General features: G+C 44.1%; 2 protein-coding genes across 2 annotated transcripts; one reads left to right on the top strand and one right to left on the bottom strand.

The window, feature by feature from the left end:
- The first annotated feature begins 17282 nt into the window (after positions 1–17282).
- On the top strand, positions 17283–39471 carry LBR (lamin B receptor). The gene is made up of 14 exons (XM_090263164.1): positions 17283–17402; positions 23047–23225; positions 24702–24929; positions 27890–27973; positions 28235–28427; positions 29452–29648; positions 31493–31547; positions 31914–32105; positions 32765–32868; positions 34083–34208; positions 35073–35241; positions 36752–36832; positions 36933–37055; positions 37653–39471. The coding sequence occupies exons 2-14, from the start codon at positions 23061–23063 to the stop codon at positions 37811–37813; spliced, it is 1878 nt and encodes a 625-aa protein (XP_090119290.1). The 5' UTR covers positions 17283–17402; positions 23047–23060; the 3' UTR covers positions 37814–39471.
- A 1118-nt stretch (positions 39472–40589) lies between these two features.
- Positions 40590–126222, bottom strand: LOC149992380 (dynein axonemal heavy chain 14-like). Its single transcript, XM_090263288.1, has 42 exons — positions 126204–126222; positions 117173–117289; positions 115169–115327; positions 114008–114143; positions 112721–112782; positions 111574–111755; positions 109948–110076; positions 108465–108602; positions 106579–106746; positions 105505–105675; positions 100409–100606; positions 97929–98090; positions 95632–95823; positions 94310–94491; positions 93002–93110; positions 91941–92066; positions 88949–89043; positions 87783–87942; positions 84385–84516; positions 83901–83996; positions 82919–83059; positions 80961–81176; positions 78292–78522; positions 77865–77986; positions 75633–75877; positions 73630–74051; positions 73348–73550; positions 70273–70490; positions 67998–68083; positions 64786–64942; positions 63512–63722; positions 62658–62760; positions 58909–59136; positions 50277–50474; positions 48835–49025; positions 46730–46890; positions 45531–45727; positions 44033–44145; positions 42955–43091; positions 41831–41994; positions 41253–41399; positions 40590–40875 (listed from the first exon to the last, which is right to left on the bottom strand). The coding sequence occupies exons 1-42, from the start codon at positions 126220–126222 to the stop codon at positions 40660–40662; spliced, it is 6840 nt and encodes a 2279-aa protein (XP_090119414.1). The 3' UTR covers positions 40590–40659.
- Positions 126223–138580: the final 12358 nt, after the last annotated feature.

Raw genomic sequence — 138580 nt, 5'->3', positions numbered from 1 at the left:
GGGGGTGGTGGTGTCTCCGGAGCCACCAGCGACCTCTGGCGGTCATACTCCACAGCGCACCACGTCCAACGCGGGTTTACAGTGCCCTCTGCTGGTCCACGGCCATTCTTCTCTCTGCGTCTTCTCCGTGCCTTCCCTACGTACATGTCTCGGTCCAAATGCCGCCTTCTTATACGGACGCCATAATGACCTCATGACCTCTTGATTAACTTCGGTAAAGAACCTGTCTCCCAATAAGGTCACATTCTGGGGTACCTGTGGTTTGGACATCAGCATATGAATTAGAGGGGGACACAATTCAACCCCTAAGTCTCTTCCGAGTTGTCATAGTTACCAGTGTCAAGGGCAGGGAGCTCATAATCTATTTCTGAGTCTGCCCTACGATGCCTGTCTCTGCAGCAGGGGCTTGGTGTCCTGCATAGAGCAGTTACTGAGTACAGCCCACCTGCCCCAGCCCACGCGGTTGACTGCACCTGTGATCACTTGAGGACTCTGGGGCAGGAAGCAGGCCAAAGGAGGAAAAAATGGGGGAAGAAAGCACTGAGGTCTCGTTCCGGCCCAGAGATCTCTGCGCACACCTCTCCAGGGCAGGGCTGTGCCCAGGCCGCGGCAGCTTCTGGAAGCTCCACCCAGCAAGCAGCCTACTGTCAGGGGGTCAGGGGTGCAGACAACCCCCGGCCAGATTTTGCAAATAAAAATATAGAATGTTCAGTTAAATTTTAGTTTTAGGTTGACAACAAACCTTTTTTTAGTATATTTCCCAAACATTGCCTGAGACAGACCTAGACTCTAAATGACTTGAAAGACCTCTCGGAGGGACCTTGGGGCAGTGACCCAAAGGGATCCAGGGAGGGCAGCGCCAATCTGGGAGGTCGCTGGAGGCACAGGTAGTGTCTGAGGAGCCACTTGAAGGCCAGCACCTTTGCCCCCCACCCCCCGCCCTGCCCCTGCTCTCCTGCCTGTGGAGGGTGGGTAGGGAGGACCCTTCACTGTGCCCCTCCAGCCCAGCCCCTTTTTTTTCTGAAGGAAATGAACTCAGTGGCCTCAGCTACAAAGGGGGCGGCTCCCCGAAGGTTCTGCAGGTGGTTCTGTTTCAGAAACAGGAGGCCTTGCTCCCAGCTCTACCCTCCCCTTTTATCTGTTTCTATAGAACTTCGGGGCCTGGAACCCAGGACTTGAACAGAAGGGCCTTGCATATAGCCATTGCTTATCTGGCGTCCTGGAGCAGCTATGAACACCCAGAGTCTCTGCTGCACTGACGGGGCCAGCAGCCCTCCTGCACTGGCCATGGCCAAGGTGAGTGAGAAACACCCCTGAAACCCGGGCTGTGCCCCAGCTCTCAGCAGCTGCAGTGGCCCCATGCCTGTCACTTACTCACTAGGGATCAGTTTCCTCTGGGGGGTTGTGGTGAGGTTGAAACATGTGTGAAATCATCATATAAACAGTAAGCCAAGCAGGTGCATAACAACCTATTTGCCTTCTTCCTGCGTGTCCTCCCTGGTGACTTGTCAAGCTGTTGGGAGGGAACTTGTCAAGGGTAGGAAGCACATTTGGGGTGTCCATCCAGTTCATGATGACCCCCATTTCTCTGGAGGCAGCACAGTAGAGTGGTAGAGAGAAAGAATCCTGGCTCTCCATGTATTGGCTGTGTGATCTTCAGAAAGTTACTTGACCTCTCTGTGCCAAAATGGGAGTAATAATAATAATACCTAACTCAAGGGGTTTTCATGAGGATTAAACACGCATGCAGCTCTGACAGCCCGTTCCTGGGGGAAATGGAGCGGAGACTTCAAAAGGGAAACTGCTGAATTCTTATTGGTGTCCCGAGGCCCGACCCCCATGCTGAGCTGTCCCTTCAGGTTTTTCCTGCTTCCTCATCCTTTCTCCAGTGAATTGTCTTTCTTGTAAAAGTGAGGGTCTCTGTTACTCCCAGCAGGGAACCACTCCATGACACTAGAGTGTAAAAGCAACAAACATCATTTCCTAAATGAAATGCATCTGACTGCAAGCCTGCACCTCCCTGGGGGGTCGTCATCCTCCAGTTTCCGGGGACCCTGCCCCACTCCATGGGCCCATCGGCAACCCACAGGGGCCTTGGGCCACAGTCCTGCACGGATCCTTCTGCTCCCTGAGCACTGCCCCCACCCCCAGGGGCTCTGAGATGTCCCCACAGGGTCCTTCTGGGTGGCTACAGGCACACACTGGGGAGCCCCTCAAACTGCTTTTAAGCCTGGGGAACTCTGTGGACTTGTCAAGGCATGTCCCATGCCACGTCCCCTGGCTGGTGCGGCTTTTCCCACTTCCGGAGCCCCGAGGCCTGGGATCCCTCCCTGCTGGACCTTGGGCAACACAAGCGGTGCCTCTGTGGCCTGGGCTGGAGCAGAATCAGTTCCTATCCCCACCCCACGGCCCCTTTTCCCTCTGGGAGCCCGGCTGGGAACACAAAGGCCTGACTGTCCTTCTGGGGTGGGGGAAGGGAACATTCCAATCATTTCGTTCCTCCTGTGCAGTTAATGTCACAGACGTCTGCACACTGGCAGCTGCGGTGTCACAGAGGGGCAAGGCGCCACGGTGCAGGGGAACTGATGCATGAGTCTTGGTGGGGCCAGACCACAACCCTTGTCTGCCCACACCCACCCCCAACACTGGGACCTGGGGCGGGGGAACCTGTCCTGCCTGCTTTGCTCACCCAGAGGAAGATGAGGCTTTGTGTTTCCTTCCCTGAGCCTGGGCTGACCCAGCACCGTTGCAGCGGGTTTTTCGATTTTTCCGATCCCACTTCCTGTCCCACCCAGGCCCACGTGTTCCCTGAACCACCCAGCTAACCTTCCTCCGCCTCCTGCCCTGCGGTCACCGAATACCCAGCCTGGCTCTGGAAGCCACAGTCTACTTCCCTGTTCACAGGGATGCTTGGCAGGTGTCAAGTGCCTGGTGTACGCAGGCCCGGCCCTCCTTCCCTGCTGCCCACAGCCCGGCTTCCTGCCGCTGCATCCCCGCTGTGCCTCCGCTGGCCAAGGCCCGTGCTGGCTCCCGGGGCGGGAGACACAGGCCCCCGCCCCCCAGCCCCTCTCTGGTCATTTCCTCCTTCAGGAGGCAGAGCGGGCTTGCAGGCAGGGGCCTTTATCCAGGCAAATGCCCAGACATACCTCTCACGGCCTGCCACTGGGAGGGAGAAAAAAAGGGAATTCGTTAAGAGTTTTCAAATGTGAGCAGATCTCCAGATGAGATTTTTATCTTGAAACATCTTTTAGCAAAGAAGTTCCTGTGGCCCAGCTTTAGCCTCTAGTATCAGTGAAACAGAAACAGACATTTTAATTCGGGGGGGGGCGGTATATGAGGTCCATGCACCTCCACCCCCTCCCTGCGCTTCCTCCGCAGGATGCTAATGGCGCGGTGAGCTCACTCCTGCTGAGCCTGGCTGCGGCCTCAGGCCTTCTCAGCCCAAGGCTTCAGGCAGCCGGCACTAATCGAAGGACTTTATTTGCCATCCCCCCAGTCCGGCTCGCCTTAGCTCAGGCCTGCTGAATCCCCCCTCCCCCCAGCGGCAGCCTCGCTCACCACCACCTGCAGCCCCCGGTCTGAGCCCCCACCCCGCCCCCATTCTTGCTCGGTGATAAAACCTTGTTTACAGCAGAGGGCGACAAACGCTCCCCGTAGAGTCAGACCCGGGTATTTTCGGGCCATAAGGTTGGCCCTGCCATCATTGCAGTGCGGAAGCGACCATGGATAATGTGTGAATGATAGGCGGGCCTGTGTTCTAATAAACCTTTATTTATAAAAACAAGCTCAGGCTGGATTTGGCCTGTGGCTACTGTTTGCCAGCCCCGTTCCACAAAATAAGCTGTGCACAGCTCAACATGCCAGAGGAAGCCTCCCCAGGGGTGATTTCTTTCTACCTCTTCACTTTCACCCCCTCCCCCTCCCCCCGCCAACCCGTAGCACTCACAGCCCGTCCCCCCACCCCCGCCATAGGCATCGTGCTCCGTCTGTTCCTGCGTTTGCTGATTCCTCATCGGAGACACCCGGGCTCCCCGCTACCCTTGTCCACCTGGAGACCCGCATGTGCCTGCAGGTTCCGTGTCACTTCTTGCTGGAGGCCGTTCCACGCTCACCCACCCCAGCGGCTCCGTCTCAGGCTTCTTCTTGCCTGGCCTCTGACACCACCAGCCTGTCCCTCCTCTTCCACGGAGTCCGTCTTGCCCCCTTTTCCCTAGGCTCCCCCCTCGCGGCTCCCCCCCCCCCCCCAGGCCCTCCTCCCTGCTCCCACCTGGCCCTCTCCCCGGCCCGCGCTCACTTACCCCTGGAAGCTCGCAGGTGTCACGCCGGCGGGGCCTCCGCAGAGCGGGCGGCTCTGGGCTCACGGGCCTCCTCCCCGGCCTGCGTCTCTCCCGCTTTCCCTTCCTGGGAGGTGGCGTCTTCGCTGGACATGTCTGGGGAGCGTTTCCCCTGCTGACAACAATCCATTAGGCACAGCGGTCTGTCCTGGGTCCCTACCCTTGGTTCCGCAGGAGCCCTCCGCCCGGGGGAGCAGGAGCCCAGCTGGCGTGTCCGTCCTCCCCTGGGAGTTTGGAAGCAGACAGTGTTGGTGCTTCTTAGGTGCGTGGGCCTAGGCTGCGTGTGGGGGAGCTTTGGGTGGGTGGGTGGGTGGGGGGCGAATTTCCACCGGCCCGGGGCTGGGGAAGCATCTGAACGGAGAGAGCGAGAGCGAGAGCGAGCTGTGCAGGCGGGATCGGGTGAGAAGGTCGCGGGGCAGCGGCGCGGGGTCCGCTCAGGTGTGGAGGGAAACCCCGAGAAAAGGGCGATGTGGCCCCGCGGTAGGCAGTCCAGGCTCTGGGGCCTCGGCTGTCCTCCCGCCGGCGCAGTCCCGGGCCCCTGAGCTTCCGCCCTCTGCCCCCCGCTTCTGAAGCTCCCTCACGCTCTGGGCGGCCGCCCCCACCCCCGTCTCGGCACCTGTGTTCTCTCCATTCCTGAAGCGCTGCCCCCCTTCCCCTGGTCCACCCAGGACTTGCCTGCGGGCCCAGGGTGGTGTCCGCAAAGCAAAGCAGGGCTGCCCCGCCTGGCGCCTGGGGACGGGGTCAGGCTCCTGCTGCGCTCTCTGGCTTTACCCTGCGGTCTCTCTAACCTGGCACGGCAGGCAGGGCGCGGGCATCGCGCGCGGTCTCAGCAGAGTAACGGGGTACTTGCCAGAACCCTCCGAGGCCACCTGCCCACGGAGAGCAGGGCACAGCCTTGGGAGGCGGCAGGGGCCACCCAGAGCCACAGAGGGCTCTCCTCGGGGAGGGTGATTTTAGGGGACTTCTTAATATACCTTGGATCCATTTGGTTTTTTGTGTTTGAATGCGGTGCCTGTGGCCTCTCTGCTCCCCACGCACCCCTGCTCTCTAGACCCCAGCAGGCATCCTGGGACCCAGATAGGAAGGAACTGCAGTGATAGAGATGCAGGGGGTGGGGCAGGGGTGCCTCATCCTTCAGGGCCACCCCAGCCCTCCCGCTGAGCTGAGACAGACTCAAACAGTCATGGACACTGAGACCACAGAGAGGAGAAATGACTTCCACAGTGGGGCCGGGGGCCTGGCGGGTCCTGGTCGGGAGACCCTCACTTTTTGTCACTTATACCCAGTCAATGTGGATTAGTAAAAGGTTTTGCTTTTTAACTAAACCCTTGGGTGGGGTCCGTGTTGGGATAACACTGAGAAGGGGGTTGATGAGAGGTTGGGGGCCCTTCTTTGCCACCTGAAAGCCTTGCTCTCTGGTTGGAGAATCATTCATTCATTTATTCATTCATTCAGCAAATATTTGTGTTGAGGAGGAGACACAAAGGTCCTGAAGGATGGGCAGTGTCACGTCTGGGGGTGGGTGGAGGGAGCTGTGAAGGAATGGAGCTGAAAGAAGTTAAGGATGGGGAGGGGGCTGACTGGTGCAGGCTGGATCCCTGTGTGCGGTTGCTGCTTTTACATGACAGTAGGTTTTCCTCCAGTGTGACAAGACAGAGTGAGTCCCATATGGATGTCCCCTCCTTGGGCCCCTCACTTCCATGAGAGCAGGACCACACGGTGCCCCATTAAGACCCTGTCTGTCTCTCCCACTAGGCAGAGGCCAGGCCCTAGCACGGTGCCTGTACACCGTAGGTGCTCAATAGGTGTTGTCTAGAAGGCAGGAACACATGTCCACTGTCCATCTGCAAGACCCCAGAACCCCTTTTCTGGCGTCCTGAAAGGGTAGGACCCCTCTGGGGGCTCACTGGGCCAGGCCTGCCAGCCCTCCACATGCCAATGATATTATTTTCTTTCTGGCAACAGCCTTTGGATCATTAAAAGTGTCTTTGAAATGCAACCTCTTAATTACAGGAGGAGCACTGCCTCTGGGAGGGTCCTCCCCCTCCCCACCATGATACCTCCCCGCCCCTGGTGATGCCCTCCCCAGACAAGCCCAGCCCAGCCAGCACCCGTGTGCTGGTCAGGGTGTGTGGGACCTCCTACAGTGGGTCTTTTAGATAGTAGACCAAATAGAAATTATTTTTAAATGAAAAGAATTGAATAAAGGCCTTTAAAAAATTCTTTTCACTTAATGTTACCTCTTTTCTGGATAAAAAGCACACAAGTTGTTAATAGCTTTAAAAAACTGCATTATGCACATACTGTTCTGTGGTCAGCTATTTAAACTTAGAATCTGGGGCAGGCAGTGCTCTGGGTCAGAAGAGGGGCCCCTAGGGAAGAGCAAGGGGCCCCCAGGGCAGAAACCCAGATTGTCCCTAGGATGTCCCTTCTGCCATAACCCCAAGGTTGTGAACTAGGGGTCTTTGCAGACCTATTACCCTCCCTCCGTGTAAAAAAATTCCCTCCTCCCCACGCAGAGTGTCATCACCTTGGAGCTTTAGGGCCCGTGTGTTTATGTGACGTTGCCAGTCCAGATCAGCAATGGCTTTCCCACATGTCTCAGGATCTGCCACACACACAACTTTTCTCTTTGTTCTCAGAAACCAGAAAGAGCCAGCCCGCCAAAGCCAGGAGGGGTTTCCAGGAAACATCTGGGCAGAGGTGAGCTACAGCCCTGGCTAGGGCCACCCCTGGAGGCCAGCCTGCCCCCCACTCCTGAGAACTCCACCTCCGGGATGCTCCTGGGTTACCTCCCCGCTCTGGGAGCCTAGTGATTATTTTCTCCAAAACCTAATTAAGATCAAAGTGCCTCTGCCATTCACCCCGGGGGGCGCCAGGGTCTGGGCAGGCTGTAACACAACCTTTGCCAGCCCTCTGGGGATGCCAGCCTGCTGTGGGCTCCCAGGGAACATTAGCATGATTTTCCACGTTGGGAGTGCGCTTGGAAATTCAGTTAATGATGTCTGATCTTTGAGGAGGCTGAGGGGCTCAAGTGGAATCATGTTGACAGGTTACATTGAGACATTCCCTGAAACAGGGATGGCAGAACTCCCAGTCTTGCTCTTCCAGTTTGACTTACCTGCTGAGTAGGTGTGGCAGGTGGCAGAGAGCTGCCAGTGAGGGTCACCTCATCGTGACTGTCAGGGATGTATCTTCTTGTGGCTCCATGAGGACGCTCCATTTCACTAAACTTCAGGATTTCTAGCCGTACATTTTTGTTGGCACTGATCCAGGCAGTAATTCTCAACCATCCATGAGGCTGCCCCACAGGTTTTCAAGACCAAGCAGACCTGCAGACTTAGAAAGGCAGGTTGGTTCTACTCACTGAAATTCCCTGAGACCCAGGAGGGGATAGACAGGGTGTAAGTGTCTGGCTGTCTCCTCTCACCAAGGGACCCCCATTGCTTCTCACTCAAGTCAAACCACAGAGAGGGGCTGTTAGTTTTTTTGAGAAGAATCAAACTCAATTTTTTAAATTAACGATTTTATTTATTTATTTTTAGAGAGGGGAAAGGAGGGAGGAAGGGAGGGAGAGAAACATGGGTGTGAGAGAGGAACATCGAGCAGTGGTCTCTTGTATGCACCCCGACTGGGGAGTGAACCTGCAACCCAGGCATGTGCCCTGACCTGGGATCGAACTGGCGACCTTTCGCTTTGTGAGACAACACCCAACCAACTCCGCCACACGGAGTTGACAAGAATTGCCTTCTTGCCAGCAGTCTCCGACTGTCCCATGCTGACAACATGATTATACTTGGGGGAACGTTTCCCGAGTTCTGTGGCTTTGCCAGCTGCAGGGACCCAGGTGCCCCTCCGAAGGGCCCACAGTCAAGGCCCCACTCCGTTCTGACTTTTACACATCAGCCTCCTCTAAGACAGGCTTCCTGGTTTTCATATTACAGCACAGACCACACCGCAGAGGTTATGACTTCTCTGTTTCTTCGCTCACGAACCACCGGGCACTGCAGTAAGCCCTGCCCACTTCCTGCTCACGTGCAGACCTTTTTCTCCAGGAAGCCAAGTCAAAGGAAAGCTGAACAATAGCGAGGCCACTCCCAGAGGCCCGCGCGCCCCCCAGGTTCCCTGCTCAGAACCTGCCTGCCTTCAGAACTGTAACCACTTGTCGAACAAATCGCAGCCCATCTCACCAATGCCAGGCCTTCGGAGTTGAACATGGATTACCTCTACATTTTTGCAGGAAGATGTGGATTGTTATCTCTTGCATTTTTTCTCCTTTGGCGGGGGAGCCCAGGTTCCCAGCGAGCTACAGAGAAGGCCCTTCAGGGAGAAGCGGGCACCTGGCGGTGGGAGGTCACACAGCCCTGCAGGGGGCTGGTGTCTGGGGACAGCAGGGGGTGTAGACAGTGTCCTAAAGGCAGCTGGGCCAACTGTCAATCAACCGGCAGTCAACCGACCGGGTGTCTTCAGCACACTGGTGCACAACCCTGGCTGCCAACGTGGGGGGCGTATAATGGGTCACATGACAGTACCTAGCCCTTCTCGTTCTGAGTCAACACCCCCGGCAAGCCCCCACCCCCACTGGGGATGTAGTTATGGGCCTGAAGGGAGGGAGCAGACACTTCCCGCCGCAGAGACACCTTTGAGTCCTGTCCCAGCCTTCCAGGAGCGAGGTGGGATTTCAGCTGCTCCTGGCTGTCCCCTCTCAGTCCTTCGTACATCACCGTGGGCTCTGAGTCCGATGTCCTCGGTGTCTCTTCCCAGCCCTGCCACTTACTCCGTGTCAACCTGGCAAGTCTGTAAATGCTTCAGTTTCTTCACCTGCCCGATGGGGAGAAATGTTCCCACTCAGAGGGGCGCTGGGAGGATTAACAAAGCTACTGCATGTGAAAAGCTGGCACCTAGAGGAGTTGTAATAAGCATTAGGTGGTGGCGGGTACCTTTGTGCTCCCGGACGTGCTGACCTGCGGGGCTGGCTCTGGGACTGTATGTGGAACGGTGGGCGGGCGCAAGCATTGGCCTCACTCTTCAGGACGCCCCATTTTCCTCTTTCCCCCAGCATATCCCTTCTCAGTAATCCTGCCAGGGCATACAGCCCTCACCCCGCCCCTGAACACGCTTTGGAGTGGCCTGCTGTGAACCCAGGTTCACAGGGGTGTCCTGAACTCAGCCAGCTCTCTGCCACCTCCCTCCCCAGGTGAGGGCACAGCAGGCCACAGGGGCATTGTCACCGGGCGGACCCTGAGAGTCATGAAACTGTCTGAGCCACTATGTCCATGTTTCTGTGTTCCCATAGCAACCATGTCCTCTGTCCCCTTCTTCCTTACCCTTTATTGTCCCCCCCCACGTGTTTATTTTGTTATCCATCCAACAAGTCTTGTTTTTAAAGCCTCACCTGAGGATACTTTTCTTCATTATTGACTTTAGAGAGTGAGGCAGGGAGAGAGAGAGACGTTAGTATGAGAAACATTGATGGTTGCCTCCTGTACGTGCCCCAACCAGGGACCAAAACCACAGCCTAGGTATGTGCCCTGATGGGGGATCAAACGCTCAACCTTTTGGTGCACAAGACGATGTTCCAGCCAACTGAGTCACCGGCCCGGGGCTCTCCAACAAGTCTTTATTGGCCTGTACTGTGACAAGGACACAAAGACCGCAGAGATGATGGCACAGTGCCTGCCTTCTGTGCAAGAGAGAGGCCCGCATGGCATCACGCTGACCTGCGTGTGGTGATAGCGGTTACGAGGGGCAGGTGCGGCACAGTCTCTGTTAACCCAGAGGTGCCCCTCTGCCGGGCACACGGGGCCTCGTCCACGCCCGACAGGCCTCTGCGGCCACTCTCCGCAGCGCTCCTGAGAGCGTCCAGGTGGCAGCCCCTTCCTCCTGCTCAAGCAGAGCCTCGCAAGGCAGTGGCACGTCCAGGCCCTGGCACGCTGGGGGGCTTCTCCCGCACACCAAGCCTTTTTTTGGTCTTCCCATTAAGGAACTTGAAAGAGAGAACAAAGTGGCCCAATGTTGTTTTATCGCCTCTGAAGTCCTTCAGGTGCGTGACAAAGGAAAGTTTCCAGGCCCTTTGCTTTTGGTTTCATCTGGTCACCACGATAAGGCTCTGGAAGGGCTCCTGGGCTGGGCACCACCTCCCCGTGCCAGGAGCAGCGCAGATGATCCAGATTCTGCCTTGAAGGGCAAGTCTGCCCACGCACATCCGCCAGCCTCTCCGCCCTCACCTCTGTGTGGGGAGTGTATGCGGCTCTCTTCTTGGAAGGAATATAAACAGAACTGTCCCCTGCCACAACTGGCTGAGGCAGAGCCAGCAGAGGGAGCTCGGGGTGTTATTAATTATTGATTAAGTGGATTCAGAGTGTCTAACATTTGACACGTGGAAAATGGGAACAGACTTTTAAAAGTGATCCAGCTCTTACTTGTCAATGAAACACTCCCGAGCTGATGGCCAGGCGAACCAAGGTCATTTCAACATGGGCATGGGGGCCATGTAACTCTCCAACTCCGACTGCTGAGCCTGGCACATGGCCTGTCCCACACCCTCCTCCCCTCTCTATCTGAGGCGAGTGTTTTCTTCCGTAGCCTCAGATCAGTCTGCAGGACACTGTCCTGTGGATTAGATCCTCAGGGCCCTTGTGTGAACGCAGTGAAGATTCCTCGCAAAATGTACTTCAAGGCAGAGAACGTGGCAGAGCCATTGGCTTACGTGTAGTGGGCAAAGAGCACGCTCAAGTAATTTGCAAGACTTTCTGCCACCGGTTAAAAAGAAATGACATTTTTAACGGGTGCCACTATTATGCTCTTCTGCAGGTTGCATGCTATAGGAAGGTTATAACCTTGTACTTTTGCTACTTAACACATGGGGTCATTTTGGATGGTCCAAGATAAACCTTCCTTTTGACATTACCTAGGGAAGATGTCATTTTACTGAGATTTTTGAAATCTAAGTATGTAAAAACCATAGTCAGATAAGCTTGAAGCAGACCTAAAAATGGCTTTTGTTTGACAACATGACATGCCCCGGAGAAAGGCTGGAACTCCCAATTCTGACTGCCATGCCATGCTTTGCTACAGCAGTGGTTACCTCTGGGGTCTGAGGTTTTGTAAAACCATAAACAAGCAAAGTAATATCTTCAGCAACTTAGTAAAATATGCAATTTTTTTCTGCCAAAATAATCATGTTCAATAATATTCGGAGCTGTTGAATAGCTACTCAAGATGACACTGTATGATTTAAAAATAAATCTATGTTGCAGTTACATTTCATCTGTTTAAAAAGATACAACAGTCATGCACTATGTTTTTAGTTGTTTAGGTATATGTTCTGAATAAAACAAATTCAATACATTCTGTGCTCCAAATAGGTTTTAGATTGTATAATCAGTTAGAATGCTCTTACTCAAGCAAAATGAAGACAGTTAAAATAATCGTGCACATTTGATTTTAAACATACGTCTCAAATATTTTATATCATCCTCCTCAACCATGTTTTAAACAGATTTAATTGCCCTGGGTCCTGAAGTAAATATGGTACCAAGACAATAGGGATCCTGCCCTTGTTATCTGAAAGCAAATCTGACAGCCCTTCAGAAGAGAGGCGCGTTGGCAGCCCACAGAGTCTGAAATTAGGGCAGCAGAGTTAAGAGTCATACAGGGCCCTGGGCGGGCGGGTCAGTGGGTTGGAGCTTCATCAGTACTCCAAAAGGTTGTGGGTTCGATCCCTGGTCAGGGCACATGCCTGGGTTATGGGTTTGATCCCCAGTAGAGGTGTGTATGGGAGGCAACTGATTGATGTTTCTCTCTCACATTGATGTTCCTCCCCTACTCTCTCTCTCTCCCTTTCTAAAAAAAAAAAAAGAATTAGGATGAGGATTTAAAATAAAGAGTCATAGAGGAAAGAATCCAAGGGCCAGCTCACATGCCAGGTGTGTGCAGGGAGCACAATCCCGAGTGTTCATTGCCCCGAGATGTAGATTGAAAACCCAGGAGCTGTATTCTGAGCAGCCTGGGATGATGTAAGTGGGTTAAGTGTGGGGACTGGAATTCAATGGCCAGGAAAACCAAAACATTGCCTAGGGGCCAGATGGGTTTAGGGGACGGAGGAGCAGACACTTCGGAGTCCTTGGAGCTGGGCTGGATTTTCTGCTCCAGCACTGACTTGGTGCAAGTGTGTTGACCTGTGTGAGTCTTAGTTTCCTCATCCCGAAAATGGGGATAATGATACGTATTTTGTTGAGTTGGTATGAGCCATAAATAAGGTAAAGAATGGAACGTGCTTTCCCACAGCAGGGTCTCATTAGACACTACCAGTCCCTTCCCATTTTTTCCCTTGCTGCTAACTGGGGGTGCTCCCCATTTTCCGTAAAGGGCAGGGTGAGCAGTTTTAGTGAAAGGGTCTAACAGTCACCAAAGCAACAGATAAGTAATTGCTAAAATCAGCACTGATGTGCTAAGCCGTAGCTTTGGCAGGAAGTGAGCAAGAACATGGTAATTACATACTATTACATAAAGTCAAGTCGGGCACTTGAACCACAAGCTGCCTGTAAGTGCAAACTGGGTGGGAGGCAGGCGGGGGAGGGGTACGAGGCTGCCCTCAGGGACTCACAGTTTAGCAACTGTGCCAACACAAACCACGCGTTTTGCGCGTTGTGTTTAAACTCCACATGACATAAGCAGGTTTTAAAAAGAAACATTTCATTACCTATTCTCGATGAAGAGAGAGATGAGGGTGCAGACAGAGATCAAGACCAAGGCAAAGGGAAGGCCGTTCAGTGCAGTGGATGGCGACGGCAGGGGGGCAGAGACGGGGGCAGAGGGCAGGGGAGCCCTGAGGGGCAGTTGAGCCCCCGCGCACCCCAGGTAGAAATCTGCTTCACCCACCCTAGTTAGAGGGAACAGTTAGTACCAGCGAAAGCTCTGTTGCTTCTTTCCTTAATCCAGCCTCATAAAAGCTCAGTCACTAGCCCGAGAAGCAGAGAATTTACCACGTCTGTCACTGTTTCGTAATGAACCGATCCTTTATTTATTTAACGGGTGAGACACCAAGAGAAATAAAATATGCTGCCCGCCTGCCATGAGAGCAGACACCCAGAGCATGTACGGCAGTGACAGGCGCATGTGGGAAGTGACATGCGGGCAGAGAGGCAGGGGGAGCCTTGGTGGCGATGGGCAAGGACAGGCCACTCTCGGGAAGGGGTGTAAGAAAGAGGCTTGTCTGTGGCCCCATCGGGAATTTTTGTAGACCTGGTGGGGGAAGTGGGTGGGGAAGGAAAGATAAATATAAAAAGGAACAGAGAGCGCTCAGCCTGGCAAAGGTCCAATAGGGCAAGTTTTTGAAGGCCACAGAGCTTAAATTTTTTTCCTGTGGGTATTTCAGGACTCCTGACACACCCAAACAAAATGTAGGCTATTCTTTTTAACAGTTAATAATCAGTAAATGTTAACAATATAAATTTAAATAATAATTACCCTCTGAACAAAGCATCTTTAAGTTTTAAGCTGAACCCAGCAGCCCTGGCTGGTGTGGTTCAGTTGGTTGGAGCGTCATCCATAACTGAAGGGTTGCAGGTTCGATTCCCAGTCGGGGCTCATACCTGGGTTGTGAGTTCGGTCCTGGGTCCAGGTGGGTGCTATCCCTGGTCCAGGCATGTACGGAAGGCAACCAAGCGATGCTTCTGTTTTGTATCAGTGTTTCTCTGTCTTCCTTTCTCTATAAAAGCAATGGGGAAAAATTCTCCTCGGGCGAGGATTAAAAAAAAGGTTAACCCAGCAAGCGGGTTTAGATTTTTCATTTAGAACACAATGGATGAGAAGAGTGAAGATATGACAGTCTTATATTTACACACGTGTTACAGGAGGATTCAAAGCCTTTAGAGACTGAGATGAAACATATTTAATATTTAAAAAACTTCTTGACATACCTGCTACTGAAAACCCCCTTTACTTAGAGTTGATTAAAAAGAGCGACTTAATGAATTGAAATAAAATGTGATACTACCATGAATAATCGCACTTAACCACCACAATTACCTTGCAGAGCAAGAACATTTATGATCCCCATTTTCCAGATGAGGAAATCAGGACAGAAATTGCTGGAGGAGGACCGAGAGCGAGCGCTAGGGACGGCAGGCATCTGCCTCCAGCCGCCTGCTGCGCGCCTGGCCCAGGCCTGTCCTGTGGGTTAAATAGATCAAGACACTTGCAGAGCTTGGAGCAGCGGTCTGCAGAGGTGAGAACTCCGTAAATAAAGGTTAGTTACTGCGATGTTATGATTGTCCCACCTGAACCTGCTGCTGCTTTTCTTTCTCTATCACCAACACGTTAAGATATGAGTGTCCCACCTGCTCTCTTTCGCTGAAGTTGAGGAGAGCGTGAACTTGGACCCATCTGTTCAAATAGTTTCACTTTCTGGCCTCTGATAGTTAAATATTAAGAAAAAAAGGTGAAGTAAGTTCTGCAAATGTTCCTAAGTGTCCGTGTTTCCAATCAAAATGAAAAAAACGTGTTACGGAGACAGATATCATTATTCCATCGTGCCAATCATGAACTCCACTTCTCCAACTTCTGAGATTAAACATCTGGGGGAGTGTATTTTGATCCCATGGCTCTGGGGGTACTCTCTGTAGCTCCTGGAGTACACAGATTTGTTCCTTATGAAGCAGAGCTAAATGGGTTCAACTGGACTTTCTGCCACGTGAAATTTACCTAGACCTGTTTCCTAAAAGATGTTTCAGTTGTGATGACCTCTGAGAGTGGGGCCAAATAATGGAACACATTATACTATGGTTCCTGTATTTTCTGCGTAAGGTTTCCTGGGCCTATGCATGTCCTTTGGCTGCTTTAGTGACAGTGCTGATGGCTGTTGCTTCCCCATTACTTTTCATTTTCCTTATAAAGGGGGAGGGACCATGCCTCTCATGGCCACATTAACAAAAGACATGCCTCTTTAAGAGACTCTTACTTGATATATTCTGACTATTCACAACTTGCTAATTGTGATTGACAGCATCTCTTTGAAAACTAAACCTGGACATTCTCCACTCCCGAGTCTACACAGTCTTTAGTAGTCCTTAAAAAAGAAAAAGGAGAGGAAAAATACCAGCAGTTCCTTTACTGAGACAGTTGCCTAGATAGTCTGATTTTTCACAACATGATTCCCTCCAGAAATAAACAATAATTATTGTTTAGCTTCTCTGCTGTCAAAATCAGCTGTTTTAAAAATGTCTTTAGTAGATCATTGACAAGGTAGAATGTGAACTAAGTTGATTCTAGTAATTGACAATCTTTTAACCTCATTTTGTTATGATGAGACTTTATAAACCTGATCTTTAAAATGAGGTTGTATTTATTTATTTCACAGAAAAATGCATCTTCTTTTGTTTCATAAATGGAAAAATGCAGGAAATGTGAACCTCAAGGGGAACCCAGTGAAACTTTGCACACTGGGTAGAATATATGAGAAAAGAATGTAGCACTGCTTGGCTTTTAGGGATAGTAACTATTTTAGGTCCCCATGGACCTGGTATAGTGTTTTCATTTCTATGTCATTTGCTGCAAAAAAAAAAAAAAAAGAGGGAGGGCTAATATTATCTTACCTTAAGGGTTAGGGCGACTGAGGCCCAGGGCTTTGCCAAAAATCAGGGGGGTTTTCTGACTTTGAAGTGCGGTGCACATTTCTGTAGCTCAGGTTTCCATCCAGGGCCAATTTGATGTCAGAACTTACTCCCCAGAGAGGCTCTGATGAACTCATTCACAGAGGATGTGAACGACCAAATGGCCAAGAAAACGCAATGTACTAGATTTTTTTTTTTTTTTTTTAAGAAAATCTGGTTGTTTTGTAGTTGTAACTGAGAAAATGAGAGCTCTTGTACCTAAAGCTGGACTATCAATGAGAAAGCCTACTAATTATTATAATTTAATGGACAGTGCTTCCAAAATAGAAACTCACTTAAGTTTACCTAGTAAGGTAGGTTAACGTAGTAGTTGGGTTAAGAAATACTTTGATTAAAACCACACTGCAAAATAGGGAACTTCGATTGGACTGCTTTAAACTCTCGACCTTAAAGGAAGGAAAGCAACTAACCCATAATGACAACTTGTAGAAGAGAAAAGGTTTAGGAGCCGTAACAGATAATGATTCAGCGTTTTGGAGGCCAATGTTGAAACCAGACTTGTGGGAAGCAGGTTAAATAGTTATCTCAGTGTGAAAGGAGGCACAGAATTTCCTGGACCACGCTGTATTATTGAGCATTTTCTACCACAGGACCTCAATATTAATCCCCCTTTTCACAGCAGTCGTTGGATCTCTGTGAGTTGCAGGGGACCCTAGGGCAGCTCTTACCAAAGCCCCTTCCGCCCACAGGCCCCCAGATCGGTTTCTATCCAGGCGCAGCAGCCATTACCAAGACAAAGAAGCCCCAGATCACCTTCGGAGCCACTGCGTGGCCCGGAGGCTTCTGGCGGATTTTAGCACCCTAAGGAGAGCGCTGATGGCTTTTTAGCAAGAAGCCCCTTCGCTCCCGGTCAGCTGATCTTTAGTTATCACTATAAGACTTCATTTTCTTTGTAACTTCTTATTATCTCTTTCGCCAAGCCACCTCGCACCCCAAACTCAGCTGCGCACCGCCAGGTAACTGTGGCGAGTGCCAGGAGGGGAAGAGCGGGGAGCGCAAGGGCCCCCGGGCGGCAGAGATAAGGCTCCTGCAGACGGACGCCGCAGGGAAGCACCTGGGCAGCTCCACGGGGCTCGTCTCCCGCATATCTGGTGCCTCGCCGCGCGGCGGGACGGGACGGCACGGCGGCGCCACGGCGCACGGCCAATCGACAGCGCCAGGGACAATTCAAAAGGCCGAGGAGCCAATGCAAGTCCCGCAGGCCCCGCTGAAGGGGCGGAGCGACGAGGGGGCGGGGCCGGGGAGCGCGCGCCCGGACTGCGGGATCGCGCGACGTGAGAGCCCGAGAGCGCGAGAACGCGGCGGGGTGGCGTCGCGCGCGTGGAACAGCCACCGGGTAGCAGCTCGGCAACTCTCCCAGAGTCGTTCGTGTCCCAGCCGGAGTGTAGCGCAGGTGAGCGCCCCCAGCCCCGCCCGCGCCCTGCGGTGCGGCCTCCCGGGGGGCGGGCGGCCGGGGGAGGCCGGCGGCGGGGCGCGGCTTGTAGGCTGGGGTCCCCGGGCGCCCGGCCTGCTGCCGCGGCCTCGCCCTCCGCTCCGGGTCGGTCGGGGCCGCTGCTGGCTGGGCTTGAACTGCGCGCGGCCCAGCCCGGCCAGCTGCGGAAATGGAACTGCCGGTTTTAAATTGGGGACGTTTCCCTCCATTTTGGACGCGCCGCGTCGCTGTAAAGTGCTGTTGGTTGGGGAGGTTTGGGGATCGGTGACCCTCCCCGGCCCCTTTGTCCCCGCCCTGCAGCCCCCGCCCTCCCAGGCCCGCTCTGAGCGCCTTTTTGACAGATAACTGGGTGGCTTGGCGGGTTGTGCTGGTGGGGAAGCAGGAAAGGCGCGGCAGCCTGGCGAACGGGGAAGTGGGGTTGCAAAGTTGACTAATTCGCGCTGGTTGTCACTGGCCTTGAGGGTCGTGGTTGTCTCGCTTTGGTGGCCCCCCAGTGCGGACTGCAGGCTTGCTCGCTTGCGTGCGTTGCATTCTCTCTCCCCTGGTGTGTGCGCACAACCCAAAACAGATCGTTAGGGAAGGCCGGCGTGCTGCTACGAAAGCTCAGTCCTGTTTTTTTCACCTGCTTAAGGCATTTGCAAACGCTTCATAATGACCCCTTCCAGCAGCCTTAAGGGGCACTTAGTAAACACTTGATGGCACAGGGCCTGTTTCCAGGCACGTCGCCGATCGGGTGCATGAGCGGGTGTGAAGGCAGGCTGGGCTACTCAGAACGACCCCGTAGCTGCACTGGACAGCGCGTGGACGATCAAAGAGTTCAGCCCGGAGCCGTGTGCGTGCTCACCTGCTACGCGAGGCGCGGCCAGGGCCGAGCTAGTCCGAGCCCTCAGGGTCCTGGCAAATGAACGCGAGCAAATCTGTAACTACACTTTGCAGCACCTGCTGTGAAGGGCAGGAAGGGGCCACTCGAGGAGAACAGCGGGACCCTAATTTAGACCGAGCCCCACGCCCAGTTGGTTTTCTTTCCGAGACATCTAGAGAGGAGGGAAAAGAGTGAGTAGGAGGGGAATGAGCCTTACCTTCGCATTTTATTTCTTAGGGGAGGGGAAAATCAGGCCATTCTGCCTCTGCAGCCAAGAAGTAGCCTGCCTTCTGCCTCCTGAGCAAGGCCAGCGGTTCCTATTGGTGATTTACCTAGCAGGCCAGTCTCGGGCTCCGATGTTGAAGGGAAGCTGTCGAACTTCGTTTGAGCTTCCTGTTTTCTGCCACACTTAGGCTAATTTGGAAAAGTGAAGGAAAGATGGCCAGAGATCCTTAGTATGACCCAGACTGGCAGAGAATAGCAGCTTTCTCTCGTGTGGATAGATAGTACCATATTGGAGCCAAACGAGGGAGGATTGTGGTGTGTTAGCAGGTGTCTTAATGGGGAGAAGCCTGCCGGTGCAGGCGGGGGGGGGGGGCCACTGTGTTCAGTAAGCAAGTCTTTACACACTTGGCTGAAACATCCCAAGGGAAGCCTGTTCAGGTGTGTCTTGCCCGCATTAGGTGAGTACATGATAAGGTGCATCCGTGTCCTTTCTGGGCTGATTCACTCCTGCCCAAGATTACATTAGGACGCGATTGCACAGCATTGTCACATGTGGCCGTGGGGCTTGCCTGTTGTGGAAAGTGGAGGTGGATGCAGTGTTGTGGTTTCGTGTTTTGGAACATTTGTATGTAAGGTAGTGTGGTGGTTTTCTCAGGAGAGCTCGTTTGTTTGTTGGTATGTTTGTTTTTTTCTCTTTTAACCACCATGTGAACACATTGCTCTCAAGGCCCAATTCTTAATTTGTTTTTAAAATAATTGAGCTTAGAGACCTAACAGATACCCACTAGATATCTTAATCTGTTTAGCCCAAAATATTTAATTGGTCACAGAAAGGTGCCAGTAAATAAATTCCCAAAAAGGTACAGAATCTGCCCAAGGGCCTTCTTAAAAACCCAGGAGGACCCTGAGACCGTGTTTCAGAAGTCTGTGAAGAGTTGTTTGAAGCTTGGACGGCGTCTTACGTAGGAAGGTGTAATTGCCTTCTTTCAGCCCCGGTTGACCAACATGGGACAACTAGTATTGATAACAGGGCTCTGATTTTGGGGGTCCAGGGAGGAAGGGGGGGCCAGAGAGGAGAGAAGGAGGGCCGTTTCCTTCCTCTTTCTTAGAATTCGGAGGCTCAAGCTAAATGTTGAAACAGACAAAGCTTGCTGTTGTCACCTTCCTTTTTTGTGTCCTTCCGCCATGTCCCAAGGTGTCCACTGCCCCCTGCTTCCCCACACCCCCAGGTGGCTCCTCAGGCAGGCGTGACTTCCTCCCCAGAGCTTCGGGCTCCTCTGCTCCCCACTGCAAGCCCGAGCCCTGATGCTATCTCAGTGGGTGCTGGGAAGAAAGCTGCCTCTTTCCAGTGAGTAGCTGGGTGTCCTTTCATCTGCCAGCCTTGCTGCTGTCCTTCTAAACAAGCGACGCTTATTAAGTTTTATCTCAGGCGATTAACTGAAGAAATGTGCTTCTGAACGATGTTTCTCTCGGGAGGGGCGGGGTAGGGTAACTTTCTCCTTTCCTAATGCCACGGAGTCTTCAAAAGTTGTTAAATGGTGTTGTTGCTGTATAATCAGGTCCTGGCAGGAGCCGGGTAAGGAATGGGTGTTTTTGTGCCCAGATGGTGTAGTGGGGCGTGCCGAGGTGACGGCGATTCAGGGCGAGACTTCACTAGTGTGCTGCCTGCTTCTGGGCCTGAGCCCAGGCAGTTCGGCTGGTGCTGAAGGTCAGGCACTGGTTTTGTCACGTGGAAAAGTGGACCTGCTCGTCAGTGGAGGGAGAAGTGTTACCTCCTAACAGCTGGGGCGCCCAGCAATCAGTTGATACTTGCAGAAAGGTCGCAGACAGGCCTTACTTACAAACTGTAAGTAGCAAGGCCTTACTTACAAACTGTAAGTAGCAATCCCTGTAGGTTGCCTGTGGCTTCGTAGAATGTCTTTATAGAAGGCTTCATGGGCCATGTTTTGGTTTGGTGGCAAAGAATGTTTTAACTCAGGGATGAAGGCCAGGTCCGTATTAGCCAAGGTGTGAGATTGGCAGCGTCACTTCTTATGCATTTGGGCCTTAAAAGACTTGAAAACTTTATGGAAGAGTCCCCAATTTGCTGTTGATTGTAGATTTGGAATTTTTTTCTTCCCTGTTGTTGGGTTATAGTAATGTTAATTATACATCCTTGATTTTTCCATACTAATCTGTTCCATAGTTTGTTGTTATTTTTAATAAAGGTAATTTGTTAAAAATTAAAAAATATTTTAATTTTATTATTGTATTTTTTCTATTATTATTTAGTCACCCTTATATCCTCTTTCTCCCAGCAATCACCACAGTGTTGTTCATGTCCATGAGTCCTTTTTCCTTTTTGCTCAGTCCCTCCACCCCCTACGCCCCCTCCCCCCGCTGTCACCTGCTCTCTATCATTGAGTCCATCTCTATTTTGCGTGTTAGTTCAGTTTTTTCATTAGATTCTACATATGAGTGAGATCATATGGCATTTGTCTTTCTCCGACTGGCTTATTTCACTTAGCATGATGTTCTCCCGGTCCACCCACGCTGTCACAAAGGGTAAACTTTTCTTCTTTTTTAGGGCTGAGTAGTATTCCATTGTGTAAATCTCCCCTAGTTGTTTTATCCGCTCATCTACTGACGGGCACCCGGGCTGCTTCCATAGCCTGGCGATTGTAAATAACGCTGCAGTGAACACAGGGGAGCTTGTGTACTTTCAAATTAGTGTTTTGGGTTCCTTTGGATATATTCCCAGAAGTGGAATGACTGGGTCAAAAGGCAGATCCATTTTTAATTTTTTGAGGCATCTCCATACTGTTTTCTACAGTGGCTGTGTCAATCCGCATCCCCACCAACAGTGCAGAAGTGTTCCCCTTTCTCCGCATCCTCGTCAGCACTTGTTGTTTGTTGATTTATTGATGATGGCCATTCTGGCAGGTGTGATGTGAAATCTCATTGTGGTTTTAATTTGCATTTCTTTTTTTAAAAGATTTTATTTGTTTACTTTTAGAGAGAGGGGAAGGGAGGGAGAAAGAAAGGGAGAGAAACAGCAAGGTACAAGAGATAAATCGATTGGTTGCCTGTCACACGCCCCCATCCAGGGACCCAGGCGTGTGCCCTCCTGACTGGGAATCCAAACCAATGACCCATTTGGCTCGAGGCCAGCACTCAGTCCCCTGAGCCACACCAGTCAGGGCTTAATGTGCATTTCTCTGATGATTTGTGACATTGAATGTCTTTTCATGTGTCTGTTGGCCATCTGTATGTCCTCTTTGGAGAAGTGTCTGTTCAGGTCCTTTGCCCATTTTTTAACTGGATTGTTCTTTTTTTTTTTGGTGTTGAATTTGTAACTTCTGTATAAATTCTGGATATTAACCCCTTATCAGATGTATCTGCGAATGTTCTCCCATTCTGTGAGCTGTCTTTTTGTTTTGTTGTTTTCCTTTGCTGTGCAAAAATTTTTCGTTTGATATAGTTCCATTTGTTTATTTTTTCTTTAGTTTCCCTTGCCTAGGGAGGTATATCTGATAAAACATTGCTACAGGCTGCCCTGGCTGGTGTGACTCAGTGGATTGAGCCCTGGCCTGTGAACCAAAGGGTCGCTGGTTCGATTCCCAGTGAAGGCACGTGCCTGGGTTGTAGGTTGGAGGTGTGCGAGAAGCAACTGATTGATATATCTCTGTCCCTCTTTCTCCCTCTCTTCCCCCTCTCTAAATATAAATAAATAAAATCTTTAAAAAATATATTGCTAGGGGCTGTGTCTGAGATTTTGCTGCCTGTGTTTTCTTCTAGGATTTTTATGGTTTCGAGTCTTACATTTAAGTCTGTACTGATTTCACTTTATTCTTGTGTGTGGTGTGAGAAGGTGGTCTGGTTTCATTTTTCTGCGTGTATCTGTCCAATGTTCCCAACACCATTTATTGAATAAACTATCTTTAGCCCATTGTATGTGCTTGCTTCCTCTGTCGAATATTAATCGACTATAAAGGTGTGGGTTTATTTCTGGGCTCTCTGTTCTGTCCATTGAAAAAAATTAATATATTTTTAAAGGCTTTGTAAGACTTAGATGCAAATTTATAGATTAGAAAATGAATCCTTTGTGAGATTGTTCCTGTTGATTAGCAAGAAACATGGTCACTGTAGGTGATAGCGTTTTGCACAGGCGACCATTTGGTATGCGGTGATAATTTCTCCTTAGTGTCGTATGTACCACAGTGACCACGTTGTCCTGTATGAAGTGATTCCTGATGGGACATGATGTGGCGGGAAGAACAACCTCTGGGTTGCCCTGACTGCCATTTCCCGCTGGCTCTTTGATGCCCGTGGACGCAATGGTTAGCGTTCCAGTGAGCTTTCGTTTCTCACCTGGAGCACAGGGGTTGTACCTTCCCTCTCCCCTAGGTCTCTTTGGCCCTAAAATCCTGACCAGTTAAACATTTGGAAAGCTGTATTTTAGTGTTTAATCTAGGAAACAAGACAGACGTGAGTGTGCATTGCTTTGACTCCTTTTTTGTTTTCTTTAAAACCATTCAGACTGATTTTTGAAAATGCCAACTAGGAAGTTTGCCGATGGCGAAGTGGTAAGAGGTCGATGGCCTGGGAGTTCACTTTATTATGAAGTTGAAATTCTGAGCCATGACAGCAAGTCCCAGCTTTACACCGTAAAATACAAAGATGGCACCGAACTTGAACTGAAAGAGAATGATATCAAGGTAAGTGCTGCCTCGGTTTACCTGAGTGTGTTTGTAGCAAGCGTGGCATGACTGTAGGTGTGGCTTTTAAGGCAGAGCAGTTAGTTCTGGCTCTCCCCGGAGGCTCCTGCTTTGGGTCAGACACTGGTTTTGGCTCTAGGAATGTATGGATGAGATGCAGGGCCCCGTTCCTAAGAAGTTCCCGGTCAACTAGAGACGACGTACTTACGTCGGTCGTGTTCCGGGTTTAAAACGTTGTGTGACGGAAGTCTGTCGGGGGTTTGGGAAGGCCCTGGGCTTCGGGGAAGGCTTTTAGAGGTGGTGACACCTGAGCTGAGTGCTGAGAGCAAACAGGAAAAACGCAGGTGACGGAGGGGCAGCTTCTGCAGAGGGCAGCGTGCCAAAAGCTTGGGGCTAGGGGAGCACAGACTGCCAAGTGCTGGAAGGCCGTGGTGGGCGAGAGACAGTGGAGGGGAGAGTGAGACCGGGAGGGTTTGGGGCTTCATCCTAAACCCTGAGGATTCAGTCAGGAGAATGCCATTACTTAGATTTGAGTCTGGTGAGGACCTGGGCTTTAAAATACCTGGTCCATGGTGTACAAGTACTTATGTAAAAAAATACTGTAAAAATGACAAATGAGAAAGACGTGCAAAGTCAGGCCTAACTTTTTATTATTGAAGTCAACAGACATAAAGTTACTTTGTTAAAATGCTATAAAAATTTCTACATACCTATTTGTAATTCCATTCCTTGGTGCAGATCAGTAACCACCAGTTTTTGACCCATAGCTACGGACCCCAATTTGAGTGTGGTAGACCAGGGCTGGCAAAGGTTCTGAATAAAGGGACAGATAGTAAACATTGCAGGCTTCGTGGGCCCTATTGTTTCTGCCAAGCGAGAGCAGCTCTAGGCAGTCTGGAAGGGAATGGACATGGCTGTGTTCCAATAAAACTTTACTTATGGACGCTGAAATGTGAATTTCGGATAATTCTCTCATGTCACAATGTCTTGTTCTTTTGGTTTTTGTTTGCAATCAGTGAAAAAATGTAAAGCCATTCCACATCACTGAGTAATCCAAGTTGTACTCGGTTTAAGATCTGCCTGTGTGTTTGGTTCCGGGTGAAACTGTGAGGCTCATTTTCTTGTTTGTGTGCAGATTTTCCTCTCGTCCCATCATCTCAGCTTTGATCGTGGTTCGTTGTGCCTTACCTCGTGTATGTTCTTGGGAACATGTGCAGCTAGTTGGTTTAGACACACTCACTTCCTGGCAGTATGGTCAGAGAAGTGGAGTGGAAAGGCTGCACCTGTCACACGAGAGAGGGCTCACGGTCCCAGCGGCTTCCCCACTGGCCTCTGAGCGAGCCTTAGATCCCAGGATTTCTGGGCTGGTCTTAGAGATAATGTGTCAATGCCTGCCTTTGCCACCCTCTTGTAACGTGGTTCTATCTGTGGGTATTATGACGTGCACTAAAACTCTGCCTTCTGCTCCCTCTCTAGCCCTTAACTTCCTTTAGGCAAAGGAAAAGTGGCTCAACTTCCAGTTCTCCCTCCAGACGCCGAGGGAGTCGGTCACGGTCACGGTCACGGTCACGCTCCCGATCCCCTGGCCGATCCCCTGGCAGACCCTCTAAAAGCTCCCGCCGACCTGCATCTGCTTCACGCCATGCTGACATTAAGGAAATGAGGAAGGAAGTGTTGGAAGTGAAATTGACTCCACTGGTATTGGTACGTGTGTGTGTCTCTGGGAGATCTTTATCCTTATCAGTATTTAGTCCAAAACACAGCCTTCCCCTTGATGTATATGCTTACTCATATTTGTAGTTAATAATATGAAAATGGCAGTTGAAACACCAAGTCTAAGGTAATGATTTTGTAAGATTTCATAAAAAATGAATGTTGGAAGAATAGAAGGTGTAATGCTTTTAAATGCCAATGAAAACAATATTAAGTTACAAGAATGCTACTTAATGTTTTTCTTAAGAAGTTTTTAAATACAAAATAGACGTAGATTGTAGTTTGAACTAAGTAAGCTATTATAGCGTATAGAAGTTCATCTACGAAATACACATATTCTGTTCCTCTTAGCTTCAGTATACTTATTTGATCACTTTTTCTGTTCAAAGATGGTAATTTTAATGGAATTAATTTTAAAGTTTAAGCGTGGAACCATCAGGGTGTGTAAGGGCCTGTAGAACCTTTCACAGTGCATATTTTAGATAGACCAAATAGAAGTTATTTTTAAGTAAAAAGACTTGAATAAAGGTCATTTTTTATTCACTTATTACCTTTTTTTGGATAAAATGCTCACAGATATTTTTAAAAGCAGATTAAGGCCTGACTGGGTGGCTCAGTTGGCTGGAATGTCGGCCTATAACACCAGAAGGTTACGGGTTTGACCCCTGGTCAGGCTGTGTATGGGAGGCAGCTGATCGCGGTTTCTCACCCTGATGCCCCACCTCCCTTTAAGAGCAATAAACACATATCCTTGGGCGAGGACTGAAAACAACTGGATCATGTACGTACTGTTTTGTAGTCAGATTTAAAATTTTTAAATATTGGGAATAAGCTCCTGCATTATATTTTTCTACGTCGTTTTTGTTGTATTGCTTGGATATCCCGTAAGTTACACAGACGTAACAATTGGTAATTGCGGCTTCCTTTATGGTAGACATGTAGCTCTTTTCTTTTGAAATTTTCACTATTATAAACAAACATTCTTTTACAGCATCTGGTATTTCTTATTTTTTATTTTATTTATTTATTTTTAGAGGGGAAAGGAGAGAGAAAGAGAGGGAGAGAAACCTCAATGTGCGGTTGCCTCTCGTGCACCCCAAACTGGGTACCTAGCCTGCGACCCAGGCCTGTGCCCTGACTGGGAATCAAACCGGCGACCATTTGGTTTGCAGGCCGGTGCTCAATCCACTGAGCCACACCAGCCAGGGCTGATACTTCTTTAGGATAAATTCATACAAGTGGAGCTGCTAGGTCAGATGGATAGAGCAGATTTGAGGCTCTTGCCAAGTTGCTTCAAGAAAGTGTATACGAGCATCAGTCGTGTATGAATGCCCATTTTCTCATTCTATTATTGTAATAATTTTTTGCCTATGATTTTCAAAGATTTTCAACTCAGCATTTTAACTTGCATTTTGATAATTACTCGTGTGTCTGAATGTTCAATCAGTGGCTCTCGTGACTGGTCAGGTGACTCAGGGTAAGGAACAGGTGCTGTATGCCACTTTCACGTTTTCATTTTCAGCATTTAGTGCCCATTATATTTTTACAGTGTAACCTTCTTACAGCCCTGATGACCCAAGAGCCACAGACGGGCTTTGCTCCGTAGCAGGGAGAGCCCTGCACCCGCTGGCTACGCACCGCGGGACAGAGGACGGTGCGTTGCCCGGGAAAGACTGTGCTTCAGCTGCATGTAGCTCTGAGCATCATGTCTTCGTGTTCTTGCTGACTCTGAATTTAACTTTTGTAATAATTTGCCTCATTTGTAGTGGGCACGGTGTAGGGTCAGCTAGATAGCTGTGTTACAGGAGTACACTTGCAGTTACTGTAGATTACATGTTGGGCATTTGAAGAACTAAGCGTGTGGTAGTGTGCGGTATTTAGGTGGGTCCGTTTGTGGTTAAGTGGCTCACTGCACCGTGATAAACTCAAGTGCATGTTGCGTGTTATCACTGCTCAGTTAGACTTTGATTTGAACTGGAACTCTCCTTTGCCAGCTGCCCTCCCAAAGGATAGACTTGAGTTTGGGTTTTTTCTAAATCCTCACTCAGGGATATGTTTATTAATTTTAGAGAGAGTGGAAGGGAGGGAATGAGGAAGGGATGGGGGTGTAGGAGAGAGAGACAGACAGACAGACAGACATCGATGTGAGAGAGAAACATTGATTGGTTGCCTCCTATACGCACCCTGACCAGGGATCGAACTCACAACCTTTTGGTGTATGGGATGATGCTCCAACCAACTGAGCCACCCAGCCAGGGCTAAACTTGGGTTTTTCATTTGTTTTCCTCCACTTGGTTTATTAGCATTATAATTTGTTATAATTTGTCAGTGACTTATACAGGAGCAAAATGACAGATTTCAGCCATGCTTTGCCTAAAAAAAATATTTTGCAAGCTGAAGCACTTTCCCTGTTCAGTCTGATAAGAAAATTTGTCTACTGCTTCAGTAGAATGCACATTTGAGGAAGGAGACCGAGTCAGGAAATTTAAGATTAAATAAAAACCAGGCAGCGTGAAATTGAGAAAATAGTGTGTAACTTCCCATTACAGGCTATTTTGGGGCAGTAAATGTATTTCATTTTTGTTTTTGTTTTTTAACCAATTAATGAATGAACTAATTGATAGTTTTTACTTCTTTAACTCAAATAGCAAATACTGTTAGAATAGCTGTCATTAAACAATGAAATTATAACATTCAGTCTAATTATGTTTAAAAGATGAAAATTTATGTGGAATCTTTACTATAAAACCCAGTCTTTTGAAGATTGGGAAATTTTAACTTTATCCCTTTTTATTTTTAACAAAACTATCCTGAATTCTTCAGAATTAAAGCTGTGAAAATCTTTGGCTTTCTTTATTGCTTGATAACACAGTAGTAAAGATTTGCCATTGGGTTCTTTTTTAATGAGTTACGATTCACGTGGTTAAAATGCTTCGTGTTCTTCCCTTTAGAAGCCGTTCGGGAACAGCATCGGCAGGTACAATGGGGAGCGGGAGCACGTCGAGAGGAACGACCTGCCCCACAGAAACCCGCAGGTGCAGCGGCGACAGCCTTCACTCTCAGCTCTTGTTTCCTTTGTTCACGTGACTTTCCCGAAGGCAGCGCATTGAAATCATGACACGTCCTACAGTCTTTTTAAAAAATTTGTTCTTCAGTTAAGACTGACTATAACTTAACAGATTTATCCTTAGCATATGGCTATATAAAGATGCCGAATTAGTAAATGTGGTAGCATTGATGATAATTGTGGACTATTGTGGACTACAGATATTTACTACTTTTTATTTTTTAACTAGGAAAAACTCCATTTGTCACAAGAAAGTAGTTATGTAACTACACAGTATAGCCTTCGTACAAGAAGAGAAGAGAACAAGTTAGAAGAAATAGATCCCACGGAAGAGAAAATCGTCACAGAAGGACCTACATTGTTGAGATCCTTTGAGGTGACAGCCACACAGAAGAAGGACTTAGAGTTTGGAGGAGTGCCTGGTAGGTGTCAGAACCGGACTTCGGGTGGCCAGTGGGACTTGCAATGACGTGAACAGGAAAAGAAGGCCTTTGCCTGAAGAATTGGGAAGCAGGCAGGTGATGCGCCAGGTGGGAGCCTGGGGAGGAGCCTTCCGGTAGAAGGCAGCAGGTGCAGAGGCCTGAGGTGGGAGCATTTTTGAGGATTATAATTAAGTAGAAAGGGTGCCAGTGTGGCTGTAAATAAAACTTTCAGCAATCTATCAACAGATTTTGATCCAAGAGGTGATAGAAGGAAGGTCGATGTGAATGATTAGGGACAGGGAAATCTCCTAGTCATCGGACCTGTGGTGACAGGGCTGCTTCGGCAGGAGCAGCGGGAAGAAGCTGCAGACATGAAATGGAGCCATGGTGTCTGCCCTGCCTGCTGGACGGGTTGACTCTGAGAGTCCAAGATCTGAAGTGTTCAGAGGCTTGGCGTTATTCAGTGGGTGGTACTGGTGAAATTATGAGCCAGTGAAAGAAAATACTTTTTGACCAAATGGCTCACAATCCTGCAGCGCTTAATTGCTTTGGTTTTGTAAGTTGCTGGCTGTCTGGCCTGTTAAAGGTGGCGTCCAGCGTCACTGAACGTCTGTGCACGTGCTGCATGAACGTGATACTGTTGGAATTGTTAGAAACCTAAGGAAGGAAGCTTTTTGTTTCTTTAAGATCAGGCTGATAAGTTTTGGATGTTCTGGTCTTTAATTTGCTGGAGTTTCAACATGTTTGCTCTGTAGTGATTGGATTTTAAATGTTCGAGAGCTGGGGCATGAGCTGTTCAGTGCTGCATGGCTGCTCTTTTACTGCTTTAATGACCACGCTGCTGGCCTGCTAGACGTGATGGGTAGAGATTAGGACTCTTTGATGGGTACGCTGGAAATTGGTTTCAAATAGCCAGACTTAGGGCCTGACCTTAAAATACCCAAATGATTCTAGGAAAAAAAAAAAACAAAAAAAAAAAACTGGATGGAAAATTGAGCCTTGAATGTTTACTAATTGTCTGCAGGTGTGTTTCTCATCATGCTTGGCCTGCCTGCCTTCCTCTTCCTGTTGCTGTTGATGTGTAGACAGAAGGAGCCCGGTCTTCTGAATTTCCCGCCTCCTTTGCCGGCTTGGAAGGAGTTATGGGAACCCAGAGTGTTTGGGGCCTACGTCCTCTGGTTTTTTGTTCAGGCTCTGTTCTACTTACTGCCCTTTGGGAAGGTAAGTTTCTGTTGGGGGCGGGGTAGCGGAGTACTGTGAAGTTTTCCTCCCTCTTTCCATGTTTATATAAAAGGTTTACAGTAGGTTTAAGGTTAAAAGCTGTCCTTGGTCATAACCACGCACACTCAGATTGTTGAGCCTTCACTCTCGAATCCTGTAATACTTGCTTACCAAGTGGAACTGTAAAAATCTGATTGATGTCTCTTGTGGAACTTTCTAAGCCACATAGAAAAGATTAAACTACTGTGCAAAATGGCCTAATGGTAGAGGCTCCTGGCAAAAAAGTCCCCCTCAGTGTGTCATTTCAGTTGGTAGCTACTGAGCTCAATGAATCTAGTCTGCATCTTTTACTTAATATATAATATGGTGAGTTTTTAATTTTCAGAAATTTGTTGTCAGAAGCATCTTACGTTCTTTCAGACTCATGCAATGTCTAAGGTTTGTCCTCACTGCTAAGTGTAGTGTTTTCTTCTTTTGGCAGATGTATTTAAAGGAACATGAGATTCCTTAAGCAGTAAATAATTCACTTAGAGATCTTATTCTTAGGGCTTTGCAAGTGTACCAACTGTCTGAAAACCAAAGGATCGGGTTCACTAGGAGTGGCGAATGCCATGATAGGGCGATAGAGCTGCAGACATGAAGTACTTTGAAATCTCTCCATCACACTGTTGGCTGCAGCGGGGATTTTTGTGGTATGGAGAGTCAGACACTTTTATGGGAAGGCTCTAGAGTAAAAATCACTGATTCAGTTGATTTAGGTAAGACTAGTTCAAACTAGATTATATTCATTGAGAAAAGCAGGTTTGATGGTTAAATAATGTGTGTGTGTGTGTGTGTGTGTGTGTTGAGAGAGAGACACACACACAAACTAAAATCCCAGCACTATTTGTGAGGCCTTTAATACATTAGGATCATTTGAAATTAGCATGTGGGGTTTTGCACATCCTGCGATCTCAAAAGGTATTATATTTCTCTTGGGTTCCCTTTCATAGCTAATGAAAGGGTGAAGTGTTTAGCCCAGGAAAAATGATACCATGTTAGTATTTGACAGTTTAAAATGACTTGCGACGTTCTGAGCAGTGACGTTGGGTAGTAAAGTGTGACTGTGTAGTTGAACAAGAGGACTTTTTACTTGAACTCGTCCCATTCAAGGGGTGCGTTTCCTGAGAGCCTGTGGCCTGGGGAGGCCGGGGGTGTTCTGCATGGAGATGACGGGTCCCCACCAGGAAGTGCTCAGTCTCTTATCAGAGGAAAAGGAATCACGTGAAATGACTAAGTGGGTGAGCGTCTCTGTGCAGAGAGCAGAGCAGCCAGTAATGAGTGCATACGATGCATCAGCTGGTATGAGGGCCGGTGTGGCTGGGTGAGTGGGTGAGGCCCAGTTAAAAGGACCTCACCATGAAATCACATTGTTTACAAATCAAAAAAGAAAGAGAAGGACCTCACCAATGTCAGCGCAGCTGACGGTGTTAAAGATCTGTGAGCCGGACAGTAACTCGCTGTAGGAGCTCTTAGAGCCCGTTCAGTCCTGTGGAGGCGCCTGGGGCCGCCGCAGAGGGGGGCTGATGGGACAGCCTGGTACCCCGAGACGTTGCTGCTGGGCTCGGACCCAGCAGGTTCCTGAAGGTGGACTTGCTTCATCCGAGGGCTTGCCGACGGGGGGAGAACTGGACAACTGTAATAGCATAATTGATAAAATATAATAAAAAAAACTTGTTACTAAATTTCCCTACTAAACGATAGTCCTCCTTGGGCATGGTAAGATTTATAATATTAGAGGACATATATATGATGGTCAAGTGTGGTGCTTTTAAATTTTTAAATTAAAAATTTTTTCTTTTAAGGTTGTAGAAGGAACACCTCTTACTGATGGAAGAAGACTCAAGTACAGATTAAATGGTGATTTTTTTTTTTTTAAAGACTCAAATTGATGACTTGATAGCTCAAAACTTTGGCATGTTGTACTCTTTCAACTGTCAAAGCTGTCCAGCAGAGTAGTAAATAGTAAATTATCTCTCAGTTGTCTGCAGGGCGTGCAGGTGAATTATTTATACCTGCAGCCCCCGTGTAAAAATATTTGAAAAATTGAGAGGCTTTTATCTGTATTGACGATTACCCCTCAGAGGTCTTGTTTGTTCATGTATTTGTGTGTATTTAGCCTAAACAATTAAGTTGAGACTTTAAGAACCAACCTTGTGTTACATTGTAATGGGATAGCGCTCACGCAAGCCCTGGGTCAACACTAGTTCTCTGCCTTTCTCGAAGGATTCTACGCTTTCGTGCTGACGTCCGCAGCTGTGGGGGCCGCGCTCTTCGGGGGCGTGGAGCTGCACTACGTGTACGATCACTTCCTCCAGTTCGCACTGGCCGCCCTCGTTTTCTCCGTGGCCCTGAGCGTGTGTCTCTACGCGAAGGCTCGGCGTGCGCCCCCGGGCGAGCTGTCCCCGGCCAGCTCAGGTGGGTGGTGGTGGAGCGCGTCGGGAACGCCCCCCAGCCTTGCGGCCCCCGCTTGTAAGCACATTACATTCCTAGCTTCAGTTTATGAGATGAAGAGTAATAAGAATAAATAAAAAGATGAAAACACTTAAAGGTAAAATTAAAGGAAGACACGATCTTTCCTCATACTTAACCATTTGTTTCTCTTCCCTTTTTTAGTCACTTGTTGACAGGCAGACATTTCCATACCTTACTTACAGTAACATTTTAGGACGGTTAATACGTCGTAATTTATTACAAGTATTTTTTATCCCAAGTAGTAAATGTCCTTTAAAAAAAAAAACAAAGATTTCAAATTGGTTGATTCTGACCTAAAGTATTTAAACATTAAAAAAATTAAGTTGCTTATTTTAAAAAATTGTGAGTCTACACTTAAAAAAGACTCTAGTTCCCCCAGTCGGGGTCCTGGCCCCGGGGCCCATGCCTGCCCGTGTAGCAGCCCCACGGTCCCAGTCCCCGCGGCTCCTCTCACACCTCACCATCGCGCCTGGGGGCCAGGCCCCTGGATTCAGCTGTGACCCCGGGGGGGAACAGCAGTGCATGTTTACAGCCACAGAGCCGGGCTTGGAATAGAGCTTTTGCAGAAAGCCCCGTTTGAATAAGAGCTTTTCCCTTCGCAGGAAATGCCATCTATGATTTCTTCATCGGCCGTGAATTAAATCCTCGGATTGGTACTTTTGATCTCAAATACTTTTGTGAATTGCGCCCTGGATTGATTGGATGGGTATGTCTTTTCTTTATCTTTTTTTTTTTTTAATTTCAGTTCAGTCATGCTAATTAGTCTTAGATTTAGAAAGAATTGTAGACAATTTCAAAATAAGCTGTGGGTGGTAAATTTTTAGGAATAATTATAGCTTTCCCTAAATCTGTCTACTTAAAATACTTTTTTACTGTAAATATAGTCCAGAGGGTTAAGATGCCCTGTTACAGGTTATTAAACCTTAAAAGAGGTGGTTTTATTTTTATAGTCATTTCTGTTCATGTAGGAAAGTGATAGTCAATGAATACATGTAATGAAGAATATATTTTCTTCCTCTTAAAAAAAAAAAACCAGAACAAAGAGCAGAATAGCAGTCAATAGGGGGGAGGGGAGAGGGAGAGAAGGGGGATAAGTAAGGGAAGGGATTAATTAAAGAGCCTGTATGAAAGACTCATGGACATGGACAACGGGGAGGGATATGATTGCGGGAGAGGGGGTGGGTTGGGTGGGGGAGAGAAATTAGGGGAAAAGGGGACAACTGTAATTGAAAAACCAAAATTAAAAAAAAAAAAAAAGATTCTTTTCAAAAGATAGGTCACCAATATGTTGTTTCTAAAAATAAAATGTGACTTGTAACCTAAAAAAAAAAAAACAAAAAAAAAACCAATGTGTTTTAGACGTGGGGGAGAGTTGCAAAATAAAGAGCTCGCTCAGGGCTGTCACTCTGTGTCCCCAGGGCTCACATCTGGCACAATCAGGCATGACGGTCAGGGACAGCACATTGACACGGTTTACACTATTATTCACTCAATCCACAGACCTTGAGTTTCGCCCAGTTTTCCTATGCTGACCTTGTTCTGTTCCGGGACCCTCTGCGGCTCCCACAGTGCGTCTGCGGTTACTCAGCCTGGGTGTCTTCTAACAGTTGCCAAGTCTTTCCTCGTCTCTCATGACTTGACCCTTGAAAAGCACCCTTTAAATTTGCGTTAGTCCAGTGTTGTCCCACGACTGGAGTGAGGGGCGCATTTTTGGCGGCAGTGCCATAGGGAACACCATGCCCTTCTCAGTGCGTCCTGTCAAGGGGCTCATGGCGTGACTTGTCTTACGACTGCTGGCGGCTACTTGCGCAGGTGGCGTCTGCAGGTTTCTCAGCTGCGAAGTGACCGTTTTTCCCTCTGGTGGCGGCTAAGGGTCTCTGAGGAGGCACTTGGGGACACTTCTTGCCCCTTTTATTTCAGGTCGTGATTAACTTGGTAATGCTTTTGGCTGAGATGAAGTTACATAATCGGGCTGCTCCCTCCTTGGCAATGATTTTGGTTAACAGTTTCCAGCTCTTGTACGTGGTGGATGCGCTCTGGAATGAGGTAATTAACTTCACAGCCAGAGGCCTTGGAGTCAGACGGCTCCCAGTGTGGGTGAGGGACCTGACTGGGCCTCTCGGGCCTCGGCCTCTCAGGCTGAGTGAGGAGAACGCCCTGCCTGCAGGGCCTGGGAGCCCTGGATGGTTCGACCCAGGGAAGCTCTGCGCTGACTCCTGGTGAGCACAGCAGGTGGTGCCGGTCCGGGGTGACCTGGCCACGTGCTCCTGCCCCCCACACCCCGAGAATGCGCTCACTGTTGTTCACTGAGCAGGAGGAGGGAAGCGGGCAGTTGCCAGGTAGCTTATTTTCTTACGTAGGAAATCTGCCTGAAAAGCAAGATTACGGTTAGAGGTGCGTTGGCAGCTGTGGTGATCTTGTTACTCCTTCAGCAAACGTACCGAACCCTAATTCCCTAACACACAGGCAGTGTGCTGCGCGCTGGTCCTGCTTCTGTGTCCTCGTCTTGTGGGGAGGGAGGGACTCAGTCCCACTCCAGTCACACGTTTGCTTCCGCCTGAAGGAGGGCGGCAGCGGCTGGGAAGGACCTTGTCTGAAGGGGAAGGAGGGACCGGGGAAGGCAGCTCGGGCGCTTAAGCTGAGGCCGGAGGAGGGTGCCCGGGCAGAGGGGTGGGGGCCCCGGGAGGTGTCTCAGACGTCTGTGATCTCGGGCAGAGCGAGAGGGCAGTGCGACAGGAGCGGAACCCGCAGGACCCTTAGTGTGGGACACGTCGGGGACCCCCTGCTCCCCACCCTCCCGCAGCCCCTTATAAATCTGTCAGCTAGTACTTTATCTGAATACTTAAAACACAAACTTTTCTCCCCCCAGTTCTTTAAGAAGTTTCCTTTTTCCTCCGTCTGCCCTCCTAGGAAGCGGTGCTGACCACCATGGACATCATCCATGACGGGTTCGGGTTCATGCTGGCTTTTGGGGACTTGGTGTGGGTTCCCTTCATCTACAGCTTCCAAGCCTTTTATCTGGTCCATCATCCGAATGAAGTGTCTTGGCCGGTGGCATCTCTGATTATTGCTCTGAAGCGTGAGTCTTAATTTCACTCTGGGTGTTAAATGTTATGTACCAGGTCTGCTGGGCTCTGGTCTCTACATATTTATAACATGCCCTTTTAAATGGTTGTAATTAGCTCTGTTTGAAGTCATTTGTGACGGATGAATGATAATTCTTGCATCTTGCAGAGAATGGATGCTTCATACCTAGGTTCTTTAGTAGCTCTCTAAAGAGATAATTTTTATTTTTAAATTTTTATTAATATTTAAAAAGATTTTTCAGTTACAGTTGACATTCAGTGTTAGTTGCAGGTGTGCAGCCTTGTGGTTAGACGTCTGTGTTACCTATGGAAGGGACCCTGAGCAGTCTGGTGCCCGCCTGCCACGGCACACAGGATGGCTTTGGCGACTGTTCTCTCTGCTGCACTTCACAGCCCCATGATCGTTTTAATCTTAATCCCTTCATTCTTTTCACTTGGCTGCCACCTCCCTCCTATCAGGCCATTATCAGCTTGTTCTAAAGAGAGAATTTTTAAACAAAGCAGTTTGCTTTTAAATTGAATTGTTTAGTAATGAGTCATGTTTTTCTATTGAGTGCCTGCTTCCTCCTCCTTAAGGAGGAGGAAGACTAGTCCTGCCTTCCTGGGACTTAGAGTGTAACAGGAGGAAATAGCCTCTCAGACACTCACAAGAGGCGGACGGAGAGGACAGAAGAGGGACTGATAGACCCAGTGTGGTGGGAGTTGAAGGTAGAAAGTCCTTCTCCTGGGGGATGTGGTGGGGGGGAGTGAGAGGGGAGGCCAATGAGCCAGCAGGGACCAGCTCAGGGTGGCGGGGGCTGAGGTCCCCCGTTGGCCACATGGATTAGCTTCGGGAGCACTGGTCACTCAGCACCCCCACCTGTCCAGGGGAGGGATGATCAGCATTAGACTCCAGTACAGCCGGTGCTGCCATACTAATCAGGGTCCGCGGTGGAAGAAGAAATTCTGGTTTGGTTTATCCGTGTCAGCCAGGCCTGTGGGTCAGGTAAGACCATATATTACAGTGAAGCTAATGATAAGACAGGACCTGTTCACTGCTTTGTTGAGGACTGACACCCTAACAGTTGAGAATGACACGTCAGGGCCTATTCACTTGGACGTTTTGAAGTTTGAAATAAAGTGGGATTTGGCATACATTTGAGTGTGAGATGTGGTAGTGTTAATGGTGTTCACCTTACGGCCGGTAGGTCTCATTGCCAACAGAGGAGATGGCCTGCAGTCCTCATTAGAGCCAACCCTGACCTTGGTTATTGTCACGTGGGCCGTGTAATATTTATTCATGGTTATTCTGCCTAAGACATGCTCCCCGTGGGGACCTGCAAGCGGCCTGGCCATGAGGCATCAGAGCGGTTGTCCTCTGACTCTGAGATTGAGAGGATTCGAATGTTCTTATGAAATTAAACTCTCTACTTCGGAAACTTCCTTAGAAATAATCTCTAAGTGAAATTACAGATGCTTTTAAATACTAGATTATATTTAAATTGCTAACATGAAATTTTCCAGTTTGTGGCTACGTAATCTTCCGGTGTGCAAATGCTCAGAAAAATGCATTCCGGAAAAATCCCATGGATCCAAAGCTTGCACGTAAGTATTGGTTTTATATTATTTATGTTGCATATTATTTGTTGCGTAAAGATTTTATGTCTTTGCATATCATTGCAAATGTATTTCTATTTTTACATAGATTTAAAAACCATTCATACTTCAACGGGCAAAAACCTCCTAGTGTCTGGATGGTGGGGCTTTGTCCGCCACCCCAATTACCTGGGTGATCTCATCATGGCCCTGGCGTGGTCCCTCCCGTGTGGTAAGCACTGAAGGGGAGTGCTGCGTGGCTCTCCCGGCGGGGGCATCGTGCGCAGAGCCGGTGCGAGTGGTGTCGCCCTGGGCGAGGTCGGGGTGGCCCACGGCAGATGCCCCTCCTGGCCTGTTACCTGTAGCACCTCATTCATCTGGCTTCCGCGGGGAGTTAGCAACCCCCCGAGCCTGAAGTTTCACTCGAAACGTCTAAAAGCAGAATGTTAAGTTTTAAACTGCGCGTCATGCTTTTTGCTAAGCAGAGGGTACGGAAGCCCGCCGAGCTCTTCCTCCACGACGCGGGCGGTGCACACTCATCCTGGAACACCGGGGCACTTACGAAGCGCAGACCTCGGCCCCTGCTCGACCGTCCCCACCCCCCACTCCATTCCCTGAGCGCCAGAGCAGGGGACATGGGCAGATTTGCTTTCAATATGGGGACACCTGTTATGGTGACGATGGGTCGTTAGAATGGCTCAGTCACACTTTTCTGCCGAGCACAGTGGGGTCTCCTGGGGTCTCCTGCGGTGATGGGGCTTTCCCCGTTTTTCGGGGGAGGGCAGCCGTGGGAACCAGAATGCCCAATGGAGTCCCGCTGTCCCCGCAGGTTTCAACCACATTCTGCCGTATTTCTACGTGATCTACTTCACCCTGCTGCTTGTCCACCGCGAGGCCCGGGACGAGCGCCAGTGCCGGCGGAAGTATGGCGTGGCCTGGGACCGGTACTGCCAGCGCGTGCCCTACCGCATCGTGCCCTACGTGTACTAGCCCGGCCGGCCCCTCGGCGCCCGCGGGAAGGGCCCCGAGCGAGCGCTTTTTCTTCCACTGCACTGGGGGGACCTCCGCGTCTCCTTCTCTTTTTGAGTCAGGACTGTAGGGCCAAGTAGTAAACCTTTCCATATAGCCATGTTTATTGTTATTAAGTCGTCGTAATTAACCTAAGGAAAAACCGTAAGATGTTTGACTTCGCATTCTAATAGGAAGTTTGCAGTCCTTAAAAACCTGCAGAGAACAGTCTTATCACTGCCCGGGGAAAAATACTTCTGATGTTCGTGGGTTTTGATTTTTTAAAATTTTGCTCTTTTTGTGTTGTCAGTTGGTTCTTCTTAAAAGAAAACACTGTTACAATTAAAGCATTTACTAGTCATGTGACTGGGGGGAGAGGGGGACCGGACTCTTGTTAGATGCTACATAAGAAAAGGGATGACAGATGAGGGGCGCTGGTCAAGGAGGTGGCTTGTGGTTGTTTGCTTAACCTGAACTTCTGAAGCTGCATTTGAAAATGTAAATATATAGCTTTTATGTAATATATGGGGCTTCAGGTTTTTCTGTACAGTATTTTGAATGTGAAATAATTGTCAAGACTAAGAATCTTAACAAAAACATTTGCAGTATTTTTAAATTAAGTTTTGTAAAGTACTACGTATGAGTTAAACATTTTGAAACAATTAGAATTTACTATTGTGTAAAAGATGCTATGAAAAGAGGCTACGAAGACATAGGAAGGGTATTTTTCTTAATCCAAAGTTTGCAAATTTGGCTTTTCTACCTCAGTTGCAGGTGTTTGCCTTTATAAACTGTTGCAAATAGAAAAAATAGAAAAAATATATATTTTTGCAGTAACATCCCTATTTAAACATTTTTACACAGACTGGTGGTTGAAAATTTGCCATTTCAGGCCAATATTTTTATATGCTTTGACTTTTTTAATGAAACTTTTTGCTACTGCTGTGCTCATGCAGGTCACACTGTATTTTATATAGTCTTGGTATTTGCAGAGTTCTGTGAGGAGTGTTGTGTTCATCTTTAGAAGTCTGTTCATCTAAGCACAATTTAAGGGAATAGTTTAAAATCCTTTTAGTTTGATAGCTGTGTATAAGGTAGCTTTAGCTGTTAAATTCTAGTTAAGTTGATATAGTCTCATCGTTAATTATTCTATAGTGGAAAGCAAGTTGGTGAAGCTTTAGTATTCAAATTTCAGTTCTCAACATCCTAAACATATGGGGGTCTAATAACTACAGTGTGTATTTTGGGTTTTTAATTATCCATTTTATATATGAGCCATTTGGACCTGCAGTCAGAGGTGTGGGATCCGTTCCTGTTGATGTGATTGTGAAGGAGGCGCGCGCTTGCGTCCCGGCGTCTGTAAACACTGGGGTGGGGCCCTGTGAGTGCTGCGTGAGCGAGCGCCACGCGTGCGGGCGGCCTGCTGTGCTTTTCTCCCGGCAGCGGAAAGTGGTGCCCAGCATGCTCTGGCCGAGGCCCCCCAAGGAGCTTCGGGTAGGAAGAAGGACCTTTAATTCTTTACCCGCGTAATGAGAAAGGAGCCTGTGTCCAGCTATAATTTTTTTTCATGTTTGTTTCACAAGTTTTATAATGAAGTCTTAAGTTGGAAATGCTGGCAATAAAAAGATGTGCTTTGATCACTTTGGAGCCTCATTTTTTCCTGGGGTCGTTTGTGACCCTCCCGGACCACAGGGAATCCAGAAGGCCAATGGGACCTCTAGCCAGCCTGGTCTTTACTTTTGTACTGTTTGGGGAAAAAAGGGTTCCATAAATCATGGACGATTCCTAAAACCATTTTAGCAAATGAATTGGACCAAATAATACTTGTCTTTTGTTAAAATCCTGTACTTTATCATTTTCTTACTAATTCTTACATGACGGGGACTTGGTCTTTATAATGCTTTTCTGTAGCACTGTGTATACTTAGCTCTTAACACGCTGCATACCGGGGTATTTAAATGCCTTTTAGAAATGATGAGAATTCTCGCCACCCGTATGCAATGTGTTAATGTATTTTTTTACTGTTACTTTGAGACAGTACAATTTCCTAGACATAGAAGATGTTAATATTTTGTTCATGGCTGTTACAGAGTCTAGGTCTGTAACAGCCCACCCTCCCCACCCCTGTTACTACACAGAAGATGGATTACTGATGCTCATTTCTGTGCCCATCTCTGTGTTTTTTGACACAGGCTCTATTGTCAGGATAAAGTGACAACGGATGTGGCTCTGTATCCTGGCCCTGCCGCCCCTAGCCGAGTGAGCTGGGGAAGTCGCTGCCTATTGGAGCGCATCTCCACGTGTATAAAATTTGGTGGCTGCACCACAGGGTACCTCGGTGGCCTGAGGGGAGCTCAATAATCAAAACCCTACCTCCGGAAACACATTTTGGTATTAATCCAATTTGCTGGATTGGTTTTCCGGCGGGAGCATAAGTCAGAGCAAGGCAGCTGCTTTCAGGGAAGACCGCCCTTGTCTGGGAGGCTGCAGCCAGGCCCACAGTGCGTTGTGTGTTTACTCAGAGTGGCCGAGGAATGCAGTCCCAAGACCTCTTCATGTGTGTATTTTACCGTTTGCAACTGTGGAAAGCCCTGTTTGGAGTCTAACAGTTTGTGCAAACACGCCCTGGGAGCTGCCGGCCGCAGCCGCGGGCACGCATACTCACCTGCACGCGGCCCCACGTGCCGAAGCGTTCACGTGGCGACGGAAGAAAGAGGCCGCACCTGCTGAGCACACGGATGTGTTTATGGGGGGCGTTCCTACACGCGCGTGTCTTCAAACACGTAAATCTGGTTACAGCCTGAAACTAAATGGTTTGGGACGCATGTCTAGTTTTCGTTCTTCTCACACAGCAGCGCGACCTGCATTGTGATCCAGTGACTAGGAGGTTTCCTCGTGGGCAGATGCACCGACGTTAAAAAGTTTGAGGGTAAGCCGGTGCTGGTCAAGGTCTGTGACCTCTCGCGTGTCTGGTAGACTGGGCATTCGAAAGTAAAGCGTCCTGACTCTGTCTGGTTGGAAGTATTTGGTGTTTCGGTGGGAATCTTAAAAAAAGAAATCCAGTCGTCAAATTACGTAGTTCAAACAAACCGGGGGCTCACACTTGCTATGCGCTAGGCTTGAGGGGTTTGTGAGGATTAAACACACCCAGGGTTAGGTGGTTATGTGGCTGCGTGTGGAAGGGGTGCCCGGAGGACTTAAAGAGTCCTGATCCTGGCTTTACAGTTCATGTGCTTGAGAAACAACCTGGGATATCGGTACAGCATCAACTTCAGATTTTAGCAATATTGGGCTCTTCTGTCTTCTGTCTGAAGCATATTATCCAGTTTCCCTCTCTGATAGCACAGAGCGAAAGGAGGGATGTCTGTATAACGGGATGCTCAGAGGCTCATGACGTCACGATGAATGCCTGGACACTTACCTTTGTTGGCAGGAAGTATAGTTCAGGAAAATCACAACATATCTCACAAGGCAGCGAGTCTTCTAGTATTTTTTCTTCCTGATTCCACCTTGCCCCCTCGATGAATAAACCAAAAACATGAACTCCAGTGTGTGTGGAGTCTGTGCCCTGAGACCAAAGAGAGGTGCCGTCAATGGGTCCCTGTGGGACGCCGCCTGCACTAGAAGCTCCTCCACCCGGGAAGGTCATGGAGGAGGCGGGCCGCTCCCCTCCCTGCCCAGGGGGGAGAGGCCGTCCCTGCCCGGGGCAGCTGGCGCTGAGGTGAGCAGCAGTAATACAAGAATCAACTGTTCTGCAAACTCAGAGCTGTGAACCGACTTTGCCCTGCCCTGTGCAGTTCTCTCTCTCGCCCTGTGAAGATGAAGTTTGATGGCATTTGGGCTTGGAGGGGACTGTCTGCTGCCTGGCTGGTGCCTGCACAGTGCCCGGCACGTGGCAGTGCTGGATGAAGGTCTGCTGAGGAAAGGGGGACAGCTGGCTGGGGCGGGGGAATGAAGGAAGGAAGGATCACCGCTTCCCACCTTCCAAGCGCTCGGTACCTGAAAGGCTCTCCTGACAATGTTGAGTTTCTTCTGGATGATTATGGAGAGCTCCTCCTCTTTGAAGTCACAGGTGTCTGCGATCACGTGGTGGGTAAAAGTGAGGGCGTCTATGGAGAGCCCTTGGGACCTCCCATAGTCCTGAAGCACAGCAGTCAGAAAGGCTTAGAGAAAACCACCAGCTCCGTGTGAGCCTCGGGGTCGCTCTGTGCACGTCCCAGAGGTTCTGGGGGATGGGGAATAGGCTGGGGCTGCTACCCCCACTGGTGTCTCATGCGGAGGGAGGAGTGTGGAGGGGAAAGAGGAGACGCAGGAGGCGGGTGAGGGCTGTGCTGGTCTCACTGGCCGTGTGAGCTTCCTGGGGAATGTGGGTGGCTTTGTTGTCCCAGAGTCCTTCTGTATTCATTGTGGGTAAAGAGGGGCTAGAACTCCCCGGACCTTATCCCCTCCTGACCCACGCTTGGCCGATGATAGCATCAGGGGCGAGTACAAGAGCCAGGTGTGTCAATCTCAAGAAATGACATGTGAACATGGGGAAAAGGAAGGCTCTTTCCTCTGGACTTGCTAATCTGTTTGCGATGATTTTCCCCTGGTTGCGTGGAGAAAGGCTATGGGCAGCAGGGAAGAACCAGCGTCCAGTGGAAACAAGCTAAGCTATGAGGAGGCAGGCTGAGAGTGACACAGGACAACTGAGCACCTGGATCCAGCCACGCCTGAAGCCGACCTCGACATTCTTTCCATTTATATGAGCCTTTAACTTGCCCTGTTATGCTCCACCGAGTTTGGATTGCATTCCGCATCTCGATACCAAATACCTAACACAACTGTTCGTTCTCTTTGCCACCTGCTCCCCTTCCCCTTGATTAATCCATCCTGTGTACAGCACCCGTTTAGTAACTTCATCCTACTTCTTGACTGTCGGCCTTTGACATAAAATCAATGCCTGGAGCTGAGACACTGAGATACCTGCCAAGGTGCAGGGGTGGGGAGGGAGGAGGGTGGGGAGACAGACTGCATGCAGGAGGCCCTGATACCTGTCGGGGGCGCTGGAGCTATCACAGGGGCCTCATCCCAACAGGACTTCCCCGACCAGGTGTGGGGCCCGCCTTGGTTCTCACGCTCACCTTGTGGAAAGAAGAAAGCTGGGAGCCAGTATCTTGCAGGAAATCCTCCAAAGAGGTTACTCTTCTCATCCCTAGGATGGCTGGGGGCAGGGTTGGGTGGCGGAGAGTGCTTCCAGGCGGTGATGAACCTCATGTACCTAGTGGAAGGCAGACGCAGGCCGGGTGGCTCATGGCCTGGTAATTGCACACGTCCCAACGATCTGGGCGATCTCCTCCATTCCTCCTGGCTTCCTCCCTCCCTTTTCATCTCAAACTTCCCCCAACTCAGGAACCCTGTCCTGGACTTGACTGGACGCCAACTACGGCTTTAAAGCTCAGGAGACCACCAAGCAGGAGACGGCAGTACATGAGGGTCTGGGGGGGGGGTGTCCTAGCAGGAGCTCGGGCTGGGCCTTGCAGAATGTTGTGGGCTGTTTCTGAGCCACCGACTTCCCTACAGTAACACTCGGAGCTACGCGGTGTGAGATGCTGTCTGGCAGACTTGGGAGCCACATTTTCTGGGTGTAAGTCTCAATCCTTCCACTTTCTAGCTGTGAAGCCTTGGGCAAATTACTTCATGTCTCTCTGCCTCAGTTTCCCCATCTCTAAAATGAGGATGAGGATAAATGATAGCACCTACGTCGTATCCTGGGGTCACTGAAAATCCAGCGAGTAAGTATGAAGAAGCACTTCGCGCCGTGAGTTGCTTACTGAGCGTTAACTCCGGCCATGCCTTTCAAATTATTGTGTATTATGTATTAAACACACTTAAAAGTTACATGTAACTAATTCTTATTTCTTTTCATATCCCCCCCCCCCCGCTGCTGCTAGTTTCACAAGACCATGTAGAATAATGGAAACAGAAGCGTACAGGTTCCGGTTCTATCTCTGTCTCTGACAACAGAGTGACCTTGGACAAGACTCAGCCTCTTAGGTCTCCATTTCCTCATCCTAAATTGAAGATAAGAATCCCCTGCCCCCTAACTCACTTCACATGTTGCTGTGAGGACCGAACGAAGCGCAACATGGGAGATTATTTGTGAACTGTTAAGCTCTAAGTAAAAACAAGGAGGAAATGCAGACCGGCTCTCATCCATACCGATGATGTATTGCAGTGTAAGCCATCTTGGCCCAGGTATTGAAGAAATTCAGTCGCTGGATGAGATCATTAACCCAGGAACTCAGGGGTTTACATGACTTGTAGGCGTATTTCTGTTAGGACAGAGAGACGGGCACAGAATGATTTTTAGATTTTTTTTTTTTCTGACCTAGAGAAATCAATTGTAGCTGGGGGCAATGGGGACAAGAGAGGCCAGAATTTTGCAGCCAGTACCCCCCCCCCACTTTACAAAATAAATGTTTATAGCTACCAGCTCTCCCTGTGTCCCTGGACCCAGCTGCCTGGCTCCCCCCGGTGGTTCCCGGCTCAGAGAGGGCTGGCCTGCAGCCGGCTACACTGCCAGGGGACCTGAGCCCTGAGCTGGCCTGGGTGCTGGGCCCCGGGCCCCAGACGGCCAGCCCCTTCCGGCTGGCTGCTCTCCGGGGGACTTGGCTTCAGCCCCTTCTCCCTCCGTGTGCCAGTTGGGGGCCCGGTCGGGGCAGGATGGTCTGTTAGCCTACTTTGTGGGCACTCCCCAAACTCTAATTTGGGCTTCTTGAATCTAAAGTGCACATGTCTTTTTCTAAGCATGTATAGGCATATACAGGTACAAGCATGTGTTTTATACAAGTATATAGATGTTTTCATATTCCTTAAAAATGACACATTTTTCTAAAACTTAAAAAAAAACACAACTTACAGATCTTTTTGGTGAATCAGTGTCATAGTAATTTAATGAGATTCCTATTAATAGAGGCTCAGTTGTATTAAGCTTTATGTGATTATAAACAATCCTACCACGAATTTCTCTTAGACTAATTTATTTAAGGATAACTGCCAAATTTTCCTCTAAGAGATTTTATTACTATATACTCATACCAATTCAGAGAAGGAAAACTCTGACTCCAAAAAACCTCCGCTGCCTTGCGGCATACCTCTTCTGGGGAAAGGCTAAGGGAGTAAACCCCGACAGAAAATCCGGAGCCGGAGTCCCTAAGGCGGTTTGACGTTGTAGTCAACACCGGCAACTCCTGCGGCACACCTGAACCCAAGCTGTATCGACTCCGTCTTTCCCTTGGACCCTTCAGCTGCGAAGAGAGGGGGGGTCTGCTGCATGGGCAACAGCAGACCCTCCATATCACCCTGCCCAGGCTCTGTAGCTTCAGCTCCACTGGAGAGGACACTCCAGCGTCATCGCAAGATGTCAATTCAACACGGGAGGAGACAGATGCCGTGTCACTCCCGTGTCGGACTGCACAGCCATTCTCGGCGGTGCAGATAGACACTTAAGAAGCTACACCATCGTCTCTCGAGACGGACGGCTGCCGACGACGACGACGACGACGGCCGACGACTCATACCAATAGTATGTCAGCATCTTTTAACGGATACATACTATTTCATCACATGGCTGTACCTTAGGTCACCTCCTGCCTCCCTGCCCCTGGGATCTTTACTTCAATCAATCAAGCAAATGCAGGCCAGGGGAGCTGCTTACCTGCCACATCGGTGGTACTCTTGTTTTACGGAAAGACTCGTATGTCTCCTCCAACTCTTGGGTGAGGATGATCTCTCCTTTTATAGCAAGTTGAAGATCTTTCAAAGATTCATGTATAACAGATAGTAACTTATCAAATCGATCGATTTCTTGGTTCAAAAATGTTAGCAAGACGCAATGGATAAGGGGATCATAGCCTGGATCAAAATGGGAGACACAATTACGAGATCTTTCAGATGAAACAGACACACAGGAGCTGGAAGTGACAGGGATTTCACTTGTCTAGACCAGGAACAGAGAAACATTCTCTGCAGAAGGCCACTCAGTAGCTATCTCAGGTTCCACGGGCCATGTGGTCTTGGTCACAACTGCTCAGCGCCCCCGCCGCGGCATGACTGTGGCACCAACGACACAGAAAGGAGCCGGCGCAGCTGTATTCCAGCCCAGCCTGACCTTAGGGCACTCAGATTCGATTTCCTTATAACATTTATGCGTCACAAAATGTTCTTCAGCCATTACAAAGAGGTAAAAATGTCAGCTCGTGGGCTGCACAGGAACCAGGGGCGGGCTGCGTGGCCGGCCACTGACCTAGACGCAACGATAGCACTATTCTGATAAGACTGTTGCTCAACATTTGGTTCCAAAATGAGTCTTTTTTGAAGGATTAAAACACGGATGTTGAAAACTTAACTGGGCAGATTACCGCAGTCCAAACCTGGAGCCCCTCAGAGCAGGGCCTGGAGCTGATGCGGGATGCCAGCCTGGCTCTGCCTCCTGGGGGCCGCCCTCCTGCCCCCCATCCCCGCCGCCCTGGCGTCCTCCCAGCAGCGTCCAGCTGACCCTTCCTGCCCCAGCTCCGCTCCGGGGGCAGAGAGGCAAGGAACGTGGGGACTCGCGCGCTTTCCAGAATCTCGCAAGCACAGCTACTTCTTCCAGCTGCGACAACTGCTATTTCTTCATTCTTAGCCTTGGATCCATCACCCTCCCTCCCTCCAAACCCCGCCGCCACCCCCAAACCAAAGTAAACCCACAGCATCGTTGTCTTCTCTGCTCTTCATCTTCCAGCTTGAAGAGGGAAGGCATCTGGCTCTCCATCCCATCTCAGCCCCTTCACCTGGTCCTGTCTCTACCTTCCTCTGGACTCGTGCATCCTTTGCGGAGGAGGCTGGGGGCGGGGAGGACGCTCGGCCCCTGCTCACCTGGGAGACCTTGATGGAGAGACTCCCACATGGCGCCCGACATGATGCTCTTCAGCGTGCTCTGAGCGCCAGTGCATTCCTCCTTCTCCACGGTCAGCGGCAGCCGCTTCAGCACGTCGCACACCATTTCCATCACCCGCTCGTCCTTGCTCTGCTCCCGGCTGCAAGAGGAAAGCAGGTGTGTGTGGGTGAGAGGTGTCCCTCCAGCGGGGGTCTCTGCTGAGCGTGGTCCCGCCTGGAGGTGAACACAGCCACACATCCACAGCCACAGAGCCCTGAGAGGGAGACCTCCGGAGACTACGGAGTTCATCGCATTGTACAGATGAGAAAATGGCTCAGTGCCCTTTAGACATCTGCAAGGAAATCTGTATTTTTAACGTTTTCTTCAGATGTCTTTGTAAAAACTTCACCGTCTGAATTCATCTGCGTAAAGGGGAAACCAAGACTGGAGCGAAAAGAGGTGACAGGCAAAAGCGTGTGCTCAGGTCGCCTCATAGGTTATTCACGTGGGTGTCAGACTCCCCTGGGTTCACACCACGGTCCGGCCACAAATTCAGCGGGTGGGGACGGGGACAGCGCAGGGCGCAGGTCTGGGCGAGGCTGCGATGCTGGCCAAGCCGCACCAGAACTTGGCCGCTCCTCGGAATCCGCGTGAAGAAGGAAGCGGGGGCCCAGGAGGATGAGCAGGACCGCACACGCCTCCTCGGCCTGCCCTCTCTGTCACGCTACCTGCCAGGGGGCACTGGCTTCTTGACAAATAGCCCAGGTCTCCCAGCCAAATGGAAGTCGTCCTTCAGGGTCAGTGACAATCGGAAGCTACAGCCACGTGTGCAGCTCAGCAGCGCTGCTTCTCAGCCGATGTGCAATTCCCAGGGAGCAGTATGTGTCCTTGCTTTGCTGCCACACTGTTTTTGACGTTTAAAGTAGGGTCACGCAGTGGAATGCATCCAAGGTGGCTCCCGGTGTTGGGGAGGGCAGAGTGGGGCGATCCCTCTGGCAATACTGAGGCATCAACAACTAGATCGTGTCTTATGGTCACAGCCTTGAGGAGGCCCGAGGACGCGGGGGGAGGTGCTGCACCTCTGAGGCCTCCCTGCAGCCTTGATGGGCAGACAGACTCTGTCTCCATTTAGCCATGAGTGGGAAAAGGATGTGGAGGCCGTGTGGCCTTGGATACGGAGCGAAGAGGAGGTATAATTGACACAGGGCTTTAAAAGCAGGGATCCTGCCCTGACCTGTGTGGCTCAGTTGGTTGGATGTCATCCCATAACGCGAGGGGTCGTCGGTCTGATTTCCCCATCAGGGCACATGAAGGGTTGTGGGATCAGGCCCTGGTGGAGATGCGTGCAAGAGGCAACTGATAGGTGTTTCTTTTGCACGTGGATATTTCTCTCCCTTTCTCCCTCCCTTCCCATCTCTAAAATAAGTAAATAAAATAAAAATAAAATAAATAAAAAATAAAATAAAATATAAAAAATAAAATAAATTAAAATCTTTAAAGAGAAAAGCAGGGCTCCTGCCTCTTGACTGACCATGGCTTATAATGGTTATTTTACCTTGTCTTATAGAAGTAAATGACTTTTCACATTTAAACTCACCTTAAAAATACAACTCACCAGGTTTAATTCAATGACTCAGTCAACAAAGTTTTATTGAGTACCTACTACATGCTTGGTAATTGCATATGTATGTGTGTCAGTGTGTGTGCATGCACGTGTGTGTATACACTGCCTTCTGTGTCACCTGGAGAACTAGGTTTTATATTTTTAAACTGTATTTTTAGGTTATATATATTTTTAAGATTTTATTTATTTACTTTTAGAGAGAGGGGATGTGAGAGAGAAAGAGAGGGATAGAAACATCCATGTGTGGTTGCCTCTCATGTGCCCCCAACCAGGGACCTGGCCCACAACCCAGGCATGTGCCCTGACTGGGAATCGAACCAGCGACCGTTTAGTTCACAGGCCGGTGCTTAATCCACTGAGCCACACCAGCCAGGGCTAGATTATATTTTTCTATAAATTCTATACTGTATTCTTCAAAGGACTATTTTAATAGTTTTTAATAATAATTTAAAAAATTTAACTACCGACAGTGAGTCTTACCTGATCGTGAGGCTGGTCCGGGCAGTTCTTGGTTGCAGGGCAGTGATATCGTCAATGAAGTTCTGGCCCTGGGTCTCCTGGAAGCCCCTCGTGGCCTCAGGGTGCAGTCCTAAAAGCTCGGGAGGGTCATCGTCAGGTAAGGCCTGGATAATGTGCACGTAATCCTTCATGCGTGCAGATTTTGGGACCGGCTGACATATCTGAAAAAATTTTTAAATGTTATTTTTGCCTAGTGACGTATGTACTTTCAGTAACGCATGAAGACAACATTTGCCCGTGAAATTTTACGTAGAAGGCTCTTCTAATTTGTAGGTGGTATATTCTAGACACTTCTTCCAAAAGCTACCCGTGGGACCCTGCACTGTAAAGTACAGCTGCATGATATGCAGAGCTAACGTTCTCGTTGGGAAGAGAGAACGGGAAAGACAAACACTTATAGGCCAGGGAGATTCTGATCCCCTGATGCCTCAATAAATTATACCCCTAGGTGTTGGATACAGTCACACTTCAACAAATTATTTCACTTTTGTAAAACCTACAGAATGAATGAGAGAGCGATCTTAAGAATAATTGACACTCAGGAATGGGTGGATGTGGGCAAAAGGTACAAACTTACAGTTAAAAAAATAAGTAAAAAGAAAGGAAGAAAAAGGAAGAAAGAAAGAAAGAAAGAGAGGCTATTTAATGGGAGAAAAGAGCTCGTTCTTCCTGTTTACCAGCTGCGTCTTCCTGGCCATGAGCTAAACCAGTACTGACTGGTTAAAGGCTCTGTAAGGAGAGCTGGACAAGAGGGTCTCAATAGAGTCGTCGGCAGCCGTCCGTCTCGAGAGACGATGGTGTAGCTTCTTAAGAGTCTATCTGCACCGCCGAGAATGGCTGTACAGTCCGACTCGGGAGTGACACGGTATCTGTCTCCTCCCGTGTTGAATCGACATCTTGCGATGAAGCTACAGAGCCTGGGCAGGGTGATATGGAGGGCCAGCTGTTGCCCATGCAGCAGATCCCCCCTCTCTTCGCAGCTGAAGGATCCAAGGGAAAGACGGAGTCAATACAGCTTGGCTTCAGGTGCGCCGCAGGAGTTGCCGGTGTTGACTACAACGTCAAAACGCCTTAGGGACTCCGGCTCCGGATTTTCTGTCGGGGTTTACTCCCTTAGCCTTTCCCCTGAAGAGGTATGCCGCAAGGCAGCGGAGGTTTTTTGGAGTCAGAGTTTTCCTTCTCTGATGTGCCCTGACTGGAAGATCGAACCAGCGACACTTAGCTCGCAGGCCGACGCTCAATCCCTCTCAATAGAGTAACGGTCAATTAATTTGTAATACTGAAAGTTAATAAAAGCCACTAAAAATGAACATTAGAACCGATTGAAGTGAAGATTTTAAATCCTTTAGCAGTATTTGGTTTAAAATAATCAAGTCATGTAAGGAAATAAATTCCTTGCTCACCTCCTCACTAGAGAAACCGAAGTCATCTCTCAGCACGTCGGGGTTACAGAATTTGTAGAGCAGGGTGTCCAGACATCGCCGGTCCCAGGGATCCGTCACCCGGCCTCCGTAAATCACGTCCCCAATCTGGTAGCGCAGAGTATGCCACGGAACAGCGGGCTGGGTGGTCAGGGTGTTTTCTAACACCTTTATGGCAACCTTTAGAAAACCCAACAGTTTTTATTATTTCAGCATACTTGGATGATTTAACACAAAGTCAGCAACTCTCAAATGGCTGTCTACAAATTCCGACTGCTAGCGCCTTGGAGCTGGTGGGTAGCTGTACTTCTGCACAGCCCTCTTGGTTAGGAAGGGCAACTTCTGGCTCCCCGAGGGAGGCCCTGTCCCAGCAGCTCACTGGCCACTGGAGTGTCCTCAGGGGACTGCCAATGGGACAGAGTGACCCATCAGCCCAGGGAGCTAAATCAACATGGATGCATCTTCCACCAGATACAGGGCTCCCGCCACTGAGAGCTCCACCAAACCCAGACCTGAGCCCCAAGGACAGGCCCCAGAAAAACAGCAAATCTAATGAGATCCGGCAGCCAAAGAGAAAGAACACAAGAAATAGATCAGAAAGTTCTATTATTTTCACATGAATTCAAGGAAAGGAGAAGGAACCAGGCAGTTTAGTCAGGGCAATGGTTGGCACCAGGCCCTCCATGCAGGAGAATTAACCTGGGAAGGTCTAAGCAGGTGCTACATGCTTGCTATAGCAATGAAGTAAACACCCCCCAATATTAACCACAAAGAGGAGGCTCTATATCGGGAAGAGTCAAGAAAGAGACTCTTCAGCTAAATGTTTTCCCCACCACAGTGGGTCAGAGCAATCTCTCTCACTTTAGACCAGTGGTTCTCAACCTTCCTAAAGCTGCGACCCTTTAATACAGCTCCTCATGTTGTGGTGACCCCCCAACCATAAAATTATTTTCATTACTACATCATAACTGTAATTTTGCTACTGTTATGAATCATCATGTAAATATCTGATATGCAGGATGTATTTTCATGGTTACAGATTGAACATAATTAAAGCATAGTGATGAATCACAAAAACAATATGTGATTATATATGTGTTTTCCGATGGTCTTAGGCAACCCCTGTGAAAGGGTTGTTCGGGCCCCAAAGGGGTTGCGACCCACAGGCTGAGAACCGCTGCTGTAGATGAATGAGTAAAAACACTTCTGTGGTGATGTGTTCATGTCAGAGACTGGCCTCAGGGCTTTGACTATATCAACTAGTCCACCCCTTGTAAATGCCTTCACAGCAGGGACTGATGTTTGCCCTGCCCTGCCTTCCTGACCTTGCGCTCTTTGGCCAAGGATACTGAGAGGTTAATCAGCTTGCCCAGCAAATTAAATACTCGCACAGTTGGAGCTACTCGTCGTCGTTGGCAGCCGTCCGTCTCGAGAGACGATGGTGTAGCTTCTTAAGAGTCTATCTGCACCGCCGAGAATGGCTGTGCAGTCCGACTCGGGAGTGACACGGTATCTGTCTCCTCCCGTGTTGAATCGACATCTTGCGATGACGCTGGAGTGTCCTCTCCAGTGGAGCTGAAGCTACAGAGCCTGGGCGGGGTGATATGGAGGGTCTGCTGTTGCCCATGCAGCAGACCCCCCCTCTCTTCGCAGCTGAAGGGTCCAAGGGAAAGACGGAGTCAATACAGCTTGGCTTCAGGTGCGCCGCAGGAGTTGCCGGTGTTGACTACAACGTCAAACCGCCTTAGGGACTCCGGCTCCGGATTTTCTGTCGGGGTTTACTCCCCTAGCCTTTCCCCTGAAGAGGTATGCCGCAAGGCAGCGGAGGTTTTTTGGAGTCAGAGTTTTCCTTCTCTGATGTGCCCTGACTGGAAGATCGAACCAGCGACACTTAGCTCGCCAGTTGAAGCTACTACAGTTGTGATTTTGTTACAGAAACAGGGGAGTCCAAAAACAAACCCCAGAGTTTGCCGCTGGGAGATAGGCAGCAGGAAGCAGCTTCCAGGATGCCCTTGCATGCCTGGAGCTAGTGGCTGGATACATTGTTGCAAAGATCCGCTTTACTTCCAAGACTCAGGAAGATGGGAGGGATCTTGAACTGTGGGCTGGTACGGAAGAAGCAAACCGAGCCTATGAGCCTACGTAGGGTTCTGTGAATGGTCAGAACTGTTTGCAACACCCACCGTGTGAGAGGACGCAGGGGGAGAGAGGAGGCAGGGAGGAGGAGCTGCGGACATTTTGGGCTGGCTCTGGCTCTAGGAGGCTCTCTCTCTCAGGCTCTCTCTGGCCCTCACGCCCTCACTCTCTGGCTCTTGTGGGCTCCCTCCATCTGGCTTGGAGCAGGGGTCTCCAGGCGGCTTTAAGAAGAGGCTCTTGCCAGGCTGCTTTGAGAAGGAGAGGAGATCCATGCGGTTTGCAGGCCGAAGGCAGTTTACAAGGAGGCTGAGAATCCAGCCGGCCCTGCACTGAGAGCTGGAGGGCACCACAGCACAGAAAGGGTCTCCCCAATCAGAACTGAGTGATTGGCAGCTACTGCTAAAGCTGAACTGTGCCTAGGAAGTAGGGAAACGGTGTTCTGACTTTCCTAAGATTGGCCAGGTCTGGGAGGGGGAGGCAGGACTTTGTGTAAATAAACAATTCTTTTTCTTTTCACCAAACTCTGGTATTCAGAGTTATGATTCTGGCGGCGGGCAATCGGGCCCCTAACTAAACAGCCCGTGGGTTCTGTTTCAATCGGAGCAGCCCAGGGGTTCTGTTACAATTTTGGCGACTCCGCTGGGACATTAATAATTGCCCGTGGCAGGTCGACCCCCTTGGGAGACACCTTTTGAGGGCGCCGGCCGCCTAAGCACGCCTGTGTGGTGAAAAGAACACAGAACTGGGAAGAGATTAGAGAAGTAAGATTGTTTGCTAAAAATCATTTCTGAAATAATGGCATCGTGGATACTAGATTTGTTTGTCTTGTTAGGAGAATTCCTGGAAGTAATAGAATTATGGATGCCTGAATGGTACATATGTTTTCTGGTCCTTGGGGTTTTTCTGGTTATAGCCATTAGCATGTATGTCTGGGTTAATAAAAGCAGTTCTGGGCAAGTCCCTGAGGGCAGCCCACTGGAGAGAATTTTGGAAAATTGGGATATGTACTGTCGTTATCCTATGACTAAGAAAATATTAATTTATTACTGTAACACTGTTTGGCCTGAGTATGTTCTGGGTGGTAAGAAAAGGTGGCCTGTGAATGGTTCTCTGAATTACCATGTGATTAATCAATTAAAGGGGTACTGTCTGCAATCGGGAAATTGGGAAGATGTTTATTATCTAGATGCATTTGCAGAGTTGCATAATAAGACCGTAGCAGAAATGGAGGCCCGAATAATGGTGCAGAGGAAAAAGGAGATCTCAAAGCCTTTTCCTGAGAGTCAAACGCCAGAAGAAAGGGAAAATGAGGACGTAGCCCTCTTTAACTCTCTAAATCCGGGAGATGAAGGCCCTAATTTGGCACCAAGCCAGGCACAGGTGGGGGCGGTTCAGGAGGACGGAGCTTCCACAGCAGTGGCTCCACCTCCTCTGCAGGTGGCCCAGGCTTCCAGGGCGGCGGTTCCTGTGGCGCAGCGCCCTCTGCAGGCGGCCGCAGCTCCTGCAGCGCCAGTGGCGACGGCACAGCGCCCTCTGCAGGTGGAGGCTGCTTCCACCACACCACCTCCAGAGATGGGAGTGGCTTCCGCGGTGCCCGCCCTTTTGCAAACTCAAGGGACTTCTCTCGCGCCACCCTTTTTGGAGCCGGCCTCTGAAGTGACTGCAAAGTCAATGACTCCACCCTTACAGGAGGAGGAGTGGGTCTCCCCCGCCAGAACCCGCCAAGGGACCCAGTACAGTCAGGGGGCCTCCCAATTCGGAGCAAGCCAATTCCCTCTACGGCAGTACCCAACAGGTGGAATAAATCAGCAAGGCCAGCCCTCTGGCTACTGTTGGGCCCATACTCCGTTTTCCACTTCAGACTTGCTAAATTGGAAAAATTCTAACCCCTCATATAGGGAAGATCCTCAGAAAATGGCAGAGCTTGTTGCCTCCATTTTTGCCACCCATAACCCGAACCGGGCAGATGTACAGGCTCTCCTAAATATTCTGCTAACTGGGGATGAGAGGCGACTGGTTACAAGTAAGGCTAATGAAGAGGCTCAGCGTCTCCATGGAGAGGATCCCCATGGGACCCCCGACCCAACTGTGGCAATTCCTTGGACAGAGCCTAACTGGGACCCAAATGGTGGAGGCCTAGTTCATTTGAAACACTACAGGAAGTGTATATTGGAAGGACTTAGAAAAGGGGTACCCAAGCCAAAAAGCCTGAATATGGTACAGACTGTTCAGCAAAAACCAGATGAGGATCCTTCTGAGTTCTTAGAGAGGACCTATCAAGCTTATAGAAAGTACACTGATATTGAACCACAGGCACAAGAGAACATAAGAATGGTGAACATGACATTTATTGGGCAGAGTGCCCCAGATATTAGACGGAAACTCCAGCGTATAGATGGAGTATTAGGAATGAGCCCCTCTCAGTCAGTGGACGTCGCATTTAAAGTTTACCATGCAAGGGGAGTAGGAAAGAGACAGGACTTGATGTTCTTTAAAACAGGCTGGAGAGGCCAAAGGAAGAAACAGGACCCTAAAGAGAGGAGGAAAGAGCCATTGGGCAAGGACCAGTGTGCCTATTGCAGAAAGAAGGGCCATTGGAAAAATGAGTGTCCAAATCGTAAGAAGGGAAGTAGAAATGAAAACCCTTGCACCCATTCGGACCTGGGGACAGAGTCTTACTGAAGACCTGAAAGATGCAAGGTCCCGAACAGCAGCTGGCTGAACAATGGACTGGTCCCTATGATGTTTTGCTAACAACACATTCTTTGCTGAAGCTGGTAGGAATCAAGTCCTGGATACACCACACATGGGTAAAACGAGCACCACCTGAGGAGGACACAGACTCTGCTGCTGTGACTGACACCGAAAGGGGAAGTTGGACCTGCACTCCGGAAGAAGATTTGAAATTACTCTTTCGAAAAAAGACAGTGAACTGAAACAGATTAAAAATGTTTCTTTTGCTTTAGGCATGTGCTTCCAAATCTAGGGAACTTTTACCTGCTAAATACTGAGTTTGAGTATAGTCCTATACAGTGTGAGAAAAAAAAGAACAAGAATTGGAAAATAGGTTATGGTTAAAATTAAATGAGTAAATATATGGAAAGTTTGGAAATGTTGCAAAAGGTCTATGTAAAAATCATAAAACTATATAATAAGGATGTGAAAGTTTTTAAACCTGGGGAAAGGAAACCTCAAAAACTTGTAGTCTTATTGTATGGTTACTGTACCTTGTATTGGCATTTAGCCTTGGGACCTATGAAAGGTCATTTGGAATTCCCTGTGTTGGGATTGACATTAGCCATTGGTGACCTATGAAAGGTCATTTGGAATCCCCTGTGTTGGTTTGGCATTAGCCATTGGAGACCTATGTAAGGTCTAGAATTCTCTGAGACCTAGGAAGGGTCTGGAATTCTTTAGTTTGGCATTAGCCATTGGCGACCTACGTAAGGTCTAGAATTCTCTGAGACCTAGGAAGGGTCTGGAATTCTTTGTTCTGGCATTAGCCATTGGAGACCTATGTAAGGTCTAGAATTCTCTGAGACCTAGGAAGGGTCTGGAATTCTTTGGTTTGGCATTAGCCATTGGAGACCTATGAAAGGTCTAGAATTCTCAGACCTAGGAAGGGTCTGGAATTCCCTGTGTTGGTTTGGCATTAGCCGTTGGAGACCTATGTAAGGTCTAGAATTCTCTGAGACCTAGGAAAGGTCTGGAATTCTTTGGTTTGGCGTTAGCCATTGGAGACCTATGTAAGGTCTAGAATTCTCTGAGACCTAGGAAGGGTCTGGAATTCTCTGTATTGGTATTGGCCATATAATCTAAAAGGAAAATTAAGGTTTCCCAGGGAAAGTTAAAACTTCACAAGTAAGAAAGTGAAAAAAAGAAAGTATAAGGTATGAAAATGCAATTTCAGTGAATATTAGAAGGACAAGGATTTCCCTTCACACTGTGTATTTTTCGCCTTACCTGATCCCTCCAGAATTTGGCAATTAGGAAGGATTAAGTAATGACATTAGGTTTCTTTGCATAAAACTAACGAGACCAGTTGTTAATAGAGGTTTTTACCAAGACTTTGGCTGGAATGACATGCCTGAGGGAGGCATGCTTGGGCTCTGGTTGTCACCAGAAAGCCCCGAGGAACTGGACTTGACTTTTGAAGCTAAGGAAAGCCCAGAAGGAAAAAGGCCTGACACCTTGGTTGGTTGTGCGGTTCATGGCAATCTTTCCAGGGAAGGAACGAAGGTTGCTTTCCTGAAGGATGGCTAGAAGGAACCTTAAGGCACAATGGAAAAACCTGAAGGACTTGGAGAAGCAGGTGTTTACAAGCAAGGCTGAATGGCAGGTGTGTGGCTCAGCTTCTGTGCCCTGATGGGCAGACTAAAGTCAACATGAAGGTTCCTACTGTAAGTTCCAGCAAAGTAGACTTAAAGATCAATGTGATCAATCACTGCTCTTGTTGTTTTTATGCAAATGAACAGGCTAAATTATAAATGGACTTAATGCAGCCCTTTACTGACAAGGAGGGTGATCTTAGGGAGAAAAATCAAGGCTCAAGGAAAATCATAATGCTCAGTGATAGGCCATAAACTAGTGCAGCTAACTGTCCCTAAAGTTTATTTTCATTTAAAGGTTGTTTTCATTTAAAAGTTGGACTAGGTCTGTGACATTATAAAGAATGCTTTATTTACAGGCAAGAAGAATGTCAAATGCCTTGCAACTGGAGGTCTTCCCAATAAGACAGTCTCTCAGATTTGGAGACTGGTTTGTGAATTGTGTTGTGTGAATTTAACATGTGTATTTTTTTTCTGTTTACATAGCGCATAAGCCTATGATCTCTACCTGAGTGATTGTACATATAGGCCTCACCTAAGAAGCCCATCTGCATCGCCGCCTCCCGAGACTCAACAGTCTGGCTGAACTAAGTGGTTGAGTTGGTGAAGTATGGGGTGGTCTGTGGGCTTCACTTTAAAACTTGTCTCTCTTTTCTGTCGTAATGGCTTGGACAGAAAGGGCCCAGAGGTCTGAGAGGGGGGAAATCCTAAAATACACCCCTCAGCCTAAGCTAAGTAAAGTGGGCAAAAGGGCTTTGGACAGGTGTGACACGCTCTGCACACCTTCCTCCAAAGAAGCCATTTCTTTTTGTAATGTGGGGCATTGAGAGATTAATCCCTGCTTTTTCTTTTTGTCATCTAGTGGTTATGGTTTTAATGATGCCTTTTAAATCTATTGCCTCCAGTATACGACAAGGATGCCAGCTTGTCCAGTAGTGCCAGCCCTTGGAAACTGAGCATGCCGCTACCCAGGAACAGCCAACTGACATGGACTCTGCAAGATCTTTCCCTATGTGGAAAGGCCACCCTCCCCTACATCCCCATGCTTCTTAGGGATTTCTAGACCCAAGGGTAGGTAGGACGACGACCACGTCCAGCAGGAAGCAGCTAGAGGAGCATGAGACCTTCACCCATTGTCCTTTATAAGATTATAAAGGGTCTTAGTCTGAAAGGGGGGAAACTGTTACAGAAACAGGGGAGTCCAAAAAACAAACCCCAGAGTTTGCAGCTGGGAGATAGGCAGCAGGAAGCAGCTTTCAGGATGCCCTTGCATGCCTGGAGCTAGTGGCTGGATACATTGTTGCAAAGATCCGCTTTACTTCCAAGACTCAGGAAGATGGGAGGGATCTTGGACTGTGGGCTGGTAGGAAGAAGCAGACCGAGCCTACGTAGGGTTCTGTGAATGGTCAGAACGGTTTGCAACACCCACTGCGTGAGAGGACACGGAGAGAGAGGAGGCAGGGAGGGAGAGAGAAGGAGCTGCGGACATTTTGGGCTGGCTCTGGCTCTAGGAGGCTCTCTCTCTCAGGCTCTCTCTGGCCCTCACGCCCTCACTCTCTGGCTCTTGTGGGCTCCCTCCATCTGGCTTGGAGCAGGGGTCTCCAGGCTGCTTGGAGAAGGAGAGGAGATCCATGCGGTTTGCAGGAAGAAGGCAGTTTGCAAGGAGGCTGAGAATCCAGGCGGTCCTGCATTGAGAGCTGGAGGGCACCACAGCACAGAAAGGACCTCCCCAGTCAGAACTGAGTGGTTGGCAGCTACTGGTAAAGCTGAACTGTGCCTAGGAAGTAGGGAAACGGGGTTTCTGACTTTCCTAAGACTGGCCAGGTCTGGGAGGGGGAAGCAGGACTTTGTGTAAATAAACAATTCTTTTTCTTTTCACCAAACTCTGGTATTCAGAGTTATGATTCTGGCGGCGGGCAATCGGGCCCCTAACTAAACAGCCCGTGGGTTCTGTTTCAATCGGAGCAGCCCAGGGGTTCTGTTACAATTTCATTCCAGAACCTCGGGCTTCAGAGTCCATCCTTTTTTTCAACATCAGCCTTTTCCCCTCAGCTACGGAGTTCATTTTCGTACCACCGTGAGAAAGGGGCTTGGTTTGTATTGTTATGTTACTTATTTGTTATTGTTTATTTTGAAGATACCACACTTACCTCGAAGTCTGAAGAACTAAATTCATAATCAATATTCCATCCCAATATTCCATATTTTTTTCTTTCATTGATCACAGCATTGAAAACACATAAGCTGAATAAAAGCTTTTTCCACCATGGCCCACAGTCAGGTTTCTCAAATGTTTCTTCAGACACCTCTCCACTCCCACTGTATCCAAACGTCTTAAGTAATTTACTTTTCAATCCTGTGGGCTTTTCCACTGCGATCTTTAACACAGAAGTGAGGGAAAACAGCAGGTGAGGCAGACACAGGCACTAGGACTGGGGAGACTCGCACAGCTCTGGTGGAAGGACCAGCCAAAAATTGGAGCTTTTCAAGATTCAGTGGCAAATCAAAAATCTTGTGTTACGCTCTACCATTTGAAAACTTCTGTAAAAGGATTGTTCCCGATTTCATATTGTTTCAATTCACATCTTAAAACTAGAAGTCTAACATTGCCCTTAAGAGCACTCCCGTTTGCCCTGAGTATAGTTCTGGGAGCACAACCCTTCTGAAAACGGGACAGCGGAGAGTTACTGTGGTCTCAACTCTCCACACAGGTCAGGGCCATGTGGCCTCGGGAAGGCAGCAGACGCAGAGGTGTCAGCTCCTGGGAAAATTAACGGAACCCCAAAAGCGTCCAGTCATCATTGATACTGAAAAGGAAAGCAATTAACTTGATATGTTTCTAAATTATTTTGCTTGCATTACAAACCCATGTGGTGGGCAGAGATCCAAGATGGTGACAGAATAGGTGGAAGATACAGTAACTTCCTCCCAGGACCAAACTGGAATTACAACTAAATTATAGAAAAATCATCCTGAATAACCAACTGAAGACTGGCTGGAGAGAAGCCTTATAATCAAGGATGTAAGGAAGAAACCACATCACCACAGCAGAGGGCTAAAAATAGTTTATTCAGTAGGTGGTGTTGGGAAAATTGGACAGATATGTGCAGAAAAATGAAACCAGACCAGCTTCTCATACCACACATAATAAATTCAAATGGGTTAAAGACTTAAATGTTAGACCTGAAACCATAAAAATCCTAGAAGAAAACACAGGCAGTAAAATCTTGGTCATTGCTCATAACAGTATTTTTTCTCATATCTCCCCAGGCAAGGGAAATAAAAAATAAACAAATGGGATTACATTAAACTAAAAAGTTTTTGCACAGCAAAGGGAACCATCAATAAAATAGAAAGACAAACCACTGAATGGGAGAACATATTCACCATACATCTGATAAGAGGTTAATATCCATAATTTACAAAGAACTTATAAAACTAAACATCAAATCCCCCCCCTCCCCAAAACAATCCAATTGAAAAATGGGCAAAGGATCTGAATAGACACTTCTCCAACCAGGACATACAGATGGCCCATAGACATATGAAAAGATGCTCAAGGTCACTAATCATCAGAGAAATGCAAATTAAAACCAAATGAGATAGCACCTCACACCTGTCAGAATGGCTATCATCAATAAACCAATAAACAACAAGTGCTGGCAAGGATGTGGAGAAAGGGGAACACTTCTGCACTGAAAGCAAATATGGAGTTACCTCAAAAAATTAAAAACGGAACTGCCTTATAACCCAGCGATTTTACTTCTGGGAATTTATCAGAAGAAACCCCAAACACAAATTCAACAGAATATATGCACCCCTATGTTCTTTGCAGCACTATTTACAACCAAGACTTGGAAGCAGCCCAAGTGCCCAGCAGTAGACAAGTGGATGAAACAGCTATGGTACATTGATGCAGTGGAATACTACTCAGCCATAAATAAAAATCTTACCCTTTGTGACAGCATGGATGGACCTGGAGAACATTACGCTAAGTGAAATAAGCCAGTCAGAGAAAGACAAATATACCATATGATCTCACTCATATGTGCACGCTAATGAACAACCTGAATTAACAAGCAAAACGGAGAGTCAGGGAGAGCAGTCTGATAGCTCTGGGGGAGCTGGGTTTAGGGGGTGGAGGGATCAAGCAAAGAAGGACTCATGGACACAGATAGTAGTGTGGTGACTGCCGGGGTGGGGAGGTGATAGAAAAGGGTATGGGGGGAGAAGTGGTAATGGGAAAAATACAATGTTATTAAAAAATAAAAAAATTTAGCCCTGGCTGGTGTGGCTCAGTGGATTGAACACCAACCTGCAAACCAAAGGGTCGCCAGTTCGATTCCCAGTCAGAGCACATGCCTGGGTTGTGGGCCAGGTCTCCAGTTGGGGGCGCACAAGAGACGAACACACGTTCTTTCTCCCTCTCTTTCTCCCTCCCTTTCCCTCTTTCTAAAAATAAATAAATATTTTAAAAAATAAAAAAAAAAAAAAATTTTAAAAATGTAAAAAATCCCTTTGGTTGACTTCCTAACTGGGATAATTGAAGTGAAGAGGGGCAGAAGGTGAAGTGGGGAAAGAAAAGGTCAGGGGCTTTTTTGAGAGTCTGACTGTTTTATATGAAACTGTAAGGTCTAAAATGGCCCTTACTTGCACAGTTTACACACACATACACACATATATCTATGTATATGTATATGTATATGTGTGTATACATGTATAAAAATTGTGTGGCTATGTATAATGATGTGTCCATGTGGATATGTAGATATGATACATGGATTGTGTGTGCACATGAACATGAGAGTTCCGGATAGGAGTCAGACTATTTATTCACAGAGTAGCTGTGCTTCCCCACAGGGAGATACAATGGGAGCCAGATGTGCTGTGTGTGTGTACAGTGGGGTTTGGATCATGGGACAGGGACTCAAATGATGAAGCCTGGAGCCGACAGGGACTGCTTGGTTAAACTGAATAAAACTTTAAGACTCTTTATGTAGATTGCAAAATTATCTTCTCTTCTGGATTAACATCCTTCTGTTAGGACCTTATGAGCAGTATGTGAGTGGTTATTTCACAGGATCTTTAATATTACTAATTACATCAGAACAATCTTTATTTTAATCTTTGCCGATGTGGTGGACTAGCAAATGGATCTCATTGTTTTGATATGCATCTCTCTGATATCTCGAGGCTGAATTTTAATTTTTCCCATATCTACTGACCTCCTGTGTCCTTTGCCTACTTTTTATTGGGTGCGAGGGTTTTCCTTGATGATTTGTAGCTACTCTTAGAGGACAGTTATTCTCATCTCTATCTGCATAGACAATGGTATATGAAGAACCCCATAAAGTTTTATGTATGTATCTATCACAGCCCATTAAAAATGTTTTCTTTGCTATTAGGACTCCAGCTTTTGGTCAACCGGACACTTGTGTAATGAACAGAACGGACCAAGTCTTAGTCTTTATTCAGACTTAGTGACGGAGTTGAGGAGGCGCCCCAGGACTTTTTTCTCAGCAGCTGCAGCCTGCTTTCTGCCAGCCGCTTCCCCGAGAACTAACACTGAGCGGCGGCCTGCGGGGAGCAGGGGCGGGGGAGGCAGGAGAAGCCGGGGCAGGACGAGGGCACAGGCTCCACACTCCGGTTTGTAACAGCTGGAGCCTAGGCGTCCTTGTTTGGGAAAACAAGCATCTCAGCTGTGAACCCCGGGAAAGGAGAGACCAGTCTGCTGCCCCAGCGTCCCTCGCCGGCCGCGGTACGGGGCTGAGCGCAGAGCGCAGGCTCAGCCCCCAAGAACAGGCGCTGTCTTCTTAATTCAGGGTCGTGAATGCAAGATGATTCGCATTCAAACACTGGACCCCAGGCAGTATTCAAATCTGTTATTTGTTGTCCTTACCTTTAAGCTCTTTTGAAGAATAGGAATCGGAAAAGAACTGTCTGATTCTGAGCTTAACCACAGCCTAAACTCAGGGTCTATCGTCACATCTGGACTATTAAGCCTGCAAAAAAAAAAAAGTGTTGCTGTGAAAAATTTACACCAAACCAACATGTTCTAAGAATCATAGTATTTCAATCTTTTAAAGGACTTTAGAAATCATTTTAATAATCAAAGATCTTATTGAACTACCCTAAGAACTTTCATGGCGCACAGGACCCATTAATTTCCATTAAAAAAAAACTAGGTTTTGGCCCTGATTCATACGGCTCAGTTGGTTGGGTGTCGTCCTGCAACGTAAAAGGTCGCCAGTTCAACTCCCAGTCAGGGCTTGTTCCTGGATTGTGGGTTTGGTCCCCGGTTTGGGGGTGTGTGTGTGTGATAGGCAGCCAGTTGATGTTTCTCTCCCATTCCCTCTCTCTAAAAATAAATAAAATCTTTAAAAAAATAGTTTCTGTTCCTCTAAGCACAAATGTGATATAGTCATCAAAAACCTGGGGGGGGGGAAATGACAAATTAAGAAGAAAAGGAAGCATGCCTATGGTCATATCTGGGACACTGAGCATCAAAATAAATGATGGTAGTAACAGATTATAATCCACTGAGTGAAATAGGAATCCATGAGTCCACAATGATATAAGCAAATTAATAAATAAATGGCAGAGAAGGAAAATCTCTTCCTTAGAGTAGAATTATTCAATTAATTTAGAAGGAATTGTGGAGTTTGAAAGTCACCACCGGCAAATAATATGGAAGTCATTCAGTTAAAAATGGTCAATGGGTGTTAAAAGTAGTGGGTGACTCTTATTACTTACGATTCCACGACAGCCCCAAGCCTTGGCATAAACGACGCTGCCAGGTGGCAGTTCTGGAGGCAGACCCATTGTTCTGTTCCGGTTAGAGCCTTTGCAATGAGGTCTTCTGCTTTAGCGGCCTGACCATGGCCCAGAGAAATCAAGGTCACATGCTGTGTTGTTCCTTTTAACTCTTGTGCAAATTTCAGGAGAGTATCGGTGAGATCAACCCCTGTACAGCAATGCAGAGGGGTGCACACGATGGTAAACTCATTGGTTCCCTCTTAAAAAAGGACAGTTGAGCCTTTTTGAGTGGCGGTGGGGGAAGACGCGGGTGTGGCGGGAACCTAGGTTTTCTAACACGTGAGGGTGATGACACCGACCTTTGGCAGCCACTTCCCGTTACATACGTATCACCTGTCCCTGCTCCGTGGCTGAGCCGCAGTGTTCCTTGAGAGGACTGTGTACCCGGCTAAAAGGCTTTATTTTTAGCCTCCCTGTCACTAGGTGTGGGCATCTAAGTCCTGTGAATAGGCTTTGGCGGCGAGGTTTGTTAACGGATGTGTGATTGTTCTTTTCCTCCACTCTGTCGTGTAGAATGTGGATTCCCGACGGCTAGAGCCCCAGCTGCCACCTTGGGCTAAGTCAGGGACAGCATGTGTCATGAGCGTGACATGGGTGCAGCTGGTCACTTTACATGGAAGTTTCAGACGAGAAACCTCCATGTGGAGATGTTCTGGACAAGATTTTTGCCCAACAGAATTAAAGTTTGAAAGTGGTGAATTCTAAAGACATATTGGACTTGATGATGAAGAGGAGAAGACGAACGGAGGAAATATTTGGCTTAGGGGCTTTAGATCAAAGACGAGGGGAAGAAGGGCATTTGGAGTGTTGAGGAAAACAAGGGCTGGATCAGCAGGACCCATTTCTGAGAGTTTATTTTATAACACGTCTTTTTTTTCATGAGTCAATGTTAATTAAAGGTTAATAAATGCAAGGGAAATCCCAACTTTCTAATAAATAGTGAGTGTTTGGGAGGTATTTTCTGCACAGAAAGTGAGGGCTGATAAATCCTTCCATATCTGTGAATCTGGGAAATCTTATTCCTCTTTGTTCTTTTACATTTTTAGAAAGGTCCATTCTTAATATACTTTAAAATTTTGACCGGTCCCTTTCCCAAGTTTTTACATAAGAATGGGAAAATATTTTAAACACAGAATGACCCAACACAGCACCTACTTCTCGATATCTTCGGACAAATAGTGTCCTCTCTTACCTGTCCACAGGTTGCTTACCATGCTCATGAATAAGTATCAGTGGGGTCCTGGCATTGGATTCTTTATAGGATTCTTTCAAATTAATTCCACCCCTGTGAATATATTCACTTCCCATCTTTTCGGTTGTAAACTTTCTCACTGCATCCTTTAAACATTCTGGCCGAAGGATTTTTATCTAAAAAGGAAACAAGGAGGATAAAAGGAAACAATGCTAAGGTGTGAGGCTGTGACACCATCACTGTGGGTCTGTGCTCACATGTGACCGTGGTCCTCGGTCACCGCCACGCTGCCAGCTCCATCAATCGAGCATTTAGGAAAGTTCTCCACCTCCTAATTTTTAACCTCCAGCATTTTTTTTTTTTTTTTTTTGGGCAGGGGAAGAGAAACAGAAGGTGGAAGAAATGGGAGTTCTGTTGAGTTCGACTTTACTAGCTCTTTTCTAAGCAGCTACAAATAGCTCTGAAAATTGTCCTCGTGACCACATGCCTCGTTGTCATCTTCCCATCTTTGCCGTCCGACAGGCTGTAGCCCTGGAGGGAGGCGGACAAGCCAGACAAAGCCCTGCCCTCACGGGGCTCCGTGATACTAGTCTTCTCGGCAGCGGGCCTTCTTCCTCACATCTTCTGACTGAACTGCGTACGTGGCAAGCTCAAGTTCTGACTCGTGCAGGTCAGACCCAGTTTCAAATGTCCTAACTCAGTTTCTCCATGGTCGGCACTTTGTCAGACCATGTCTTCTGACTCGGGGTTTGGAGAGTAGGATCACTATGTGCATAAAGTTTCTAATTCACACACTAAAGTTGCCTGGAACTTACTGGGGGAAGAAAAGGGAGCATGAGCTTTAAAATCCAGTCCTTTTGTTGTTAAGGTAATGTACGCTGGCCACATAAAATTCAAACAATGCAAAAAGGCGTGCACTGAAAAACAGAAGTCGTGCTTCCTAGATAACTCCTATTGTTTCTCGTGGCTTCTTAGAAATAGTTTCTACACACATACCAGCATCTGTCTATCCCTCTCTTCTCCACAAATGGAGTTGCACTCTACAGGCTGCTCAGTATTTTGCATTTATCAGTTAATATATCATAGTTATAGTATATTTTTATGCCATGACTGTGTGAATAACCCACATGTAGAGGAGCGGCATCAATCTGTCCTCAGATTGGGTAACGTACCTTAGGGAAGAGGACTGGATAGGAGAAAGATAATTTTCTTGTATAAGAATAAAAAAGATGTAAATATGATACTAAATGAAAACTAACATTCATGTTCAATGTCAGAAAGTAAAGGGAGCCGTGAAGACTGGCCCAGAGGCGCAGGCGCGGCTCGGCTCTGGCTCCTGCTACTGCGGGCTGGGGGCGGAGCACCGCCTGATCTTCTAGCTTTTAAACAAAAGCTGGACATTTGGATTTTTATGTGCAATCTTTCAATTTGCAAAGTTTGGTTCTAAAAACCTAAACAAAAACAACAACATAAACCTAGTATATCACCGTTCATAACAGCATTAATCAGAATAGCCAAAAGGTGAAGCCACCAAAGAGCCCATCCGCAGAGGATAAAAGACGCGGCACATACACACAGCAGGATGTCGCTCGGCCTCAGAAAAGACGACAACTGGACGCGTGGTACAACGTGATTGAACTTGGAACACATTATTCTACGGGGAATAAGCCAGACACAAAAGATAACTATTGTGTGGTTCCACTTCTGTGAGGTTCCTAGAATCGGTAAATTCAGGGACAGAAGGTGGGGTGGGAGTTGCCGGGGTCCACGGGGAGGAAGGCACGGGGGTTTGTTGTTTAATAAACACACAACTGCTGTCTGCGACGATGAAAAGGTTCAGGAGGTGCATAGTGGTCATGGTTGCACAATACTGTGAACGTACCTAATGCCACTGAATTTTATACTTAAGCAGGGTTAAAAGGGATTATTTTTGGATTAAGTGAAATAATGTATGTATATTTTGCCATAATATAAGTAGAAAAAAGATCAATTTACTTTAAGATAGACATGTACATAGAATTTTTAAAGGTGTGTGGTATTTTAGTTATCTTTACTTGATGACTTTAAAGTCTCGTAAGGAAAATCTCCATAAATTCAAATCCATTTGTTTAGTGACAAAGTGCTCTTGAAATGTTGCGGGGGAAAAAAAATGCCTCCGGCCAAAGAAAATGCAATCTAATTTTTTTTTTTTTGCAATCTGTATCTAGAGTGAAATTTGAAGTGTTTACAAAAATAAAATTTAACGCAGAAGTCAAAAGAAGTATTTCTGGCTGTCCAGGTGGCATTTGCAGGAGGTTAGGGTCAAGAGGGGGACGAGAAGAGGGAGTTGTCCCTCACTAAACTGGAGGGTAAATGTGAACATAAAAGGGCTTTTTGAGGGGATAAGGACACATTTAGAATGATCTACCCAGGTAAGTATAACACAGTGTTACTATCAAGAGCACAGATTTTAGAGTCAAACTGTCCGAGTGCCAATTCTGGCTCTATCAGGCCATTCTAAGCCGTGGCTTCCTATCCTGTACAACGGGTAAACTAATTGTACCTAACCCCTAAGATTATTATGAGGATTAAATGAAATAACATACGTAAAATGCTCAGTGCGTGCTACACTTCTGATAATTTAAGGGGCTCATAAAGGATCCCCACTTGCACCCCCCACCCCCAGCCCGATTCTGAAGCAATTGAGAAACAGAAGGGTCAGGCAAAAGACCACCTTTGTTAACAATAAAGGCCAAAGTGACTCAGGCGTGTGTGCTTCCTGACACTGAAACCTAGGATGAGACGGGGTTAACCTGTCACGGGCAGTGCCGGGCAGTGGCTGGCCAGGGGCCCAGGTCTGCGCCTGCATAGCTCAGGGCATTGAGAAGCAGAGGAGAAGGCATGCTTTTTGTTGGTGGGCAGCTCCTGAAAGGGACAGGGGAGAAAGGGCCTGAACAACACACTCTGAGTTTGTCCTCAAAGTTACCCATCTTGTAAGTCCTTCCTCCTCTCGAGGAAGCAGTGACTAAGGGGGACAGAGAGATGCCGGGAATGTCACTCTAGCTGCAGTCCCTCCACGTAGAAGACACGTTAAGATGGAGTGTACGTGCTTCCCTCTAATGTTAGTGTTGGCTAAACGTTAGACTGTAAGATCAATGCTTTGCTTATACAATTTTGGATTTGAAGAGTTTCGTTACTGATAAAGTGCTCACAACATTGAGAATACCGATATTTGCTCATAGCGCATCTTACCAGAATCAGCCTTTGAAATGGAGTGAGTTTCTCCCAGGGAAAATTTATAGGGCTACGTAATTCTTCATTTTCATTCGAAAGTTCAGCTGGATACAATTTAGAGAAAGAAACTGAGATTAATAATCAAATACTTTGGATCACTAAAAGATACCATAAACAAACATTTTTGTTAAGAAGTTGTGAAGTTTGTTTTTTTTTAAAAAACATGCTTGACTTCTTTTAAAATGATATTTATTTCTATAGTATTCGCGGCATTGCTAACAACCCTTAAAATCACTGAAGAGGCAGACATGAAGGGAGACCGAGTTTCAGGTTGGCCCTGGGGGCGTGGCTGAGGTCAGTGCTGTAACAAGGCGCTCGCCAGCGGAAGGAAAAAACGAGCGGGAGAGGGCAGAGCCAACACTTTGGAACCAGCTCCTGCGAAGGTGATGTTTTACTGATGAACGCCGGGTGTGGCAAACGTAGGTTTACGGCTGTGAGTCTGTGAAACAGAGCTGATTCTCGTATTGTTATTTATTAATTATTATATTACTTTCCATATGAACAACTGTAAACCTACGTTTGCCCCACCCGGTAAACTAACAGCTTTAGAGGTTAGAGATTTATATTCATAATCGACCAACACAAGATACAGGAAATGAGCAGCAAATGAAAACACAACGAAGTTCTCAACTTTTTGTAAAACTTAATATTTACATGCATATTTTTAAATACTGACCCCTCTTAGCACTTCAACAGAGTCCTACTGATCACACCCTTGCACAGTGGGAAGCCTTCTAGTTTTTATTTCTAACTAGCGCAGATACGGCTACCGTTTCTACCTCCCTCCCGCTTCTATTTCCCCAATGTCTAAAAACAACTTTGGTCAGAGAAATAGTTTTCCAAGTATAACTAAAATAGGTTTGTTGACCTTAAAAAAGCCTATGATACATGAAAACTATTTACAAATTGATAAATTTGGGGTTGTTTGAAAAATAAAAAGCTTCATTTTACAAAAAAGGTCAGCAAAACGTTTCTTTAAATAAAAGATATCAGCCCATCTTACAGTGCAGTAAATGATGAACCCAAAGTAGACCAGTGAAATGCAACAGAGTAAAACAATGATGACCCAGAGAGAAAACTCTAGGGGAGGAAGAGAACTTCTTTATCAAAACTGGAAAGCAAGAAGCTCTAAAAGAAAAATAAAGAAAGACACACTTGACTATACAAACATTTAAACCTTTGTGTGCTACAGACACTGTGAGCAAATCCAATACACAGTAACGAATTCTGGAAAATACTCGAATGAAAAAATATTTTTTAACAAGACAAAAAGTTGATCATCTTTTAGACAAATAAAATTCTTACAAATTGACACACACACACACAAAGAAATAAACAATCCAGTAGAAAAATGGGCTATGTACACGAATAGGCAAATCCAAACAGCCAACAAACATCTGAAGAGGTACTTTTTTAGCTAATAGGGAAATTCAAATCAGAGCACATGAAACTTTTCAGATTGGCAACAGTTAAAAAATTCAATACTCTTGGAAAATGGGCAAATCGCTGGTGGAAGCATAAATTATCATGGACTTCAAAAAAAGCAATCTGGCCGAAACTCTTAACATAGAAATAATATACTTTTGACCCAGCAATTCCACTCTGGTGACCTGTCCCACAGAAATAATAGCAAAGGAAACGTGTGTAAGGATGTTTATGTTATTGCAATATTGGAAACTGGAGACCGTGGCAAAAGTTTGGGAGCAAAAATGGGGAAGGCTGTGGAAGGGAATGAATTAGGTTGTATCCTGATCAGCAGTGAGGTGGGCGCAAGTGGCCGGGGAAGGTGAGGGGAGTTCAAGTTGAAAAAACAGAAAGGAAAACATATGCTAAATATAGCAAGCCATTTACGGTATGTTTTATTTCCTATGTAATTAAAAAAAACATGTTATATAAAAATAAATAAAATATCTTATATAAAATACACATGTGTTACGCATGTAGACTTGTTCAGATCCAAGGAACAAAGCTCGTGGGGTCTAATGAAAGGAGGGCGGTGTGCTTCATCTCTGAAGTTCTGGCCTCTCGTCCGAGTTTCTCATCAACAACAATGTTTATAACAATCATCGGACACAATTGTTGCGAGGATTAAAGAACGTAAGAGGTGCTTACAACACAGTAACGTTGCTCTGCAGTTTTTCATGCTATAAGACATTGAACCCCGTCTATAACTGGACAGCCTCCCAGACACACGCGCCATTATGCTTGGCGGAAACGCTGACTGTTTGCTTACTTTCCTCCGGCGATTTCCTGCTTTCCCCCGGGGAAGCGTTTTCTGAAGCGAAAGGCGTGCTCATCAGAGTGTACGCAGCCCGGCTGGTTCTGAGCGCGCCCCACTGCGGGGCGCGGGACAGCAGGGACCGGCGGAGCAGCGAGAAGGGCGCCAGCTGCCGGCTGATGTGCTCGCACTGCTTCCACTGGGAGCCCGAGACCCACCGCAGCGGTGCGTTCCTGCGCGCTTCGTGCAGGCCTAGTGCAGAAGGGGAGACGGTCACGCTGGAGAGCCGTCCTTGACCTGCCGGTTACGCACTACGAGTAGGTGCTCAATAATTATCTGCTGTTGAGGAAAAGCTATTTTATATAACAATTCATTACATAAAGGGTAATTTTTTATTATGGTAAAAAGAGCGACATTTGCCGTCTTAACCACTTCAAGCGTTCAGTTCAGTAGTGCTAAGGATATGCGTGTTGTCGCGAAACAGATATTTAGAACTTTTTCTCCAAATCTGAAACTCTGTACACATTAAATAACCCCTTTCCCCTCCCTCCAGCCCCTGGTAATCATAATTCTACTTTTCGTTTTTAGCAATTTGACATCTTTCGCTGCCTCATGTAAGTGGCATCATATGGTATTTGCCTTGTTTCTGATTGGCTTATTTCACTCAGCATATTGTCCTCGAGTTTCATCCATGTTGCAGCATGTGACAGGATTTCCTTTTTTCAGGCTGAATAATACTCCACAGCATGTATCTGCCACATTTGGTTTATCTGCTCACTCATCCGTGGGCACTCTGGGACAACATAAAGTGTGACGACATCTGCATCACAGGGCTACCAGAAGGAGAAGAGAGGGAGCAAGGGATCAAGAACCTGTTTGAAGAAGTAATGACAGAAGACTTCCCTAACCCAGTGAAGGAAAAAGATACACAAGTCCAGGAAGCACAGAGCCCAAAACAAGACGCACACAAAGAGGCCCCACATCAAGACACATCCTAATTAAAATGGCAAAGGTTCATGGCAAAGAGAGAATCTTAAAAGCCTCAAGAGAAAGAGTTAATTACCTACAAGGGGGCTCCCACGTCTCTGCTGTCTGCAGGAGACCCACCTCGGGATGAAGGGCACACACGGGCTAAGAGGAAGGGGATGCAAATATGGAAAGGAAAAGAAGCTGGGGCAGCAACACTTCTATCTGACAAAATAGACTTCAAAACAAAGGCTATAGTAAGAGACAAATAAGGACACTAAATTAAAAAAAATAAAAGGACACTAAATTAGATAAAAGGAGCAATCCAGCAAGAGTCTATAACCCTGATGAAAATTCATGCACCCAGTACAGGAGCACCTAAATATGTAAAGCAAATCCTGATGGACACAAAGGGAGAGACTGACAGTAATACAGTCATACTAGGGGACTTTAACACCCCTTTGACATCAATGGATAGATCTTCCAGACAGAAAATCGACAAGGAAACGGTGGCCTTAAATTACCCTCAAGATCGGATGGATTTAATTGATAGCTTCAGAGCAGCTCACTCTGAAGTACCAGAATACACATCTTTTCAAATGTACTTGGAACATTTAGATCAATGGAGCAGAATGAAGAACCTGGAAATAAACCCACACCTTTACAGTCAATTAATATTTGACAAAGGCAAAACATACAATGAGGCAAAGAGTCCGTTCAATAAAGGACTGGGAATATTAAACAGATGTGTGCTAAACAATGAAACCAGACCACCTTCTTACACGACACACGGGAATAAACTCAACATGGATTAAAGAGTTAAATGTCAGACTCGAAACTGTAAAAATCCTGGAAGAAAACGTAGGCAGCCAAATCTTGGACATTTTTCATAGCAGAGTTACCTGACAAAACAGAAAGGAGGATATTGAAGTCTCCTGGTATGATCACGCTGCTGTGGTTTCGCCCCTCAATTCTGTCAATGTTTGCATCTCATAATTAGCGCTGAGGTTTGGTGCATAAACAAGAATAATTTTTATATCTCCTTAATGAATCAACCCTTTTATTATTCTATAATGCCCTTCTGTTTTTTGTAACAGTTTTTGATTAAAAACCCATTTTTTCTTATATCAGTATATCCACCTCTACCCTTAGTTATCAGTTGCACAGAATCTTGCTCGGTCTTTTCACTGTCAGCCTGTGAGTGCCTTTAAATCTAAGGGAAGGCTCTTGCCCAGGGCACATGGTTGTACATATTCTGTTTTTGTCCATTAAGCCAAGCTATGTCTGCTGATCAGGGAGTTTAATCCATTTACATTAATTATTGATGGGGAAGGATCTACTGTTGCTACTTGGCTCTTTTCTGTATGTTTTGTAGCTTTTTGTCCCTCCTTTTGTTTCTCACTGCCTTTGTATTTTACTGATTTTTTTTTTTTTTTTGGTAATTACATTCATCAGTTCTCTTCTCATTTCCTTTTGTATATACTCTGTAGATTTTTTGGTGGTTACTATATTAGGGTTCTCCAGAGAAAGAGAACTAACAGGATATATGTAGATCTATCTGAGGAGACTTATTATAGGAATTGGCTTGTATGATCATGGAGGCTGATCAGCAATGGAATCGAAGATCGCCCTCACTGATGCGGGGGGTGTCATCCAGTCCACTGAGGGCCCAGCTAGAACAAAACAACCGAAGAAGGGCAGAACAGCTCTCCTCATTGAGCCTCAGCTTCTCCCAAGCCTCAGCTCTGTGGGCTCAGACAGGACTTACCCCACAGCTCCTCTGGATCTCAGGCCTTGGGGTTCCTGCTGCCCCAGCCCTCAGCTTTCCTGGGTCTCTGCTTACAGCTCATGGGTCATGGGACTTCTCAGCCTCCATGAGCATGGAGGTTAGGGTTCTAATAATCATAGCAACTGTCATTTATTTATTCATTCATTCAAAAATTACGGACCACCTATTATATGCCCAACAGTGTAGGGGACACGATGATGAATGAGACACTGCACTTGAACTCAAGCTGCTTTTAGTTTAATAAATATGAAAGCATTGACTTGGAGTCCCATAGAAATCTTTTAGTATTTTTCAGGGAAATATGTTTTTACTAAATCTAGAGTAAGTACTTTTACTTCCCATCAAGCCTAGGCTGGGGCATCACACCTTCAGTATTGCTCAGTATGCCGGAGTATAAGAAGATGTTCCATTCTTCTTCCGGTAGAGAGCCAATGTCATCCTGAGGTAGGCTTTCACGAGCATTATTTTGCATGATTGTTGTGCAGAGTAGAAAGGAGAAGCAAAGTTTGTGTTGATTAAATAGAGCTGAAGAGACCAACTATGGGAGAAAAAAAAATGTTCGATTAACCTAGCTAGATTAAATTCATTGGCAAAATTCACATTAAAGAATGTCTCACCTTAAAAATATTTCTTGTCAATACGTCCACTGAGTTCTTCAGATGCTGCTCTAAGGGATTTTTCTCACATTTTAACTTAGGTTCTCTTGAGTGATTTATACTTTCCTGAACTCTTTTCAGAGCCATTTTCTCCCTTTTCAGACTGTGTTCTTCTTGTTCTTTGCTTCTGGAAGCTATTGATGAAACAAAAACCTGGCGGAACCAGTCTAGGGAGAACCGGTACATGTGACTGATCTGCGTGAGACCAGCCACAAGGAAGTAGAGCAGAGTGCCGCGCGTGGCCACCGGGAGGTAGTTTTCACGTGTTGCTTGAATTTCACTTTCTGCCTTTTCTGTTGCACTGATGCGCTTTGAAATTTCATTTGCAGTAATTTTGGACTGTCGTAAGGTGTCTACAATTTCCTCGTTATCTAATACACATCCTAAAAACAAACAATAAACGAACTTATTGAAAACCATTGGAATATGCAATGGTGGTTTCCCCATTCTGTCCTCTTGATATAAGCGTCTTGATTATTGGGGTTTTGTTGGTTTTGTTTTGGAGATGAGCTCTTAAGCGAGGATAAGTCATATTTCTAATAAATTTGATTAACAGCACACAGGTCACTCTTCCCACTCGCTTATCTCTTCTTTATATCACTCTCCTGTTTGTGGAATCTATTTTTATTGTAGGCACATAATAAGTAGTCATTCCATAGTAAGGATTACATTTCCTCTGTGACCCACTATCACACAGAAAATGAAAATAAAACATTCAGAAAATAACAAGTGTTCCATTATCCCAGGTGATGCACTCCGATGTTTTCTATTGGATTCTGTTTTGTAAACAAATAAAATTGATAATAACCCATAAAGTAGATTTCTCATCCCAGGATTAGGGTGGCCTGATTTTCTTGGAAGGGGAGAGGGGCTGAAGGTTGAATCAATCACCAACGGCCAATGATTTAACTAATCTTGCTTCCCATAAAACCCCAAAAGGACAGTGTTCAGTGCGCTTCTGGGCTGGTGCGCACGTGGATTTGGGGAGAGTGTGCACTGGAGCGAGCAGGGACGCTCTGCACCCTTCCCCTAAACTTTGCCCTAGGAAGCTCTTGCATTTGGCTGTTTCTGAATTATATTCTTTTATAATAAAGCCGTAACTTAGTGTAAATGGCTTTTCTAAGTCATCAAACCTAAGGAGGGGGTGAAAACTTCCAACCTATAGCCAATCTGTTAAAAGAACAGGTGGCAACCTGGGCTTGTGGTTGACACCTGAAGTAGGGGGTAGGGAGCAGTCCCCTAGAACAAGACCCTGATGCTGTCTCAGGTAGAGTGTGTCAGCACTGAGTTGAATTGCAGGACACCAGCTGGTGTCACATTGCTTGTTGGTGTGGGAGGGACGCCCTCCACTATGGTGAAATTGGGTGTTCAGAACCCCTTTTAGAAGCAGATATACCGGTGTATATCTATATAATGCTTTTTGTTTAGTTGTTTAGTTGTTCAGAAATTATACTGTGTATACTTAAAGACTATGGTTTCTTAGTTCTTGTGTTGGAGAAGAATGTAATTTCTACTGCTATTTTAATAAACATTTTAATGGGATACATGTAAGTCACTGGATTGTGTCCTCCTATAGGTTAGTTATTAACATGTGGGGAAAACGTAATCTTTCGGTCTTTGTAATCTAACCTGATACACATAACAGACGTCAGGGACCCTGAAGTACAGGCACAGAGCGAGGAGGAAACTAACGAGTCTCTGCAAGATTTGTCTTACACCTTATACAGATTTTACGGTGGCAAGTGTCCCATGACATAAAGCAGAGGTAGGACCTGAGGAACACCAACATTCACAGTGTTTTAATTTTAGAAACGGGGCGATTCACCTATATTAATCAGTTATTGGGTGACCATTGAGATTTGGGAGTTTTGTTGCCGGCTCAGAGCATGGCCCTCACGACGTTTACTGTGCCCTTCACGGAGGCATGCAAAGGTCTCCTAACCTCACTGCACAGCTAAACTTGCCTTGTGTGTCCTGCAGTAAATTTAACGTCTTCTCCTCCAGTTCCTCAAGCGCCATCATGTCGAGGGAGATACTCTCCAGTAACTGGAAACGTTGGTTTTCTAAATGAGGAACCTCATGGGTTAACACAATAGATAAGAGCTGGTCTTGCAAACCTTGGAATGTTACCGTGAAGTTGATCACGGTGACAAAGTTATAAACCGATGGGGGGAAATGTGGGTTGTCTATCTTAGTGGATATGTATAACCTAAAACAGGAGAAAGGCACCCGTGAGTCAAAGGGTATACAGAGGAAAGAATAAAACATTTAGTAATGAAAAAATATTTCTCCCAGAAGTTAATAGGGTTAATTTTTAGTATTATTCAGTCTTATACACAGTAGGCTCTCAATTTTTACTATATGAGTACATTTGCTGTGTATGACTTTAAAAACACCACTGTAAATTACGTCCGTACTACATTTGGTCTAAGCATAAGGACAGATAAAGACAAATGTTGACTGTCAGGAAGTTTGACCTGCCACTAGGTCATGTCAAGACAGTGGTTTTTGCCCTGCGGAAGCCGTCAGGGGAGGGATTTGAGTAGAGGAGAGACACGATTTGTCTTCACCACTCCAGCTGCTGTCCCAAGAGGAGGTGGCCAGGCGACGCCGGGAGACAGGTTAAAACGTGAATGACCGTGGCAGCTTGGAGCCGGTGCCAGTGGTCAGGAGCGGTCAGATTCTGGATCTTGTGTAGTCTTCACGGCGACCCAGTCAGACAGAGACAGCCCTCTTTCCTTTTTATAAAGGGTGACGGGGAGCCTTAGAGCAGTTAAATAAGTGGCCCATGGCACATGGCCAGAAAGCCGGTCTGCCCTCCAAATTAGGGCCCCCCACCACTCCCTCAGCCCCCACTTCAAACATGGGGGCCAGGTTGTCGGCCCAGGAAAATGTCGCCTCCTTAGCATTTCGAGAGCTGTTGCTCAATCAATCATCTAGGATTCAGAGAGAGAGGAAAAGTGGGTTAACACGGTGTTTCCCCGTGTGCCTTCTGTAGAACGTGATTTTCTGCAGAGGGTTCGTGAAATAAGGAAGTGTTAAGTTCTTGTAGGAAAGATCCCCCTTTTTGAGTGACACATATTTAAGTCCCTAGAAATGTTGTTTTGAGGAACATACTTAGGGAAGTGTGGAAGGAAGCTGGTGGGCAGAGAGCATTCTAAGGAGTGAGAATTTGGCAGCCCCGCTCAGGGGCGAGGGCCTGGTGTCCGCAGATGTGAGAGTCAGAACCGCTGGGTGAGGGACCAGTCTGCCAGAGCCCCTGGGAAGAGCCAAGTGTACCAGGCCAGGGACCATTCAAATTACCTTCTAATTCTCATTGCTGATTACTTGCTTACCCAGCAATCTTCGGAATATGAGTCGAAGGAGAGAATGCATGTGACTTACAACTCACATGTCTTATTCACCCGGGAATTTTATTTCTGTGGTAACTAAATCGGACTCTACAACTGTGCTTTGTGAAGCTAGCTGGCGGCAGTAGAATTCCCAAGGACCCCTTCCTGCTTGGAACAGGATCCAGTGGTTTTATCTGCTTAGGCAAAAATCTCTACCATTTTGTTCTAGATATCAAATATGGATTATTATTTTTTTTAATGGAAGCAGAAGCTTTTCACGTGCAAATGAAATGCTAGGCAAAAAGGTCAAAACAAGCGCCCCTGGATCAAGTGGGGCCAGGTTTCTGCTTGCTGCCCTTCCCGTACGGTTTCTGAAAACTCTCCATGGAACCCACAGGCTTCCCCAGGCAGTTTGAAAAATATTGGTCTGCAATGACTTATGAATAAAAATCCATTCTCTAACCCCTGGCTGCTGTGGCTCAGTGGATTAAGCATCGGCCTGCGAACAAAGTGTCACTGGTTCGATTCCCAGTCAGGGCACGTGACTAGGTTGCACGTCAGGTCCCCAGTTGGGGGCGCGAGTGAGAGGCAACCACACAGTGACGTTTCTCTCCCTCTCTTTCTCCTTTCCCCTCTCTCTAGAAATTAAATAAACAAATAAATAAAAATAAATTTAAAAAAATCCATTCTCTATCCTGTAATGAACAAGACACAAAAACTGGAAACATGAAAATAAAAGGACCATTCAAAATACAATCTTACTTTTTCCTCCAGGAGAAGCTTATCAGGGCTGACATACAGAACCTTCAATATTATTGTCTCAAGGAAATACAAACACCTGACTCAATTTAACTATGACATTACCTAAACTTGGAATTATATTCAATCTCGGAATCATCAACCCGTATGAAATATCTTCCTCTTCTCTGATAGATATCCTTCTTCAAAATTGCCTTTAAACTTGGAGCTAATGTTTCAGGGAGATTCTGAAAAACCCAATAGACAGGAATAAAAAATTCACCTTACAAAAAGTAAACCAGTTGAAAAGGTACAGCTTTTAAAAAGTGTAACTCTTGTTGATATGTGAACAGTAAAAGACAGATCTGAGAGAACCGGCCATTGAAAACTCATTGTGTATATGTATGTGTATATGTATTGTGTATATGTATGTACGCGTTTTTCCCCTGACAAAGTTACCTGGTACTTAGAGTTCTCAGCCTCTACGCTCAGTGCATACAATATATGTGTTGACTGAATGGAATTAGGGAATTAGGTCATTTTGTACAAATACCTGCAAGAGGACGCTGCCTCCAGTTTTCATAGCATTTTCAATTTTTTTGATGTAACTGCTGTCCTCGGCGGAGAGCTCCTGAAGCCTCTGACCTTCCCTCTGACAGATCCAGTTGTAGGCTTGCTTGTGGGGGTCAATCAGCAGCGGCCACTGCAGGCCGTTCTTGATCAAGATGGCGTTCTCTGCCGAGTACTGACCAAGAGGCAGCCCCTGATGATGCCACCGGCGGATCTGGAATGAAAGCATCCGTGCATTCATTGTTTTTATAAACTCCTTCCCATCTTCAACACCTACGGGCTATGCCCACCCACCAACCCCTTAGTAGCCCAGGTCGGCTGTCGGTACTGTATTGCGTGTGTTCACATCACCCTTTCTTGACTTAGCAATGGCCCCCCAAATGCAAGAGTAGTGATGCTGGCAATTCAGAGGTGCCGAAGAGAAGCCGTGAAGGGCTTTCCTTTCAGTGAAAAGGCATGGTTATATGTTTATATATATAAAAACCACAGGTACAGCGCCTGGTATTATCTGTGGTTTCCAGTGTTCACTGGGGGTCTTGGACCATAGCCCTTGCTGATAAGGCAGGGCTATTGTACCCTGGATCTATAGATCAATTTGGAAAAAACTGTCAACTTTAGAATATTGAGTGTCCCAACACATGAACATGGTATAACTCTTCATTTGTTTAGGTTTCTTAAATTTTATCTCAATAATACTTGTTTTATAAGTTTTCCACAACTTATGATTTTGTTTTATAAGTTTGACACAAATTTCTGATAATTCATTTTGATATTAAATAAATATTATCTAAAAACATGTGGACCCTGTTGCTGGTGTCGAGAAATGCAATTGGTTTCTGCATATTGACTTTAATACAGAAACTTTGCTAAGCTTTTATGAATGTTCATGATATATCTACATATCCTCTTCAGTTTTTCTTGGCACGTACCACATTCAAAAAGTTTTACTTCTTGTTTCTTTCTTCTTTTCCAATCCAATTTCTTTCCTCTCTTTTTCTTGCCTCCCTGTACCATCTAGGTCTCTGGCGCAGGGTTAAATGTGGGGGAGCAGTGGGTGACCCTTTGTCACGTCTCTCATTGCAGAAAGAACTTTCGCCAGTGCTCGGTTTCTCTGATCCTGATTTCATCTTTGGCTGTAGTTAGTTTAGGGGTCTTTTTCCTTATGTGCAGGGATATTGGGCTTTCCAAAGAAACTTGCAGTTATTGACTTCTAGCTAATTGCATTTTGATCGGAACACATAATTTAAGTCCTTTGACATCTGCTGAACTTTATTTGTGGTCTGTTAACATGGTCAGTTTGGGCAACATTCCCTCTGAGCTTGCAGAGAGTGTGAACTGCAGTGTCCTGACGATTCCTATTATCTATCTTAGTCGTTAATTGTGTTGTTCAAATCTTCTCTATTCTCACTGACTTTTGTGTTTTTCTATGAGTTATAGAAAGAAGGCTGTTAAAATCTTTCGGTATGAATACACATTTGTCCATTTTTGTCTGTAGTTCTTTAAAGGTTTGCTTTCTATGATTTGAGGCCATGTTATTAGGTACAAACAAATTTAGAATCATTAACATAGCCTTGGAGAATTAAATTTTTATTGAATTGTAACATAAGTTTATACAATTCCAGTAATTGTTTTTTGCTTTAAAGTCTATTATTTTTTAAAGATAATCTGTGACAAATTTCCTGCCATTTTCTATGGCCAGTCTTTATATTTTAGATGTGTACTTTCTAAATAACATGATTTTTGCTCTGTATTTTGGTTTACATTTTTATATAGTCTTATAATCTCAGCTTTTTAACTGGACCATTTAGTCCACTGACATCTAATGTAACTATTGATTTATCTGGTTTTAAATTTATTAGCATTATGAAAACAAGATGCCAATATTTACTTCTGAGAATTTGTAGGTTGTATAGTCAGTTTAAGTTGAGTTATTAGCTGGGGAACCAATCAGAAATTACTTTCTGGAGATAAAAAAAGGGGGATATTTCGAGACTTTAGGCCAAGATGGAGGCCTAGACAGACATGCTACATCCCCCTCCACAACTAAGAAGAAATACAACTACCTCAAAACTAGAGACAACCAGAAGTTCCAGAAAATCAAACTACATGGAAGTCCAGCAAACAAAGATATAAAGAAGAAATACTCATCCACAGGTAGGAGGGGCAGAGAGGACGTGGTGTGGTGGTGGCAGTGGCAGCAGCAGCAGCAGTGGCAGGCTGGTGGAAAGTGCAGTCACATATTTTAAAAAGTTGGGAGGGACATCTGGGGAGCGCTCCCAGCTCCTGACCAGACCATGCAGCTCACAGTCCCAGTGCCAGGGAAAATCAAGCCTCATTGCTTCTGACTTACTAATGATAGGAGTTTCAGGGAGAGAAATTGGCTATAGTTATTAGACAGGGTAGTAGGATTGTGATGAGAAAAAGGATATTTTGTGACTTTTACCCAGAGGCTGAGAGACAGGAAATGTAACTGAGAGGGATTAGAACTAAAACTTAAAAAAAACTTAAGGCCTGGAACAGACTTCAGTATTTTCATTTATCAAAATAATTTGGGGAAAAGATCCAAGCCCAAAATAAAAAATATACACACACATGTACATTCCAAATCAACAATAAAACCACTTAACTGGATAATGAAAAATGTGTTACTACCTCCTGTTTTTGTGCCATGACTTCAACTAAAGAAAAGCTGGAAGACAGAGAGATGCCATTTTCAGTGCAGAGAGTCTCCCATTTCTTCACGATCAGCTGGCGAAACTCGGCTGTGAGTACCCCGCCGTAGACGATGCACGCTGCCGAAACGAGGGCGTCGCCCAAAACGCCCCCCTGCTTGCTGTCTATTTGGCTGATTGTTTCTTGCCATCGAGTCTAAATGTTAAAATAAAAAACGAGTTACTCCAAAAGGTCACTGGTTCGATTCCCAGTCAGGGCACATGCCTGGGGTGTGGGCCGGGTGCCCAGTTGGGGGTGCGCGAGAGGCCACCAACCGATGGATCTCTTGCACACTAATGTTTCTCTCCCTCTTTCTTCCTCCCTTTCCCTCTATCTAAAAGTCAATAAATAAAATCTTTAAAAAGTGAGTTATTGATATTTGCTATACACTGTACTATTCTGAGACATTTTGTTTTTAAAAAATATAATTTATTTATTTATTTTTAGAGAGAGGGTAAAGGAGAGAGAGAAACATCACTGTGTGTTTCCCTTTCACTTGCGCCCCCAGACTGGGGACCTCACGTGCAACCTAGTCATGTGCCCTGACTGGGAATTGAACCAGCGACACTTGGTTCACAGGCTGACACTCAATCCACTGAACCACAGCAGCTAGGGGCTATTCTGAGACATTTTGGACATGAATGGCCCCCAAGTGGGATCTATCTTTGCCATTTCTCTTACTCTTTTGTGCGGTAGTTGTAGTACAACTAATAACGGATAAGATTTAAAAAACAAATGTTTTTGAGGGGAACATGAGTCCTATTCCTGGGTTTGTCAATAGTGTCAATTTGCTAAGATTGAGAGCCATTTCAAATTCTTCTGAAATAAAGCAGGAGAATTTTAAGAATAGAAATTCATTACAATGTATTATTCATGGTGTTCAACAATAATAGTAGGTATCAAGATTTATTAAATCCTCACTTATGCAACACTTTACCTTGAAAATCTCATAAGACTCTTTCAATATCCTGTTATGTGAAAGCCACTGACTTCATTTTCAGATGAGCAAGTTGAAGTTTAGAAAAGTGAAGCCATGTGCTCCGGTTCACAAAGCTTCCGAGGGGCAGCTGGGTTCTGAGCTGTGTGGCTTTTTTCCACAACCATGTATGTGCTCACTTGGGCAGTAAGGGAAGCGCACTGATCAAGAACCCTACCTTCCGGCAGCTTAAAATCTGGGCCAATGCTGAAGTCCCACTGCCTCTGAACATACACTTGGTTCTCAAGGACATTCTGAGGGATGTCATCTTCCTCTGATTGGTCTAATTTTATAACTTCCTGCCCTGAAGGAGTCTTCCAGGAATGTACCTACTTCAACAATTAAACCAAATTAAATTCTCCTGGGAACTTTGTGTCATCCTCTGGGATAACTGAGGTAGGGCTACACCGAGGCTCTGCTCAGCTCACTAGGAATTCAGGTAGGGAGAAAGAAGATGAATTAGAGGAGAAATAACAAAATGAAAGAGGTCAGAAAATGGACAGAACGAAATATCATTTTTTTCCCCTTCCTAGAGATATCTCCTGCCTTTCAGCTTGCGTTGTTCCTATGCTAGAAAAAGAAAACTCCTGACATACTCATCACAGGTTTACTTCAGTCTCACAGACCAAGGCATGCTGATGTCTCAGGAACAAGGGAAACAGCTTCTGAACTTGGTGGTCTGTTACCTCTCTTTCAAGACGACTTGACCAGGACTCCTTTATTTACACCTGAACAGGAGCGTCTACTGATCTCAGTAAGAAACTGGATAGTAAGGTTGTTTTAGGTGATATATATGTATCTATCATGTGTGTGTGTGTGTGTGTGTGTGTAGAGAGAGTGTCTTCAGTGAAAGTAACATCTTGGGGTGTGTCAAGCCCATTAGAAATCAACGAAGGAGAAGTAAGATAGAAGGAAGTCATGCCTTCTCATCCTCCAGGGCAGTTAGCAAAATGGAGGCGCAGCTCAAGCGCCTGGTGGCCAGCTTCCTCCGACTTGCTAATTCTTCTTTTTCAGCGACAACATCTTTGTAGGCTGCCTGCAGAAACAGCAGGTGCTCTTCAACCTGAAAGACAATACATTTATTACTGAGACAAATCTTACTCTAATTTTGCCTTGAGTGCATTTATATTTCTAGAAATAGAGCACGTATCCACTTCATTTTCATACCCTGCCCAATACTTTTTCTGTATCTGAGTTTGCAGGGAATGCCTACGAGGCCTGTCAGATAATCAGCCGCTTGAAGTAGGCTTCGAGCTTATTATTGCCAAGTGAGCCCAGGGTTGCCTGATCTTTGAATTTTCCAGAGAAGATAGAGATTTTAAATGAAATCCTCAGATTAAATGTTTGACAACCACATCAAACTACAGGTCAGCAGAAGATGTCAAAGGGCTGAGTCTGCCTGCTGGATTGCCACTTCCTGAGACTTGATCCACTCCCAACATGTATGTGACAGGACTGACGATCTCAATTCTAGTTCGGCTTCTCAAAATGATACTCTATTTTACTTTAAAACCAAGACACTTAAGGAATAACCACATCTTTACAAAGCAACAGAGTGATTGATAGAAACAGGTTAAGCACAGTGTTTTAAAAACGCAGATTGCTACTGAGTAAATCTTTGCTAGACTAGAGTTACAACTATCTCCTGGGAGAAATCTGGTCAAAGGGTAAATTAATATATTATTGACATAACAATAATTAACATTATTGAGTGTTTTATTATGTGGCAGGTACTAAGACTTTTACATTTATATTATTTACTTAATCATAATTAATCTTTTACTACCTTATTCCTTCCATTTTATCTTAAACTGATCAACTTTACTGAGATAATGACTTTTTCCTGATTTTTTTGTCTAGTTCGTAAAGGTGTTGACAGTTTAGCAAATAAAGCAGATTCTTACCAAATGTAAACCCCTTTGTTTTTCAGCCAACCTTTGTCGCGCAATTTTTAGAACATTTTGAGCTTCAGCTACTTGGCTTTGTTTAGGGCCCACCACCTTAAAAGGAATGTCACAACATTCGAGTGTTAAAAAAGTCAAGTTCGCTTTTTAAAATGCCACTTACGTGTAAAAGACATTTATGTGTCAACCCTTAAAATTAACTTTCCTAGAATTATGGGTACAAAAGAAATATAAAGTAGTTTAATGCAGAGAAACAGTAAAACAAATGAAATAATAGCATCGTTGCCATAAATAAAGAGTTGACAGGGGTAGCTGATGCTTGCGTTAGAGAGCATGACATGTCAGATCACAGAGTTTTTCATCAGGTATTCTTTTCATAGAAGTTCACTTGAGTGTTGTTAAATAAAAATTATTTCTGCGTACTTAAACACTATGGTGGGTTGCTTCCAAATTGTTTCAGATATTCAGGAGGTTAAGAGCATACCTTCTGCACCTCATTGTAGTTATTCAAAGCTATGATCCACTCGCACATTGAGCAACAAGGAACGGACACCAGAGCAATCTTGTTTGGGTTGAAATCAGGTATGGTTAAAATCTTTTTCAGCTTCATGAAAACCTAGAGAGAATACAGTTCATGTATTCCATGAGAAAAAACAGTACTGATCTGAAGTTTTCTCCAATCTACATTAGAATAAACTTTTATTTCATAGAAGGAGCCCTAACTACTCTTCAACAGTAGAGAAGGCACGTATCTGGGAACAACTGGCTCTGGTACCAATAATTTTTTTAAGAGGGGGAAGAGCCTCTAATATAAACACCTTGTATGCTGTTGTTGTTATAGTAGCTTTGCTTTGTTTTTTTTTAAAGAACTCCATTTAAAAATAAAAATGAAACAGGTTAACTTTCTCCAGCTTTATAAAATTTGGTGTACGTGGAGGTGTGAGGTCTCCGTGTGTTCCTAGGTGGGAGGTGACTGGGAGGACCATCCTCCACCTCCTGTGTCCTGAGAGGGACATTGGCAGGGCACGGTCCCCAGCCAAAGGTCCAGCTAGTCAGGGATGGTGGAGTGGCCTGGGGCACATTGGGGCTCACTGAGGACATCCTCTAGCTTGGCCTTGTCACATGCCTATACATCCACGTCATCGAAGTCGTACAAACTAGTTTATAGACGGATATATAGTATTTTTCATCTACTTTTGGGAGCCGTAATCAGAATGAAATCTCACTCAGATTTCTTCTCCTGTCTCAACCAGGCATCTTCTCTCTTGCCTGAAATGACAGAGCCATTTTGCTGAATAATTTAGATGGCAGGTGGTCCATTCTCTGTTTATTATTGGTGTTATTATTATCATATAAAATGCTGTTAGGCTTTTAGTCACTTATTTAGGAGCATTATTAATTGTTTTTAGCTTGAACTATCTATTTAAAGCACAGGGAATCATTTTTGCCAAGAATGCTTCAGAGTGAGTAGTTGTTGCATTAATTCATGAGTAATATGGATATCAACACTAACATTCTGCTAAAAAATAAACCTTATTCAAATACTACCTTATATGTTCTAATAGCACAGATCATCATTGTTATTAATTAATTTTATTAGCTATTTAATGTCTATCCTCCCAGTTACAATGTAAGCTTCATAACATCAAGGAGTGAATTGGTCTTGTGAACTCCCATAATGTCTCTTATAAGGAAGACACTCCACAGGTATTTCCTGAATGAATGAATGCCCTTCAGCCTAGGATGGGCTAGTCATTTATCTACAGATCTGTCTTCCCCTAAATTTAGCTCGTAGCTCAGCTCCTACATAAAATCCTAGTCTCCATATTCATCCAGCCTCTAAACATTCCCCAGTCCCACTTCCACATTTTTAGGCACTTCTTGGTACCAAATTCTGTATTAACTTCCTGTGGTCATTGTGACAAATTACCCTAAGCTGGGTGACTTAAAACAACAGCAGTTTCCTCTCTCACTACGTATTCTGGGAGACCAGAAAGCTGGAATCAAGGTGAAGATAGTATCCCCTCTCCTCTTCTCAGGGGAGAAGCCGTTCCTTGCCTCTTCCAGCTTCTGGTAGTTTCACACATTGCTCGGCTTGTGGCCACATCGGTGGCATTGGACTTTCCTCTCCTTCTATCCCAGTGCCACGGTCCAGGCCCTTGTAACCTTTTCCCTCCCCTTCCTTACTCCTTTGTCCTCTTCCTTCAAGTCTCACCTGCCCAGCTGCCCAGCACGGCCTGGCCCACTCCGCCGGTGCCCTAACCCACTGCTTGTTCAGCTCTCCAGCCCTGCTAGGGCCCTCCTGGAAGTGCCACAGTGAATCCCCAGGCTCTGGGGTGAAATCTGCTCCAGCAGAAAGAACTCTTCTCTCAGCGTCCAGACTACGTATTATCGTTCATTGTTTCCTGTGCCCCAATGCGTCCCCCACCCCCTCCCACATACATTAATGTCAAGTGCTCATAACAGTGTCTGACACGTGTTGTTCACAAACATTTGGTACACAACTAAAAATAAATCTCACAGATCAGCTTCAAGATGGAGACAGAGAGAGACGCTGAACTTATCTCCTTCCGTGGAGACACCAAACCTACAGCTACATATGTGACAACCATCTGAGGAAACCCCAGAACTGTCTGAGCGACTTCCGTGATTTGGGCAAATGAGAAAAGACCCACGTTGAAGTGGGTAGGAGAGGCTAAGACACAGTCATGCCACAGACCCGCCCTGGCGTGGCCGATGTGAGGAAGACAAGAGAGAGCAAGTGCTGGCGAGGAGGCGGTGAGGGGGGCTCTCGACACTGCTGGTGAAAAGGAAATGGGAGCAGCCACTGTGGGAGGCAGTACAGAGGGTCATCGATAAGTGACCAATGGAACTATCATGTGATCCAGCAATCGCACTTCTGCGTATTTATCCGAAGGAAACGAAACACTAACTGAAACTCTATCTGCGCCCCTTGGTTCACCGCAGTGCATGTACCATGGCCAAGACACAGAAGCAGCCTAAGGGTCCAGGGATGGGTGAGGGGATAAAGAAGGTGAGGTATCCCCCCAAAAAGAGAAAGAAGATGCGGCACCTATCTATATAGGAGTCCTGTTCTGCCACTAAAAAGAAGAAAATCCTTCCATTTACGACAACATGAACGAGCCTTGAGGCAAATGCTAAATGAAGTCAGACAGAGATAGACAAATACTGTATGATTTCACTTACACGAGGGATCACAAACAAAAACCAAAAAGCCAAGTTCACAAATACAGAGAACAGACTGGCGGTTGCCAGAGGTGGGGGGTTGGGCATGGGCGAAGTGGGTCAAAAAGAGACAAAATTCCAGTTAGAAGGTAAACAGTTCTTGGGGATGCCATATACGCCATGTGGTCTGTATATTTGAAAGTTGTTAAGGGAGCAGATCTTAAAAGTTATCACAAGAAAAAAGCCCCATGTGATGACCTACTGTGGTGATCATTTTCCAATATGTACAAACATTGAATCATTGTGTTGTACCCCTTAAACTAATACAACGTTCTGTGTCAGCCACACCTCAGAAAGTCTCAGACACGTTTATTCACTCATGCATTTTCATAACGTAGTCCAATCTCTCCAGAAAGTCTCTCTCCCACTGCTGGCCTCGTCTCTATTTTCATTATTTAAAGAGATTCTGATACATCACATTTTCTGATTTCAGTGACATGTGGCCTTCCTTGACACTTTCAGAAAACCTGCAGAAAACCTATTACGTTTGGAGATGCAGCCTCTCTCTCATCTTTTAACTCTCACTATTGTCTTCCAAATCTAATACAAAACTCTAATTTTAATACTTCTATTGACCCCTATAGTTTATAAACACGACTATATCAATTATGCATTAATTAACGATGGACTTTTTACCTTCTGAGGTATGCGGTCCTTGTCAAGGTTAATCAATTTTTTCAGGAAACCAGTCTCTGAAAGAAGTAACTTCGCTGTTGCCCAGTTAGGTTTCTTTTGCAGAAGAATGCAAACTGCATTCATGACAGTCAGCACGAGAAAAGGGGGGCGTGTGTATACTCTGTAAGAGATGGTGAGAATCCAATCAACTTCACAATTAAAATCAAATGCACCCTGTAAGCTCTCTCAGAAGACAAAACATACAGATTTTTAACAAGTATTGTGATAAGGACAACTAATTGCCAATATATAATTTTAAAATTATTTGGGTATCTTTAAACATTTGGATATCTTTAATACATGGGTATGTTTGCTTAAGGAAGGTGAAATGCCTAAAGCTTAAATATGTGGAACATCTCAGTTAGAGGTTAACTTTTTTCATTATAAATGTATTCTCTGTAGAGTGCTTTAAAGTCGGTACCCTTCTATGTCATCCCTGTGTTGATTTATGCATGACTACCTCACAGAGACATTGCGTGGGTGCATGCAGGGAAGGGTATTTGGGGGCCAACACTACTCTTGCGAGTTAAAGGGCACTGTAAGGTGCAACTCCCCTTACACACACCCTCCGACACAGTTATTAATAATGTCCTTATTGCTTTTCCCACACAGGGAAGGCTGGGTTTGGGAAAGTACTTCCCGTAGTGCCCCCTGGTGGCAATGGCGAGCAAGGCAGCCTCGGACCTTGGGGACTGCACCCCTGCAGGTCCCAAGTGCTCTAGAGCTAATCCTGCCCTCTGATTTTTGGAACTGCAGGTCAGGCATTTATATGATCACCAGGGCTTTTCTTTCTAGTCTAGACAATACGGTATTTTATCAATTTCAAGATGCACATTTTACATCTCCGAGATTGGGATTCAGCTTATAACCAAGGGCACATCAAATAGTTTACTTGGGAGTATATTTTCTTTCTTAAAGGTACATAAAATACGGATATGCCTTACAGTTGACGGTATCATAACATCGATTAGTTACGGTATATATCACACATAATGAAACATTTAGAGAAACCAAGGTCGGTAAAATGACTTAATCTAAAAATCGAATGTAGACTTCGTTACTTTTGCCATGCACTTCTGCTTCATTCGGAGCTTTTCCAACTCCAAAGAAACATGCAAATCGCTCACCTCAGTTCAGAGACATCAGCTTTATCCAGGGCATTGAGAGCCACAGTCGCCTTGTCTAAGGCTGGCAGGACACTTTTCAGCTCATTGGCAGTTGTCTGCAATAAAGTCAGAAGTCCCCAAATATGTATGAATGCATAGCGCTGCACGTTTAAAATTTTTATATTTTGAACTTGGAAAAGATAATTGCGACAGTTTTGCAATACACCTAACTTATGCATCCGCACGACTTGGGTATGTACACGTTTACGGCGGTGGAAATGGGTGTAGATCCTAACTGTACTCAGTCCCCAACGACAGCTTATCTGTGAGAAGCAAAAAGACTGAGTGGTTCCTGCCTTTTCTGTAGCCTCGGTAGCATTCACGATGTCCCTCGGAAGAGCCGCTCAGCTGAAGGTTTGGAATCATCATAACGCTAATGAGGCTGTAGCTTCAGAGCCCCTCACTTGCATGGGCCCCTGGAAGGAGCCCTGCCAGTATGTCTGTAGGGTCGTATGTTTTTGTTAGCCTTGCAGAAGATGTTTTAACTGCATCAGTTAGAGCAATTTCTCTTTACACTTTGCTCCTCTTCCTCAGGTTTCCTGTTCCGTCAGGTGGCGCTGGAGTGGCTCTGGACATTTTTGGGATCTGGTTAAGGAGCTGAGTTAGGAATTCTATACATGGCGGGGCAAAAGTAGGTTTACAGTTGTGAATAAGTGAAACACAGCTTATTTCATATTATTAATTATTGTATTATTTTCCATATGAACAACTGTGAACCTACTTTTGCTACACCCTGTATTTATATTGCTCACATGCACTCTCTGCATAACAAAATTATGGCAAGCTATCTCAGATAGGGATGACTTCTAGAAATAATTCCAAAAAAGTTCCAGCTTTCCTGGTGATGTGACATGAAGGTGCAGGGCCAGAGGTCATATTAGAACAGAGACTTGTACTACAGGGCCCAGCTGCACAAGTGTGAGGGAAGTGGAGGAGGAACGCGGTTACAGTGTGTGGATCCAGAGTCTAGCTGTGGAGAAGCCTTCCACTTACTAGGTGGAGAACATTGTAGGTCCGCGGTCAGATTTTCATTGACATCAACACAAAATGGGGGTTCCCTCCTCCATGAGGAGGTCTGAGAGCGCTGCATATACAGGCCCCCTTTTTTGGTGGGAGTTGTGCAAAAGGAGTTCTTTAAAAGTCTTGGGTTTTTACGTAATAATCAGATGTTCTGAAGTGTCTCAATGAAATAAGCAGGACATTACACTCCTTATATAGATATATGTGAAAAATGTCTTATTTTATAATTTTAATTGTTATTTACAAATAAATAATAAAGGCAAGAATTTGTGGGATGTTAAATAAAAGTGATTGTGTATTAAAATACATAGAGATTACTTTGATATTAGCAGCAACATGTAATACAAAATCTCAGATCAAAAGCAATAATTTATTAAGAGGAAAAACAAATTTAGGATAGAAGAAATGATCTGGTTCTTGGTCTGTTCAATAAACCAATTAATGAAGAATGCATCATATAATCATATTGGAAAACTCTGACTGAGTTTGCAAGAAATATTGGCCTTAATGAAAATATAAATATCAGAAAACACATCTATAATGAAGATATTGATGGAAAACTGGTTACTGAATGTCCTCAATTTAAAGAGTCTTAAAAATTAATGGCTACACAAGAAGTCTTGAAATGCCATTGTTGCTTATACCACATTTGATAGCAATCCTGAAAAAAATGTTCATGACATTATCAATGGTTTATGAAGTTGAAAAACTTTTCTAAACTGTCAAAATGAAACACATGTTTTGATCAACTACCCTAATGATTCTATAGGAAATGACATTACAACATCATTATCATACGAAGAAGCAGTTCCAGAGTATACAGTGGAAAAATACCAGGAAAAAGTATAACAGGATGTGTAAGGCACTTAATGACTAAACATTATTGTTATTTTTCTAGATTTTGTGATGTTTATAATAATTGTCGGCTTTAAAAATTTTGTATGTTATTTGATTACTTATTCTAAATATTCACTTTCATGTCTGTGAACTAGTTAATTATGTATTTAAAAAAAAAAAGATGGCCTCAAAATTATATAAGCTTCAGGTCCTATAAAACCTGGATTTGCCACTGACGCCAGATTAACCCTTATGGTATGCCAAAAACAAACAAACAAACAAAAAACCCCATTAATTTTTCTATATCCATTTTCTTTTGGCCTCAAAAATTAAAGACTGAAAATTAAACTGTATAGGTGTTTAATATATTGGTTAACAGTGGCCCCTCATGTGGTTGGCCTAGAAGAAGTTATGGGTAACTCACTGTGACACTCATGTACTCAATTTATAGATAAGTAAGTACATGCATATTGTGGGTAGAGGCTAATATATATCTATATATCAATCGATGGAGTTGCTTGATTAAAAAGCCTTTGCATACAAAAGATAAATGCAACTCCACTCTCTGCCTCCTGTGAGCAGGAGCGGCTACTGATCAGGCCAGGGCTGAGCATTTGGTGAGTTGCTGCACCAGCCTGGTTCCTGCTGGGATTCTGACCGCAGAGTATGGCGGGGAATTGGCCATTTGAAAGACAGACTTATTCAGTCAACAAGAGAAGTGACACACACCAAGTAGACAGTCCTCCGAGTTGTTTCGTCTCCTGTGGGGGTCCCACTTGGAGGCCGTGGGGATTTCTGACGTAGTTCAACTGGGTTCCTGTTCATTGTAAGCAGAAGAATGGGCTGATCTGTCTCCTCCTAGAGTTACAGGTCTCTCAAGGACAAGGACCGGGTGCCTTTGTACCCCCTATTTCCATTTATAGTGTCTTACATGTAGGGGGTCCTCAATAAATATTTGTTGGGATAAATAGTAAAAGTATCCAAAGTTGGAGCACTATATATTTAAGAGCACTCAGCCTGACCTTTTAAATTTGGGGATTAGGGAATAATTTTGCAAATCTCCAAATGATTTTTATGGATTACATTTTAATTTTACCTGAGCATAATTTTCCACAATTCTTACTTCTTCTGCCACAATTTCTTCGTCCTGTTTAACAAGCATCTGAACTTTCTCAACTACTTGGGAATCTTTCTGTAGTTTTTCCATTAAGATTTCTTTTTCCTAGTGAACCAAACAACTCTTCTTAGCATGAATTTTAAGAGACATAGCTTTTTAAAAAGAAATTCAAACAGTTCATTCCATTGTTATGAAATTGATCCAAATTAGCTTGAAATATATTTGTTTAATAGACTAGCCAGGATAATAAATGTAAAAGCTAACAGTATTCATCACCACCAAACCAGTATTACATGCTACGTTCAAGGGTCTCCTTTAAGAAGATGATCGAGAATATGAACAATAAAATGGCAGTAAATACGTATCAACAATTGAATCTAAAAAACAAAATAAACAAACAAGCAGGACAGAAACAGAACCATAGATACGGAGGGTGTTTTGATGGCTGCCAGGTGGGGGGTAGGCTGAACAAAAAAGGCAAAGGATCAAGACGTACCTATTGGCTGTTACAGAAGAGTCATGGGGATGGAAAGCATAGCTCGGGGAATAATATTCTAACTGTGTGTGGTGTCAGGTGGGTGCAAGATTTGTCGGACTGATCACTTATTAAGTCATCTAATGTCTAATCACTGGGGTGTGCCCTTGGGGTATGTCCACAGTATTTGAAAATTAAAAATAATTTAAAAAGGGAAAAAAGAATAAGTAATGCTTTTCAGAATTACTGGCAGCTTGCAAGTTACCACAGAACATTTCAGATGGATTTACCTAATAGAATTTTTCCATGTGAGATTTTACAATTAGTTCTACATACTTATTATCACATTTAAATATTAAAATATAACGATGTCAGTATTTTGTTCTTATTGTTGTTACTGTTTTCCTCATTTTCCCCTAGAAGAAAGCTCAGAGGAAGATGACACAGTTACATGGTAACAAAGCAAGAACTGTAACTCATGTTTGTCCAGTACAGAGTCTTTGCTTTCAAATACTGTTGTATACGAAACTATGAAAATCTGTAAGAGATTTCAGATGAAATGTACCTTTGTATTTTGTTCTATCTGAGGGCCGAGAACCAAGAGCTCCTCCTGCATATCTGTGACCAGGGCAGTTGCTTCCAGGATCTTGGACAGACCCATGTGGAAACGATTCCTGAAGGGAAAAAACGTATCAAAAGGCATAACATACAACAAAATGTGAGCAAGGCAAGCTACCCTGTGGTCATGCTTGGAAGACAACATGGGACAGATGTCAATTCTCCCCAAACTGATGTGGAGGATTAACGCTATCCCTATCAAGGTCACAGTCAGATTGTTTGTTTGTTTCTGTAGATTTAGTCACGCTTATTCTTAAATTAATATGAAAAGGCAAATGAACTGGGATAATGAAAATAATTTTGAAAAAAAAAGTGGGTGGAATCACTTAACCGATTGTAAGGCTGACTGTGTAGTGGCAGTAATCAAGATTATGTGGTCCTGGCAGAGGGAGAGGCATGCAGATCGGTGGGGCAGAACAGAACCCAGAAATAAATGCACACAAGTGCTGCCAATGGATTTTGGACAAAGGTGCAAAGGCAATAGAGGAAGAAAAGTTGTTTTAAAAAATGAACCTTGGCCCTGGCTGGTGAGGCTCAGTGAATTGAGCACCAGCCTGTGAACCAAAGGGTCACCGGTTTGATTCCCAGTCGGGGCACATGCCTGGGTTGCAGGACGGGTCCGCAGTTTGGGGCGCGTGAGAGGCAACCACGCAGTGATGTTTCTCTCCCTTTCTCCTTCCCTTCCCCTTTCTCTAAAAATAAAAAAAATAAACCTCACACCTTATACACAAATTAACTCAAGGTGTAAAAGATAAAACTATAATACTTTTAGAAAGAACACAGGAGGAAATCTTTGGGATCTAGGGCTTGGCGAAGAGTTCTTAGACAAGACAGAAGCAGCGTAATCCATACAAGAAGAAAGCCGATGCACTGAACTTCACCAAAATTAGGGCCCTTTTCTCTGTGCAGCTGAGGCACGACACGGGCTCCAGTGACAGATGTCCCACAAGGGACATGGGGAGCTGTTTCTGGAAGTAATAAACTTTCTACATCTAACAAGGGCTCACTGCCCCTTTACTGGCTGAACGGGTCAACCCTCCCCAGAAGGGGCAGCCTTTGAACGCCCCAGGGGAGGTACCCATGTGACCTCTTTAAAGTCTGTTGCGGCTTTTGCCTTTTCGTGAAAAGGCAGATTTTCGTCCATTTTGTGTTTGTTTTTACAAGTAAAAAACACCAATGTTAAAAAAAAAACAAACCCCACATAAACATAAATATAAAAATAAATCTATATTCTGACTTGATCGGAAAGTCCCACCTCTTTGTTTGCATTTCCTTCTCTTGTGACCTCAAAATGTGAGCAAAGGTGTCCATGAATCGCAAGTAGCTTCGGGGAGTAATATAATAATGCCTTCTAGTTTCTTGGAAGTATTTTGTGTTCAAGTCTTCTATACTTTTGTGGATTTGGACACATGTTGGAGCAAGTTTTTCTTTTAAGTTCTGAAAAATAATTTTTAAGGATGAAGAGAAAGCCATCCAAATATACATAAAAAAGGGAAAATGGAACACTGTGAATAATTTGAAACAGCTGATCATTTTTGGGCGGTGGGGATGTAGAAAGAGGTCCTGGAGGAGCGGGACCAAGGGTATGTGAGTTTTAGGAGCTGGTATAGTGTCAGGGTGTACAAGGCAGCAAGAACCCCTGATGATGCTACAGCACCCAAGGACTTAGGGCGCCCTTGTCAATGGGCCATGTTTACGGTGCTTTATGTCCCATATTTCTTTCTTAAAGTAGGTTATCGATAGCAGGGTACTCAATTTCCTGGAGTAAAATAAGGCTGCAGAAATGTAAGGGCTCAAAGGATACACAGAGATAGAGGGGAACAGAACGAGAGGAGACCCAGCGTCCCCTTTGCTTAGCTGTGGAGAGATGTGACGTAGACACAGCCCAGTCTTAACTACCCATCCCTGGTCCGCCAACTCCTGCCGACCACCAGGTCACTTTTAAACCAGCTGCATTTTCTTCCTGGTTCCACATCTCTCTACCCTTTCTGGCCTCTGTGTTCCTTGAACACTTGGACAAATAAGGTTACAAGTCCCTTTCAAGGTCTCCCACTGAGTTTGGGGCCTTTATGTGCCCACAACTTCTTTTGTCAATACCCCACGGGGTCTTCCGATGAATCTCTCCAGAAAAAATGATTTGTGGCTCAGAAACTCCGAGATGATCCTGTGTGTGGCTTGTGTCTCCTTTCTTTGTAGGTTTGCTGTTGCAGCCAAGGCAGAGAAATTCAGTAGAAAGACACAGAAGGTCGCAGCACCCTTATCACGGGACCAGGCATGCAAAACGAAGGCTGTTTTCCTTCATGAAAACCTGCTGTCACCAGTGGGGGCCGAAGAGCGAGGAGACCCAGGCGGTGAGGAATCTGGCATCTTTGAAATAAGGTGAAGTCGGGGGCAAGAGAGACCGGCAACTGATTGAGAGTCAGGATAAGCACTTGACCTAATTCATAATTTTACTTAGAGCGGCCTGTTTTTGTCCACCTGGGCTTCACAGCTATTCAGAGGTACGATACTGTCAGGTTCTGTGAACACACTGAAACCGTCCCTTGTGTTAGTTTTTTAAAAAGAAGTTATATTTACCTCTCTGTTCTCTAAATCCACCTTTTCTCTTAAGAAAGAGTTGGCTACAGTAAGGAGAGCTTCTTCTGGCCACTTCTCGTACCAGTCGATGGTGCAGGTGCCAACCATGGAAGAATACGCTCTGCAGTGCTGGCGGAAGTTGGGTCCCGCAGGACTCATTATCATGAAAATATGCAAATTTTTATGTATTCTCTGAAAATGAATGAAAATATACGTTGTTAAAATGTCACCCATTGCTCTGAAAAAATATATTATATTGAAATTTTAATGTAAAACTTGCTTCAATTCTTTCCTCAGAGAGTAGACTAGAGCCTGGCGCAACCAGAGTCTGTCCTGGGGCAGCAGGGAGTCCCACGGGGCTCCCCCGAGGAAAGCAGCCAGGTCCTGCCTGTGTGGCCCCGTCCTCTCAGCGCGGACTGTTTAGGGGAGACACCAGACTCTAGAATATCCCTTGTAAAAACTAACTCTCATGAGGGGGTCTCTTTCCTCTTTCCTCTGGGGTGGTGTGTGTTTAAGAATCACAGAAACCCAGAGTGAGGAAAGTCAGGTGCATCAGGGCTGAAAGACACAGAGGAACAGATCGATGCTGCGGGCAGAGCACCAGGGAGTATTAATAAACTCCTACAGCTGACGTTCAGGGAAACGTTCGGTCCCACGCTGCCTTGCAGGTCCTTGGCAAAGTGTTAGCTATACGAGCTGGGCCTGCACCCCGCCCCCCAGAAGACTCAGCTGTGCTGCTGCTGCTGCTCCCGGCTTCTTGGAATGGCTGGCTGGGGGACACGGATTCCTTCCTCCTTTCCATGTGTCACTTTATAATAAGCTCACACCACTGAAGTCAATGTCTCTTTTAACTTAGAGTTCACCTTGTATGAAGTGATAATACCTTTGAGTATCAGGCAACGTATTTTGACAAATAAGCATGGTAAAGCTGAAAGACGGCTAAAATGTAAGATTTTCTCCCTCCTTTTGTCTTCAAAAATTTTATAAAAGCAAATTAAACTGCTCAATGCAAAAGCCATGCAATACAAAAATATTAAAATTAAAAATGAAAATACCTGTCTTTGCTTTACCCACCCCCAACTCCAACCTGAAGTCCAACGACAGCTTAAAGCGTGCCTTCACTATTTACTCTTGTAAGGCACTTCAAATCATCTTATGTAGTTAAAATAGGTTTCTAACTGGAATTCTTGGTTTGTCTTTTATTTTCTGAGTGCACTCTTCCCCAAATCCTAAATCAGAACTTTTTGTTCTTTACCAATAAGATCTATGGGAGAAACCAACGTAGTAACTGGAGTCCACAGGTTAGGATGGCTGCTGCCCTTCTTTCTACCACGGCCTTTTAAACATAACTCAGTCCTAGCACCCATTCAGAATGATCCTGTTCTGTCTCAAGGGAATTTTTTACATCTTCTTGGGCCCGATCACAAAGTATCTGTGGAGGAATGCAGGGTTGCCCAGTTCAGTTTTCAAATGACTCCATGAGAGGCAGAAACGGGCACCAGCAAGAAGCTGCCCTGGGCTGCTTCCCCGTGGCCGCTTTGGTTGGGTAACCACACCTATCTGTTGGCTGCGCCGCGGGTCTGTGATCACATCGTGAAGACACAGACAGCCTTGGCCACTGGGGCGGTTTGTTTCTCTCATCAGACTGGGCCTTTCACAGCCAGCCCGCCGCCGAGCACTTTCTGAACATCGCCTGCTTTTTCTGGCCTAGACTTTTTCTGCACCCATCGCTTCCTGGTCAGTTTTAGGGCTATGATTCAAAGGGATAAAAAAATATCTTATTTCTTGCCTGCCTACAAATGAGAACCTCACTGGCTGGGTGGGAGTCTCGGTGCAGGAAATCTCTGTAGGTCTCGTCTCTGGTTACTTCCAGCTGGTACAGTGATCCCTCACTTACCACGGGTATTACATTCTAGACGCCCCGCGATAGGTGAGAATCCACGAAGTAGGAACCTTACATTTATTTTAGTATTTCCTGTACAGTACCGCAAAATCCCACAATAGAGCAAAAAATCCACGATAAATAAATACAATATTTTTAAAAATTCAGTGATACAGTGAGGCCGCAATAAGTGAACCGCGATATAGAGAGGGCCTACTGTATTATGTATTTAAGCCAGACGTTCATCTTTGGTGTGTCTACGTGTAGGGATGGCAGTCATTACTTTAGCTTTAAAAACTCATTTAAGGAACTAAAGAAATTACCCAAGTTGAGAATCATGTACAGGATTATGAATGTAGAGCACTTTTCACTTAACATGACAGTTTGATAAAGCCAAATGCACAAAAAGAGTTACCTTTTGGAAGAACGAAAGTAAAGCTTGCCTGCTATCAATATAATCAGTCTGTTCAGCAAGAGATCGAATCCTTAGTGCAAAAGAGTCCAGCTCCTCATTTTCAAATAAGTCAGGCATTTTCCCCAAACTGAGAATGCTGTTCAAATCCTCCAAAAACGCCTCCTTAGGTGAAACACATATTTAATCGTAGATGAGGAAATTATTCATGTACCCTACTCTAAACATGCCAAGCAATAGTGTTTAAGGGAGAATTCGGGTTAATTCTTTTAAAAAACTAAACTTCTCTTAATGCAAACCCATCAAAAAAATTTCTTTTTTTAGTCAAATAAGCTTCTTTCCTCCACTCACTGATTCAGGCACGAGAGAAACATGCGTTGGGCCCCTCAGTACGCCCGCCCTTGTGGCAGGCACCAGGTGGAGAGGCACAGGAGGGGTGGGACCAACAAGGAATGGAGCAGGGACTTCGCCTCCAGCAGATTACAGAAGACCTCAGTCTGTCTACTTCTGTGTTTGAATGCCGCCCAAACCAGGATTATTCTACTTCTGTCAAGTTCATCTCGATCAAGGGTTCCAAGGCAAAGAGACAAGGTAACAGAGGAGAAAGAGCAAAGAAAAAATTTGTACCAGAGGAGTTTCTGAAAATATGAACATTTTGGTTTTGAGAATAAATCCAAGCTTTCTTAAAAAATAGAACTGAAAAGCACCTGCGCCTTATTGGTGCCTCAGGATACTGCTTAGACACTCACAGGCTCCTGGTATTTCCGCTCATTGAGGACGGGTGGAGAGCTGGCGGGGCATCGCCAGCAGAGGTGACACGGGGTAGCTGCTTTCTTTCCTGTCTCATCTATGACGGAGGCCCACCAAAGCTCATTGAACACACTGACTATTACCCACCCATCAAGAGTTTAGCTCAGCTACTCCGCGGTACTGCCACGGGGGCATCCATTTGGTTTGGCCAAGAGGCCTGTGGGGGCCTTAAATGGACACTACCCCTCACCAAGCACTCACCCCAGATGGCAGCCTGTAAAGTCACAGACAAACCTAAGTTCCCAACGTGAGTTCCTCAGCAGCCCTTGCGATCGACAGTCTCCTGGCCTCCCAGGGCCTGTGCACCCCGTGTGTCCCTTAGATGACACCCGATGGGGCTTACCAATACCACACTCTTTGGGACTGAACTGACCCATCTGGCCCTCACCCAGAGACCCCAAAGCAAGACACATGCACCCTCACAAAGGCACGAGCCCCAGGCCCTGCCTTCCTCTCTCCATCTGCACTCTGCCTTCACCTCCCCACATGGCCCTGCGAGGTGTTCCGTGTACTTCCTCCAGGACCTGTGAGTAATAAACTTCTGTTTCCTTTTGTCTTGCGTCACGGAACTGCCACCCACCATCTGGCACCCTGTGCTCCACTGAACACGTGTTAACTTTACAAAGTCATAACACCCTTTGTTGATTTACGTAAAAAGCAGTGATGTGGCCAGAAGAAACCTGGACAGCGTGGAGAGGAGATCCAGTGACCCCGGAGTCCCGTGTAACAGGGGAGTAGAGGAGCATGTTCATCTCAGCTTTGATCTGATAGTGGTTTTCTAAAAAATTATTTCTTAAATTAGAAGAATGTGCTCCTGCATGGGAGAAACTGCCTCTTCGGAGCTGCAGAATGCAAGTGTCTGGCAGAAACCTCAACCTGATCCACTCAGCAGGGTACTTAAGTTGGGATGGGAAGGATATAGTTAAACCAGAAAAACTGGATATTCTGGCGTACTGCGGATATCGAATGGCACTTGGATTTATTCTCGAAATATGACATAAAAGGAGGCCCAGAATTAGGGGAAAAATCAAGATGAGAGTGTGAACAATACTGATAACTATACTTGCGAGGATGTCAGATAATGAACAGTGTCTCTTTGAGATTTTGCCACAGAGAAGTCAATACAATCTAATTGTGTGGACGGGTATAACTCCTTGAAAAGAACAATTTTTTGAAGGCTGGGTGATTCACAGCGTTTGCTCGTTTACACATGAAATATGTCCTGAGTGGAAAGCCCTTACTGATGGTGAAAGCGGGGAGGTTCCGGGAGAGAAACAGCGCCCTCCGCTCTGGTGCGCGCACTGCGGGCAGGCAGCGGGTGCAGAGGACAGCGGGATTGTGATCACAGATGACAAAACCAGCTCAGGTGCGAGCTGGCTGACATCACCTACACAGACGGACCACTGCCAACTGCCCAACAAACATCTGTGATGGGTCAGTCAGAATAGAAATTGTAAAGACCCAGAAAACGCTTTTGTGTAAGGCGTATGCAGAACGCCCTACGTCCTCATTACAGATATATAAGCTCTATGGGCTGTAACAAGAGGAATGAAAGGCACTGATAGGGCAGGTTAGCAGGATTAGGGAGAAACGTTTTCTTTTCAAATATTAAATGGGGGTGGGGGCACTTACATATCAAACTTAAGCAAATGATAGAGACAAAAAGTCCTTACCTGATCTAGGCTTAAATTAGCAACGATCAAAGCGGTGGGGTTCCCTTCTAGTCCTGCTTGAATAAACACCTTTTTAAAGTCTTCTTTGAATTCCAGGTAGGCGTAATTGTGTGATCCGGGCATCAGGTATATTTTGTGATCTGTCAGATAACAGGCCAGGGTTGCACAGGTTTCTTTTCCACATCCATCTATTCCAATCTTTGGAAGGAAACAAATCCAACATGTGATTCCTATATATGTTCTGGAGTCTTTTACTGTAAAGTTTTCTGGCTAGATGTGCTAGAGGTTTAGACAGTAAAAATACCTTAGACTCTTTTTATAACTTTTTGAGGAGCTAAATTAAACATAAAGTATTTTATCAAAGTTTCATAAGGCATTCATATACACTCAGTATTTTCATTTTTTCTCTTCAGTCTCTTGGAGTATATAACTTCACTGGAAAGAAACGGGGAAAATAGCATATACAGGCTTCTAACTGATCAGTAGATCATTGTCAATATTTGATTCTTCATTTATAAGAAATTAGATAGGTCTTCTCCTATTTATTTTGAGCAGTAAACATGTCAGTGCTTTTAGTAATGATGACAAAGTATTACCTTTGCAACTAGCTTTATTGAAATGTAATTTACAGACTACATCTGTTTTAAGCATACAATTCAATGGTTCCTCTAGGGATTATACTTAATATTTTAATTTATCTATTTAAAATTCATACTAACTTGATTCCAGTAAAATATAGAAAGTTTTCTCTAATAGAGCTACTCCTCTTTTGTGCTATTTATTATTATATATACCATATCTTTGTTATTATCTTAGCAATAGTTTTATAATTATTGTTTTATGAAACTTTTTTTTAAAGCAGCTAAGAGAAAAAGAAAAAAAAATACCACTGCCTGGTCTGTGCTAGGCAGGCAGAATATCATCCTTGCCACCCCATCCCTAATAATACGACATGATCCCTGGATGGGAAAACAGACTTCAGCAATGTGATGAAGGACCTTGAAGTGGGAGGTTCTTTTGTATTATCTAGTCAGGCTCAGTTTAACAATATGAGTCCTCAAAGGCGGGAAAACTTTCCTGTATGGGACGAGAGAGACAGACAGACAGACAGAAGTATAGTGACTGATGAAGGGTCAGGGCAACGCCACCTTGCCAGCTTGGAAGATGTGGAAAGGGCGTTATGAGTAAAGGATGAGCCACCCTCTAAAATCTGGAGAATGTAAGGAAACCGACATACATAATAGCTTACACAAACACTCATGAATTATGTGATTCGCATAATTGGCTGGATATGTTGGATTCTATGGAGTCTTGGAAAGCTTTTCTCTATTCGAGGTATTTGGGATTTTCCAAGAATTTAACTCCCGCCTCTTTTCATGAAAAGTAAAGCTTTGCGCAAAGACTCATGTTTCTAAATCAACCTTCAAGTAAGTGCATTATTTAGAAGTAAAGCTCCACCTGCGCAGATGGTATATTAATGCTCAGGATATGCTAGGGACGGTGCCAGAACCACCACTTCTATTCATATCAAATTCCTTCTAAAAACAAGTAACACTTTTATGTGCTGATAAATGTCTTAGGCAGACTCTTGAGAGGACAAAAGTCTTGTCCTATGGCTCAATGTCTCTGACCTTTCATACATGGAAAGTCTGGATAAACAAAATTTCTGTAAGCAAAGTAGATTCCTTAGATATCTTTAATTTTTATTTTACAAACTTAAAAACATTTGAAGAACTTGAATGCTTACCAATAGCATGTGACTCCCCGGCTGCCGAAGGACCCGCGCGGCCCTTGTGATGTGCTCTATGGCTTCCTTGAAGAACACCATGGAATGAGAAATCTAGCAGAAGAAATGGGACAAATAGACTGGTGACAGGCAGAGGGGAGGGTCCATGATGGATTTACGTGCGAGGCTACAGAAATGAGAATCAGTTCTAGTAACCTAGACCCAGCCAAGTAGTTTATGTTATGGAAAATGCATTGGCACAGTGAAGACTGTCCCTGTGCTGATAGTCTGGGAGCAAGATGGCTGGTGGTGGCGGCATAGGCTCATGGGGAGGGAGCAACGCAAACAGCAGCATCCGGCTGCTTGTCTATGGCGGTGCCTCGGGGTGGCATGAGTGGCGGGAGGAAGAGTCTTAGGAGGTTGGTCCACGGTATCTGGGACCTTGCCGGTGCCCCTGTGCCAGCACATCTCTGCCCACAACAATGGGAAAGCCGCACAGGTGTCCCACCCACTGTGTTGCTGCTTGTGCTACTCCGGGCCCTGCCGCCACGCTCTCTCTTGCGTTTCCTAATTCCACTAACGCTCATCGTTCAACTCCCCCCAGCCTCAGCTGTGCCCCAAGTATTTAAAATTTTACCCTTAATGAGGCAAAATACGATGAGACAGCATAAAACTGTATTTCTAACGGTCTGCTTTAAAATACGAGGGTGCAGTTTCCCGGAACCCTCTCCTTTACACACACACACCTTAAAGATATTTTATCTACATATGTGTGCATATATGAATACATATATACATATACAGTATTTCTCATGTTTGATATGTCTTTACCTCCAAAGACGTTGAACTCAACCTCATTTGGAACTCACTAAGCACCTTGGCAAGTTTATTATAGTCATTCGTATTCTCATAGGTCTTTTTTCTGTGAGACTTGTTTATATCCAAGAAATCCACAAATACAGTTGAGTCATTCATCAGTGATTCTTTGGTCCATTGAATCTATTTGTAATATAATAGTTTAACAGTATCTGTTAATAGCGCAGTTCTACTTATCAAAATTAATGTAATATATCTGTATCCGAAAAGCTCTGGTACTATAGATCTAAGCCTCGGGGTTTCTGAACCTGTTTTTGTGCCATGGGTCCCTTTCGGTGGTGAAACGTGTGGTCTTCTCAGAATAATATTTTAAAATGCATAGAGCAAAGTACAAAGGTTACAAAGGAAACGAAATACATTAAAATACAGTTTTATCTAAGAGCTCTTTGAGGATCCATGGGTCCCATGTTAAGAACCCCTGTTGTGGAAATAACATTTTGAGGTCTCACCAACAATCTGAAAAAAAAAACAAACAAAAAAACTTCCCCTAATTGTTAATTACCACCACAGAGCTGCACACTTCCACACTTGCTTTCCTGGTCCTCTTGGTGAATGTGCCTTTCATACCAAGGTCATGGGCTACCTCCTCTTTGAAGTCGGACTCTTTCCCTCTCCCCTAAAACCAGGTAGAGAAAACTAGGTTTTCTTCCTCTGTTCCACCACTGTGGCGTGTGCACACGCCTGTAACAGCACTTACAGAAATGTGGCACACCTGCTAGGCTGTAAGGTGTTTGGAGGCAGGGTCCACACCGGCTCCTTGCAGGTGTCTGGGTACATCCGTACTGTTGCAAATGACAAGATTTCATTCTTTGTGTCTATGTAATATTTCATTTTGTGTGCGTGTGTATATGTGTGTGTGTATCGCATATTGTTTAGCCATTCATCTATGGGTGGACACCTTAGGCTGCTTCCATATCTTGGCTACTGTAAATAATGCTGCAGTGAATATAGGCATGCATATATCTTTCCAAATTAGTGGGGTATTTTTTTGATAAATAGCCAAAAGTGGAGTTTCTGGGTCATATGGTGTATCTATTTATTTTGAGGAATCCCAACACTGTTTTCCACAGTGGCTGCAGCAGTCTGCATTCCCACCAACAATGCACAAGCGTTCTCTTTTCTCTGCATCCTCACCAGCACGTTATTTGTTGACTTTTTGGTAATAGCCATTCTGACAGGTATGAGGTGGTATCTCATTGTGGTTTTAATTTGAATTTCCCCGATGATTAGTGAGGTTGAGCATCTTTTCATATGTCTGTTGCCCCTCTGTATGTCTTCTTTGGAGAAATGTCTTTTCATGTTCCTGCCCATTTTTTTAATGGACTGTTTATTATTATTATTTTTGTTATTGAGTTGTGTTTCTTATATATTTTGGCTATTGACCCCTTGTCAGATATATCATTTGAGAGTATATTCTCCCACTCAGTAGGCTGTCTTTTTGTTTTGTTGAGGGTTTCCTACATGGCATCATGCTCCCTGATTTCAAACTATATTACAAAGCTATGACAATCACAACAGCCTGGTGCTGGCATGAAAACAGACACACAGATCAACGGAACAGAGAACCCAGAAATAAACCTAGCTTATATGGTCAACTCAACTATGACAAAAAAGGTAAAATACACACTGGAGCGATGACAGTCTCTTTATCATTTCGATTACTCTCTTAGACCATGTACAAGAATAAACTTAAAGTGTGTTAAAGACTTAAATGTGAGGCCTGAAGCCATAAAACTCCTAGAATGAAACATAGGAAGTAAACTATCTGACATCAGTCTGAGTAATGCACCTTTTTGGACATGTCCCTTTGAGTGAGGGAAACCACAACAAAAATAAACAAATGGGACTACAGTGATCCCTCACTTATCGCGGGTATTACGTTCTAGACCCCCCCGTGATAGGTGAAAATCCGCGAAGTTGGAACCTTACATTTATTTTAGTATTTACTGTACAGAACCACAAAATCCCGCGATATAGTGAAAAATCCATGACAAATAATTAAATATGATATTTTAAAAACTCCCGTGTTACAGTGAGCCCGCGATAAGCGAACTGCGATATAGAGAGGGATTACTGTACACCAAACCAAAAAGCTTCAGCACAGCAAGGAAACCTTCAACAGAACACACAGTTACAACCCTTTTACTGTGCATCAGTTTATGGAAACACTTTCTTTTGTGACCTGGACTAAGAAGCACTGTGGAAATTCAAGGTCAAGGGCTGGAGAGAGAGGAGGATCTTGTGGAGGTATCCTGAGAGTGTACACTTCTGCTCGTCCTAGAGAAAAATGAGCAGTCTGAGGCCCCACAGAGGTGAAATACGTGAGCAAAGGCATCAAGACCCTATCATTTCCATCATATCAAATCTATATTTAGATACCTTCAAGTGAAAAATGGCATAACATTTCTTTCATTAATATTATAGAAATGTCTGCATACTTTAAAACAATACTTTTGCCCAGGACACCATTTAAAATCATTTTTAAAGTGTTTACCTGAAAATAATTCTCAAGTTCCCTTGAAAGAAACTGATAGAAAAGCCTTTTTTCAGTGTGTTCCATTAAGCGATCGTGAAACACTCGCGCGGCTTCATGGACAAAGAGCAGAGCAGCCATCTCTCTGGAGTTAATCACAGCCTTGTCGGCCTGCAGCAATCCTAGAAGAAGCTATTAGGGATTTAAAAATAACATTATTAAAAACATTGGCAGGAAGTATGTGAGTAAAGTCTCAGTTTTTTGTAGGTTCATGTTTCTATCCAAATAGAAGCAGTCATCCAAGGTAAGGACTGACAATTTCTACATGTGACAATCTAGACTTTTTGATGACCGGGCCAGTTACAAATCTGGGAGGACTGGCCTGGCCTCACCATGAGAGCGACACGGGCTCAGGACCCCTCAGCCATGCGCAGAGCAGGAGGCCCTGCCAGGATGGGAAGCCCAGGTCTGGACGGTGGAGGCAGGGTTGGTGGGGATACAGGGGTGCCTCTTAGCGTTATGTTCCAGGATTCTTAATTTGGATTTAAAAAACCTTATAAACCACTTCAAACACTGTATGTATGTGCCACAGTGAGGAGAGAACAATCAAATTCAAAAGTTGTTTTCCTTAATATTTTAATTCTGAAAATTATGTGTTTGATGAAAGCTGATGGCTAAATCCACGCTGTTGGCAACATTCCCTGGTGTAAAAAGCGAGACGGGTATCATTTCGGGCATGTTTATGAAGGGCACACAGGCTCTCATTTTCTAAAAGTCTCAACAAAACCTCAGAGATAAAGCAAAACCAAAATCTACGTTATAACCTTGTACTTCCTTCCCCGCTGAGAGTCTCTAGTGGTTTTATCACTGACGTCTCTGCATGGAATTATCTCAATGATTCTTTTTAACTGGCTCATGGCATAAGCTGCTAATAAATAGCAAAACTAACCAATTTGAATTTCCTTTTTGCCCCTTTTAACATTTTAACATTGACAGTATCAATGCATAAGGAAAATGGAGAGAGTCAATTCAGTAGAATTACATTTCCTCAACTTAAAGATTAAAATAAGCTAGAGAATGAATTTTAAAACAAACCTTAAACATATCCCGAAGATTAAACATGTAGTGACATTTCGTTGGTGTTGGTAACATATTCTGACATACGTGATAGTAAATAGCTAGAGAACAAGATATTATTTGATCCTTACTTTTCTGAACATCAGCTGTGAAGTTATGGATGGAGAAATACATTCCCAAATGAACCTTTAAAAAGAAATTTAATGATTCAGTTTGCTAAAAATGTTAAGCACAGACTATTTCAAGCTAAATCCTACTGAAAAAGGAGATGTGTGTACTATAATATTCAAAATGTTAGCAGTTGGGAGTCCACTTTAAACAAATGGCAGACCAGTAAAAGAACATTCTAGATGTTACAAATGGGAAAATTCCAACTGGTCCTAGTTCGCTGAATGACCTAGAGGCCTGTGTTTTGTCCCTGGCGACAGTTTATGCCCCAGCGGTGTGTATCCCAGCTGCGCTGGGAATTCCTCCACATTCCTGCTCCCTGGTAGATGTTACTAGAAGAAATATAAAATGATAAAACTATTATTTCAGTTTGGATTGGTACATGTATATATCCTTTTTACATCAGGATTTTATGAGGTGTTGATTATTGAGCATCTGCAGAATTACTGAGTGTTTTTTTGAAAAAATGGATTTTAAAAATTAATCTTGAAACTTTACATAAGAAAGAAGAAAAGCAAATGATTCATTTTGAAAAACTTAGGGCCAAATATACGGTGATGGAAGATGATTTCACTTTGGGTGGTGGGCACACAATGCAAAATACAGATCATGTATCATAGAATTGTCCACCTGAAACCTTATGACCATATGAAACAATGTCACCCCATAAATTAAAATAATAACAATTCAATAATCCTGCATAGGGTGTATTTACCTAATCAAACTAGATTTCAGCTTAAGCCATTTTTCTGATAAGATAGTTAGATTTTTTTTTCTCTCATTACTTTTTATCCTATAAGAAAATGAAAAGAGCTTCTTTTCGGCTGGAACCGCCACCTTTCAGTAATTCGCCAGAATGACTAACACCAAGGGAAGGAGGAGAGGTACCTGCTATATGTCCCCTAGGCCTTTTAGAAAACATGGAGTTGCTCCTTTGGCTACATACATGCAAATCTACAAGAAAGGTGATATTGTAGACATCAAGGGAATGGGCACTGTTCAAATAGGAATGCCTCACAGACGTTCCCATGGCAAAGCTGGAAGAGTCTACAGTGTCACCCGGCATGCGGTGGGCATCGCTGTAAACAAGCAAGTGAAGGGCAAGGTTCTTGCCAAGAGAATTCGTGTGCGTTACTGAGCATAGTAAGTGCTCCCAGCGTCGAGAGAGCTTCCGGAAATGTGCGAAGGAAAAGGATCAGAAAGAGAAGGAAGCCCAAGAGAAAGGCACCCCGGTCCAACTGTAGCATCAGCTTTCCCCACCCAGAGAAGCAGACTCTGTGAGAGCTAAAGGGAAGGCGCCTGAGCTGCTGAAATTCATTCCCTGTGAATTCATGGCATGGTAAGTGTGAAAAAATGATAAAAGACTTCTGATAAAAAAAAAAAAAGAAAATGAAAAGAATCAATCAATACCAGCAAAAACCAGGTGTGCTTGCCAACACACTCCTGAACTCCACCCCAGATATAGTGAATCAGAATCTCTGAGAATAAACTCTTGGGATCTACATTTTAAACATTTATTAAGCACACACCAAGGTGTTTCATACACACACTAAACTATATTTTTGATATTTAGAGACAAATTCTAACAATAGGCCAGAAAGTATAGAGGGAGAAATAAAATTCATCCCCTTAAGAGAATTTTTGTTCAATAGTAGCGGTTTTAAGTTCTCACATTTCCCCCTACAGTATGGAATTTAGTTTTTTTTTCCCAGTAGAAAATGAGCTAGATGGGTTACCTGGAAAATAGTGCGCAGGGCACCCTGTGGAGGATGCGGCAGCACCAGAATGGAAAAATGTCTCAGGAGGCGCGGGCTGACATCCCTGACGCCGACCAAGGGGACACAAGCCGCCACGAGGGAGAGATCTTGAATATTCTGTGGAGAGAGTGAAAACGAAGCATAACTGTAGAAAGTGAAATGTGTTCCCATTTCCCACAAGTGGACAAAAGATTTAAAATGTTTAAGCAAAAAGGTTAAGATTATTATTCTCTGCAAAACAGAAATTATGATGCTCACAGAAGTCTCTCTTCTTAGAATTAAAGCCCTCCCCACCCCCCAAAATGTAATTTCAAGGCACGTTACTTCTAGAGAGCTTTCGAAATGTCATCAGGAAATAGCCTGACTTTACAGGAGCCATCCCTGGGAAAGAAACAGTCTGTTACTGAGGCTGCCAGAGCGGATTCTGGGGAGACGGCAGGGGACCCGCCTGGCGAGTGCGTCTCCAGAAAAGCCAGGCCTGGTGTGGGGTGGCCTGACATCTGCCATCCCAGCATGGAGGGCCGGGTGGACACACACGGGACAATCCAGCCTCCTCAGAGTGGGGTGCTTTTCACAGCTTTGTTCCTGCCGGTGCCCGCATGTCCTAGGTCACAGGATCCCAGGAAAAGCCTCACTATTTTCTTGTCAGTTCAAGGAACTTCTTCAAGCCGGGCATACCAGACCCTGTCTTGCTTTGTCTTTTTTCCCAGTCACCTGGGCTCTCCCTGGGCAGGCTGCATCTCGATTCTTCGGTCTTGGGTTCGTGCCAGTCTGACCCGGGTCGGAGCTGATGTCACTCACCAGCCAGCATAAGTTATTTGGGCTCCGGGGCCCAGGTTTGCCTGAGACGTGAAACTCCTTGGTAATGCAACCACGTATTTTACAGAAGAGGAACGGAGGCCCAGGATGTTTAAGTGATGAAGTCAGTTCTGGAACACAGGGCTTATGTTTCCAGAGAAGGAACCAAATAGGGAGAAAAGTGCATTTACTAAAAACAACAACGACATTTAAGCCGTTCTGACTTGGGTCAGTGTAACAAAAAGAATTGCACAGAAATTCCTCCTTGGGCTATTTTTGACTTTGCAATACTTCTACAATTCCTTGATCCACGTTCTTGAAAATAAAGATGAGAGTGGTCTTACCTAGGGATTAGCTTTTCTCAGCTGCATTAACTGCTGATGCACAGAAAAATTGGATTAACTCTTAATGCACTAAACAATAATGAGCATTACTTGCCTCGGGAACGAAACCAATAGCACCTACTTGCAATTTTTGTTAAGATTTAATCCTAGAATTTCTATGAACCCAGGGACTGTGCTCAACTGCAAAGATGCATTTGGCATAATTTTTTTGCTTTACAAGTCCATTTCACTCGAGTCTCTAAATTTCTCACTTAATCCACTCAACATTGCTATAAATACTTAGTTTATTGTTAAATAATGATATTAAATATGGACTTTACCTTCCATGCAATTTTTTCAGTATCATAAAGTCCTCCCAAATCTAGCAATTGTCTGATTAATTCCAGGGGTGGCTGTGATCCATACATATCTGTTTCTGGCATATTCAGATCATCGATGAATATTACAATCTTAAGGAAGACAAAAGGTTTTAAAAACAATCAGGATTGTTTTTCTTTAAATTATGAATTAGGAGTATTAACTATGCTATGGTAGAAAAACAAAATGGTATGTAATGACATCCTTTTTCTATTAAAAAGTAGCAGACCAAATTCTATTTTGATATGATTTTAAAAAATAAGTTTTCAAAATAGCAGAAACTCTACTCATCCTCTACAGACTCACAATAAAAAGTTAGAAGTGTATTTGATGCTGGATAAAGTAATCTAATCACGGTTATTACTAAGGAACAAATATGATTATTATTCACTCAACATTTACTTAGTGAGGGCCTTCTATGTTCAAGGCACTGTTTTAGGTACAGAGGTACTTATTTCCTATGTACCCGGGTAAGACTCGTCATGTGGAACTCGACTTCTACAGTTCTGCTGCAAATGTTGTCATGGACAACCAGCAGAAAATTCAGACACATTTCCAATTTTTAAGCCTGTGTTACTTTCCACTTTTGAAAATACTATGCACTGAAGTATCCTGATTATAATCTCTGTGTACATTAGCCCCCTGAGATATTTATTTTTGTAAAACAAGTAAAATTTTTAAAAAAACCACGAATAGCACCTTATTTTGAATTACTTAATTTGTAACTGTCACTAGCATTTTGAGACATTCAATGTCCCCTCTTTTGTCTCACAAACTGGATGATTATAGACAAATTGGTTTGACCAAAATTTCTCTTGCATTTTTTTCATTTGTGTGATCTGGTTGAGCAATTACTGCCCTTTTCAAAGTTCCGAAAATGTACCCAATTAGTTAAAAGACCCACCAAATTTACCCAAATCTTCCGTTAACATCGAGGAAATCTGAGGCAAACCCTTAAAAGCATTTGGAATGGGCAGCCACAGGGGGTGAGACCCCAAAGTCGCTCAGAACCCCACGTGTTGTTCTCAGTAACGCCTCCTGCAGAGCTCGTGCCTCCGGGCTTCCTGTGTGGCCCCGACCTGGAATCATGACTGTAAATTTCACTGGGACAGAGGGTTTGGCTCAACAGCTGGGCAGTTAACAATGTGCTGGCAGATGGGTAAGGAAGGAGGACTTGTCTGGATTATAACAAGGCAGTTCTCTTGATACCTTTCCCTGAGGCCGTGGATTCCATAAATTTCTCTTTGTCTCATACTCCCAAGCCGTGGTCCCAAGAAGAAAATGTGGTAAAACACACCTTAAGTAAACAACTGGAGTCTAACTCATTTTCTGGTTTTCTTATCTGCACATATTTAATTCAGATTCCAGTAGCTTCGTTTGGCCTTAGTAATACTGAGTCAGTAAAATTCAATCATGTTGGAAAATGAGTTGTATTGATTTGAAAACCAAAATTTCCATTTCAAGTGCATTTATAGTAATATTCAGGAGTATATGTTACACTTATGTTTGTTTATTAGTATTAATTAAAATAAGTCATGTTATCACTTTAGTACAAGCAGATTAATCAACACATCTGAGAGGTGTTTTACCCGGTTGCTTTTCGGTGCTCCAAGGGTGCCTCTAGTTCTTCTTAACTTCTTAAGAATCATCTCCTTGGCTTTGGCAGCTGTCATCTTGATGGTAAAATTTATTGTAGAGACTATAATTCCTTTATTATTATGATTTTTAAAGGAACTTTCCTCAGATTTTTCTGGCTTTTTAGCAATCTGATCTATGATGCCAAATATGGAAAGAAAAACATATTTAGAACACTTTCAACATATTTTTGCTTTATTGTAAGTATTAATAAAAAATTACATAATTTTACTATATTGTCATTTTAAAGAAATTACTCTGCGAATAAATCAGTGAGAGAAGGAATATCAGCTTTGAAATATTTCCAAATATTTCCTTCCTTTTACATGGAAAACAGTGTCTCTTTGCAATCACAGCCAAAAGCAACAGTATGAAGCTCAGAGGACCCTTATTCATTTATGCACAACAGACACATGTAACTTGTAATGCTTTAGGAATATTTAACTTGCAATACACTATTTTTTTAAATGAAATTCTATGTGAAAGATCTAAAAGCAGCTTGGTGTATCTGTCAGTCATCGAAATTAGGACACATTCTCTGAGTGCGGATCATTGAGAAGGGGTGTCCGGGATGGCGCTACAGCAGAAGGAAAAGGGAAAACCCCAAAAGGCTCTTCTGACGGGAATCTTGTGGCCAGGCTCCTGTTCCCTCTGCACAGCTATCTCTGGGCCACTCCTCTTTCCTCTTCGGAGGTGGAGCTGCTTCTCCCAAACAACTAAGTTGGAATTTTCAAGGATGAGGTTCTGGAAGCTCCACGTGTATCTACTATATAGTCTGATTTGAGAACTACGGAATTGTACCTTTCCTGCTGCATTATTTCTGCAGGCATCCCACAATAAAACAGATAGATACTGCCTTCGCTTCCTTCTAGCCTTCGCCTGAGCTCCCACTGAGAGGCCAGAGGACAAATTCTCCTCCTGGGAAGCAGAGAGGACACTCCTCTATGGGATCCATCAGAGCTTTTGAATAGGGTAGTGGGTATTTTTTGGGATGTTTTATTTTAAACTATCAACAGAATTTTCACTCTGAGATTTCTGATAGCGTGTAATGACTTGCATGCCACTGAAAGAGGAAGGTTCTGAAACTACTGTGATACATACCTAGGTTTCCAGTTGCTGCCTTATGAGTTTCGGAAAGCAAGATGCTGATATTCTGTCTCAGGCTAGTGGAATAAAACATTTTTAAGGATTCAAAATTAGCTTATTTATCTTAGTAGCCATATGAACAACATAAAATAAAAGTATCAGTGTGTGGTTGATTTTACTTCTAAGTCCTGCAAGGAAACACATTGGTTTTTTCTTATTCACATTTTTACGGATAAAATTAAGTGTCACTATTGGAACTGATACCCAAATTTAACAAAATATGGGCTTACTCTAAAAAACAAACTGGGCAAATTCCCAGGATGCCAGGCTATTGGGTATTTCGCCTCATGGATCACTCAACAAAAGTCCATTCTCCTTTATTTTGGTCTTGTCTACCAGTGTTTCCCCCCACTTAGGTTACCTTTCTTTATTGTTACAATCCACTGCAGTTTAAATGTTGAACAGACAGTAAACATTTATTTTTTCAAGACTCCATTATTTATGATTATAATAATTTAGATAAGGAATGATTCTTATTGTACTAAATGTTTCAAAACTGGTTTCTCTGAAACTTAAGGCCTTAGTTAAGCATAGGAGGATTCCATTCCAAATAGTTGGTCTGAGATGAGGGGGATGGTGCCTTGGACTAAAGGTGACATTGGAAAAAGAGACGTGGGAGAGTTCAGGACGTGTTCTGGAGACAGAACAGACTTGACGCAGAGGGTTGGTGTGGGCCAAAGGAAGCGCTGGGCTACTGGGCTACTGGGCCAAGGAGTCTAATGGTTAGAGGAAAGGTCCGATCTGGGCCCCTCCACAATTCCCTCTTTTATTCCAGAATCAGAACTAACTTTCAAAATTTACACAATTTAGATTTCTCTTGCATTCTTTTTTTCCCTTCAGGAAGAGACATGCAGAATGACAAATATAGCTCTTTGTACATTTATATATTTGATAAGGAAATATATTTTTAGTGCAGCAAAACCAATTATATGCAACACTTTACTTGTATGTTTATGTACATTTTCCCAGGAAGGAAAATAGTTTATATCTGCCCTTTGTTAGGTGTAAAAAAAAAAAAAATCTGAATTTAAATTTTGTTATATTTAAAATATAAGAATTTCTCACTTAAAGGAATTAATCTAGTTGTTAATATTTTGGAAAAGTGAAGATTTTCTTAACTCCTCTTTTGAATATTTCTGCATTTTTATACAACAGGTTTACTGTTTAAAACAAAGCGCAGTTGGATACCAAAGCAAACATTTTTTTTTACCAGACAAATCAAATTCAAAATTTAATATATACTACCTTAATTTTTTAATTTCATTATATAAGAGGACTTCTCCTAAAAGTGAGCCATATTTTACGTCGAATCCTCCCGGGCCCTCTAACTTCGCAAGCATCTGAGTGATGGCAGCAGTCTTCCCAACACCAAAGTCTCCTTCCGGGAGCGAGCATGGGGGGCAAAGGTGGGGGGGGGGGTAATGTTAGGTCAGTTTATATGCAAGAAAATGAACAAATGCTAACATATTAAAATGAACCAATAACATTTTCTTTCATGTGAAAATTGCATGAAAAGTCTGTTTTTGCTCTCTCCTTTTTAAAACATTGTGGTTAAGAGTGGGTAAATCAAGCAGTTAATGTAAAAGCCTCTCCAAGTATTTATACAGTTGGCATCTCTTACAAAAGAATGGGTTAGGCGTCAACCATTTTCTTACATAATGTTCACTTGAGCCGATCGCAAAGCATTTCGCTTATAGCACAGCAGGACCGCTACATGAAGTTCATTTCCCTGAAAATTTTTACCAGTACAATCTGGGGTGGGGCTGGGGGGGCAGAGAATGGAATAAAGTCCTTATTGCAGCAGAACCGGGAGTCATGACTTTACAACTCACCAAATATGAAGGAAAAGAACTTCTTTGCCCCAACAGGGGGCCAAGGATGGGTTATCTGAGCATTCCAGCTTCATTTTGCCGGAATACTTCAGAGCACAGAGCTGGGAAAGCGAGGTAACTGGATGGTCGGAATAAATGTTAAGGAAGAGTAGAGCTGTATTGAATTACTCCTTTGCAAAAGTTTAGCACTGGCTTGAGGAATTATGTAAATTAAAAAATAAGACAGTTTTTTACTTCTCTTCTTTGCATGCAGTTACCTATGCAAATTTAATTAAACCGGTCAAGATTACTACTATCAGTGGCCCGCTATGGATCTCAGCCCACGGGCCATGGAGGCCACACATACATTAGTCCGCTGGTTCTACCGGGACTTGTCACAAAAGTAATGAGATGGAGAAGACGTATGATGGCTGTGCTGGCAGACGTGGAGACACGTGCATTTATGTTCCGCTGGTAGGAACATGTGAAGCTGTAAGGGCATTTTCTCAGATGTGTACAATAAAATGGTTAGACAATGATGACTAAGACTCTTCCTAACTCGGAAACCCCCTTCCTTAAACATGTTGCGTACCTGTGAGGAGGACCGGGCAGGAACTCTTTAAAAGAAGGGTCATGAGGAAGGAGAGGCACGTGGTGTCCCTGGTAGCGGTATAGTTAATGTTCTCCCCATGCTCTGTCATCTTGAAGAGGTTTTCGCCAGATCCTTCGGGACCAGCTAGTATTGACGTGCCTAGGTCAAAATTGTAAAACAGTTTCAAATAACCTATAAACAAATGTTAACGCCCTCTTTTCCGTAGGTACTAAATACTTGATGGAGCAGTAGGTACATTAGAAAGCAATTTAAACAGACACGAATGCACCAAAGTTGTTGCAAGTGCCTGAGGATCTCTGCTGAGCTCAGAAGTTGTCCCTTGCATTCACACTCTGAGCTGGGGGCTCACCCCACGTTCCTGGGTCCTCCATGTGCAGACTCTCCGGGCTTCCTACCTCCACACCTACTAATCTGCTCTCCTGCAATGCAAGCATCTCCTCCAGAACAAGTGAAGAAAGCAGCTCTCCTGCCGAAGGCTGCTGCAATCCTTTCTAAAGGACTCCACTTGTTCGATAATCTTCCCCCTGCACCCCACCATTATCTGCTTTTCTTTGTATTGGAATTTCCCATCGTGCACACACACATACGCTAGTATCTCCAGTCCATTTTATGGGCTGAGCCATGTGTACTTGACATACTTTGTTAATAAAAACCAGGTGACTAGAGGCAATTTTATATGAAACACACACACCCCAAAACAAAAGCAAATCTCCCTTGATCCCACGGCTTCCTAATGCCACCCCATGACACAGCCAAAACTCTCAAAAGGAATAATTACAACATAGCCTCACTTCTTCTTTTATTCACTTTTTTAAATGAAAAGTTGAATAGCTAATACATTTACATGGAACACGATTCAAAGGTCCGTAAAGGTTTGCAGTGAATAGTTAGTCTCTTTCTCAGCCCTATATCCTAGTCACCTAGTTCCCATACTGGGTAGAAAATATCAATGGTTTCCCACGGGAGTGGTAACCTAATTTACTAAATTATGTGCATTAGTATTCAGTTATATTTTTTCTATGTAGTGGTAAAAGCTGAGAATAAAAATGACCCAATGTTAGCACCAACATATGACAAACAATTGATAGGTTTTAAATAGGATCATCCACTAATACTTAATATGACCAATATTGTAAAATAGAACCTTATTTTCAACTGAAATTAATGTAGAGTTAGAATTTTCTATATGCTTTATGATTCTAATAGCTCTGGTTGTTTTCTGTCAAAATTCTTGTAACCAAACTTTGAAATTATTTGATGAGTGGAACCTAACCTCAAGGCAATGTAATTCAATTTGCATACTGAATTACTTATATTTGCAAGAAATCTACATAAAGCTTGATCATTGAGTTCCTGCCTCAAACTTCAACCAAGCTCTCAAAGTACCACAATTTTCTATATCTTTTTTTCTACTTCTGTTGTAGAAGATTGGGAATAAAAACAATGTAGCATATATGGATATTTGTCAAACTATGATTATTGTGTTCTAATTTCAAGTTTCCTTTACAATCAGGTGTAGTCCTTACATACATTTTTCCTATTTTAGAAGAGGCCCCTCCCCTTTTCTCCTTTCAATAATCACAGCTAAGTAAAATAATATTTCCATTAGTAAGATTTTCAATGAGCTATAGTTTTACAATGTACGACTGACTCAAATACACTCCAACTTTCTCAGAAAGCACTATTCAAAGGTTTTTTTTTTTTTTTTTAAAGACATGTTTTGTAAGCATACAGGGTAAGGCAAAAGTAGGTTTACAGTTGTGAGTACACAAAACAGAGTTTAATCTCATATTATTTATTAGTTATTTATTGTTTTCCATATGAACTATAAACCTACTTTTGCCCACCCTGTAGATCTTAACTGGTTCCTGCACAAACCTGGAATACATCAGTTCTCAAAGTTGCTGACATAACTACTTTTATATATAAAGTATTCCCAATGTTTTAGAGAAATTAGAATATAATTCCTATAATAACGCTTACCTCTTTGAATAAGTGTCTGAACATTGGGAAGCAATTCTGACCATGGTACAAATTCACATTGTTGTATATCCACAAAATACCCAAAGATAGATTGTTTGCCAGCTGGCAGGTCAATGCCTGCATTTGAAAATAATGAATAAAAAATATAAATAAATCCAAGTAAGAACAAGGTTCATTTATGGACTATTTCACTAATGATATGATCTCTATTTGAAAGATTTGATTGTTGAAGCAGAAATAATAATAATTCACCAAGGGTAAATTCAAATATATAAAATGAGCCTATATTTTCTTCTAATTTTTATTTGTATAAAAGCAAAGTTTTATTAACTTTTTGCCTTTTTTTTTGTATCCAGAAAGCAAGGTGAATCATGATCTGATTCTTTGAAATCTTACCCAGAGGTTCTGCTTATTACCGTGTGCTGGATATTATCAAATGCCAGTAATACATATATGGTTGTGGTCAAACCAATGCATTAGAGAACTTTGATATTTACTTGTAAATTACATTTACTATTTAAAAGTAATAAATTTTCTTAATAGATTCTGGAAAATACAAAATAAACAAAGCAAAAGAATTTAACCATAGTTTTGCCATATGAAGATAAATGTTAATAGTTGATATATTCCTTTGAATCATTTATGACATTTTTACATACAGTAAAATTCATATTTTGGGGGTATAGAATTCTATGAGTTTTTTAGCACACGCATGTATTCTTGTACCCACCAAGCTAAACAGGATACAGAACAATTCTAAAACCTTAAAAAAATTCCCTGTGATGTGCCTTTTCTATTTACTGTTCTATCAACCCTAACCCCTGCCAACCGCTGATCTGTTCTCTATTTGTATATTTTGCTTTTTCCAGAATGTCATATAAATTGAGTCATACAGTATCTATCTTTTTGAAGTTGAGTTCTTTCACCTAGCATAATGCATTCAAGATACATCTAGAGGTAAAACGTTGGGTCAGATGGGAAGTGAATATTTAACATTTTAGAAACTGCCATATTGTTTTCTAGGATGCCTGTATCTTTTTATCTTAAAATTAGAAATACATGAAAGTTCCTGTTACCATGCCTCCATGCTAACACTTGGTATTATTGATTTTAAAAAGTTATATTTTTCCAGCTTTATTGAGATACAAATGACAAATACTGTCTACGTGTAAAGTGTAAAATGTGATGACTTGATCCACACATGTGTTGTGGAATGATTACCACAATGAGGTTAGTTAACAGCTCCCTCACCTCACATAACTGCCTTCTTTGTATGTGAGAACATTTGAGATCTACTCTTAGTAACTTTCAAATATACAATACAGTGTGATTACTTAATAGTCTCCCTGATGCATATTAAATCCTCAGGACTTACTTACATATCTTACAACTGGAAGTCTGTACTGTTTCGCCACCATCTCCCCATCCCTCCCCCTCTCCCTCGGCGCCTGGCAGCCACCATGGCTTCTAAGCTGGCTTTTTAAGATTCCACACACCAGTGAGATCGTCTTTCTCAGTCTGCTTTATGTCACTTAGCATAATGCCCTCACGGTCCACTCTGTTAACACCTACGGCAGGATCTCCTTCCTTTTTATGACTAAGAATATGCCCTGTACTATATAAATACCAACTGTTATCTTTGATATTAAAAGTTAATTTCCATAGGAAATAAAACTTTGCCATACAGATGTCTTAAATGGAACTTTTACAAGTAACCTCATGTGATACTTTAAGAGTTAAATCAGACAAACTAGCAGGGTTTATATTTTTGGTAATGCTTTTAGCTCTCATCTTTATTTAACAAATATATTCATGTGCAATAGACTGTCCCTCTTTGATACCTTATCTGTTCAAAGTTCCTTTCATCAGTAACAGCTAATTGGGAAGGTGTACTCTTCCTAAATTTTAGGATAGATTCTACTTAACAGAACTGCTCCAAAAAACCCCACAAATGCTAAAGCAATGTAAGGTTTTCAAAATAATTTAGAAGATAAAAAGAAATAAGAAACTGTAATAATCTTCTACAGAAATTTCTGCCCCATGATCATCTGCATAATACAGACCCAGCTATACAGCTGACGGGCTCCGCCGGGCTGAGCACCTAAGTTTCCCGACTTTATCCCTACTCTGCCTTAATTGAGTTATAGCTTCCGGTAGCAACAAGAATCAACCAGGAATCTAATTTTCTCCAGCTTCGTTCACTGGAGAAAGGGTGTTGGAGCGTACTTATTAACCCTCTTTTACCTTTAATATTCTCGTTTTAAAAGATAGGCCTAATCAATGTAAGCCCAGGCATGAAGACGGTCAAATTTACATTCTCAGGAAGCATGATTATGACTTTTCCTTCCAGAACTTACCTACTTGCGAGTTGTTTTCAAATAATTCATGAACAAGGTTATCAAAATCATAGGTCACTCTTGCAAGAGAAGCAGGTTCAAAACTGTAATACAACAGTACATCGTTTTCATGTTCATCTTCACGTTTTAAAGTTCCTCCAAATGCCCAAGTAAATGCAAATACAAAAAGCTTTTGAATCATTATATTTAATTTATCAGGATATTTCTGCAGATACCATGTATTTTCAGCCCTGGAGGAGACAGGTGGATGGTGAAGGTGGAAATTTTTAGAAAGCATTCAGTTAATTTATTTCAATAGCATGTCAAAGTTTTGTCATTTAAAAATTATAATAGTTAAATGTTGACATAAAACATTTTAGGTTAATGCATAATTTTCCTTTGATCAGTCATGTAAATCATACACTGCTACTCTTTTTATTTTCAAAGCACCGTATGTACAAGAGATTTATAGTCAACTTTTAGTATATATGACTTTTATTTTAGCTCAATTTAATATCTGAGAGTTTACCTGTCTTTTGGAAGAAGATCTGATAATTTTCTGTTTTATATAGAAAGACACAGTGAACAGTGATTCACTATGTTCTCCTCTTAACCAGCTCCTAGAGATGACTTAGTTTATCCTGGCTGAAGCCGGGCAGTGTGAGTTTGGGGAGTGTCCTCCAATCTGGGTCAACCCAGGTCATCTTGGTCTTTGGGACCCTGAACTTCCATAGTGAAAAGGCTGAGGGACTGAACAAAGGTTTGGCTGGACTTGGAAACATTTAAAATAGTTCAGGATTTAGCATTATCATAAAATTATTTGAGTTATAAAACTCCTAAAAATATATCACTCAACTGAAATTAATTGGCAATCATTACTGTACAATGCACATGTACAATTCTACTTGCAATTTCTAGTTATACGTAATAGTTTATCAGCATATATTTACTGAATTTTGACTATATGTCAGTTACTCCAAACAAGACAAATGTGATCCCTTATTTCCAGGACAAGAAAATGAATAGTAAACCATGTGAAGTGTCAAGAATAAAGTTATATAATAATGGCTTGGTGATAATGAACTCCTTTAGCTTTACCTTGTCTGGTAAGCACTTTATGTTCCCTTCTGTTCTAAATGATAGCTTTGCTGGATGGAGTAATCTTGGTTGCAGATTTTTGTCTCTCATCACTTTGAATATTTCCTGCCAGTCCCTTCTTGCCTGCAAAGTTTCTTCTGAGAAGTCAGCTGGCAGTCTTATAGGTACCTCTTTGTAGGTAATTCTCCTCTTCTCTCTTGCTGCTTCTAAGATTCTCTGTTTATCCTTAACCTTTGGCATTTTGATGATGGTGTGTCTTGGTGTGGTCGCCTTTGGGTCTAACTTGTTTGGAACTTTGTGCTTCCTGGACCTGTATGTTCATTTCCTTTCAAAAATTAGGAAAGTTTTCCTTCATTATTTTTTCACATAGTTTTTCAATTTATTGCTCTTCCTCTTTTCCTTCTGGCATCCCTATGATTTGGATGTTGGTATGTTTAAAGCTATCCCAGTGGTTTCTAAGCCTCTCCTCATTAAAAAAAAAATTCTTGTTTCCTCCTTCTGTACTGGCTGTTTATTTCTCCCTTATGTTCCAATTCTTTGATTTAATCCCTGGTTTCCTTTCCTTCACCACTAGTTTGTATGGATTTTCCTTCATTTCATTTAGTATAGTATTCATTTATTCCCTGTCCTGTTTAATCTTTTCTGTCAGGTCTGTTAGCACCTTTAGCACCAGTACTTTGCAGGAATTGAGAATCATAGTAGAAGGGTGCAGCATAGACAGGGGGATGTAGAGAAGAGCTTATGTGCACAAACCAGGGACATGGACATGGACATGGACAGGGTGGGACTGCTGGAGGGAGGGGGGGTGCTGGGTGGAGGGGAGCAAAGGGAAAAGAAATTGGGACAACTGTAACAGCATAATCAATAAAATACACACACACAAAAGAATAAAGAGTCAAACACATCATAGAGTATAATAGTACAGATAACTAATTTAGATTGTGAGAATTAGGGAAGGCCTCTTTGAAGAAGCAAAAGTTAAACTGAGACCTGAAGAATGAGTGAGATTTGGCAAAATGTAGGAGGAAGAGAATTTAAGCAGAAAGAATACGAGTGCCAAGACCACGAGGTCAAAGGATCGTGGCCAGTTTGAAGAACAAAAAAGAAAAAAAGACCAGTGTCATTGAAGCCCAGATGTAGTTAGTGGCAGAGGTTAGGAGGTGTGCCTAGAGAGGTACGAGGGGCTTTTAAAGTTGTGCCAAGGGGTTTTCCCTTCATTTCGAGTCTAATGGGAATTTATTAAGTGAGCATAAAAAGAAACATTCTAATTTATGCTTTAAAAAAATCAAACTTTTGCATATAAATAGGAGGCATGTACAAGCATATTAATCACAGTAGTATTTGTAATAACAAAAATTGAAAACAACCTATATGTTTATCAAAGGATAGATTGGACATATCTATACATTGAACTATTAGTCAGCAGTGAAAGTGGATCATAAGGACATAACAAAAATGTAAGACACAGAAGAACATAGGGAGTGATTCCATTAAAGTTTAAAAACATGCAAAGTTGAAAAATATATTACAACACAAGGCCCAAGATAGTAGTTATCTCAGATGATGGGATACCATAAAATTTAGGTACACAGGGGTCTTCAAAGGTAAATTAATATGGTTTATTCTGTAACTAACTAGTGTGTATATGGATATTTGTACATTGTTATTTCTATCTTACACATATTTTATAAATATTCTTTTATGGCTGCTTGCTATTTAATAAAAATTAAATATAATATATGGCTGTCAGGTTGAGAATAGACAGGAAGAATTGGGGAAACCAAGTCATAGTCTATTACAACAGTACAGACAAGAAATGAAAAAGGTTTGGGCTAGAATGCTGATAAGCAAGATGTGTACAAATGAACGAATCTGCAGGCAGAGCTGACGGAATAGAAACTGTATGTAGAATGTTCTATCATTTAAAGGCAAATGTGACATGGATGTCTCAAGGACTCAGTGTGAGACATAGGAAGGCCTCAGCAGTGACTTCCCTGTCCCACAAAATGGCAGAAGAATTGCAGAGTTAATAGTTCTAGAATTATAATTTATTGAGCACTTACTATGCACCAAGCACTATTCTACATATCTAGCACATCACATTACTGCAGTTTTTTAAATGAGGAAATCAAAGCTCAAAAATACCTGGTAACTGGTTCAGTATTTCTCAGCTCATAAATGGAAGATTCATAAACCACACTCGTGTCAATTTTATTTTTTTCTGAAACATGTACAGTCTAGACAAATGTATTCATGTTATTCATACAACTTAGTATAAAACTCTAGTGATCTTATATTAGATATACATGACACTATCTAAGCTGAAATAAAATAAATTTATGTGTATTTTGATGTTATAAAGTCATAGAAGTATTGGTTTACTGACAAGTTATTCTGTGCCTCTTTGAGTGTCTGGCACCAAGCAGGTATTGAAACGTGTCTGTGGAATGAATGTAACTGACCTCTCTCCTATATCCTTGAATTTGACAGAACCTTTTGGATACGAATAACTTTTCTCCTCAGTTGAAATGTTCTTCAGGTTTTCACCTTTAAAAGGAGAGAGTATTTTTTCCACAATTAACACCAGACTTAAATTTTAGCTGATTAACTAGTGAGGTTTAACTTTTAACATTGTTTAGTTTGTGAATTGTCATAAGAAAACATCTTAGTGTTATATACATTATCTTAGAGTTATCTTACCTGGCCAAAGCAGGAGTTACTTTTCTAAGAAAAGAGCGGAGAATGTACCTACAAGAGTCTGACTCAATCCTTATTTATCTGAAGCATAAATCTGCATACTTTTGTTCTGTATTCTATTCTGGTAACTTTTTTTTTGTAAGTCTGATTGTTCCAAAATGAAAACTTTAAAACATTCAGGTGACTACTTCCACATACGGGACACATAACAAACTAATAAATTGGTCCTAATAAATCGAACCATTGCAGAAGAAACCTGTAGGCTTTCCAATAAGAAATGTATCAAAATGAACATCAAATAGGTGCACTGTACTGGTCTCCCTCCTAACCCCATCACCACCTTTTTTGTTCAAGTCCTCCATTTCACAGAGAAACAAAAGTGAATGATTATTCATTCTTCCTTTTAGCTTATTTTTATCACTTTTGTTTTCTTTGTTAAAATAACATAGGATTCTTGTGAAACAGGTAGAACTAATGAAAACTATATAGAAGAAAATAATCACCCATAATTCCACCACCCACAGACAATAATCATTAATATTGATGTATTTTATCATGGTCTTTTATATAAATACAAACTATTTAAATATTAAACATAGAATATTAAAAAATTTAAACATAAATAAATAATTAAAGAGAAACTAGTTCTCATTCTGCTTTTTAAGTCTTATTTTCATGTCTTCCCATTGAAACGTGATACTGTTTCAATATCTTATGACACATAACTTATGAATCCATTCTATTTTTGGAATTCAGATTATTGCTATTTTTATGATTATAAATAATTCTGTTACAGATAAAGCTCCTTGTGCTAAACCTTTACATTTCTGTGGTTATTTTTTTATAATAAACTCCTAGAATAAATACTGGAGTTTAAGGACATTTTTAGCATCTATTGCCAAATAAATCACCAAGAAAGGCTGAATCAATTTATACCTCGAATACCTCACTGAGAGTTTATGTTTCAGCACACTCTAGCTGTGGCAATTAGAGTAGGATGCTAGAGCAATGATTTGGTATAACCACAACCAACCACAAATAAAGAAAGGGAGGTCCTTCAGAATCGGAAGCAAAGGAGAAAGTCAAGGACAGTATGGTAAGTGCGTGAGCACGAAACCCAGGGCCCGGGAGTGTGACGCCTGCCCCGCACAGGCTCTGACAACCAGAGTCAGGCTTTTGTGGCTGCGCCAGGCGTGCGAGGTCTACGCACTGAGAGGAGGCTACTACCTGCATCACATGCCTCCGTCAGCCCGGGGCCAGGAAGGCTTCCCAATGAAGGGGAGGGCTAGGAAAATCTGGGATGTTAGCCCAGAAAAGCTACAAGGAAACTTTTTTTTCCACCTAGATTTCTGGGTGATAAGTGTCCGATGAGAAATAAGAGCTCGGGCTTGTGCCTTGTGCAAGTACGTGTAGTCTGATCAAAGCTTTTTAAATTCCCAGCATCTGTTTTATTAACTGCTTTATCTCTTGGCAACGGCCATGATGCTATACCGCTCTCCAGGCTTTTGACTGCTCCTTACAGTTGTTTTTCCCACTTTCCATGGTTACGCCTTTGCAGGGTTACAGCTTGGCACCTAAGATTTCTGAACAGGTGTTGCCCTCTATTTATATCTCCAAGAATTTGAAAACATAGCAGGAGTGTTCTTCCCTAATAAGAGATCCTCTATGGATTCCTTATACTCATTTTCTTTGTAATTGGTCAACATTTGTGTATGATATTAATTCACTTCATTGATATGCTCCTTTATAAATGATTTTTAGTTTGTTTCATGTACGTGTCTGCTTTTGGTTCAAGTAGACTGAAAATTCCTGGCCTTCCTTTCTTTCTTTTATAAAATCTAAAAAGAAGCGATCGATAATAGCATTGACTAGCTATGATATAACACCACTGACTTGGGGAGGAGAAGCTCACCGTGTCCAAAGCCTCCATTTTTATCCATGAATTCAAAGAAAGCATCAAGAATTCTGCAGAGAGTTGTAACGATTGTTATGTCCTGCACAGGAAATGGCTGAAATTTCTGATGTTTCCTTATAAACTGTAGTCCATCCTTGACACTATTTTTAATCAAGAATTCGAGACAATCCACTCCGGACTGACTCATCATTTTAGAAGTTTTCAAAAGCCATGAGCTAACATAAGGCTCCCATCCCAGGTCAGCAGGATCCTAACAATAAAAAGCACAGGACAATTTTACGTAAATACACAAAAGTACAGTGCCCACCTACCGTCTTACTAGCTGTGATTCACCACCGCCCCGCTAAATAGGGTTTAGAATCATCATTCATTAAAGGGTAAGTGATCAGAAAAGGTTGAAGAATTCCTCTTCTCTGCAACGTCTGTGATTTTGAATGACGGTCCCACAGCCAACAAACACTTGGGGGGGCTGTGTGCTGAGGCTGTGTGTACTGTGCTTAGCTGTACTCATTAACTTGTGTCAAGTAGGCCGGAACGTCGTTGGGCTAACAGTGGCGAACAATGAACTTCATGGATAGGAAACACTTATTCTTTGTTGTGTCTTCTACCTCTTTCCATCCCTCTTGGAAACACGTTCCACAAGTTCTAAGAGCCATGGAGTGGGTTTAAAAGAACTCTGGCCAGTCTTTCCTCTGTTGGAAAAATAATTCCTACCAGCAGCCTAACCTGTCTCTCGAAAGCACTACTTACTCACAGTTGTGGAAGATGCTGACATTCCTACGGACGAGTAGTAGTAACAACAGTAGTAATTACATTCACACTCATTTCTGGGCTAGGAGCCTTCAGGGGACACAAAGCTTTTACCTACTGGGATCCCTCTGCTGGTAGCAACAGACTGAACATTAAAAAATGCAGCAGATAATGACCACAGATGACCCGAAACAATACATTTGCTTTGTTACGAAACCCAGGTTGGCAAACTTACCATGTAGACCATTGCGCATCGGCTGACAGTGGCGGGGCTGGCCCGAGAGAGACTGTCCACCTCAAAGATCACCCGCGCTTTGTTAGTTAGAGCCAGTCTCTCGCTGTTCGCGAGACACAATGTCCTGCTGTCATCGAGCACGGAATTGAGACTTTCTGCCCAAAAGGTGTCCACTGGTCCATCTAAGACAATCCACTGCCAGTCAAACTCTGCCGAGAAAAACATTTGTAAGGTAACTGAGAACAACCTCACTCTTCTTTCATTACAATCTTGCAAATGTTCTATTTTATTTAGAAGATACTTTCTAATTAAGATTAGACATGATATCCTAGAAAGCACCAGAGGAAATGTGTTTGTATACAGTCTCTAATGTCTATTAAATGTGAGCAAATATTCATACCATATACTTAATAATGCTTTAAACATTGTTTTCATATTCTTAAGACAGCTGAATTGTATAAATGGCCCTTAAAATTTGGGTAAGAGAAAGAGCCATGAACTTATCTTTTTCATAATATGGTTTGTGGGTGTCCCTCTCACACCCAGGAACATTTTGGGGATATGCTGCCTCTGGGAAATAGGAAAAGGAGATAGTAAATAATCAAACAGTCAGAGTTTAAAGTATTTCACCCTGGGAGCCCATTTACTCTCCTTTCCACACTCTAGAGCCATCATCTTGCTCCATATTTTTAGAGTCTGTCAGTCAGGATAGGGGAGGTATGAGCAGGTCACTACGGAGACAGAGAGTAGTTAGTCACTTACAAGATACTGAAATACCCCAGAAGAACAGGACAGCGGAGGTGGGCCCCAGCTGCCACGGCTGCGAAGACGGGCTCTCGCTGGCTGGAACAGCTGCCGTGGGAGTTTTCTTAAAACCTTATGAAGGAAACTTATGCCCCAACACTGTCCTCTCCCAAACTGAACATCAAAAAGTAACACACAATTATTTAGGAATTCTAAGAAAGTAGAAGCTACAGCTGACATCTCTTTCAAAGTCTGGAACATAAAAATGGTACCGGGGGTGTTGATTTGAGGTTCATCGGGGTGCTGGGAAAGCTATGGTCGGGATCCTACAGCGAACTATCAGCTCCTCTGGAACAAGGACCTTGTCATGTACATCTCTGCCCCCACCTCCCCCGGCACACCGCAAAGCGGCAGAGGATGGGTGTCCAATTCATGTGAGATGACTATGCTGGAGTTGCGTGACCTGGCCTGGTAACGTACGGACCGTATGGAGTCCCACTGCAGAGGCAGTACTATTGTAGCCTTTGCTGCTCCTCACACAATACTGGTCTCTACCTGCAATATCTACGTGCTATAAACTCACAGGGCTATGTAAGCCCTGGTATTTCTCCATCACAATTATATATGCATATACTGTAATATAACATGTGGTAAAATTATACAAAATTTAAAGGGGCTCACAAGGAAAAAATAATAGAACAAAATATCACTAATCAAAAATGTTCTAAAAAATATCAACAAAGCTCACATCGGTTCAGGTTGTCTTTTATGTTAATCACTTTATTAAATTTAATTATAACACTTACTCTCACTTTCTGTAATTTTAACATCTTTCTCCATCTCCTTAAAAATATCGTTGTCAATATCTGCTGTATTAGAGAAATGAAGTTGGAAAACCTAAAATAAGTAATCAATAGTTTAAATTTTTATTTGATCACAATTTTCAACTAAGAAACTATATGTCAATATGCTTTTTGGGGGATAAAAATGTGAAAGGCAGAAGGTTCTGTAGCTGGAAAGACCAACATGTAACCACCACAGTAGAATGTCACTGTGGGGACTACAGTTCATTTTCTTTAGAAACTTCTTTTATTTTAGTTTTTCCCAGAGAGATAATACATGCTTGTTATATAATATTTAAATAATATAGCAGAGCACAAAGAAGAAAGCAAAGTTCTCTGAATTACCACCATCTTTAAAAAAAACACAGTTGACATTTTGGTGTGTAGTTTTCCTAGACCTTCCTTCATGATAGACTTAACATTTTAGGCAACATAAGAATTACCTGCAGGGTCTGTTCAATCACAGACTCTAACACATCTTCCTGGGCAATTTGGATTGAATACACTTGCAATGGAGCCCAGGAATTCCTGTTTTTAATATGCTCCCCAGGTGAATCTAATACAGGTTGTTCTCACACCAATCTCTGATAAATTTTGATCGATGCACATATAACTCTTGATTATCTGAGGGGCTTAATTATTTAATCCCCAATAGGAGTAAGAGGTTATCAGCTGACTGGACTGGTTTCCTTTCTCATCAACAGCAAGGAGGGGAGAAGACCAAACGCTAGACCTGTATGAATTTCTATTTTGCAACCTTGTAATTTGGAATATTATTTTTCTATTTAAAAATTCTTTGCTAATCTGGTTTCAAATATCATATAATTTAGCTGATGAAATATACTGTTAAGATGATGAGAATACAACCTTTCAAAATTATTTTTGCTCTTCGTATTTATTCTTTAACAAATTTCGTATCAAATACTTTATTCATTTTTCTAGTAAAGCATTTTTGTATGTCAGTAATTTGTAAGGTATGCTGGTGGTATCAGAATCCTCATTTAATCCACTTTGTGTTGCTGTAAAAACAAGCATCACTAACTTTATTTTATTGTTGACTGACCATTTTAAAACACAATGGCATATTTTCTGGTTTATTTTTATAGTTTATAATTTTTACTTTTTTAACTGATCATAATTTTTAGAATTATTTTTACCCTAGTATTTAATGATGCTGTGAAATAATCCAGAATCAGCAAAATAAAAATAACCATTCCATACTAAACTTACATTAGATAAATCTGAGATTCTTGACTGTAGTCCATGATCACTGTCTTTCTTTGAATTCCTTGTAGTGTTTAAATGTACATAATTTCGAATTGTTGCTGATAATAATCCATCGGTCCATTCCATAGTATTAGGATCCAGTTTTCCATATAATTCACTAAAAGTGATACACTTTGGATTTAAAACACAAATATCCACTTTTCCTTTTCTTCCTGGAATCTGAGAATAATCCAGTGTGGTTTTTAAGGACATTAACTATGGTACAATTACTTAATTTTTCGCATGGTTATTACCAAAGGGTTTTAGGAGAGATCTTTCACTCCAATGAAAGAGTCTCTATAAAGGTAGCAATTTGCAAGGAACAATAAAAATCGATGCATTAAAATTAGCCATAATATTAAAATCATTGTTTTAAAAAGTCTAGATATTACAAATGCTATCCCTGGAGAAATAATGAAAAAAATCCCACTGCGCCTCATCCAGGAACACAGTATAGGAGCTAGGACGTGGATGGTCTGGAGCCGGGGTTGGGCACAGAGGTGAGCAGGACACAGTTTCAGCTTCAGGGCAGAACGGGTACCCGAGCAGACCTCATGTGCACTATGCCCTGTGGGGCCACCTGAACATCTGGCATCCATGTCACCTGTCTCAGATCTCAGTAGGGAAAAAGTAGCAGACACTTCTTATAAAAACTGCAAGAAGACTCTGGACTCACAGAAGCCTGAGACAAGAGATTATGGATGGAGACACATAATAAACTATCTAAGTCCCTGGGTTCAGAGGAGGTCCAGCTAATCAGCGAAGCAGTGCCCCAGCACATGGGAGGTCGATAAAGACTGGCAAAGGTGGCTGTTTTTACAAATAATATCAAGGCATACAAAGAGACATGAAAACAAGGCCCATTCAAAGGAATAAAATCAACCGAAATCATCCTTGAGGAAGCTCAGGCATTGGACGTACCAAAGTCTTTTTTAACTGCATGAAGAGATGAAGGAAATCATGGCCAAAGAATGGAAAGGATTGAGAACAAGTTAAGAATATAAATAAAGGAATAGAAATTATTAAAAGGAAGCAAATAGAAATTATGGAGCTGAAAATACAACAGCTGAAATAAAAATTTCATCAAAGGCACTGAACAATAAATTTGAGCAGACAGAAAAAAGAATAAACTATTAGAAGATAGCACTGTTGAAATTGCCCTGAGGGGCAGTCATAAGACAACTCTCAACAAATTTTAAAATATTAAAATCATACCAAGTGCCTTCTTCAATCACCATGGAATGAAACTAGAAAAAAGTAAAAGTGTTTCAGCCAGTATTTGGTCAATTTATAGTACAGCACAAGTATTAGTTATTATTATTATTGCTGTGATAATTCACCTCTTATTAATTACAATAATTGCTTAAGAACTAATTAAGATCTGTTGATAAGGGGAGTTTAGGAGAGAGAAGGACAGAGTATTACGAACTGTCATGTGAGTGATTTAGAGCAGGAATATTGCACATGAACAGAACAGAGGGGGTGTCTGTCACTGAGAACCTGACTTTCTAAGGCTTTTATAATACAGTACCGTTGATGAAGCTTTAAGTAAGGTAACTAAAGAACACACTATGTGTTGGAGTCTAACTTTATAGTGAATAAAAATACATCATGAAAAAGTAGGAGGTATTCTAGGAATTCAAGAACAATTTAACATTAGTAAATTTATCAACATAGCTTAGCACATTAACCAATTAAAATAGAAAAATAGATGCAAAAAATCATTTAATAAATTCCAGGAGTCACAATCCAAAGTATCATGAGGACAGGAAAAAATTCCAAAGTCTGAAAGAATATTTAACATAGACCAAGAGCAAACGTCATATTAAATGCAGAAATATTAACTGCATTTAAGATAAAGGAGATATTATAGTTGTCCCAGAGAGTTCACCAATGCCGTAAATTATGAATATAAGTTATATAAAGATTTAGAAAAGAGACAAAGTTATATTTATTTGAAGATGACCCTATTGATCACCTAAAAAAATTACAACTTACCAGTCCATTAAATAAGGTGACTAGATATAAAATAAACACATAAGTCCATTGTTTTATTTTACACTAGCAATTACCAGTTTGAGATTCAAAATTTAAAAAAATCCCATTTATTCATGACTGGCTGGTTAAGCTCAGGTAGTTAGAGCATGGTGCTGATAAAAAATCCCATTCATCACAAACGATTCCTACCTACATGATTCCTAGCAATAAATTTAACAAGTATAGGACAACTTATGTAAAGAGAGCATAAAATGTAACTAAGTATAAAATAAGATCTTAACCAATAGAGAAACATTTTATTTTGTAGGACGTTTATTTACCTGTGAAATAGAGACCTCCTCTTCAGTCGATAGTATATCTTCAACTGGTAATAACATTAATGCTCTTTCTAAAATTCTCCTGACTGTTGTCTTTCCTCCACCTGTTGGGCCCACTAACATCACACCAACGCAGGCCTAAACACAAGTGCAGACTTATGGTGTAATTCTGGTTTACTCCTGGTTCAGCTGAGCTGAAACTTGAAGGCTCTTACTTATAAATACATCTCTAACTATATCCACAAACCCTTCCTTCCAATTATCGTTCAATCTATTGCAATCTGGGCTGTTTTTATTGACCAGGCTAATGTTAAAGTCACCAGAAATCTAATTTTAACATTCAAAGAATGATTTCCAATTCTTGATATTCAACAATTTATTTCACTTTCCAATTCTCCTTATTCCTGTACCTTTCTCTATAATTGGCTTCTGTAATAAGATTAATCTGGGCTTTCTTGGCTCCCTTTTCTCTCTCCTTTGAGTTCTGATTACAGTAGCCCCTCTCTATATCGCGGTTCACTTATCGTGGCCTCACTGCATCGTCGGATTTTAAAAAATACTATATTTATTTATCGCAGATATTTTGCTATATCACAGGATTTTGTGGTACTGTATATGTATGTTGTTAAAGTTACGTAGGTTTAAGAGTGTAGAATATGTTTAAGAACATAAGTAGTGTTTATAAAAGTGCAGGAAAGATTAATAAGTGACTGGGGATGGTTTATAAGTGTGGGGGATGAGTTTATAAAGCCTTAAAATATATATAAATACTAAAATAAATGTAAGGTTCCTACTTTGCAGATTTTCATCTATCGCGGGGCGAGGGGTGTTGAGAACATAATACCCGTGATAAGTGAGGGAATACTGTATTTCTAGTTAGTCTTCTGCAATTCATTCTCTCTCTCTCTCTTCTACCTTGATACTCTATGATCTCATCAATTTGAATTCTTTACCTAGATCTGAATTTCTAATGACTCCTTAATGTATACATTTTACCCAGTCTTTGGTTCTCAGTGCCAGAGTGAAATTTCGATGGTCTACTAAATATTTCCATCTGAATGTTTCATATGGTTTCCAAAGTCAACGTAAGCTAATCCATATTTTTTTTGCACTTGTTGCTTCTCTTAGGGAGAAATCCACCTGGTTTTGTGAGGTACATTTTAATGGCTTATGGAATTTGTTCCACTTTTTGGACCTGGGGCTTTGGATGGGTATGGCTGAAATCAATACTTTAGGTTGGCCTCATCCTACTGTTTATAGTCGTATTGATAAAAGCCTTAATTAACTGCTGTATGAGATAAACTGAATGGATGTGATCCCAGACCCTGTCGAGCTTAATCAGAGTGGTCAACAGTGTGGCATACTCATGGGAAAACTCCCCAGAAACCAAGACAGTGTATATACAAGGAGTGGACATTGGGTGGATGTTGTTAGGAGACAATTCCTTATAGGTCTCTGACATTTAAAGGTTATGATAGCCCTGGCTGGGGTGGCTCAGTGGATTGAGCACTGACCTGTGATCCAAGGGGTCACCGGTTCGGTGCCCAGTCGGGGCACATGCCTGGGTTGCAGGCCGGGTCCCCACTTGGGTGTGTGTGAGAGGCAAACACACATTCATGTTCTTCTCCCCCTCTTACTCCCTTCCTTCCCCTCTCTGAAAATAAATAAAATCTTAAAAAAAAAAAAAAGGTTATGATGGGGCTCTGGACACATTACCTCAAAATACGGCACCTTGGCATATTACATATCTTAAACTGAGTCAATGTTTTTAAATGGCAGAAGCAGGAAGGCCATTGTGACTCCCCCACCTCGCCTTTCTTCCCTGAAACAGGTCATAAAACTCCCATGTGTTGCTTCTAAATCTTGGCTATTGTAAATAATGCTGCAATGAACATAGGGATACATGTACTCCTTTGAACTAGTGTTTTGGTTTCTTTGGATATAATCCCAGAAGTGGAATCGCTGGGCCATGAGGCAGTTCTGTTTTAATTTTTTGAAGAACTTCCGCACTGTCTTCCATACCGGTTGCACGATTAGCTTGTGTTTTCCTTCTTGACCATCCCTCTTAAAACCCAGAAGCAAAGAGTCACAAACTTGCCATTCTACACTTACCTGAAGTTGATTATGAAACTGTATGATTTTCTCTTTCTGAGCTGGCCATTGTTGTAAACCCAACTGTCGTGTTGCAATCGATATTACTTTCTAAAAGAAAATAAATATATTAATTTAGAGTGCATTGCAAATGAAAATAAGCTGACCTGTGTATGTTGTATTTGTGGTTATGATATACATTTATTTTCATGTGCATGTGGAATAATCACACAAATTACCTGTATATTAGGTTATAAAAAACCTAAATTCCCAAGGATAAATAATAAAGACAATATTCTCTTGTCATAATACAGTAAGATTAGAGATTAATGACAAATAAGAAAATAAAAAGGTCCCTTACCTGGAAATTAAACGCATGATGAACCTTGGTCTTAACGGAACACTTAGGGGGGAAAAGCCAGTACTAATGATACAATTTCTAATTAAGGAAGAAACCCCAATTAAGAACAGTAAGAAATGACTGTGAGAATAACCCCAGAAATAAGAAACTGAAAGAATCGTAAGCTAGTGGTTCATTCATATCCATGCTAATACATTTTAAAACTTGAATGAAATGAGAATATTGTCCAGTCTAACAAAATTGACCCTAGAAGAGATATAAACTATAAATGCAGAAGAGCCGCACCGTCATAAAGCCCGGGATCTAGGCTGTTTTCAAGGGAAAATTCTCCCCAACCTTTCCCCCTGACCTGACCCCGACCTAACGAATGGTCAGGGCTGGTTTGTTTGTTTGTTTGGTTTGGTTTTTTTGTAAGCGCCTCATGTGTGCTCAAAAATAATACATATTCTGTGCTCATTGGGTATAAAGTTATACACATAACCTATCCGTTGTCATTAAAGAACGAATAACCATGGAACTGTTTCAACTGTATTTTCTAAACTAAATTAAAAAACATTATTTTTAAAAGATGGGTAGGGTCCCAGGGAAAGGAGTCAATACGCTTAATGGCCTGGCCCCTGATAAAGGCCTAGAAGAGCCAGAAGACCAGGAGAGATTCCAGGCAGAAGACACGCGAGGACAGGAAAGAGAGGAGGCGGGAGAGGGGACACGTGGGGAAGACAACCTGGTCGGGCCAGCCTGCGGAAGGCACTGCGGCCCGAGGCGAGGGATTGGGTCTGCACTACAGACCGCACTCCCCCAGCGGGGGCTTTGCTGATGCGGTCAGACGCGGGTTTTAGGCCAGCAGCTCCCCCGGCCCGGGGACAGCACAGGGACTGCAGGGAGCGGCAGGAGGCTGTGGGGCAGTAAGGAGAGACCCAGACCCGCCGGGCCAGGCGATCACTGACCGTGTAACAGCGATCCCTCCCTGAGCGCGGGGGTTACGTTCTAGACACCCCCGCGACAGGTGAAGATCCGCGAAGTAGAAGCCTTACACTTATTTTAGTATTTACTGTACAGTACGGCAAAATCCCATGATAGAACGAAAAATCCGCAATACATAATTAAATATAATTATTAAAAAAAATCCCGCGATACAGTGAGGCCGCGATAAGTGAACCGCGATAGAGAGAGGGACTACTGCATATAAGCGAAAACATAAAGGGCTCTGCAAGTATAATGTGTAATTGTAATGATCACAAAATACTCACATTTCAAGTCTTTTTTCGTGACTTGGATCTAATTTGATTCTTAGAGCGCCCCTTAAAGTAGGAGAGCAGACATTATTGTTATTCCCATGTGAAAGATGAGAGAATTGAGGGGCAGTACACATAACAGCCTTCCGTGCCTGAAGGTACAGTTCATTCTCCTTCCCATTAGGCCATGATGCAGTGAGAGCTCTTTTCTCCCACAAGGGGGAAGAGATCTCCTAGTATTTTTGTCCCCCAAGATATGAGACTAGAGTAATTCAGGAAAAACTGTCATATTTTTAATTCACATCTAGTTTCTTATCTTAATTGATGCTCTACATCTAACTTGGTGACAATTTTCAAAGGTCTTTTTACCTCCAAGGCAATTTGATTTGCTTTTGAAACTGTTGCTTGAGGAAAAATATCTCCTATAATCTTTTCAAAAAGTAGAACATCTTCTGCAAGAAATTCCGGTAAACACACTTCTCTTATGGCTTCAATAATGATTAGAGTTTCCTCTGTTTCAGGGAGCTTGTCGCCTGCGTTACTATAATGGTAGAAAACAAATGTAAAGAGCAAGTAAGCAGGTATGTTTTGCTGACACCAAAGACCACTGATACTCATTTTTAGAGGTGGCTATTCCAGTGCCCTTTCCTCCTTTCCGTCCCTGCAAAGCAGCTCGGTGGCTTGGACGAGGTTAATCGGGTCCCTGGCTCTAGGGACAGGCTGACTTGCCTTGAAGAGTCAGGGTAATGTCACTCCCCAGTCACTGACTGAGGGACGGGCATTGCATCAGGGTTTTTTAAGTGCAAATAACAGAAATGAATTCAGGCTAACATCAAGTTTAAAAAATAACAAAGATTATTAAAAATCACTAGGAGGGGGAAAGAGTTCCAGGCTTTGCTGCTGGAGTTCTAGGGAATAACCTTGACCGACTTTGCTTTACAGGTTCTCTTCCCAGTGTGCGTGGCTCCCTTTGACCCAGCAATTTAAAATCCAACTGACCATGTAAACTTCCATTTCTTCTTTCCAGCCATTATTATAATGGTCTTTAGAGACCTCAGGCCAAAATTATAATGATCCTATCAAAACATTAGAATATTTGAATTATTAAGTTTCTGAGGGAAAAATGAAATAATCTGTCAATACCTGCAAACAGTATATAGTTCAATCGCTAATCATCTATGCTACAGAGAGAAGCAGTGATATGAATTCAAGAAACTCAATTTTGCTTCTAATGTTCTCTCCTCTCTCAAACTGGTGCTCCCAAAAATCTCCTTCTTAAAGACAATAAATAAGTATTAAAGGTGTTAAAAAACTGAATTAGCCCTGGCTGCTGTGGCTCAGTGGATTGAGCGTCGGCCTGCAAGCCAAGTGCCGCTGGTTCGATTCCCAGTCAGGGCACATGACTAGGTTGCACGTCAGGTCCCCAGTTGGGGGCGCGAGTGAGAGGCAACCACACAGTGATGTTTCTCTCCCTCTCTCCTTTCCCCTCTCTATAAAAATAAGTAAATAAATAAATTATTAAAAAAAAAACCCAAAAAACTAAATTACATTTTCTCTGACAGAGATGAGTTGAAAGAATACTGTAAGGAGAAACGCTTTGAAATACTGTGGTTAGTTGTCCAAGCCACTTTGAGTTATAAGCAAATACTCATGAAGCTGCCATATGCTAGAACAATCATTTCCACAGTGTGGTACTACTCGGACCAGCAGCATCAGGATGCCTGAGAGTTGGGAGAAATGAAAATTCTTGGGCCCCGCCCCAGACAATAGCAAGTTGGCAGTAAGGTCCAGCAATTTGTCTCTCAACGAGTCCTCCAAATTATTTTGTGCACAAGAAAAGTTTGAGAGCCACTGCTCTAAAGGTTAACTTTTCTGCATGGAGAAAGCCGTCTAAAATTTGAAATAACAGATACTCAGTTACTCTCCCCAGATCTTGGAGGAAAGGGTGGGAGCCTTAACGGACTTGACGTATTGCCTTACATTCAAGTTGGGGCACGGACTTGTGTGCGGTAGGAAATCTAGCTCCACTGTTTCCCCAGGTGACTCCTGGACCAACACCAGAGAAGTTTTATATGGTCATTATTTGAGAAAAGCAGTTCATTACCTGTTGTGAGAGCTGTTTGCTAGCTAATTCGTAAAGGTTAACCAGCTTTCTGGAGAGTGATTTTGCCGATTTGAAACCAACTGAAAACAGAATTATTTCAGCAATCATTTGATAATGGGGCGTCACCATTGCCACGGGGCGAAAGAGAGACTTTAAGTTATCTGGGAGTTCTACTCGACCTTTGTATCTTGAGAGGAAAAGAAAAACAAGGAAACAAAACACATCACTTCTCAGTTTTTCAAATGAGGCACCACATGATATAATTTTCCCCCGAATAATTCTATTGCCTTTCTATGTCCCTGTATCTGAAAACAGTTTACAAGGTGGTGTCCATTCTGATCCTCATCTCACAAAGCTTCCTGCTTTATGATCATTTCCTCCTGGGCCCCTCCCACAATCCACCTCACGTTAGTTCTGCCCGATTCCCTGGACCATCACCATCACATTCCATCAACAGAGAGTTATGAAGCTGCCCAGCCCCACCCCTGTAACCACCCTATTCTTATGCGTCCTGCTGTTCTCATCAGCTTGTCTGTCTGTGTCCTCCTCGTGAAAAACGCTGCCCCTTGTTCAGAAGCTGTGAGATCAGGCACGTGGATAAGGGCAGGGGGTAGCTGTTCATAGCCGGCGCGGGTAGCAGAGGGGCTCAGACGGGTGGCGGCGCGCGAATGAACGACAGACGCGTGATGTTGGACAACTCCATCCATGGCTAAGATGTAAGAAAAGTATTTTGGCCCATGTCCACCCCTATCACACATTAACTGACACTTACCCATAATTCATGGTGACAAATATTGCACAAGACAGATTGATACGAATCTCTCTTCCTTCCAGTACGAACCTACAAGGTATTACAGTATTCATCACTAAGAGAACTGTTTTCTCTAAGCCAGAGTACGCTAAAACTCTGAGTTTGGGAGTTTTCTAAAGGGGCAGGGGAATGAGAGGGGAGAGCAATGGGGGAAAACTGGGACAACTGTAATAGAACAAAAAAATTTTTTTAAATCAAATAAACAAACAAAATCTAAACACAGTATGCCAGAAAGCAACAATGATAAAGAGGAAAAATAAGAAGCTCATCTTAAGTCCACATTGTGAGCCCCTCTGGGATTCGCGTTTATTTGATCGTGTAAGAAGATGTCTGAGGTTCTGTGGGGCCCGAGGCCGGAGGGTACCCTCAGACTGAAGTGACCTGCCCTGGAAAAGAACCCGAGGAGAGCCTTGGGGCCCAGAGTCCTGAGACCCTGGATGGCAGTGAGCGCAGAACAGCCATGGCATAGAGCTCCCGCTTCCGCCTGGGCCACAGCCCATCCCCTGCGCCCCAGTTAGTAATTCGGGGAACTCTGTGAAAAAGAACGTTCAGTGTGGACGTTAGTGTCTGGCTGTTGGCACCAGTGATAGAGACGACGGAGAGAAATC

This window comes from Furipterus horrens, unplaced genomic scaffold (genome assembly GCF_987537825.1).
Source record: "Furipterus horrens unplaced genomic scaffold, mFurHor1.1.pri manual_scaffold_15, whole genome shotgun sequence".
Lineage (NCBI taxonomy): Eukaryota > Metazoa > Chordata > Mammalia > Chiroptera > Furipteridae > Furipterus > Furipterus horrens.
The sequence above is the reverse complement of the archived record's forward strand: the minus strand, read 5'-3'. Positions and strand labels throughout refer to the sequence as shown.

What these genes read in the sequence shown, in the direction of transcription:
- LBR (XM_090263164.1), top strand. Translation starts at nt 23,061, where the DNA reads ATGCCAACTAGGAAGTTTGCCGATGGCGAAGTGGTAAGAGGTCGATGG. An exon ending in GCCCTGGATTGATTGGATGG is followed by an intron (nt 32,869 to 34,082) that starts GTATGTCTTTTC and finishes CTTTTATTTCAG; the next exon opens with GTCGTGATTAACTTGGTAAT. An exon ending in CATGGATCCAAAGCTTGCAC is followed by an intron (nt 36,833 to 36,932) that starts GTAAGTATTGGT and finishes ATTTTTACATAG; the next exon opens with ATTTAAAAACCATTCATACT.
- LOC149992380 (XM_090263288.1), bottom strand. An exon ending in TGGATTTAGAGAACAGAGAG is followed by an intron (nt 94,492 to 95,631) that starts GTAAATATAACT and finishes ATTATTTTTCAG; the next exon opens with AACTTAAAAGAAAAACTTGC. An exon ending in GATACTTATTCATGAGCATG is followed by an intron (nt 63,723 to 64,785) that starts GTAAGCAACCTG and finishes ATTGCTGTACAG; the next exon opens with GGGTTGATCTCACCGATACT.